At 41.0% G+C, this 122,281-nt stretch overlaps 3 protein-coding genes and 1 pseudogene across 7 annotated transcripts; 1 reads left to right on the forward strand and 3 right to left on the reverse strand.

Moving 5' to 3' along the window:
- Positions 1-14,352: 14,352 nt before the first annotated feature.
- On the forward strand, positions 14,353-71,534 carry CLINT1 (clathrin interactor 1). Of its 2 annotated transcripts, none has more exons than XM_045819492.1 (12): positions 14,353-14,571; positions 40,952-41,056; positions 41,599-41,695; positions 43,346-43,454; positions 44,424-44,588; positions 47,666-47,843; positions 51,562-51,808; positions 53,846-53,915; positions 60,924-60,998; positions 66,192-66,484; positions 68,372-68,576; positions 69,800-71,534. In XM_045819492.1, the coding sequence occupies exons 1-12, from the start codon at positions 14,531-14,533 to the stop codon at positions 70,144-70,146; spliced, it is 1,932 nt and encodes a 643-aa protein (XP_045675448.1). In that variant the 5' UTR covers positions 14,353-14,530; the 3' UTR covers positions 70,147-71,534. The 2 variants fall into 2 exon arrangements, with proteins under 2 accessions (XP_045675448.1, XP_045675459.1); XM_045819503.1 differs by having other exon boundaries at positions 68,426-68,576.
- LOC123813304 lies at positions 48,217-48,316 on the reverse strand (annotated as a pseudogene).
- A 20,146-nt stretch (positions 71,535-91,680) lies between the features above and the next one.
- LSM11 (LSM11, U7 small nuclear RNA associated) lies at positions 91,681-105,049 on the reverse strand. The gene is made up of 4 exons (XM_045819517.1): positions 104,591-105,049; positions 99,245-99,384; positions 97,269-97,352; positions 91,681-96,826 (listed from the first exon to the last, which is right to left on the reverse strand). The coding sequence occupies exons 1-4, from the start codon at positions 105,030-105,032 to the stop codon at positions 96,416-96,418; spliced, it is 1,077 nt and encodes a 358-aa protein (XP_045675473.1). The 5' UTR covers positions 105,033-105,049; the 3' UTR covers positions 91,681-96,415.
- Positions 105,050-106,762: 1,713 nt separating this feature from the next.
- On the reverse strand, positions 106,763-113,829 carry THG1L (tRNA-histidine guanylyltransferase 1 like). Of its 4 annotated transcripts, none has more exons than XR_006783980.1 (7): positions 113,624-113,822; positions 112,634-112,810; positions 111,734-111,903; positions 110,877-110,965; positions 109,324-109,431; positions 108,034-108,254; positions 106,763-107,019 (listed from the first exon to the last, which is right to left on the reverse strand). XR_006783980.1 is itself a non-coding variant. In XM_045824226.1 (6 exons), exons 1-6 carry the CDS (start codon positions 113,812-113,814, stop codon positions 108,093-108,095), a joined length of 897 nt encoding a protein of 298 aa, XP_045680182.1. In that variant the 5' UTR covers positions 113,815-113,829; the 3' UTR covers positions 106,763-108,092. The 4 variants fall into 4 exon arrangements, 2 of the variants coding, with proteins under 2 accessions (XP_045680182.1, XP_045680190.1); XR_006783978.1 differs by having other exon boundaries at positions 107,939-108,254; XM_045824226.1 differs by having other exon boundaries at positions 106,763-108,254; positions 113,624-113,829.
- Between the last annotated feature and the right edge of the window lie 8,452 nt (positions 113,830-122,281).

Here is a 122,281-nt window from a genome sequence, read left to right on the forward strand (position 1 = left end):
GACGGGCAACCGTCTTTTTCATTTGGAAAGTATGCTTGGGTTCTGTTTTTTATTTTCATGACCCTCTTTCTAATAACGTGGGAAGCAGGCTGTGTTTGAGAAAGATTTCCACCGAGACGGATAAAAATGAAAGTGTCAGCCCACGATGCTGGAGCTTGGCGGGCCCGCAATGCCGGGGGCATTACCCGCCCGAGCTCCTGGAACGCCTGCTTCTCTGTCCGCCCCGACTTTCACCTCCCTCATGAATATGGCGAAAGAGCGGAGGTGCAGGTCGGCCTTAATGATCTGTCCCTTCCGCAGTCATCTTCCTGACGCTGCTCCTTGGAGCTGCTTGCCCTCTGGCCCCTCCCCCTCTGCCAGGGTGGGCGGATGGGACCAGGGAGAGAGAGGCTTCGCTTCCCTTTTTGAACCTGCCTGAGGCCCAAAGAATTCTGGGTGGGGCGGGGGGTACAGAAGGGCCTTTTGGTCTGGCCTCTCGTTCACAAAAGGACTGAAGATTGCCTTTAAAGTGACTTCCAAGTAAGCTCACATGCACAGACAGAAAGACAGGCTGGCAGGCCTGGAAGACACCGGTGCCTGCCTTGTGGCTCCGACGGGTACCTGTCCCTGAGCTACCGTGTCTGTGTTCCGTGCGATTACCCAGGGAAGCGCACACCTCTACTGCCTGTGTTTCTCTGTGTGTTGTAAAGCATCAGGGTGTTATACCTAAATGTTTAAAGCATACCACAATCCTTTGCAATCGTATTTTGTAATTTCCTTGTTTCTTTTGATACACTGGCAGCCTCAAAACTGGAAGTGGCCCTGGCCTCCCTGGCCTCTCTGGCTGCCTGACAGGCCTGGGAGAAGGAAGAGGAGGAGGAGGTGGGGTAATAACCGTCAGGGCAGCAGTCACTACACAGAGCGCCTTTTTATGCCAGACGCTGCCAAGTGCCCTCTTCAATTCATTTAAATGAGCTCATGCATTGCCATGTACTAATTCATTTAATTCTCTCCTGTGCAGTAGGTGTTTTACAGGTAAGGAAATGGAGGCACAGCTGATGAGAGGCTGTGTGTGGAACCTTCCTGAAGGGCTGGAAGGAGCAAGAGGGAATGAGAGAGTGTCGGGGGAACAGTGTAGAGCTGTTGGCGTCCTGGCCAAATGGGAAAGCACCTAAGAGGGGAAATCCCTCGTGAAGAGCGCTTCCTTCCTGGAAGTCCCCAGATCCTAACCTTGCTTCTGAGCCCTGGCATCCTCCTGCAAGGGCAGTGCCTTCCCCTCGACTGCTCTCTGGAAAATTCCACCCTCATCCCCGGAGCTCCTGCTCCTCCGCCATGTGGTGTCTCCGCCCCAGGTGAAAAATCTCAGAGTCTGACTCACTCAGTATAAAACGACACTCGGAAATTTCGGAGAGTGGCCGGCAGTAGGGTGGGGGTGGCTGGCACTCCAGGTGTCTGGCCCTCTTTGGCGTCTCTCTGACATGGTGGGTGGAAATTAATGATCTCTCTTCTATCTCAGCCTGTCAGTAACTGTTGGATCTACTTGCCCCTTCCTCTGACAGTATTGTCAGAGGAGGTTAAGTCTAAACCAACTCATAGGGATGTAGAGAATCATCCCTAAATGATTCATGATTTGCAAATGTGTCTTTCTTAACAACGGAGCTAGTGCTTTGGATCACAGTCATACCTCAGTACCTGTCGGCTTCAGAACTCGTCAAATCCTTTGCTTGTCGAATTTTGACAAGAAGAAAGTATTTCTGTGCCCGGCGCTGGCTTGGGACCCATCACACTTGCTAGAACTTGTGTGAGTCACAACGCTGCCCCGCAAGAAAAAACGTGGTCAGTATTCCTAGCTTTCGGCACTCATCATGAGTCCCGGAAAGAACTGCAGGTACCACTGCAGCACGGTTCATTTGTCTGGTTCACTGTCTCCCTCCCCTAAAACTGGGTTCCTTCCGGGCAAACCACCATCCTCCCCATAACTGCCTGTGATAAACAGGAGGCGGGCGGGTGAGGGTCCGAAGGCTTCGGTCTCCCAGCTTCCAACAATGTGAATAAGGTCGCCTGAGACTACTTTTTAAAACACGCTTCCTCTGCATTCTAAGTGATCAGTGGAAAACTATGGTCAATGTCCTTTGGTCACATTTTGCCCTAGCACCAAAAATGTTTGTTGCGAGTTCCCTGAGGCCCTGGTTGTTCCTAAACACTGTGTAACTGCTTCCTTTGAGCCAAGTGCCAGGGCCTGGCCCTCACCCAGGTAAGTGAGGAGGAATCTTATGTTAAAGGTTTTTTTTTTTTTTATGGTAAACATTACTTGGGGCTAGCCCCAAGCAGAGGGAGAAATTGGTACTGTAAACAATTCAGAGGCAGATTTTGGAGTGAAAGCTCTATAAATTGGTCATAATATCCAGAATAACAAGTTAAGGTTTCCAAAGTACTTTCACACATACCACATTGTTCCACTCTCACGATAACACGGAAAGGTCATTTAGGCTTGGCATTAATACACCAGGAAATTGAGACTAGGAGAGTTTACGTGATTGGGCAAGGTCATCGAGCTAGCTAATTAATCACAGAGTAAAGCTTGGCTTTTGGCAACCTAATCCAGCTCTTACCAAAGCATTGGAGTTTCACTTCTTTATATCCGCAAAGCATTTCACGGTTATTTGCCCTAATGGACAGTTCTATGCTTTGATCCCTGTGATGGTGAATGGTGTGTGTGAACAGGACTGGGCTAAGTGATGCCCAGATAGCTAGTGAAACACGGTTTCTGGGTGTGTCTGTGAGGGTGTTCCCAGAAGAGATTATCATTTGAATTGGTGAGCTGGGGAAAGCAGATAACCCTCCCCAGTGTGAGTGGGCATCATCCAATCAGTTGAGCGCCTGAATAGAACAGGAGGGTAGAGAAAGAGTGAATTCACTCTCTCTCCCTATGAGCTGGGACATCCACCTTCTGCCCTCAGACATCAGAACTCTTGGTTCTTGGGCCTTTGGACTTGGACCAGGACTTCCACCCCCCCCTCTGCCGCCTCCCTCGGTGGGTTCAGTGCTGTGTTAAGAATACAAATTTGAGGTCCTGGAATGATCTCTGAGACAAGAGTGCTTACATAGGAGGAGACAAAGATTCTTCATGTAAACCCGGTGCCAGCAATAATTCTAACCGTTGTTATTGATATCAGGAAAAACTTCTGAGAGTTATCATCAATTGATTTTCAACAAGGTACCAAAGCAATTCCTTGGGGAAAGAATAATCTTTTCAACAAATGGTGCTGGGTCCCTTCCTGACACTATATACAAAAATTAACTCTACTTTGATCTAAGACCTGAATATAACAGCTGAAACTACAAAATTATTAGAAGGAAATAGAGAGGCAAATCTTCATGATTTTTGATTAAGCAATCGTTTCTTAGATAAAACACCAAAAGCATAAGTAGCCAAAGGAAAAACTGCCCTGGCTGCTGTGACTCAGCTGGTTCCAGTGTCATTCTGTACACCGGAAGGCTGTGGGTTTCATCCCTGGAAGGGGTATGTATGGGAGGCAACCCATCGATGGCTCTCTCTTTCTGTCTCTATCTCTGTCTCCTTCCCTCCCTTCCTCTCTCTCTCTCAAATCAAGAAACATATTTAAACTTTGTTTTAAAAAAATAGATAAACTTCATAGAAACAAAAATATTGTGCTTCAAAGGACATCATCAAAAACATGGAAAGGCAGTCCTGGCTGGTGTAGCTCAGTGGATTGAGCACGGGCTGCGAACCAAAGTGTCGCAGGTTCGACTCCCAGTCAGGGTACATGCCTGGGTTGCAGGCCACGGCCCCCAGCAACTGCACATTGATGTTTCTCTCTCTCTCTCTCTCTCTCTCTCTCTCCCTCCCTTCCCTCTCTAAAAATGAGTAAATAAAATCTTTTAAAAAAAATGTGAAAAGACAACCCACATAATGGAAGAAAATACTTGCAAATAATACATTTCATAAGGGACTTTTATGCAGAACACATAAAAACTCTTACAACTCAACAGTAAAGAGACAAATAATTCAATTAAAATATAGGCAAAGGATTTGAATAGACAATTCTCCAAAAATAAAATACACAAATGGCAAACACTGTAAGCACATAAAAAGATGTTTGACATCATTAATCATCAAGTCAAAGTACAAGTCAAATCACAATGAGGTGCCACTCCACACCTACTAGGATGGCCATGGCCAAGTGCTAACAAAGACTTGGAGAAATTGGAACGTTTGTACATGGCTGGTAGAAATGTCAAATGGTGCACCTACCTTGAAAAATACTCTGGCAGCTCCTTAAAAAGTTAACCACAGAATTACCGTATGACCCAGTAATTCCACTCCTAAGTATATACTCAAGAGAATTGAAAACATTTGTCCACACAAAAGTCTGTACACAAATGTTCACAGCAGCATTTTTCAAAGTCGCCAGAAAGTAGAAGGAATGTACATCGTTCAAATGTACGTCAACTGATGCATGCATAAACAAAATACGGTAAATCCACATGTGAAATAACACCTGGCCATAAAAGAGAAGTGAATTACCATGTGCTACAAACAGATGAGCCTTGAAAACACGGTGCTTTCTGTAAGAAGCCAGACACAAAACGCCACCTACTGTGTGACTGCATTCATATGAAATGTCCACAATCAACAAATCCAGAGAGACAGAAAGTACATTAGTGGTTGCCAGGGATGGGAAGAGAGGGGGAAGGAAAGTAACAGCTAATGAATTGGGGTTTGGGACAGATGGTGATAATGTCCTGGAATTAGTGGGGGGTTGCATACCTTGTGAATATACTAAAAATCATTGAATTCACACGATAAAAGAGTGAATATTATGGCTTGTGTATTATATCTCAATTTTTTAAAAAGAATAACCCCCAGCTTCTCACAGGTGCTACCGTAAGGGAAATAAATAAATCACTTGATTCAGTGCTCCTCAGCCCACCGAGGAGCCACGTGAGAAAAGATCGATGCTCAGAAAATCACGAGGGAGAGCAGACTGGTTGTTAGGACTCTGAAGTGTTCTAGTAGCACTCCAGGGCAGTCTCCACAGAATTTGCATTCCTGCTTAACACCAGGATTAGATCCAAAGTGAAACTGTGGCCTCAGGACCAAGCGGATCTCATTTTCATAAACCTCCATCTTGCCATCTTTCAGGTGCTTCCTCTGAGGTATCAGAAAGAATGAAAGTCAAGCTTCTAACTGGTTTTCAGAGAATTCAATGCAATTCAACACATGTCACTGAGCACTCGGAACATCCAGGCACTTGATAGACCCAGGGAATCGGCTGTGATCAGGACGGATGCTCCCCTCCCCAGATGCAACCTGTAATCTAACACAACAAATGAGTAATAAAAAATATGCTGGTTCTTCTTCAGCACCCAGACCATCCTCAAGCCATTTAGTGGACTTTGCTGCCCTGCTCTGCCTTCTGGAGAGATGGGGCTGGCCTCCGTGCATTGCCCCACCCAGGCTCTCCTCCAATGGCAGATCAGGCAGCCGGAAAAGAGAGGTCAGGGTATTTCTTCTGCAGTTCTTTCCCTGTCTCAGCACCACAGTTTGTTGTTGTTGTTAAGTCTTTTTTTTTTTTAATTGATTCTACAGAGAGTGAAGAAGGGAGAGACAGAGCGAGAGACACCGACTTCTTGTTCCACTCTTCCACACATTCACTGTTTGATTCTCACCAGTGCTGGGCCAGGGGTGGGTGGGACCCACAACCTTGGCACATCGGGATGATGCTCTAACCAACTCAACCACCCATCCAGGGTCTTATTACTTTCATTTTTAATTCTCCTGTTCCCACCCCTCCTTCTACCTCAGGCAACAACAGTTCTAATTTATTTCAACTTAGATTAATTTTGCCTGTTCCAGAACTTTATATAAAAGGAGTCATAACTTTTTGTGTTTGGCTTCTTTTGTTCACTATTATGTCTCTGGGATTCATCCAGGTTGCTGCATATATTACTACTTCATTCCTTTTTATTGCTGAGACGTATTTCATTCAAACGACGTACCACAATTCGTTTGACCACATGCTGTCGATGGACATTTGGGTTGTTTCTAGATTTTGGCGACTGTGAATAAAGGTGCTATGAACATTCTTGCACAAGAACTTTGACACAGATTTCCAAGTGAATTTATGGGTCAAAGGCTGGATATGTGAGGATATACGAACACATTTTACTTTTGTAATATAGAACTAACAAAAACATTCCAAAGAAAAAATTTTGAAGAAAGAGAAGGAATCTGTATTTAAACAGGTAATAATACTTGCTTTCTATTTCTCCAGTCCCTCCCCTCTCGATAGGTATTCAGGTCGGTGAGATCTTAGGCTTCCCAGGCCAAGTCAGCAACCCACCACTTTTCAGGGTGAATCATCGAAGGTAGGGAAACGCTAATGTTACACCTTCCCGAGAGGAACTGGATTTAGATTATCACCCACCAGGAGCCATGGACTCAAGGGATCATTCAAGAGAACTGCTAACACACAGGAAAAGCAGCTTCCACAGAAACCACTTGCAAACAAAACAAAACAAAACTCAGGACACTCCTTTTCTGTAATAACAGAGCATCACCAGAGCAGATACTTAGCATTAACAAAAAAAAGGGGAGGGTAGGTTCTGAAAGTAGTCAAATCAACACATCAGGAAGGAGAGCAGCGGAAGCAGCCTCACCACAAGGAAAGGCGTATGAACAAACTGTGGACCAAACCCTGGGAAATCCCAAAGCTAAACTGAAGGTCCAACATGCTACAAAAATCCAATCAGTATCACAAAGACCTATTCTTCGGAGAGATTGGCTGGAATCTGCATATAGTTTTAACTGTTGAAAAACAGTAAGGCCCAGCTGCCAATGAGAGATTTAGGGGCACCTGCAGGCCCGTGGCCACTGCTGCCTTTCCCCTCAGGCCTGGCCTGGAGTCCTGACCCACAGGAGGGTCACAGCATCAGTCGTTCCTCCAGAAGACAGCTGTTTGGACCAGGCATGGACCCCTGATAGGTCAAGTTTGGGTTCTAAGTGCCACGGGAAACCATTGAAGTATTCTGTGCAAACAGGAACATGGTCCCATTCATGATTCAGAAAAATCTTGGAGGAAGAAACCAGGAAGCTTTTGCAGTGCTTCCGATGAGAGGTGATTATGGTGGACAGTGAAGGAGAGAAGTGAGTCCACCCAATAGCTACAAGCCAGGGAGAAGAACACAGGTTTCTGGAGGAGCCTGAAATGCTGGAGGGACTGGAAGGCTGGTGGGTAATGAAAGCTAGGAGAGCAGGGAGCTTTGAGAAGAAAGTAGTCAATTGTGGCTTGCCCAACCTGTTTGTGAAGAGGACAGCCTTCTGTAAGGGGAGCCAAGAAACGGGGCTCCCGCTGCAAGACACTGAAGTGACGTGAAGTGACTATAGCATGTCTGCAGCTTCTTGATGCACTTCAGATAAAAATCTAAACGGCCACGCCCTTAGCTTGACACGCAAGTCCCTCCACGTCCTGGGACTCCCTGCATCTCTCAGGGTCCCGGCAGCAAACACTGGCCCACTCAGAGTTTAGCTGGGGAGGGCACAACAAAGGGACAAGTTACAGCAGGGCGGTGGGGGGAGGGAACTAACCTTGTCTGGGGAAGCACCCAAGGGTCAACATCAGGGTGAAGGGAGCTCGAGCTATGGGAGGCAGACCACCCGATACCAGCAGCGGCCACAAAGGGACTCAGAGGCGGGGGAAGGAGTTATCATGACTTCCTCCATCTTCTGATCCCTCCTCACAACATTGACGGAACCCAGCAGGAACCTGGGAGCCATGAGAATGCAGGTAACAGAGGCCTTAGAGGTCAGGAGGGAACAGGGCAAGGCTCACCTCGCCGGCTCACCTCTGACTATTCCGCCCCTCTCCCTGCAGCCTCCCTGGGCCTCCATCCGCATCCTGGAACACGCTGAGCTGTGTGCCATCTCAGGCCTTGGCACAGCCTGTTCTCTCTATCTGGAACGCTCTTTCCCTCTCTACCTCATTAACTCAAAATGATCTTTCCACCTTCGCCCAAAATGTCACTTTCCCAGAGAAGCCTTTCCCGTCCCTTAGGTAGGGACCTAAGCTGAATGAAACACCACTGTTACATTCTCTCGTGGCATCCCGTTCTTTTCCTCCACTGCGCTCGTCGTATTTGCAGGGATAGATTTATCAAGATGTTATTTGTTTGAAATCCATCTCCTCCCGCAGACCGCAAACCTAATGAGAACCGGAGTTGTGTCTGTTTTTCACAGTATACTTCTTGGCAATGGGGTGAGTGCCCACATACCTAGTTATTAAAGGATCTCATGCACCTGCTCTAACACTCTCTCCCACATTGCCCATGATTTCTGGGCATGAACAGTTCAGCAACGGTAACAGATCTCACCCAATCAGTCCCTGCTACATGTCAAGTGCTGTGCCAGACGTTTAATGTACCGTCATCTCAGTCACTCCTCCCAACAGCCCTATGAGGCAGGGACTCTTATCAGCCCCATTTTCTCAACAAAGGTGCAAAGGCCTGAGAGGTCAAGTAACATAGTCAAAGCCACACAGCTTACAAGGTGTGAACCAAGGTCCTGATGATAAGACAGCCGATGTTCTGTCCTGCCCCCCACACTGTGCTGCCTCCTTAAATATCTCAATGAGGTTTTGTTTGTCTGTTTGTGTGTCTATCTTCCATAGCAGACTGTAGGCTTCTCGGGTAACGATAGACTTGAGTCATCTATTTAACCCCACCGCACACTACAGACGCCAATAAACACTGAATGTGGACTCCTTCCCACCAGGAAAGCAGGCCTTGCTCTGACTGACCCCCCAAGTCTTCAGCCACATGCATGTGTTCATTGCAGAGCAGAGGTCTGCACGTCAGACGCTTTTGATGCCCACTGCCGTGAGCTTTCCCTCTAGAGCGCAATTGTTTTCTAATGAACGGATCAAGTTCAAAGACCAGCAGAGCCTCCATGTGTGCTCTGGACACTTGGGGGCTTTCCCAGGACACCTGACCTTACCCAGAAGGCCCTGCCTCAGAAACCAGCCAGCCCATCCTCTGGGGCATCCACCCCATTCACTCCCGAACCTGACTTGACAATGCTGACTAGTTGCTATGTTGATGGCCCCTCCGCTCCGGAGAACAGAGTTTTCAGAGGCCTGGACACTAGGAGCAGTATGTCCACCCTGGGCCCACCTGTGGCCAGAAGACAGAAGGAGAGAGCATCCCAGGAGGCAGGGAATGATTCCAAGAGCGCGTCAGCCTTCATCTCAGCCCTCTAGAGCACCTACCAGGCTTTCTGACTAGGCCCACCCAAGCCCTACTGACAGTGCTGAAGGGAGATGGCAGTTCAGCCAAAAAGAGCCCAACGGTCAGCGGAACAGGTATGCAAAGGCACGCCCTGATACCAGCTTACCTGCTGCACAACGCGGCACCGCCACGCAACTCCTGCCTTCTTTGGTGCTCCCTTTTCTCTTCTGTAATTCCCTGTGGTAATCTTTTCTCTTTTGCTCTCCAACCCAACATTTGTGGAATTTGGACCTTAAAAGTAAAAGGTGTCACAAATGGAAAGAACCTTGTGTCGTTCCAATCCAGAGCGTCCCTAACCCTGGTAAAATCACTTAAGAGGGTTGTTTGTTTGTTTTTTTAAATACAGATTGCAAGCTCCCACTTTAGACCTAGGTTTAAGCAGAGCAAGGGAGTTTATTGACAAAGAGGAAAGGGGACACTTCAGAGATAGAATTTGTCTCTGTTGCTTTTCTCTGCCGGGGTGTGGCTTTCTTCGGGGCTTCTTCAGAGCACCTGTCTCCCCCAACTCATGTGGTTCTCCTAAAGCTACCAAATCTGTAATGCATACCTCCACAGAGGGGATTGGCTCGCACATAGGCACATGATCAAAACTGGGCCAATCAGAGTCATTCCCTGTGATGTTTGACTCAGCGGGTGAAAGACAGAGCATCTCTTCGCGCTTGGTTGCCTAATTGGAAAATGGTACCTACTCCCCACCAGGTAGTGTCCTATTACCTGCCAACTAGGGGAAACCTATATGCAATAAGGAAAAATGAGAATTAGAGAGTTCTGACAACATTTGCTAAGTTCCTGAGGCAAATTCTATCTCTGAAGTGTCCCCATTCCCCTTTGTCAATAAACTCCCTTGCTCTGCTTAACGCTAGATTTGATTTCTGTCACTTGTGACCAAATGTATAGAGGATAATACACCTATTAAATTGAGAATTCAGGGGCTAGGACAAGACCATCTGAAATTTTTAAATGTTCCAGGAATTTTTGATGTATGGCAGGGTCTAGGATATTCTGGTAGGCCAAACCTCTCAGTTTATAAGGAAAAAAAGCTAACATCCACATAAGAGGTATGATATTAATAATGAGGTAAAACTTAGTGAGCATTTGCTACATACAGGACCCAATGTGAAGTGAGCAATATGCACTATTTCATTTGATCCCAAGTATGTCACTTTTGAGTTTATTATGCTTATTATATCATTTGTTTATTATCTGTCTATAAATTATAAATTTCATCTATCAGTTGTACATCCACCACCTAGCATAGCACCTAGAATATAGTAAGAGCTTACTAAATACTTGTTGAATATTGCATAAATTTTATAGACTTATACAATTACTATTACTATTATTATTATTATTATTATCATCATTAGGGGAGGAAAAGTAACAATAGTAGTAGCAGCATTGCTACCATTTACTGAGTGTTTATTTTGTGTTAGATACTGTTCTAAGTTCCTTTTAAACATTACCTTGTTTAATTGTCTGAAAAAGCCTTTAAGGCAGGCTTCTAGTACCCCCATTACGATGAGAAAACTGAGCCACAGAGATGTTGGATGGTTTTCCCAACTCGAACCCAGAATCTAGCTGCAGAGTCCCAGTGCACAGCCTCTGCGCTCTGCTGGTTTAGTTCACTTGCCCAGAACGACCCAGCTACTGAGCAGCAGCAGGTGCAGCACCTGGGCCTATGCTGGTCTGAGCCCAGAATCTGCACGCTTTAACCACTCACTGCCTTACACTTCTGCTCTGGGATTAACTGTCTGGCAGGTCCCGGTGCTCCACATTGGGTCATGCAGTATATAATCTGAATGATTCTTGTGGCCACCCTCTCACTGTGATTAAAAACTGAGTGTCCTGACTGTCAGAGAATAGAAACAATAATACAAGTGGAGCCACTTTCAAATGGAGCCAGAGCTGCAATGCCAGGAGAACTGCATTGAATGTCTTATACCTTAAACCTTGGAATATTAAAAAGAGGGCACAATTCACCTTTGGACTAGGCCTAAGCAAACTTGTTTCCCAAGGAACTATTTGCAAAACTACCGAGAAAGCAGTTATTATGATTACTATACTGAAATTTTAAAATATTGTTTAGAATTCACATTGCTATGTTATTTTATGTGCACCAACAGAAATGCCTTCCTTCTATTGATGTAATTGTTCCCTTTTCCCTTCTTATAAATTTACCCATTGCCTTTGCCTCCTAACCAGAACACTATTTGGATTTCTGCCTGAATGAAGGATTTCCAGCTAGCTATTCTTTGATCTCAAATGTACACTTATTTGCCTTTCGCTTTGAAAGTCCTTTTTATTTTTAGGTTAGCAAGAGGAGCAGTCAGGTGTGATAAAAAAAAAAAACAAGACTGTTTGAGCCAAATACTGAAATCAATTGTTTGCCTGTTGTGTCCGTGTGCATACTGCAGGCAAAAGCAGCCCAGAGGGAATTAGAAGTATAAGAGATTTATGAAGGGAAATACCTATGAAGGATTAAGGGGAAAGGGAACAAGAGCAGGTGGGGAGAGCCTCAGACCACAGGGAAGTTCTGACACCTGCCACAGAAGGACGGCAAGGCAGGAAGGCTGGGTAGGACGAAGGTCCCTCTGATGGCAGGGAAGTTCTGAGGAAATCTGGGCCGGGTTGATGGGGAGTCCAGGACAATGTTTGTCTCATAAAGGAGCCCAACCTTGTGCAGAAATGGCCCAGCTCCAGGACACCTTATTTAGTCACTGTCTGGGAGCAGCCCAGTGAGAGCTCGATGGGAATGCTGTGGCTGATCCCCAAGGAGTGGCTGCGGGAAGCTGTTGGCCATTCCCACTCCTCACCCTGGATCCCTTGAAGAGAGATCTGGGCAGTGCCTTCCCGGGGCTGCCACACCCGAGTGCCATGAATTAAACTCCTCCAGAGGCAAACAGCAAGGAGCCAACCACAGGGGATCGGTCAGTATCTATAATTGCCCCTCACATATAAATAACACAACTGAGTGCATTTACTTTCAAACCTTGTGTTGGCTCGGCCTGTCAGCTCGTTTAGTGAAAAATATGCTTTCCTGAGGAGGGGTGGGTGGGGCATTTTCTAGTTTATTTTTCTACCACATACACTTAAATTGCCACAAAGAAGTTACTATGGAAACTGCTCCTAACCTTGCAAGATAAGAGGTAAAAACGGAACACTTTGTGGACATGCAAATACGTAGTCTTTGTGACCACTTTTTAACAAACTCTCTTTGTCTGGTTCTTCTGAGTCCATTAGGGACTCTCTTGAATGAAAGGCGGACAGGCAGGTTTTTGGTGTTACATGCTAAATGGCCCTGGACAACCCTGAAAACGCCACAAGTGACAACCCTGGAATAAGTCTAGACACTTCCAAACTTGGTGTTGGAACAAGCAAAGTAGATAATTACATTACATTCTCTGGGTAAATCTGGTGAAGCTGACAGTGAATTCCTGTGAACAGGCAAACAGGTTCAGAGCTCTGAAGATAGTTATTTTTATGCTTTGTCCATTCTGCCGGTGTACCCTGGACCCCTCTGTTTGAACGTTAACTTGCTGAGCTCTTATTTATGCAAAGCAGTTTCTCTTATCTCTTCCTGCCACATTCTATCCTTTAAATCTTGGGCTGCCAAGTCCTTTCAACAGGAAACACAAACTTCTTGCTTGAAAGTCCAGTTTCTCTACCTATCTCTGCTCATCTTAACCCACCCACCTCTCCATTTCATTCGGGTCTGGCCGGGCACTTCTATCTTGACAAAGTTCTGAGATAGCTTTGTCCTGAGTTCTGCTCTCTGTACTTTTCTGCCTGGCAATTCTTTCAACTTGCTTCTTTCAGCCTTAATTCCCAAGAGTTATTGAAACCCTTTTCAAAGCTGCTTCCAGTATTTAAGTGGATGCAAGGAAAAGAGGTTACTTGACCTAAGGAACTAGGGGTCAGAGGTTCTGGGTTCCTGATTTGGGATCCTTATTACCTGGCGTTCTGCCTGGCAGCACTTCACTTCTTCTTTGTGAACCAGTCTTTGTCTGTTCCCTTCACCAGGGATTCTTTTATTGCAGATGTTTCTTCTACAGCTAGCTTCTCTTTCACGTTCAAAATTCAGCTTAAATATACTGTCCTCAAAGAGGCCCTAAATATTCCCTAATGTTATTTTCCTCCAACATCATTCTCTTTAATATTATTGCCTATCTTCTTCACGCATTTTCTATCTGCAATGTCTTAAATGTTTCCTTGATTATTTTTTCCCCAAAAGACCCTTAAGACCCAAGAGAGCTGGGGCCTGTCTGGCTTGTCCCCAGCTGTATTCTCCACTCATGGCACATAGAAGATGCTCAATAAATATTTTTAGAATGAAAAGAACTGTAAAACTTAAGCAGCTGGACCAAATGAACTTTAAGGATGTTTACAGCTTTAAAATGAACATTGTTGACAATGAGTACGTGGAAAATGAAATGACACCAACCATTTCAATAAAACACCGAATGCAGTGTGTGTATGTACTTGTACTTATAAGAATATAAACCTGCTCATTTCTGGGGCATGTCATAGTGCTGCCTTTCTACCTTTTGCAATGGAGGGTGAACTGAGTTTCTGGGCTTTATGATAACGTATCTGACAAGGATATCAGATAGCTAAATATGAAACCACCGTATCATAGAATTGGAATAGTTTTAGAATACAACCTCTTCAATTTGCAGGAAAAACTAAGGCCCAGAGAAAGGAGTATATTTGGACACTTAGAACCAAATACAGAGCGGCTTCTGTCGGTAAGGAATACATATACCACTCACATTTCCGTACATTGTTAACCGCAACACTTAACATTCGAACCACTGGGTCTGCAATTTGGGCGTGAAGGACGTGTTAAAGCACAGATTGCCGTGCCCCACCCCCAGAGTTTCTGGTTCTGTAGGTCGCTGGGTGGGGAAAGGTGCGGGGTACCCGGGTAGTTGCAGAGAAATCTTACCAACCTTAACACGCCAATTCAGTTTACACTACTCCGCGCCGCGTGCAAAACTACTAGTCCCAGCGTGCCCCGCGCGCAGCGGGCGGAGCATCGGGCACTTCCGCTCCACGCAGCGCCTCTAACCTCGCGTCTCGACGTGTCACCGGCGGCGCCGAGGCTGTGGCTGGAGAAGGAGCTGACTTGGGAAGTTCGAGGCGGCGGGCGGCGGCGACCCGGCCTGGATCTGCCCCGGCGCGGAAGTGATCGGGAGTCCGTGCGGAGCGGGAGAGGGAGGAGGCGGCCCGGCCCGCGCGGGGCACGATGTTGAACATGTGGAAGGTGCGGGAGCTGGTGGACAAAGCGTGAGTATCGGGGGGCAGTTGTGACCAAGGCCCACGCGGGGAAGGGGGGAGAGGGGTACGGGGAGCTGACCCTGCGCACCGGGCGGCCCGCGTCACGCCCCCCGGCCCGGCCAGCCTCATCATGGCGGCGGCCTGCTCTTTCCCCGGCCCTGATCCTCGTCCGGATCCGCGAGACTGGGAAGGGACTCTCCTCGTTTCAAAACATCCTCTTAGCCCCCGTCGCTCCTACCCAGGCCCTACTTACTCTGTTCCTACCCACGTCCCCCTAGGCACAAACCCTTGGGTCAGGAAAGGGGGCGGGGTTGCCCAGAGCTGGGTCACTGCCCTGGCAGAGGACTGTCTTGGCCCCAGGCAGTACGCGTTGCCTCTTGGGCAACCGCGAAGGTTTGAGGGTGGGGGACGCAGTGCACTGGCCCTTGTGTCCCTCGGGTGTGGTGCAGAGTCCTTAAGCCTGGTCGGGATAGATCCTTTACTTTGCTGGGTTTCTTTGATTTCCTAATGAACCTGGAGTGTTGGAGTGGGTGCTAAGTGTAACAAGTGGCCATTGTGGTCAGGCTGGAGTTACCCAAGAGGAGACTCATCCTTTGCTTTTCTAAGTCCAGTGAAAGTGGATCACCAAATAACTTCTTGTATTTCTTTTTCTGTTTCCTTTTCCACTGCACTTCATTTTTGGAGGGCCACTTGTTTCATTTGGTTTAATTAACAAGTCATTAAGAAATTTCCCCTAAAAAAAGAAAACAATTCAGGTTTATGTCCTGTCGTTCTGCGTTTAGCTTTCCTGATGGGTAAAATGACTAATACGTAGTTGATTTCCTTTAAGACTGAAGTTATAACTTTAGTATCTTACTGCACTAGGAAAACTTAAACACTTAAGTTGATTATATCAGATATAACAGTGGTTAAGTAAGGTCTTCTAGGCAGGAAATAAAGTTTAAGAATTTAACCAGTCTCTTCCTTTGGGGTTTTACTGAGTATGCAATAAGTGTGGAAACAGTTTATTTGTCCACAACATCCCACCTAAAATTAGGAACTGTGGATGACAAACTGTTAGGCTTTCTGACCACAGAAAAAATAATTAACAGTGGCTTGGGTGATGTGTCAGATAGAACTCAGAGTTTGACCATTCTTCAAATTTTCAAGAAGGTAGTAGAGTGCCTAAGGAGCAAAGGTTTCAGGAGCTGGTTTGAGTGCTGTGATGGTGAGAATTCACCTCAGAGCATCCCGGTGTTCTCAGGCACACTATGAAAATGATAGATACCTCCCTACCTTGGAATGCTAGCGTGAAGGGCTGATAATGTTTAATATGTTTAGATCAGTATACTTTTGATAACCACAGCAACTGTTCTGCATTGAGAGTGAGGTGAACTTTGTTATGAGAGAAGCCCAATCTTTGAAAAGTGATTTGCTTTAATAATATTCCTTTATCAGCTATTCATTTGACCATTAAGTCCTCAGACATTTATTTTGGGCTTATTTTGCTATTCATAAACTCTGTTTTTACTTTCCAAAGATAAAATATTGCTTCTTTCCCAGACCTTGTTTCATTGGTTGCTTTTTTCATATATGGTATAAAGACTAAGATACTAGCATAAACAGTTTTTTAAAAGCCCAAATGTTTCTAAGCAGAAGAAACCACTAAGAAATACCTGGCTATCGTAAAGGACTGTCTCTTTTCAAGAGACAGAAATCAAGGCAATATTCCTGCTGGTGGTATTCAGTTTCATTGTTTGTCTTTATCACCTGTGTCACTAATCTAGTGCTTTAGGTTAAATTTGGCATGTAAGTAGTTATCAAAGTCATCTAGTAGAAGAGCTGTTGTTGAAAAATAACTTCTACCTTTGTACTTCCCAATTTAGAATGGAGACTTGAACCAAGTTATTCAAGAGCTTGTAAGAATGTTGCCACCAAGGGCTTTTGAAAGCTTTCCTGGGTGCCTGACACATGATATTAGGACTAGAACATGAGGTTACTTTATTGATGTATACTCAGGCTTTAGTTTTCATCCTTCACTGGCAGAAGAGAATGTGCATCTCACAGAAACGGTACCTGTGGCACCGTGTACAGGAGGACTGTTCGGCGCACAGTGCCGTTGGTGGAGGGGAGGTGGAGCCCTAGAATGGCTGCTCTGGTTTTCACCGGGGTAAGGTGGTTTTCACCGGGGTAAGGTGGTTTTCACGGGGGTAAGGTGATCGGGGAACTTGCGAATGAGGAAACAGTGAAGTGATTCAAGGCTGCTCTGAGAACTTAGGTTAATACGATAGAAAGGGCATTGGTTTGGGTTTTGGGGACCTCAGTTCAGATTTTGACAGTGCCTTTTAGACTAGCCACATGTATCATTGGAGGCAGAACCATATGAATCTCCAGACCGTGGTTTCCTTATCTGTAAAATGAGGGACTGGGCTTGAGTATTGATTTTCAACCTTTTTCATCCTGTGGCACACCAAAAAAATGCATTTTTGCTGATCTGACCAAAAAAATAGTTAGAATTTTGATTCATTCACGCTAGATGGCTATTGTGTTGGCTGTTTACATTGTTTAATATGATAATCTAAGGGAAGAAGGTCTGTACCCCTGACTAAATAGTCAGGTATTACATGTTTTGAAAATCACTGGGCTAGAGTAAGACTTTTTCCCACTTCACTGGCTATTTGGAGACATGAATTTCCCTCGGTAAAAAATTGGAACTAGTATTTCATAATAGCAGATCGATTTTGGAAAGTCATTACCCTTCAGAGATAGTTTTGGTTTAAAAAGGACATTTTTTAAGAGAGTGGCAATCAATAGATGTTATATTTAAGTGCTTTGTGCAGTAAATAAGTGCAAGCCATGACTCAGGAAAACTAGGACCTTTATTTAGTGCATATCCCTACCCAGTGAGTTTGACTTCAGAAAGAAAGATGCACTCTTACAAAATGTGTTCCTGGAGCTCCTGTTGGATCCAGCGTGGTGGTGGTTCTTAAGTATAGTGATATATGGCAAATACTGGCTTTTGAGACCTTTAAGACGTACAGAGAGTGGGAAGGTCTTTCCACAATTGTGGCACCTCCTGGTGGTGCTAAGTAGCTGTTTTGCAGAACAATGTGGACTGAGGAGAAGGAGATAAAGGCATAGGTCAGCCAGGGCTTGCAGTGCCAGCTTCCTCCCACTTGTCCTCCAGTCGCACAGAGGCCGCTGTGGCAGGAAAGGATAAGTGGCACCACTCCCACCAGCTGGGACCGGCTTGACCATCGTCATCCTGTGTCCTGCCTCCCTCGTTTGAGGCTGTAATAAAATTGGACACTCTTGCATTTAGTCACGCCATACTTGATATAAATTGAAAGTCGCTGCAGTTCTGTTATATTTTTTCCTCCCAAGTTTGGAAACAGGGTGACATGGTATAGTAGTAGATCAGAACTGCTCCTTATTCAAGCCTGGCTAATGGTAAATCTGTCTCATCAGTGGCTCCTGCTCTTTATATGGTCGTGATTCAAACAGCGCTGGCCAAGGTCCTAAAGCACCTGCCGTTGATAGTCCATTTCCAGTTCTTAAACATAGTCTGCATTTCCCCCCGTAAGTTGATTTTTGTTGGTGTTCTGTTCAGTTTGCTTCTTGGAATGTAAAAGCAAAGACTGTCAGCTTTCTAGTCTTCCCGTATCAACTTTTCTTTGAACCAGTTGTAAATAATTGTTATTGCTGAAACAGTAAGTTGATTATCCTTCCTTCTAGTAACTAGACAGAAGTAGATTAATAAGAATTTAATTCCAAAGAAAGATGAGTTTAATTTATCTTCTGCCAGCATTTCTCAGGGGTGATTTTCTGTAGCCAAAATTAATGTTTAGTACTACTGTCCAGATGCTTTTAAGAAGCACTTAACTGCTCCGTTTTCCTGAACCCTTTAGTATTAGCTTACAAGTAGTTTTTCGTGTGTTTACTGATACATCTGCTAAAGGTACTAGGCCTTCTTAAGTGCAGCCTACTAGTACTCCTAATTTTTACAGTGTAGCTCTACAGTTGAACCTTTTTCTATGCTCTTGTGCTATTTTCTTACGTATTTCCAGTGTTTAACGTTTCCTTTAAAAAGAATACAGGCAGCTTAAAGAACGTCTTTTAATCTTGAAGAAATTTTATTTTTTTTATATATTTAGATCTAGACTCCATATCTAGTTAGAATTTATTAGTTTTCATTATGCAAAATTTCAAATACATGTATATCCAACAATGGAGGGACTATTTGTGTACACACGAATAGCTTCAGCAGTTTGGCCAGTCATGCTCCGTCCTCACTTCTACATAACCCTCCCGCTCTGTGTTGTTCTGAAGCAAATTCCAGATACCATACCATTTTGTCCATAAACTTACCAGTCTCTACAAGGTAAGGAGTCATCGTTTATTTAAATCATAACCACACTACCACTACAAAACCTTTTTTAAAATGATGGTTACTTAATATCAAATGTCCACTCAGTTTTCATTTCTTAATTGCTTCATAATTCCTTTTTGACGTTTCTGGTTAGTGGGTATATCTCTTGATTCTCTCACTGTATAGGTTCAACCTCTGCTTTTCTTTCCCCTTGCAATTTATTTGTTGAAGAAACATGGTTATTTGCCTTTCCCTCAGTCTGCATATTGGTAATTGGACCCCCATGAGGTTATTTAAATATTTATCTAACCTCTGTATTTCCTATAAATGGATCATTGTATCTAGTCATTTTGATCAAATTGAAGTTCCAATTTTTGAAGAGCAAAATACCTCATAGATTCAAAGTACATTTTTTGGTACTAATAATGGGTCTCATGTACAGAGTTAACTCTTTTCTGTCTCAGCTGATGTTACATAACATTCTGGGAAAACATATTTAACTATTTATTTTTTGTTTTTTTAAGGTGGCACTTCATGGGAGATTTCCTTGTTTAGCCTAATTATGCATTTTTCCATCCAGGCATTTCTGGAGTACTTTGCTGGCCACACACACTCTGTTACTATACACAGCCCCTGTAGATGGAATTCGTGGATCTGGGAAGTGGTTTGTGGTTCAGAGGTCAGAACTGGATTGAAATTGTAGGTTTGCTACTAAGAAACGATGATCTTGGGCATTGGAACAGTATCTCTAGATTTCCCTCTCTAGAAAATGGAGATGTTTATTTTACAGTCCTTGTGAGGATTAACTACATGTGAAACACTTAGCATAGGACTCGACATAAAATAAACTCTTGAACCACCTACCTACCATTCTCATTATTATTTTATAATGCACAAAATAATTTTAACATCTGGAAAAATCAAAGGAATGTAATATGGGAAAGAATACAGAAAATATTGTTGCCAGACTAGATTATTGAGAAGTATAAAAACTGTGTATGTAAGAACTGTCTTAATTCATGTATCATTGCTTTCCATGGGTGCACGCTCCTTAAACCTTTCACCTGAGTAGGCGTCTTAACCCTACATGTAGGAAAACTCATATAAATATCTCTATTGTGTGTGCCTCGTGTTGTGTTTATTAGCAGATTGTACATGCTTCTACTTTAGTATTGTAAAGCGTATTACAAAGATAACTCTTCTGAAAGACGTATTGAGGAATAAAGTCTTTGGAAAGACATATTGCTCCATCTGCTCATTTTTTCTTTTTTCAGTTTTGGTTTATATTTTCTCAAGATTTTAAAGATACTGCTAATGTAAACATTTTAAAATATAAAAAGATGTACTTTTTGAAGGAAATTGAAGTTGATAGTTTACCCTTAGAGAGAGTGAACAATATCGAGAAAAAGAACCCCCTAAGATACGTTACCAAACTCAGGGTCTCTGACGATGGTTGAACACTGTGTACAAGGAGAGCACATTGTGGAAAGGACTTTGCGATTATGCAACCCAGTCTCTCCAACCGACAAGAAATTCTTTTTGGCTTACCAGAGCCCGTTAGCCTGCAGATCAAATACAGGTAAAAGAATATAGTGTATTTCCATGTTGGAACCAATTTATAGCTATTTATGACTTGTGGGTAGATTTAGCTAATGAATTGTTAAATATGAGTGATTTTGTTACTGTGCAGCAATAGATAGGCATGTTTTATACTTGAGAAAAGCCTAGTTAGCCAATTATTTTTTAATGTTTCCTCTTGGCATATGAATTTTTTTAGTTTCTAAGTTTTTAGGAGAGTATTTAATTCTAATATAAATAATTTTTTAATAATTTCCATATAAACTCACCGTTATGTGGTAAATGTGTATACATGCTTTTGAAATGGTTCGCTCAAAAATTGTCATACAGGTAGCCTTACATTTTTATAGTAGAAGTGATATGCATTGAAAAATCAGTTTCTTATTTTCCTTGCCATTTGTTCTCATGCATTAGCAAATCATTAAAGAACAATGCAAATAAACATAGTGAGTTCTTTTCTATTTTTCTCATATTCATTTTTCAGTTGTCATCTGTTAAAGTGACTTAAAATTGTATGATTGAAACTTTTTATTTGCAATTAAACCACCATGGTTAAATAATATCCTTACTTTGATGTATTTGGCTTATAAGTTTGGTACTGAATGGGCTTTTGAGGTAAGACTCATTTCTCATGAAGCTAAATAAAAATTTCAACTCTATAATTTGCTCTCCACACAGTAACAAGAGTGATTCTGTAAAAAATACTGTCAGATCTACTCAGAGCCTTCCCAGTCTCTTCTCATCTCCCCGTTTACTAGCCTCTCCATGATCTGGCTCTCCGAGGCCCCCTCCGATCTCATCCACTGGAAGGGCATTCTTCCAGTGTCCTGTACCTGTGTAAAGTAGCGTGTGTTCACACTCTGCACTCTTCCCCTGCGTTCTTTATGTATGGAAATTCACATGCTGCCTCTGGGAGGTAAGCTTGGAGAGGGCAGGGGCCTCGTTTTGTTGGTGCTGCGTTACTAACTCCCGGAGCAGTGCGGGACATGGAGTAAGTGCTGAGTAAATATTTTTGAATGATTATCTTAAATTTGGTAAGTTGATTTATATTACCAAGGAAGTCATTTAAGTCCAGATATTTCTAATAAAAGCTAATAGTTACTGATCATTTGCCATGTGCCAAGAACAGCGGCGACAACATTATTATCTTCAATTTATTAATGAGGAATCTGGCCGCAGAAAAGTCCAAGAACTTGCTGGGAGTAACACATCTAGAAATAGACTTTAGATTTAAATCTAGATGATCTGCTTTCTGAACAAATACAGTTTTTACTAACTTTTAAAGGATATTATTTAAGTAAAAATTTGTTGTATTTCACTATAATAAAGGTGAATTCTAGTGCATACCTTATATAAGTTTAAAATTACTTGGGAAAAAATTATGATACTGAAGTTTCGAAGACAGATTCAGGGAGAATGTTTAGTTTCTTTTTTTCCCTTTTATGTTCCTGTCATAAAAGTTTTCAGGCCTCTTGCAGTAGTCTAATAATTGTGTCCTGGAAGCCCTCAGCAGAAAGGAAGCTAGTATGTTTCCGTAGGTGAAAAAGAAAATTGTGGCTATTGTAACAAAGATAGTCATTGTAATTAATTCTTTTTAAAAATGTGACACTAATGAGCTGTATTAAATGCTTCAGAATGATTGGACCTCTGTAACCAGCTTTCACAACCTTAATAGGTTTCATTTAATCCTGTGATCCTTATATGGTGGTTGGTTTGCTGCGCCTGCAGTGCTGTGTCAAATTAATCTGTGAGTTAAATACAACTTTCCCCAATTTTACTTAGGTTCAAGCTGGATAATTTAGGAATAATTTTCCGTAGGCCATTATCTACCTGTCCAAGTAGTATATTTTTGGCATAGATTGTAAACATTTAAATGTTTGCAGTAACTGAAAACACATTACTGACATCCTTACTGATCTTGGCCATGCCTTGTAAGGGCCCTTCGGCGACTGTGTATTAAATACCAGCCATGAGCCCTGTAGAGCAAGCACTGTGAGATGAGAGCCAGACCTTACGGCCCCAGTGGCAGCCTGTGGTGCTGTCAGGCACATGGAAGACATTTGAATCTCTTGGGAATGCTGCAAGATGGTGTGGTATCTGAATTTGGGGTGAAGGGTATAAATGCTGTGGAAATTTAGAGAATGGAAAGAGTTAAAAGACAGCAAAAGCTTCATGAAGGAGATATATCCTGGTATTTAAAAAATGTCTACTTGCTGAGAGGATGGTGAGGCCAAGTCAAGTATAGAACATGGAGCGAAGATCTGAATCAGGTCAGATGATGCAGGCTCACTGATAAGAACCTTTGGGGGGGTGTAAACACAATACAACATACAGATCACGTGTTGCGGGATTGTACCCCCAAAACCTATGTAATTTTATTAACCAGTGTCACTTCAGTAAATTCAATTAAGAAACAAAGACCCTGTTCTCAAATCCAAGGAGCAGGGTAACATCAGTGAAGACCGTCTGAGAAGCTGTTCTGTTGCAAAATGGGGTTCCCCTTCTATACCAGTCAGTTCAGATTAAGTAATTTGAAGTGTGGGTGTTTGTCGGGTTGTATTTTGAGAGTTTGAAGGGAAATAAATTATGATGGTTTCAAAATTTTAGCAGTGAGAGTCTGGAAAGCATTTTTTTTTTTTTAATGTCAGAAAAGTTGAGTCTAGTTTTGGGGATTTGTAAATGCATTTGTGTAAATCTAAATTTAATCAATCACAAGTGAAAAATGGAGAAAAACTATTACTGGCTTAATTTAAACAGAATATCCACTATTTAAGTTTACGTGGAGGTGGTTATACAAACTTATTACTGTTAAAGTGCAGGATTTCTCATTTTTATCATTCCATTGGTAGGGTTTTTCAGTTATATACTTCCAGTTAAGTGTTTGATATGTGGCTATGCATCTGAATTTAATCAGGAGTGAGGCAAACCTATAATCCAGCTGTATAAGATCAAGTATTTGTGTTTACAGAGATCTGATAGTCTCAGTGCAAGACTTGTCATCATTTTATTATTCTCTTAGGAGGGTTTTATGCTTTTTTAAAAAAGTTTTAACTTCAGTACTTTTAGATTTTTTTTCCATGAAGGAGTCATTTAATAATGCATTCAATAAAACTACTTTAATTGGAAAATTTAAATTGGCCATGTATTTTATTATTTTTTAATTTAATTAATTAATTTATTTTCAGAGAGGGGGGAAAGGGAGGGAGAAAGAGGGAGAGAAAGATCCATGCGCGTTTCTCGCATGCCCCCAACTGGGGACCTAGCCGGCAACCCAGGCAGGAAATCAGTCTGCTGACCTTTCAGTTTGCAGGCCTGCACCCAATCCACTGAGCCCCACCAGCCAGGGCGAGTGTCAAATATTTAAAAAGATAATTTGTAGTGAGTACGTCCAAGCTGAGCAAATTTCTTTGGGTTTCAATTAAAAAAATTTTTTTAATTGATTTGTGTGTGAGAGAGAGTCAGACAGATACTGATTTGTTGTTCCACCCACTCATGGATTTATTGGTTGATTCCTGTCTGTGCCCTGACAGAGATCAACCCTCAATCTTGGCTTATTGGGATGATGCTCTAACCAACTGAGCTACCCAGTCAGGGCTCAATTTTATTTTTATTTATTTATCTTTTTTAAAGATTTTATCTATTTAATTTTTAGAGAAGGGAAGGGAGGGAAAAAGAGGGAAACATCCATGTGTAGTTACCTGTCATGCGCCCCCTACTGGGGACCTGGCCTGCAACCCAGGCATGTGCACTGACTGGGAATCTAACCAGCAACCCCTTGATTTGCAGACTGGCACATAACCACTGAGCCATACCAGCCGGGGCTCAATTTTATTTTTAAATGAAGGGTAGGGAGGGGAATTTGGAGGGGAAGAGATATAGGTAAAGAGACTTTGTCCACTTTCGCCGTATGAAATAAGGACAAGGTTTACCCTCCACGACTGTTAAGAGAATTAATGAGTTAATATGTTGTGAAAATGTTTACCATTGTGTTCTCAGCAAATTCTTGTTCTTTGCTTTTGTTTTGGTTATTTAGTTTTGTCATTGTGAGATAGCTTTAAAAAGCTGTAACCCAAAATTAAAAGATATGTATGAGCAAAGACTGTTACTCCCTAGATTAGTTCTAACTGTAGTGGCTCCTTTATCATACCAGTAAAAATGATGATTGGAGTCTATAATGCAGGTAGAACTCTTATGCCTTACTCGTTTTTTAATACGTTGTATACTTGATCTGCTTGTCCCTTAGATATTTGATCTGCTTGTAGAGCCAGTTTAACATAGGGTATCTCTTGACAGAAAAAAACATCACACTGTGCTTTCTTTAAAAACAGTGGATTTACTAGAAAAGCAAAGAACCTGTGCCAGTGGCCTTAAGCAGCTGTCACCAGCAGGAAAGTTTGTTTCACAATTAAACTTACACATAAAACAGTGGGAGTTTGAAACTGCTTTAAGTACCAAGTATGAGCGTTTGGGGTTGTTGATTAGGAATAATATTCCCATACTTTTAAAAAAAAAAACAGACCATGGGAATTTAGGCTTTTAAAATTTATTAGAGATTGCGTTTTAGACCCTGGCCAGGTGGCTTAGTTGTTGGGACCATCATCCTGCACACCAGAAGGTCGCAGGTTCAGTCCTGGTGAGGTCCGTTGAAAAGGCAACCAATCAATGTTTCTCACATGGATGTTTTTCTCTCCTTCTCTCTCAACCCCCGCCCCCTTGCTCTCTCTGTAAAATCAATCAACATATCCTCAGTTGAGGATTAAAAAAAAAAAAAGATGAAGTCCATATTTAAAAAAAAATAAGTTGCATTTAAGGAACTTACACTTGAATTGATAAAGTGTACCACAGGATATACAGTTAAATCTGTGATGACTCAAATTTGCAAAACAACTTAAATGTTTTACATTAAATATTTGACTAAAAGTTTTTCTAGCAAGTAGAAATCGGTGTCCTAGTTATGTAGAGTCATAAATATACTCAACTGTTGTACTAAATACAACATCTTGCTAGCTTTTGTTAACTTATCATTAGATGTGATAATAGGTTACTGTTTACAAGAAAACTTGTAACTACAACAATCCTAAGAGCTTCATCAAGGATGTTTTTATTGTTTCAGTTGAGTAAAATGTTTAACCTTTATGATTTTTTTACTCAAATAGTTAGGACTGCTTGATATGTGAACATGGTTGAGGGGTTGGTTGCTGGTATCCCAAAACAATAAGATTTGCTTAATTTATCCTGTAGTCCCCCTCAATCCATGGTATATATGTCCAAGAACCTCAGTGGATGCCCCAAACCATGGTACCCAACATACAAAATACAGATGGGTGTCCAACCTGCAGCCCAACACAAAATCGTAAATGTGCTTAAAAACTTTTTTTTTGCTCATCAGTTTTTGTTAGTGTTTGCATATTTAATGTGTGGTCCAAGACAACTCTTCTAGCATCTCCCAGAGACACCAAAAGATTGGACACCCCTGCAAGTACAGAGTATCTTATTGTACTGTACTCAGCCTTTTTCTTGTGGTGATGACACATTGCCTCTGTGATGAGACGGAGTCAGATAAATGATGTTGGTATTGTGACGTAGCATTAGGGTTACTGTAAGGGTTACTTGAACCCAAGCACTTGGATACCCAAGACAGTCCATCAGTAACCGAGATGCCTACTAAGTGACTAATGGGTGGGAAACATCAGTGTGGAGACACAGGACCAAGGGATGATTCATGTCCCATCCTGGACAGAGCTGGACAGCGCAAGATTTCGTGACGCTACCACAGCAGTGTTCAATTTAAAATTTACGAAATGTTTGTTTCTGGGATTTTTCATTTAATGTTTTTGGACTGTGGTTAACCACAGCCAGCTGAAAATGCAGCAAGTGAAGCCGCGGATAAGAGGACACACTGCTTTATTACTAATTGCTCCTTTAACTGCATCTAAAATGTAAAGTAAAATGACATTAATTATAAAAATCAGGTAAGCCTAAATTTTATAGTTGTTTTAACTCTGATAAACTTCCTTTACATTAAATTTATGCATTCTGTGTTTAAAAAGCATAGTGTACACTCTGCATCTAGTAATTGCCTAATTTGACACTAAAATACATGTTCTCCAAATTGTAGAATCAAGACAATGACAGTTCAAAATGAAAGGGATATAAACCAACCAGTCCTTTTCATGAAGTTTGACTTTGTTCTAAGTATGTTTCTTAAGCAAATTAAAAAAAAAATGTATCGAGGTAAGTCATACAACATAAAGTTAATGGTTTTAAAGTACTGAATTCAGTTGCATTGGATGTATCTCATTAAATTTTTAAATAGTTTTATTTGAAAGTAAAGTTTTGAAAACAGTAAAGAGAATACCTGTATACCCTTTACCTAGATTCACCAGTTTTTAAGATTTTGCCATGTTTGTCATTCCCTCTTTTCCTCCTCCACTCTTTTTGTCTGTGTATACACACACGCACACACATTTATTTTTGTGATCATTTGTAAGTTGGTTACATGCCCACTTCGCCTCAAGACTTTTGTGTGCACTTAACTAAGAACAAGGACTAAGCCACAGTATTGTTACCAGATTCAGAAAATTAGCCCTGACTGCTGTAGCTCAGTGGATTGGGTGCCGGCCTGTGAACCAAAGGGTTGCAGGTTCAATTCCCAGTTAGGGCACATGCCTGGGTTGTGGGCTGGGACCCCAGTGAGGGGTGCGTGAGAGGCAACCACACATGGATGTTTCTCTTCCTCTCTTTTTCCCTCCCTTTCTCTCTAAAAATAAGTAAATGGATAAAATCCTTTTTAAAAAGAAAGTAAGTTAAACAGTGAAAAAAATGACTTTTCTCTCTCTGTGGTCCATATTCTGATTTTTTCACTTGTCCCACTCCAGTACAGGGTTATGTCCAGGGTCATACACTGTATTTAATTGTCATGATTCTTTAGCCTCTTTTACCTTTTTAAAATCTTTAATAGCATGGGTGGTTTTGAAGGTTACAGGCCAGTTATTTTATAGAATATTCCTCAGTTTAGGTCTATCTGATGTACCATGAGCTAGAATGTCACATTAGGTAATACTGTGTCCTTTTCAGTAGGAAAACAATGTCTGTATGTCCCTTCTTAGTCATTTTAATTCTGATCATTAAGTCAAGGTGTTGCGTGGTTCCTGCACTGTTCACACTTGTTTTTCTCGCTGCAACTGATGAGCAATCTACGCAGAGACACGCTGAGACCTTTCCTAATCAGACTCCTCCCTAGATGTACTCTCGACTGAGGTTTCTTGCTTGAGCTCATCTTCACTGTAACGGGTACAAATGGTGATTCCCATGCCTGAACAAAGTTTGTCTAACAGGTATCTTCTCTGTAGGGCACATCACAGCCTTCTTCCGCTCAGGAACACCAGGCAGCACCTCAGCACTGGGGTTGGAGCTGTATGACACAGTGCAAGCACCAGCAAAAAGCACAGGGCAAAACAGCCCCAGAGAGACCCGGACAAGGACACTTGTTTCCAGTGCGAGAGCTGGAAGGAGAGGCAGGGCATCACCTTCGTGAACCCCCTCGGCTGGGACTGTGCGTGGGGAACGACTCAGAACTTCATTGCTCTGCATGTTCATCAGTGACCGTGAGCGCACTGAGAATGTTCATGTGAGGACTACAAATGCATTTTAGGGAGCAGGCTAGATTTGCAGATATGAAGCCCTACAATAATGAGGATCAATTCTACTTGCTTTTTAAACATTTACACTGTAATAAGGGAATTAAAATAAATTCACACATAAGTCATTGCACAAGGCAGAACATAGTTCATAAGAGTTCTAAATGTAAGGTTGGATTTCATCATGGGAATGGGAGACTGTGGTTTGGAAAGAATTGGGAGGGCTTCATGTTTGCATTTTTGTTAAAAACTAGGTTTGCTTTAGCTGAAAGGAGAGTTGGGGGTGCCAGGAGTGAACAGTCTCTAAGGTAAGAGAGTAAAAGACATGTTTAAGCTTCGGCTAGTGACACGGTTTAATTATCCCGTGAAGGAAATGAGACAGAAGCAGTGGGAGAGAAGGCTGGCCAAGCAGACTGAGGCCAGATCGTGCAGATCCTGATGACAAGTTCAGTTTGGACTTCATTTCATCAGGAAAGAAGCTGTTGAAGAATTTTAGTCCTTTTGTTCAATTACTCGGTAAATGTTACTGAAATCCACTGGCACTGAGCACGTCCCATATACTGAGGATCTTGAAGTGAGTAGACCTTTTCGTCCAGAGCGGGCGACAGGCCTGTGAACAAGCATGCCTGCCGGAGTGCACTGGTGTTAGTTCTAGTTCACCGCAGCAGGAGGCACAGGGCACTACAAAGAGCATACAGGCAGACCCCAGCCTGTTTGGTAGTTACAGGAAGGTTTCTCGGAGGAATGGGCGGGCAGAGGACTTAGAGGGTGCACGGGCCTGGAGGTGCACAGGACAATGATGGAACTGAAGAAATCAATTGGTATCTCAGGTGAAGGCCCTCTTTTGTCATGTTAAGGAATTTAGACTTCATCTTGAAGGTAACCAGGAAGCCTTTGCTAGATTTAAAATGAAGAGCTCAGTTAGATAGGATCTGTATTTCAGCAGGAGTTTATTTTGGCTGTACCTTGGTGTGAGAGAGAGAAGCAGGGGCACTGGTTAAGTTACAAGGTCATTGGCAACAATCCAGGTGTGAAACGGTGGTGTCCCTGGACTAAAGTGGCAGTGTGGGTAGGGAGAAGTGGTTGGACATATTTGAGACCTGCATAAGAAATCAGGTTGAAAAGGCCTGGGAATGGGCTGGGTACTGGATTGGAGAACGGGGAGAAGTGACCAATACTGATGTTCAAGACATGACTCTGAATGGTACTGTCCACTGATACAGGAAGAGGGAAGTGTCTGGGGGAAGGTGGGGATGAACTTGTGGTGGACTAACACGGCTAATCCTAAATATTAAGAGAATGGGTCTTGGAGGATGAATAAAAGAATACCCCTGCAGTGGAGAGATTGTTAAGTGGCTTTTGTAGGAGCCTAGGCTCGAGGTGAGTGCCTGTATTTTTAACGTAGAATGAGCAGGTCTTGGAAATGAATGGGAAGTGGGCACTGGGAGCAAAGGCTCCCACAGACGGCTCCGGACAGGCCAGCACAGTGCCTGCCTGGAGTGCCTTGTCGTGTGCCCTGAGACCGTTCTCAGGATGGGAAATCGTGAAGCTGCTTTCATGTTGCTGCTCCTCAAATACATAGAAACTAACATTTCATTGTTAAAAAGCATCCATAATTTCTAAGAATAAGCATTTTCTTCACTCTTGGCACTTGACAAAGCTAATTTCTTTTTGAGTATCTCATAACACATACTTAATTGATCCTTGTGTACAATGTCACCTCTGTATGAGGGGCCCGGAAAAGCAGCTGCAGAGTCAGGGCCAAGGGGAGAGGCCACTCATCTCCTCCTGCGCTCTGAGCCCTGTTTCTTTCTTCAGCTTTGCATTATACAATGCCATACAATAAGTAGAATATGCAGGACAAAAAGAAACAGGTTTAGTAACACGTTTATTAAATTAGGGCTAAGAAATCAAAACTTAAAGCTAAAAATAAAGTGAGAACTTTGAAGGGATTGGAATGAAGTTTAAAAGTCTTTTAAACCCAGTGGAAAAAAGGATACAAAAAGAGTAAAACAATTGATACTTTAAATAGAAAGCTAAGATCAACAGTAAAGAATCACAGTTTTTAAAATATGATAAATGAGATGTAAAGGAAGATAAAAAGCTGAAAGCCAGCCAACAGATAAGAGTTTAAAGACATAAAAATAAAGGATTAAAGGGAAAATCTATTTAGGATGAGCTGTTTATTAGGAAAGAAAGGAAGGGGTAGGGGAGAGAGGAAAGAAAAGAAAAAAGAAAGCATACAGGGTGGGGTAAAAGTAGGTTTACCGTTGTATGTGAAACAGCTTATTCTTGTATTATTTATTAATTACTATATTATTCCCTATATGAACACCTATAAACCCCACCCTGTATTCTAAAAACAAAATGATAAGACAAAAGGTATAAACCGACCTTTTTTAAAGTTTGGTGGGGAAAGGGCAATTTACCAAAGTGGGTTTCTTGGGACACTCAGAAAAAGCTTCAAGGAAAAGGTATGTCGTCCCTGACCTTTAGAGGTGTTTAACACTGTCTCCTGCTGGAGCCTCCGTGGGCACATTAGGGTAGTGGGGCCTCTGAGAAGCCTTGGCAGTCTTGAAGTTGCCTTTGTTTTTCCAGAACACTTCCCAGATCTCACCACGGGATCCTTCTCTCACATAACACCTACTAATATCTCCCAGAGTGTTTTTCACAAAACACTGGAGTACTGTTTTAGAAGAAAATAAAAATGAAAATCTTAAAACTTACAGAGGTGCATGATTTAAAAAAAAACAGCTGGAAATAGAAAATAGTGTTGGCGTGGGGCTGGCATTCCTAGGGAATAGTCTTCTATTGAGGCAGCGTTGTCCTGCTGCTAGCCAGGGGGCAGGGAGCAACTTGACACTCAGCCCCGGCCCGTCCGAACTGTCTTTTCAGAAAGCTTTTATCTGTGCAGACAGGGCCCTGATAGAATACTCAGGCTGCTGAGCCAGGGCGGAGAAGCTGATCCTCAGCAGAATTAAATCAGCCCAGCTATGGGGTGTTTCCTAGCAAGTCAAGAGTAGTTTCATGTACAAGTGCTGGTTTTTTTTTTCTTTGTAAAAAATCAGTTTTTTCCTTGCTTACATACAATTTGAAACAAAGGAGCCCCCCACACTGTTTTCCTGGGTTTCATTCCTCCTAGGCTTTGGCCATGTGCACGTGTGTTTTTCTGTAGTCCATAGTGGTTAGCATTCACACAGTTGTGTGTTGTGAGAGCTCTTTCTCTGTGACCGTGAAAGGAAAAGAGTTTCCTGGTGGCGGCTGCCTCTGCAGGGTCTCCTGCTGCAATGTCCCAGGCACCATTCCTGCCACACTTTGGAAGCAGCTGTCCATCTGCTTCCATGAACCACACAACAAGGCCTCTCTTTCGTGGCCATAAAGTACTCCTCCCCTCTCCCAATCTTATTGCCACCAGCATGCCTCTCTGAGAAATAACTCCTTAGCATCATGGGACCAGCTGTATGTCAGACAGCTTCTTTGTAAGCGTGTCACCCGCTGCAGCAGTACCTGTGCTAGAGGGGAGTGGAAGGACTTCCACGTAAACCATCAAGACCCATGGACACGCAGACATTTGCTGGTATAAAGACTCGTGTTCTTGCAGATGAAACGGCACAGAAACTGGGTATCATGGCCCTTCTAAAACCTTCTGTTCAGCCAAACACCTCATGGAGTGAGTAATGTAGACCTTATTTGTGGCATTTTGAAAGCTCATAAATCTGCTCCTTTGTATATTCCTATGCTGTAAACATAAAATTCAGGCTAGATAATTTCCCTTATTATTATAATGACTTTAGTCTTTGTTTTTGGCTTAATTTGTTTGCTTTGGTATGTGCAACTCCAGTAGTTGAGTTAGTTCAATGAGTTCAAAAAAAGTTAGAGACTATTTTATTGGATGATACGAGATTACCACTAAAACAGTAATTGCTACTTAATGTAAAATGAAATCCTAGCTCACATTTGGTGATGTGCTAAGACTAAGGAGAGTTAACTTCAAAATACAAACTCCAGTAAGCATAAAATAGCAAATGTTCTGTGCTGGGGCTTGTATTAATAGATGCTTGTCCTGTCTTTTAATGATACTCATTCCCAGCTCTTTGGCCATTTCTTAGCAGCAAGTCATGTCTGCCGTACTGTATAGTTACGTCTTCAAAATCCTCATTTCGGGCTCTGCCCTGTGAGTCAGATGGGCTGCTAGTCAGTGTAACTGTTAAGTTCTGCAACAGTGAATGACGTGGGTAAATCATAAGTATTATGCCAGTCTATTCTAAGGACCATATAGAGAATATCTTAAGACTAAAAATAATAACTACTGGCAGAAAAATAACCATGAGCGCTAAATGCTTTACACAAATCATTTCATTTAATCTCTGTAGTCATATATAGGAACTACCTTTTAGAAGAAAAAGCTGAGAGCAGTTGATTTGTCCAGGGATCAGAGACAAGATTTGGCCCCTGTTAATTTCTTAATTATTGGTCAGTAATATGTATATTAATGTGCTTTTTTACAAAATTAGCCATAAAAGATGAAGCAGATTATGAAAATAGGTAAATGTACAGTATTTTCCTCTAGTGTGGCCTTGGGCTTTGGGCAGGTCCTGGAGTCCAGGCCCCTTTTAACTTCTGTGCACGGGCTGCTGTTGAGTGGGTTTTGTCCATCTGCATTGCTAAAATGGGCTTTGGACTCTTGAGGAAAGGGAAGTAGTAGTACAGTTTCTTCTTCCCACACGTCATAATTTAGTTGTGGACATAAGGATGTTTTTCTTGGCTTATCTCATTCATATAGTTTTCCTTGCACATCTGTTACATAAATTACAAAGCTATTTCCTTGAAAAGTTGCCAGTTTAAATCACACTTAATAGTGATCAAGAGGTCCATTGGTACCTTTTGGAAAAAAGAATGGAATGACAGACTTTGACAGACAGAAATCCAACTACCATTCTGGTTTATGTATTTTTTTGTTTTGAATCAATTCCTATATTTTTTTGAGGCATTGAGGCAAATAAGATTGTAGTTTCTAGTGTTTCTAAAAAAAACTTTATGTTGGACTAGAAACATTTCGTGATCTTATATATAAAATGGGGTATTTAAGTCACTGCTTCTATACGTTTTTATCTTTTCAGTGATCAATTTATATGTTCCAGTCTGGTACATATTTTGGCATTTGAAACTAAATTTGGAGGGTTGCTTTTTTTAATGATTATTCATTTTATGTAATTCTTCCTTACCTTGAATTTTACATAAACCATAAAGTAATGATTTTCTGGTTTTTTTCTTGGGAAAGAAAGTTCACAAGATTTATTCTGCTAGTTACATTTTAGGACAATACTATACTTAAATGTTGAACATACCAGTTTTTGTGAATCTCAGAAATTTTGGGTGTGTCTGATTTGTGTGGGCCCACGCAAACTGATACTGAATCAGTACTAGAAATTTTCCCGGAATGGTAGGTGAACTCCCTACACCAGGAGACTGAGTTATTTCTTTAATGCACAATTTGAAATTGTGGGGATCTGGAATACTGGTTTTAAAACTTGAAATATTTAGATATCATTTGGAATTCTGATAATCTGTAATGGGCATTTTTAGAGATCAGAAGTGAAAGTATATTATAAGTAGGTTAATGTTAGTTCCTGATAAAAGTTCTTAGATTAATTTTTTTTACATTACATTGCCTATGAAACCAGTCTCCTTTCTGAAATACAGTAGATTCTTGATAGATTTTTCTGTTCAAAGTTGTGATTTTTTTAAAACAGATCTGGAAGATTTATTAAAGAAAGAATACATAATTTGGTTGTGGCCCAGACCTGATTTGCAGCGTCCGGACAGGTCCCCTGGCCACGCTGGTCGCTGCCACCCGCCTCCACCTCTGTTGTGCCCCAGCTCCGAGGCTGCGGTGGGACTTTAGCTTCTGTGTGAAAACAACTCAAAGGAAGCCGGCCTCCAGGAGGGGTAGTGAACCCGGCAGAGCCTAAGGAAATCATGAATCGTGGACAGAAAATAGGAAATTTTTCATGTATTTAGAGAGGAGCACCAGGTGTGGTGGTACCTTGAATTAATGGCACCAGCATATCTATACAAAGTCAATAAAAAATTTCTGAAACATGTTCTGCCATGCAGAGAAGTTCCTTATCTGAAAAATAAAATTTGGTGAATCTAAATATTGGTTACCCTGAGCTGCATAAGTATAGTACACACAGGATACTTTAACTCTTGATCGAATCTGGGTGATTGGAGTTTGTGCAAATATTTCCATTTTCATAATTTTGAAGATGCACAGAAGTGTTTAGCTAATTTTTCAAGAATGTTAAGGGTTTACTCTTACAGCTGCTTCTGCCTGCAGAGTTGTGTCCAGTGTTTAATTTGCTCCCTGTCCAACACCCCCAAAATCCTGAATAATAAGTACTTTTATAGAAAACAGTTTTATAGAATTTATCTTTATACTTTATCTGTAAGTAGCTCAAGTGCAGTCTAAAATTTTGAATTAAGATTACAGGAATATTTGGCCATATCAGTCGACAGTGTTCAGCAATAGGAAAACATCAATAATGATTAAAATTCCGTAGTTCAGTTCTGCGCCCCCATGATGGTACTGGACTGAACTGTTACTGAAGTTGAAGGCCAACATTGGTGTGATGGATCAAAGAATTCGGTAGCACAGTTCTGTGAGGATGGCTTTTGGCCTTCATTTTCTTACAGCTTGAAACAGGTGGGTATTTCAAAAACAGTTGACAACAGTTAGGAGTAGTTTTCTGTTGTCTCACGTCATACTGGGAGGGAACAGGTGAAGTGGTGTTTTGAACAAGAACAGATTTTCTGTGGTTTTAATGACACACATGCAGGCTTCTGGAGTTTTGAATTAGGCAGTTTTTCTTGATCTCTAAAAAGGACTATGGGCCTCCCATCCTCCCTCAACAAAACCTGGTAGTAGACTGCTTTACTCTTTATTTTATTTACTGATTGATTTTGACTGGTAGATAAAGGTTGAGGTATGATATTTCAGAGCCAATTCTTGACAGTCATTTTAAAAAGCAAAAGTTTCATGTTTTAACATTTAGCATTTCACGGTTCCCTTTTGAAAAGTAAAGAGGAAAACAGAAGGTGCATTATCCTTTTTAAATAAGTGAAGTCATAAATAATAATGTACATGTGCATCCCACATACTTAAATATAATTAGATTGAAATAGGGTACATGGTTTTTAAGTAATAATGTTACTCTTTTCTGAAATTGTGTTACTGTAGAAGAATAGATAAGACAGCCTCAGACTTTAGATAGGTTTAATTTCAGTTTTCCCTATTCAAACTTTTGTTTTCTTTACTCTGCTTTTAAGAGGGGGCACATTGGTTTCCTCCTTTTCAGTTGAATAGTTTGTATTTAATATTTACTAAAACCAAAGAAAATGCAATTTCCATGACAGAGAATATGCAAGTATTTGTTTATTTATTTATTTATTTTTTGTATTTTTAAACGTGAAATCAGCATTTAGTTCTTTTAGTAGCACAATCTGTGCTGTCAGACACTGATGAGTGGATTTTTCACTTAGAATGATCTAAGTGAAATGATATTGCTAATTCTCTGATTTTAGGGCAACGGTGGCATAATAGAAAACGGGCTTTGGAATTAGAAAACCTAACAAACTTGAACACCCGTTGCCACCTAGCAGTAAGGTGATCCTGAGTGACTTTACCTAGCTTCTTTACTAAGGAGTTGCTATTGAGTATATTTTCCTTCCCTCCTCATTCTTTTTAGTAGAGACAGGGCTGCAGCTCATGGTGGCCACAATAGAAAGTGCCAGTGTTAGGATTGCTACCTTTGCTTCTTCTGTTCTTTCCAATATTTATTTTACTGTTTTTCTCCTCTGTAGGTATAGGGAGCACTGTAGTGTATTCCTTGTTTTAGCACTGTAGCTATTTTAGAACTAAGATACTATCTAATCAAATATTATAATACTCGCTTTAGTAGCATTAAGTATCCTGTTGACCCATTGCTTGTGTTAAGACATTTTCCATTCTTTGTATTTCATTTTCAGATCAAGAAAATACTTTTTTGTTTTTTGATAGGTAGCCAATATCCAGCCAGGAGGGTGAATCAGTTTTTCCACCTCCCCCACATCATTTCCGTATGGCTTCAGATTTTCTGCTAACAGCAAAAATTATGTTTGTTGAATTTAGGAGTGCTGGAGTTCTTAGTTGTTGACCATAAACTTGATACTGTTCACTGGACTGTAATAACATAACTTAGTTTTAAAATATGAGTACTGAGTCAATAAAATGTTCAGCTTGCTAATAAGGGTAACACGGTGAAGACCGTTTCCTGATGAAAAACGATTATCACAGAGTCCATTATCAAGCTTTTAGAGCAGGTGTTCTTAAAACTCCTTCCCTAGTGTTTTGGCCAGAAAGGCCTTTCTTTTCTTCTTCTTCTTTTTAATGTACCAAATTTTCCTGGCTTAACTGACTTGTTAATAAGGAGCATAATAATTTTAATTAAATCATAAAAGTATCTGAAATCTTTGTGGCATTGAGATTAAAAGGTAACTTTTAAGTACAGGTTTTATTGTAAGGAATCATTCTTCCCTAATATTCAAACAGTTTTAAAAAATCATTTTAATTTCAGTATTAGGTACTTAAATTATTCCCTGTAGTTTTACACACGTAGCACTTGGTTGGTATACACATTTAGTATGTATACATACATTTTAGTTACTAGTTTGCTGCATTTATTAGCCTGACAAAACAAAATGTTAGAAGTCTACATAATACTCATGTGGTCTATAATGATGCCTATTTTTCCATATGCATAAAGTATAACTAATGATGATATAGTACTTGACTGACATTTTTAATGACATTTAATAATTTCCCTTTGGTTACAATATCATGTTCATGGGGGAAATTTTGGAAAATTCAGCATTATTCAAAACCATTACTTTGAACCATTTCTGTCTTTTGGTACCTCTGTTTTTCTGTTTCTGACCCTCTGTAAGTATGGATATAAGTATGCATGCGTATGATGAAATAAGTTTAAAGATTTAAAAGGAAATACTGCAAAGAATTTTCTTGACCTTGGAGTGAATGAATTATTTATAATAAGTTCAAAACAAAAAGAAAAGCTATATTATAAATACAGACCCATTGACTCTATCTTTTAAAAAATATTTCTTACTACATCAGTGTGTTTCAATGTTTTTATTCCTTTGTTAACAGTACTGGGTTTCACTTACACTCTACCTTTTGTTTGTGTATAGTTTTCTTTTAAAACTAAACAAAATGTGCTTATAGTTTGTAAAGCACATTCTTGAATTTTTGACAGGAAAAGTATAAATAAGGGCTGTTCAAGTTTTTCCTCGTGGGTCGTTTTACTGATTGTTCTCCAGGTGGACGAGAAGCAGCCCTGGCCATCTGCGAGCAGAAGCCCCGTTTTAGCTTTTACTTGGAACCAGTTTTGCCTCTAAAACATGGTCTAGAGTTGTTGTCAAGTAAAATAGCTTGATATTTTATCATTAGTGAGTGGTGAAATAAGCAGAAAATGGAGAATAGAGAAAGCCAAAGTGAACGTTAATAATTTACAAACTGAATAATCAGCCCTCAACTAAGTGCACGTCGACTCTCTTTGTTCGTGCGGCCGTGGAAGCGAGTGTGTGGAGCCTGAGGGCGGTCGGCTGGAGCCGCTGGCGCAGAAGGTCCAGTGAGCGAGTGGCGCTGCGTTGCCCAGAGTTAAGCACGCCCAGTGGGGGCTCGTAGTTCTGTCCCACGTTTGTACAAGGGTGTCGTGAGGAGCAAAAGTGAAAACTGTATAAAAGCTGTGGGAGCAGTGAACGGTCTCACAAATGCAAACAAATAGTGATTTTAATTGTGGATTTTATCCTTGTAAAAAGCAGTTGTTCAATATTGCTTTAAGGTAAACTCTTGAGAACGGGGCAGCTTCTTTTATTCTTTACTGATAATTTCCTATAATTTTGTTGGCGGAATAGATCCTACACCTTTGTCTGATTTTTGTGTTTAAAACAACTGATGAGAGAGCCCCCTCTAGTGTCTGAAATATTCATCCTAAAACATTTGTGTCAATCATGGGACGTTTTAGGAATTAAATGAGCTGTTTTTTCCTTTCACATCTGGACATAATTTTTTTTTTATTTTTTTTTTTACTTTTCATTTTGGAGGGAGGGAGGGTTTTTCCTTTTTAAAAAAGGTCACCAGAATTATGGGTAGGGTGTGGATTGAAGGCAGTACAAACATGGGAAAGGAAGAACCAAAATGCCATTTCTACCTTTTTAGAAATAGTTATTTTTGAATGACTTGGAATAAGGCCAAACTACACAGTGTTGTTTTGTTTTAGTTTACATTTGTTTGAATTGAGTGCAGCATAAAAAAACTTTGTTTTGGAATTCTTTATGCCATCAGATCTCATCTTAAGAGAGTTCTTTCCAGTTTCTGAGAGCAACAGTTTTATTGGAAAACGGCTTGAAAATAGAGCCTGATTTTCTCTTTGTGATAGTGTTCTGACTTTGTTATTGTCATTGTCATATGTTTCTGTGGACATACTTTTTAACAACATTGTGAGTCTGTTCTATGGCAAGTTGTCATTCTACACAGTTCCCGTTTTTTTTCAAACCAAGGAAATAAGGAGATTCTTCAATTATTGGCTCTCCGCCATCTCTCCCTCTAAACACACAACACTCAAACACAGGCCTTCAGCTTAGAGTTTTGTGAAGGGTTACGGAAACAGGGCCTTTTTCATTTGACCCATGGGCTTTTGTGCCGTGAACAAGGAAAGTAGTGTTCTGAGAGCTGCAGCATGTAGGAAGGCTCTAGTGAAAATATTTCGTGTACATGGACTGAGAGATTAACTTCTTTCATCTTACTCTCCAACGAATTAAACAATGCAAACAGATTTCAAGTGCATTCTGGTAATGAAATGCTTGGATGAATTATAATCCTAATTGCTATTGTTCATTCGCACAGCTGCATCTTGACACTTCTTAACTGCCGAAGCCACGCATTCCTCAGCCACTAGGACAAACAAACCCATTCCGAAATCCTTCATTGTATGACATCTTAAACTGCGTATCTGTCATTGGCTGCTTTGATTTTATTTTGGTTCCATTGTTTATAAAACTAGGAAACAATGATTATTTCTTTGTACATAAAATTATTGTCAATAGAATCATTGGATTTTCATGAAAATTCATTTGTTAATATCCTTAAAATTTGAAGGAGGCAGTGGAGATTATGTATTTATTTTAATCCCAGTGAAATAGTTTGTATTTATTTTATCAAGCTAGTTGATATTTTAGGAGGCACTTTCTCCAAGGTGTGAAAGAAAATAATAGGATTTTGCTTTTCTTCTTTAATAGAAGAGTATTCTGAATATCTAGAAGTCAGGTTTATTTTGTGGTTTGGCAAGTTGTAATTATATGCATACTGGTTCCTTTAAAATTTGACTCAAAACTGTTTATAACTAGTCTGTTCCTTCAAGGTAAAGAAACTGAAGTGTTTGCAATAAATATGAAATTTACATTTCTTTATATTTGAGAAAGATTTGAGTGCCAATTTTGACAAAACCTTTCTTACTTAAAAAGCAAAATATTTTGATGATTGAAAAACTATACAGCAAAAGTTAGGTATATTAAAGTAATAGTTACCAAATTCTGATTTTTCACTATTTCTAAGGCTTAATTTTAAGTGGAAGATTTGAATTAGCATATTCATGGCATCTGTTGTAACAATTGTTTAGTAGTAATTGGAGTTTAAATGTCAAATTATTGCTAGTATACTACGTCATATTTAAAAGTATTTTTTTATTCCTCAGAATGTTTTTGAATTTTTAAACCCATGTAAGCATGAGAAATCGCTTTAAAAATCAAACAATTTTGCATCTCATTTCTTAAATTTAACATAGTCTTTTAAAAGTTAATCCTTTTATAAAAATATTAATAATTAAAAATTCTAATAGGTGATTATTGTCTCTAGTAATAAATTAAGAGCTTAACATTGAGCACTTATATGTTCCACACTGCTAATAAGTACCATTTATAGGCTCTCCTTTAAGCTAGAATTTTTCTTGTTTATTCTCATTTTGCATTTGAGAAAGCTGAGTTTAAAAGAATTAAAATACTTTTGTCAAAGGTTATTACAATGTGAGTGATTGAAGTCAGATCTTTCTGACTCCTAGAAGCCATGTTCTTGACCACTGCTGAAGTCTTAAGTGAAAGTTAAATGCATTATCATAGTCTCCTGATGGGTTTATCATGTAGCCATTAAAAGTGACGGTTACAGTGCCTATAGTGAGGTTGCAGATGTATGTGATGTAATTGAAAAAGACTAAGGGATTACAGTAAAATGTTCATAGTGGTTCTAAACATTTTTAGAACGTTATCTTTTATTTGTCACTGCTTTTTAAAAATATATAAATAATGTTCCACTGTTATATAATTTTGTCAGTTAATTTGCCAGATCTTTTAAGACTGCACGTAAACCACGCCTGGTCAGGAAACTGACAACTTCAGTTTTAATCAACTCTCGCATGTTCAATTTTCTTTGTAATTTAACCCCAAACCATTTTTTACTGGGCTTATGCCAGCTCTGATAGAGTCTATTATCAGTGTTCTTGAAGAGGAATGGAATAGTAAAATCTTTTTAAAGATAACTTAAATGTGTTATATAGTGTCCTCAGGGTAGCCAATGCACAGAAGATATTTTCTTTTCCACCCTGTAGAGGTATCTCATTAGGACACCCAGTTGTGTCATTATTAAGTTTTCATGTGTTTCTCAGTTTTGATGCTAATCTCTGTGCGTATGTGCGTGCATTTTTTTTCTTTGCAGCACCAATGTGGTTATGAATTATTCAGAGATCGAGTCTAAGGTTCGAGAAGCAACGAATGACGATCCTTGGGGACCTTCTGGGCAACTCATGGGAGAGATTGCCAAGTAAGTGATAATTTGACTCAGCAGTGCAGAAAGAATCCAACCATCTTTACACAGAAATGTGAGATTTGCTTTCAGTTTTAAATCGTTTAGCTTCCAGATAAAATTTTTGCATAAACATTCAAGCATTAATGGAGGAAGTTTTACGCAGGGTCCATTCCCCTTAAAAATAAGCTCAAAAAAAGTAAAACAAAGAAGTTTTTTCAATGACATTTAGAGACTTACTGTAGTTTACCATGTAAAATTTGGACAAATGTGTATAAAATAACTTTAAATAAATTTATTAAAATTTTTCCCTCATGAACATCTAGACCCACTATGCCAGTGAAGGAAGGACTTGTAAAATATGATATTAATTAGTGGGGCTTACAAATGTGCTAGATGGTAAACAAAATATAGGAAAAACATTTTTAAGAAAGCATATCATTAAATTCTTTAATTCACGTATAATTTTTAAGCTTTTTAGGAAAACACAGTAACTTAGAACAAGCCTGCCATCTACTGTCAAAATTGATGTATTGCAAGGAAAATTATTCTCTTTTCAGGGCTACATTTATGTATGAACAGTTTCCAGAACTTATGAATATGCTTTGGTCACGAATGTTAAAAGACAACAAAAAAAATTGGAGAAGAGTTTATAAGGTATGGGCATTTGTCTATTGCTGTTATTTAACATGTTGAAAATGCTTGAAGATTTAAGGTATTTGTAGTTATTATGAAACACATTAAATCCTAGAATATCCTAAAACAGGTTATAAAAAAAGATTTGCTCTTTGTGTTGTTTTCTAGTCATCATAAAAACTATTCTTAAATTGTTTAAAATTAGTAGTACTTCTAAATGTTGAGTATTTTCATTTTATGGTTAAAGTTGTTCTACCTAAAACCGTTTGTGCATATGGAAAGTAATGAATCTGTAGTAGTGTGTGTATTTAGGGTGTGCACAATTAAGATGAAAACTAGGCCAGCATGGTTTGTCATCTCCACATAAGAATCTGCCTAATTTATAAGTGTTGTTCGGTATTCTGCAGCAACATTGTTAGTTTAAAAGGATCTGTTTTCATCTCCTCGTATAATGTAGACTTTTAAACCGAGATAGTCAGCTGTTCTTCCACTCCCACCATCTTTTCTTACTACTCAGAACAAGTGTTTCTGTGCTTTTCCAAAATGATGTATAATATTTATATTTGAAACTTTGAAAACAGCATTTCTGGCTTTCAGGATTGAAAATCAATGCTTTATTTAGTTACATGTTTTTTATAGTATTTCTGAAAATATTCACTGTTATTTCCTCAGCTTGTATAGTAGTTGCAATGAAATACTTGAAGTTTCTATAAATTAAATATTTTTTTTCATTAGAGCTAGAAATTTTGGGGGGGTGTTGGTAAACTTTTTTAAAGAATTTGTGGTATGTTGAGGGTTTTTACTACTCAATTTCACTAACTTAACTAAATTTTATAGATCTAATCATCTTTATGTGAGGCTTATTCTAAGCAAAGTTAAGTTCAAAATACATAATTCACTGATTTTTAGTGTGATCAGAATAGTGCAGCATCCACCACTATCTAATACCAGAACATGGCCATCACTTCAGAAAGAAGCCTCATAAATCTTTTTTCCTCTTTATTTGTTAGCAGCAGGTGTTTGAAACAAAAGCCACATCATTACCCGCCCCCTGCAATTAAATTTTATCTTTGGAAAGTGTTGTGGGATCTTAGAATTACCAAGTAATTGTTCTCTTTAAGTTTTTTAAATTTATTGATTTTAGAGAGGGAGAGAAAGAAACATCAATTTGTTCTTTCACTTATGTATGTATTCATTGGTTGAGTCCTCTTTGTGCCCTCACCAAGGATTGAACCCACAACCTTGGCAAACAGGGGTGATGCTCTAGCCAATAGAGCAACCCGGACATGGCAATAATTGTTCTCTTTCAGCTGATACTCTGACAGTTCACACCTCTGTAATGCCCAGATGAAAAGTAAAAACTGCGCCAGCTCTCTAAAAGCTTAGTGTTCAATTTATATCATACATTCAAATATTTCTTAACACCAGAATTACATTTTTTATCTTCTGACGTGTGGTATCCAATGGGTAGTTTATTTACTATGCTTAGTATAAGAGGAACTTCACATTGATAATAGACTGTGTATAGTCTAACATGGTCAAGAATTTCCTGCCCCCACACACAAATGAAGATTATTCATTTGCTAATGCTGAAATTATCTTTTTAACCATTTACCAAAACTCCACCAGTATTTATTTTGTTGAATCATTTGGTGCTTTGTATTTTTATAGTCGCTGCTGCTCCTAGCTTACCTCATAAGGAATGGATCAGAACGTGTTGTTACAAGTGCCAGAGAACACATTTATGATTTGCGATCCCTGGAAAATTACCACTTTGTAGGTGAGCAATAGAAAAACCTTATAAGCAAATTAAAACAGTAGTTGGAGTTGTCAGTCACCTGAACCAGCTTAGAAGCTTCTCCGCTCTAATTAGAATGTGACTGTTGCTGGTTGTGTGACGAGTGCAGAATCCAAGACGCGGGGCCCTAGAGTATTAATTAGTGAAGACAAGAACTTGCAGAAAAGACCGGCTAATAACAACAGAACCAACACAACATGAGTGTTCGGGTTTATATTAAAATATGCACTGGAGACTGGTCCCCTGTGGTGTCCGTAAAGGAATAGCTTTAATCATATGGGAAGAAAAGGTTAGAGCTCCAAAACACACACATCTGTTTGAAGCTGGTTTTTTTTCCTCCCACCAAATAATATTTACTGTGCAAAGGCAGCAAGACCAGAGTGTGTTTTGAATGTGAAAGAAGATACAGAATGAACCACATTTCATTTTGTAGTATACTCCTGTTGAAAGCACTTTAAAAATTCAGTTTTTCAGCTATACTAAATTCTGGTAATTAGTGTTTCCAAACTTGTATTGGGAAAACCAAAGCATTTGGGTGCTTAAAACCCAAAGTGTGAGTTTTAATGACTGAAGTAAGTTTCGTGAGTTTTGATTTTTGTTTTGTTAAAAACCATCAGAAAAGAAAATAATATTTGTGGATAGAAGTCCATTTCGTATGGTCATCATTAGGAATCCTTTTTGGTGGATCTTTAATCGATCTTGCATAGCACTGTTATCAATGGTCCTTTTTAGTTCAACTTGACAGGCTCTTATAAACCAAAATTGCGCCTCAAAACTTAGAATTTGCTAATGAGGAAATGACAGGATTTAACAGCATAATTGCCTCTCTATTAATTTTAACATATATTGGTTTCTTATGTTGAAATTTTCATGCCTGTTTTTTGTGTTAAAGGGTTTGATAGAGATTATCTGAATTCTTAAGGTTTTGTCTCTCCCTTACCATCCTCACAGATGAGCATGGCAAGGATCAAGGTATAAATATTCGCCAGAAGGTGAAAGAATTGGTTGAATTTGCCCAGGATGACGACAGGCTTCGTGAAGAGCGAAAGAAAGCAAAGAAGAACAAAGACAAATATGTCGGGGTTTCCTCAGAAAGTGTTGGAGGGTTCAGATACAGTGAGTATCAAAACGGACTGGCACCTAGCCACCAGTTTAGCTTCTTGGGTGTATTTAAGAATCATTGAGCTATGAGAGACCAAAATGATTTTTTTTTTTTTAAGGAATACATAGAATACTAAAATATATGTCCAGTCATTTTGGCTCCTATTATATGAATCTTAGGAATCTTTCTCTTTATTTAGTGTGTTCAAGAAATGATATTTGGTGGATTCAAGAATATGATTTTAACCATTAATTGTTAATTAAATGACTGCATCTTTGAGTTGATATACAGAGAACAAAACAGATATATACCTTTATCTCTTGGTGTTACCATTCTAAAATGAAAAAAGGGTTTCTCTAACTCAGCATTTAGAGCATAAAATTATAAAGTTTGAGCAAGAAATGAATCTTCCTAATTTGAAACCAATTTATCTGTTTTTGGCCAAAAATAGATACTAAGCTTCCCATAAGGTGGGCTCAGCCTCAGTCTTTTCCCTTCTCCGAGCAGTGCATTCATCTGACACAGGTGGAAGGGACCAACAGCGTTGTTCCTAACGCATTGCAGACGGCTAGCACGTTCATCTCCCAGGTTTATTTCACGTGTAATAATGTAGTTGGCCTAAAAGAGATCACTAAGTGTTTGAAACAGATAGAGAAAATAACTCTTTCATAGCATGTCTCTCTGGACTCACATCTTCCGGAGCTCTACGGTCCCCGGCCGTTTGGGGTCTGCAGAGCCAGGCCCGCGCTGTGTACACGCTCGCTGGGACTCGCCGGCTCCTCCCACCTGCATCTGAGCGTGTGCATTTGGGTTATTCTGAGAACTCACGACTCGTCACTGGAACTGTATGAAAGCCTTCAATTCTTACCTTGTGACCTCCTGTAAAACAGTATTTTCACTCCTCTCCTCTGCTTTCTTGTTCACAAAGAGAATGCTACCCTTTAAGTAGTTGTTAGAAGATGTTTCTAACAGCAGAAACGTCTATTTCTTTTGTGTCTCGGCATTACATAAAAGTGAATTCTTGAATTGGGCAAAAATATTTATCTTAAATAAATCATGTAAATGTTTTGAAGTTTTTATTTATTTGAGGGAATAAGTTTTTGGATTATTTGCCCAAGTAGTTATTTTTATTCTTTAACTTTTCAAAGTAGCTATAGCAATTTAATGTGTTCACGAGTAGAAATTGCTATTTGCAACTCATTTCCTCATTCTATTTGCTTGTAATCCTCTTTTTACCTATAATTATAATTATATAATTATCTATATAATTTATCTAATTATAATCCTCATTATATAATTAGATAAATTTTGAAAATTGAACACATTTTCAGAATCCATCACAGTGAACTATGTGCAGTAGAGATAAGAATTGAATGGCCTATGTATTTGCATCACATTCTTGTATAAGTTATTTTCAGTGTTATGCGTATGATTCAGAGACTTAACTAATTAATCAACTTTAACTATTTTATATGTTTTGTTTTTCATTTTAACATTAGATAATATCCTGCCAACATTCAGTATTTTTGGCATGCATTTAGTATACCTACCACACTAATCAGTTTCATTTTCAGTTACTTTCATTTTGCTGATAAATTCTTTTTCAAAGTTTAGTTTATCATATCGTCACTGAAATATTGAACAACCACCATTTTTATAAAACCATCCTGTTTTAAATTTTACGTAAGAAACTTTATTTTTTCATGTTCTGTTTAAGTTGGTGGTCACTTTCAGATTTAGCAGACATGTTTGAAAATTCTCGAGCTCTTATGCAACGTTTTGACTTCACAGTTTCAGCAGGCACTTCAGTGCGGTGGTTTTGTTCAGTCTGCAAAGGATGTGTGTGCCATCACTTGTTTGCCAAAGCTCAAGCGAAAAGCTCTCTCGCCCACCTTGGGATTATTTTGTTATTTCTCGTTGCTCTTCCCTTTTCTTTCCAACCTGCCTTAATTTTCAGTGTTTTCTTCTTTTGAACCTCATGTGATTTTTCCTGTACCTTCTGTTCTTGCCTCTTGAGTTTGGACATGGACATTGGAATGGAAAGGGTCCTTCTAATGCCTATAATTCCTTTCTCGCCTTTGGACCCCAAGGTCAAGGACTAAAACAGATCTTGACTTTTGGGAGTTTTGTTCGCTGCCATGATCTGTTCCCCTCACTTTCAGATTCGCCAGGTGGCTCCCTCGGTTTGACAGCTCCAGCGTATGTCTGTTCTGAACTGCTTGAGCATATTTCATGATTCCAGTCAGTGTAGCTTTTGGTAATTAGAATATTCTTTTCTTTTTACTGTAATTAAAAGATGCCTATACGTGTCATAAAATCTATTATTTTTCTTGGTTGATACTAAGGAATGTCTTTATAGCACATTGAGACATGTAACATTTAGAATGGTGTTTCTTATAGCTTGTGTTTTAAGAAACTTAGCTGTCCGCCCTGGCTGGCGTAGCTCAGTGGATTGAGCGTGGGCTGCGAACCAAAGCATCGCAGGTTCGATTCCCAGTCAGGGCACATGCCTGGGTTGCAGGCCAGGTCCCCAGCAACTGCACATTGATATCTCTCTCTCTCTCTCTCTCTCTCTCTCTCTCTCTCTCTCTCTCTCTCTCTCTCTCTTTTTCTCCCTCCCTTCCCTCTCTAAAAATAAATAAATAAAATCTTTAAAAAAGAAACTTAGCTGTCTAATACTTTTCGAATAACTGAAAAAACATTGAGAGAGAGGAATGAAATATAATTCATTGAATGACTTTTGTAAAAACAAAAAGATTTCCGTTCCTACTTGGCTTATGTAGCCTGTGTTGGTTTTTGTGTTTTCCTCCACTCATTTCATCCGCCTTTAAGAACTTCCTGATAATGCTGCGCTGTGCATTAAAGTCGTGTAAGTTTTCATAAGTGAAAGCTTTTGAGTCTGCGTTCCCTGCCACTTAATGACTGGCACTGCCTGCTGTGTCTTGCTGTAATTGTGTTGATTCAGCACCATGGGAGCTTTCTGTTTTCCTTTGAAAACTATTTTATTATGAGAAAAGCTTCAGAAAGAACTGTAGACACCTTTTGTATTTAATGGCCTTAGAGTTGCTTCTTTTTTTGATGCTTTATATAGGTGAAAGATATGATCCTGAGCCCAAATCAAAATGGGATGAGGAGTGGGATAAAAACAAAAGTGCTTTTCCATTCAGTGATAAATTAGGTGAACTGAGTGATAAAATTGGAAGCACAATTGATGATACCATCAGCAAGTTCCGGAGGAAAGATAGAGAAGACTCTCCAGAAAGATGCAGGTACTAACACTTTGTGTTCTGGGTCTCTTGGAGAGGGCGCTAAATTTGTGCAGCTGGGTTTTTTTGTTTCTGTTTTGTTTTGGGTGTTACCGTTGTTTGAAGTTCAGCTTTTTTCCCCTAATAGATTTTACTTTTTAGGTTCCCAGAAGAAGTGCATAAATTAGAGTTGTCATAGTAACACACAGAATTTCTCCTGTTATTGATATCTTGCATTACTATGGTTCATTTATTAACAGTTGATAACCAACACTTGTATATTGTTACTAAGTCTGTTGTTTGCATTAGGGTTCACTATGTCAACAGTTGACAAATGGGTAATACCCACCATTGTAGAACCATATAGAAGAGGGACACTGCCCTGAAAATGCCCTGTGCAAAAATGGAATGATTTATGAATTTGCATGTCATCCTTGCACAGAGGTCATGCTAATCTCTGAGTTGTTCTGGTGTTAGTGTTTGCTGCTGATGACTGACTGTGGCTGTTTTGAAGATGCTAAGTCAAAGACTGTTTGAAATTAGTACCGACACACTTCATTTTGTCTTTGTCTATTTATTTCTAAAGTTTTCACATTTCCTAGATGTTTTTATTCAAGCCATTTATTGGAATTTTTTTTCTCAAGAAGAACTCTCAAATCTTATTTTTCACTTGGACATCAGATTATCCAGAGATCAAAGGTATTGCTAAGGGTTAACAAAGCTTATTATATTAAATTTAAACAAAAGTTAAATGGTTTGAAATTTAACTCCTCCTGTGACATTTCATTAGGATTCTGTGCCATTGTGTACCAGAAAGAAAGTCCAAATGGATTTTTGGACTAAATGTATTATGAATATAGACCAGTATTTTCATAAACTACATTTTCTAATGGTAGGGCATCTTTTATTTAGTTTTATATAAAACTAAAATAGCACATGGAATAGCATTCATTTTTGTTCTCCCTACCAACATAGCTATAAACTAGTTTTGCTGCCAGTTAAAAGGGCAATGTATGTAGCATTTCATTTGCAAAGCAAGTGTTACAAGATTTTTATCATTCATGCTTCCAAGTATCTCTATTTGATAGGGTAGAGAAAGGATTTTTACCCTTATTGTTGAGAAGTAAAACCTGAGGCCCAGTCGGGCAGTGTTGAGCTTTCCTAAAATGAGTGAGTGAGTGCTGGCCGGGGGGCTCAGTTTGTTGGAGCATCGTCCCGTGTACTGGAAAGGTTGTGGTTTGATCCCTGGTCAGGGCACACACAGGAGGAGAGAACAGACTGCTATTCCTCTTTCACGTCAGTGTTTTTCTCTTAAAAAAAAAGGTTATATTTGTTTATTTTCGGGGGGCGGGGGGAGAAACATCGATTAGTTGGTTCTTGTGCACCACCAGCCAGGGATCTGGCCCACAGCCTAGGCATGTGCCCTGACCAGGAACTGAACTGGCAACCTTTCAGTTTACAGGCCAGCACTCAGTCCACTGAGCCACACCATCCAGGGCTGTTTGTTTGTTTGTTTGTTTGTTTGTTTCTTTCTTTCTTTTCTTTCTTTTCTCCCCCCCCCCCCCAAATCAATACACAAATCTTTGAGTAAGGATTAAAAAAAAAAAAAAAACAGTGTTAGAAGCCTTCAAGCAAGTTCTTGTAATATTGTGGCCATGTATTCTGTTGCTACTTTCTGAAGTGTCAGAACCAAGTAGATCAGCTGTTTAGACATTGGACTATGTACATTCTTGTGTTGTTTCCTTTGCCTTTCCACCCTCGGCTTTTCTTTCCATACTTTTGTCTTCTTATTCTTTCTTTTTCTTTGTTGGCTCTAAGACAGAATCTGCTGGAGTTCATAAATCTTTTATATAGAGTATTCAAGTTAAAGAGTGAAAATATAATGTATATTATTTATTATAGTAATTAAAGGCCACATCAAGGACTTTTACATCTTGGAGTATTTGTGAGAGAATTTTAGACAAAGTTGCATGCGACCTCTTTGTCATGTTACCAGAATTTCAGATTTCAGACTTCTTAGTTTATTATTAGATTTAGGAATTCTTGAACATAGATCAAATATAAGGTTTCCATTTCATTGTGTGCTAGTCAGGTTTATATTCTCAACTTATAAAGAAATTACGTTGATTGAAATAAAACTGGACATCAGGAAGGTAGGAAATTTCTGGTTTACTTATAGAACTGATGGTGGGACTCTTAGGTCATTTATGCTAAGAAATTACATAGTAAGTGGCAAGGACTTAAAAACAATCAGAACTTGAAGATTCCCACTTATAGATAAAAATGCCTTTGCTGTGTGTTGGAAGTCATGCTTTTTGATCCTTGATTTATACAGCTTTGGAATGAAACAATTCCAACTGCATTTATATTTTAGTAGAAATTGGCTTTACATTAGACTGAGTTAAATTTCATCAGTGATGATAGATAGTCATAGTTTTAAAGAGAATTTTCAGTATTTTATTTTGCCCTGGCTGGTGCAGCTCAGTGGATTGATCACTGGCCCGAGAACCAAAGGGTTGCTGGTTTGATTACCAGTCAAGGCACATGCCTAGGTTGCAGGCCAGGTCCCTAGTAGGGGGACACATGATAGGCAACCATACACTGATGTTTCCCTATTTTTCTCCCTCCTTGCCCTCTCTCTAAAAATAAATAAATAAAAGTTCTTTAAAAATTATTTAAAACATAAATAAAATTCAGTAATGTAGATAATGGAACATGCTTCAGGTGTCTCTCCCTGTGTTCTACTTGCAGCAAAAACGAACAAAAACAAAACAGGGCCTTATTACTGGAGAACAGACTAGTGCTGGCATTTTTAAATTCATGGCATATGAAAAACCCAGTTCCTTGTTTCGTTTTTTTCTTTTGCACTATTAAAAAGAAAAAAATATTGATATGCCTGAAAAATTATTTCAAAAAAATTTTAAGTATACTTAATTTTTCTATAAAGTAATTTTCATAGTTATATAAAAATTTGATCTGCTGATACGATAGTGAAAAAGAAAGCACAACTGTTGGGAAGTGCATTACCTTACACCACAGGTGGCAAGCACAAGGCCTGGGAGCCGAACCCAGCCCTCTACCTTGTCCCCACCCGGCGGCAGCGCGAGCTCCTTGCCCCCAGTTAAGGAGCACTTACACTTACACGGTCCTAAAGTACATTCAGCCCTTTGAAGGCAACCGGGAGGCGGATGTGGCCCCTGGCGGAAAAAAGTTTGACACTCCTGCCTTACACTTTTGTGCATTTACAGATCAGTGTTTAATCATTTGAATTCAAATAAGATAGGATTTAAAAGGTATTTGTCGAAATATTTTACTGTGTATTGCTTTAGTATGTGAGAGTCAGTGACAGAATTAAGTTATTTGAGCAGAACTAGTTCCACACAACCCATTTCAGGAAAATGGTCATCAACTGCAGATGTTGGAGCTCCTAGGGTCTTATAAGTTGATTCTGATACGGTAATTCTGTTACTTTATTTTTTCATTAAGCTTTAATCTATAATAAATAAGCACTGGAGTTATTTCACAAACAAAAACATTTTTTGTTTGTGCACACGTGTGTAAGGACTGTTTTGTAGCAGCATTTTAGACTTGCCCAGGGAGCTTGCCTGGTCCCTGTCAAGCAGTCAAAGTGTGCAGTTTCAGAGTTACTGCATTTGAAATTCTTCAGCTCAAATCACTGAGGACTCCATTTTAAAGTACTCCCTAGCCTTATTATTTTGCTTCATTTTTTAATATCTTTTAGCGACAGTGATGAGGAAAAGAAAGCGAGAAGAGGCAGATCTCCCAAAGGCGAGTTCAAAGATGAAGAGGAGACTGTGACGACGAAGCACATCCATATCACACAAGCCACCGAGACCACCACGACCAGGCACAAGCGCACAGCCAACCCTTCCAAAACCATTGATCTCGGAGCAGCAGCACATTACACAGGGGACAAAGCAAGCCCAGACCAGAATGCTTCAGCTCATACGCCTCAATCTTCAGTTAAGGTGGGAATGGCACAAATCCACACATTATTCACAGTTTTGTTCTTAGGGACTACTTTTAGAATCGCTGCATTCGTAGGCTTGGGCATTTCCCAGCAATCATATTAACTACAGATCTTCTGGCATGTAGTATTACTCAGAGTCATTAATGATAAAAAACCTCCTGGGGGGAAGAAATCTGTCCAATTTCTGAATGATTGTCTGCACTTTCTACAAAAGTAGAAATGACGCTTTGGCTCACTTAGGAAAGGCTGTGAATCAGAATTTAGTCCATCTGCTTCCTTCTAAACACACCTCTGGTTACCAGGTACAGCGAGATTCACCAAGGAAAACATGGGAGTCTTTGGAAGTTGTAAGAAATAAATGAAGGAGGGCCGAGTAGATACCTGGGGAAAACGGTCCTGTTTGGCACAGAGGAGGTGCCTGTAAAGGGAGGCGTGTTTGCCTGCTGGTCACTGCTGACCAGGGCAGCACTGACTCTTGTCGTTTCCCCATTTGTTGTTCATTTACCACAGAAATGGAAGTCCACCTGCTAGATACCTGGCCATGAGCTAGTCTTTTAGACAGAAATCTGCCAAAGAGGGAGATTTGCCCCCAAAGGCTAAATTGTTATTTTGTCACTCTCCCCCCACTAGTGTTTACTCAACTTGTATCTCTGCATCAGAAGTAGCTAAAGCTCGGGAGAACATTTTGCTGAGGTATCCTGCTAATAGTAGATGACTCTAAAAATAAAGGTAGTCCCACTTAGTGTCAAAAACAGGTATCATGTTAACTTTTGCCAAATATCTTCTGGTATGTAACTTCATCCATATTTGCTCTTTTTAAAATTTGGATGAAAATTTCAAAATTATAACTCAACTTTAGTTGTAGTTAAAGGGGGGAATGGCTGTTCCTTCTTTCTCGTCCTAGATTTCAAACCCCTGTTGTGGACACAGTCAGCTTTCTGAAGGCGGCTGTGCGAAGTCTAGTAATCTTAACTGAAACCCGCAAACGGGGCGGCTGTCATGTGGAAGATTCACTTAAGGTCGCATGAAGAAAATTATCCCAACTGCGTAATGTTTTAACAATAAATCAAGACTTTTATAATTCATGGGATTTTTTAAGTATCAGTTTGTAGTATGTGTTACTCTGCCATAAATATATCTGTAGTGTAAGCTTTTTGATTTTGTTTTTAGAAGGTCAAAGTTCCGGAAAAGTTTCTCAACTACTTCAGATCACTCTCGATCTCAAGGCCTTCTTGAGCCATAGTGTAGTACTTGAATCTGCAGAGCTCAAAGTGAGGAGCCCAGGAGCTCCACAGTGTTTCCCCGATGCCTAGCGATCCTGACCTCATTCAGTGTGTACGTGCTGAGCATCCACACGTGCTTCGGGGTGCTTGCACTACGGGGAAGAGAAAAACCGTATTACAGTTCCAGCCCCGCAATTTAGTTTGGGAACTAAATATAAAATAATTAGATGTCAGGGTACATCAAACGACAGAATTATACTGACTTAGTAAACAAACAGTTAAGTGTTGCTGAAGTTCACAGAATCAGAGGATTTTAGAGTGGGACAGGGTCTTGGCTTCTCGTCCATTGGATCTCAAACCGCCCTAAGCGTTGGAACTTCTGGGGCAGCTTTGTTAGACTGTACAGGCCAGGATTCCACCCTGGGCATTTAAGGCTCCGTGTGTTGTGATAAGGCTGGGCACATGTGTTTTTTAGTGCTTCTCAAGATTCTGATAACATAGCAGTAAGTTTTCTGTGGATGGTGCGTGTTCCGATGTGAAATGCAATACAAAAAAATGAGTCAGGGAAAAGAGGAGTGTGGATGTTACAGACTTTTACAGTGATGGGAATAGAATTACTTAAAAATACTGTCTCTCCATGGGATTTCAAGGTTACATCTGTTGGTTTTTTTCTTTTTTTTTTCCAGAAAACTAAATCTGCCCCTATTAAGATAATTACAGGTATTTGCGTCTAAGTTGGAAATTAGAGTAGAGCAGATTAAAAGAAATAGTAGAAATTTGTTTTCTAAGCTTATGAGTTTGTGTGTTTTCAGACTTCAGTGCCTAGTAGCAAGTCATCTGGCGACCTTGTTGATCTGTTTGATGGCACCAGCCAATCAACAGGTAAGCTTCCACATTGGCTCGCTCTTTCTCCCTTTAAGGTTTTATTTATTTATTTTTAGAGAGTGGGGGAAGGGAGGGAGAAAGAGAGAGAGAGGAACATCAATGTTCAGGAGAAACATCCATCGCCCTACTGGGGACCAGGCCCTCAATCCAGGCATGTACCCTGACTGGGAATCGAACTGGGGACCTTCTAGGTTTGTGGGATGACGCCCGAACCACTGAGCCACATGAGTCAAGGCAGCTTATGACCCACGGACATGGACAATGGCGTGGAGATAGACTGTGAAGGAGGGGGCTGGCTAGGTAGCAACGGAAAAAAATTTGGGACAACTGTTAACACTAACAAATAATACTAAGTTTATTATTGGTGTTACTAATAGTAACACCAATACTAATAGTAACACCAATAATAAAATAAATTTTTAAAATATTTTTTTAATGTCAAGGAATGAAAAATAAATTTCTTTGCAATGTATTTATTTTTAATATGAAATTAATGAGCTTTGAACATTACTTGAGGGGAATTGTCCAGTTGCCTAAAATAAGGAACGATGCTTAAATATTTAACCAATAATTTATTAATCTCCTTAATTTCTTTAACACTGAGTATTTGGGGTCCTTTGCTTTCTCTATAAACAAAATGCACTGCTCTGTTCATGTTACTATCTTTTGCTGAATATTAATTCTGGCTGTCAGCATCAGCCATGCCTAGAGTCCATTCATTTATTCAACAAATATTTGCTGAACCAGACACAGGTCTGGGTGCTGGAGGTATAACGTGTAGTAAAAGAGTTCTTGCCCTCGTGGGAAGCTCAAGTGGTGGAAGTACAGTAATCGTTATTCAAGAGTCACAAAGAGTTACTTAATTACAAACGTGGAGAGTGCTTCTGAGGAAAGGAGTGTTCTACAAAAGGGTGTAACTACCTACCTGACATATTTTAAGAGTGCCGCAGCAAAAGAATAGTTTTTTTACCAAGATTTTCTCAAGATAGGATTAATGATGTCTTTAATTTGATTACCACTATGTGCTAGATTTTGAGTAGGTCCCTATAAATTATTTTCAAGAAAATTTATATTTTAGGCTATATTCAGTGATTATGGATTTCTAATAAACTCCTGTGTCAAAGCAGCTTGAGAAATGAAACTTCTCTTTAAAGACAGTCCTTCCCAACCTGTTAAGTTCAGTTCACATTAGATCGTAGATGGCAAGACTGGCATGTAAGTAATGAGCAAAGTAAATATATTGTTCCTAGATGTGTGTAATGATTTTTTAAAACTGTGCCTGAGAGGAAGTCTATGATAGAAATCGATTAATAGTTAGTTTAGTACATGTAATTTAAGTCTCCTGCTATTTTTGTCTTCTCCTTGCCTAGTGTCATAAAATTCTTGGACTGGGAGTGAACTTCATAGGGTATCTGGTTTAACCTAATTTCTGAAATTCTTTAATTCCCATCCCCTTTTTTTCCTGTAATTGTAAACTCATCCTAAAATTATTAAACTGCACGCCCAAGATTACAAACTACATTAGTTTTTTTAAACAATATACGTGCTTTTCGTATAGTTATATGATTTTAACTCTCGTATGAAATGGCAGTTAGCATGCAGTGTCACAGAATGTCAGCTCTTTTGGACTTCCCGGCATGAAATATTAAAGAGCCCCTTCCGAGCATCTCTGGAAAGTTTTAGTGAAGCAATCAGAGAAGAAAAAACTAGGAAGGCCAGATGAGTGGATGAACTTTTTTCCTCTGATACCAAGATTGCTTTGAACAGTGAGAATTATCAAGTAGTAGCATGCTTCCTTTGCTTAACAAGAAATCTTTGAATGGTTTTTCTTCTCCAGTACTTAAAAGTAGATTGATTAATTAAATAGAAATAGCTATTAATATTAATACAATAACTAAGACAAATGAAACCTGGAAGGTTTCTTGCCTTAATGTTTATCTTAATATTGTCTTTAAAAAAGCAACTGAATGTGGGTTGACATCAGATTTTTTTTTAAGTCATCTCCTTTTTGAAACAGTGTGTTTAACCAGTTTGTTCAGAGCACCCCCTCTAATCAGTACATAAATTTTGTTATTCAAAATCTCTATTTAAATATTTCAGTAATATATTCGAAGTTGAATTCAGCGGTGGAAATCTTTAGCAGTGCTAAATCTCTAGCACCGCTAAATCTTTGGCACCTACACATGAGAAAATGTAAGAATCCACCATGTTCGCATAGCTATTTGGTATTCCATTGGGGGTCATTTACCAGATGTGCCTGTACTTATTATAGTGCCGTCGGGCACGTAATATGGACACGAACTATAAACCTAAGCAGATATGGCATCTGTACAGCTCACCAGATAGAGTTCTCCTCTGAGAAAATGTTCAGGTCATCTTTTTTGTATATGTGATTACATCCTTTTGTTAGCAGCTTCAAAAGTATACATGTGGTAAAAATCATTGTAGGATGTCTACCAAGTTTAAACATACACATGTGAGCCCATTGGTCAAGGCTTACTTGAGCCTCTCTTGAATGTCCCACTGTGGTGATGATCTTTCAGACTCTGCACTCAGATGATATTTTGATGGCTTAAACACATACAGGACATTTCTAAATAAACTGAATAAAATAAAGTAAAATAAATAAATACAACTGAATTAAATGAATAATTTCAAGTTTTTAGAAAAATAAGCCAATTAGAAATAGAATGCCAAACACCATTCCATTTCATTTTTTTTTAAGTATATCTCACTTTAAAAGTCCATGTAGCCTCCTTTGTACTTTTGCAATTAAGGAACTTAGGTCATGGTTACCGTACTGTTAAGTAAGATATTTCTAGTACAGGAAATGATGTTGAAGAGAAAATACACCATAGTCAGTACCAATAGAAAGACAGTATATGACTTGCATATGTTATGGTTTCTTTTAAGTTAAAAAATCTTTAAAGATTAAGGTATATCAAATCCAAAATTTTTATTACATTTACATTTGAACCTGTTGTCTTATAACCAGTGATCACTGAAGTTTGTTGAGGATATTTCCATGACTGTGAACCACCTCGTTACAGCCTTAACACATCAACATATATAAGAATTTCCTGGGAGTTGTTTCCAGTTTGAACCAAATTTACAAAAATAAAAATTTTTAGTAACTCTTTCTACTATATAAAAGTAATGCTCATTCTAGAAATTTGATGGAAAACAAGTGATTCACCATAACTTAGATTCATAAAGTCAACTATGAATTTTGGTGATTACTCTTTTTTTACATACATTTTTTGTGTATTCAGTCAGTACATTTTAGCATTTATTGTGTGGCAAATCTTTTTCAGGCTTATAAATAAGGATTTTTATTTTTTATTTTTTATTTTTTGTAAACTGCTTTTCAACCAAGATGTCATGACCATTTCCTTATGATAGTTGGCATTCTTTTATAGACCTTTTAATTACTTTATAATAATCTTAACATTGTATGAACTATAGTTTATTTAGCCAATCAATATCTTTTTTTTTTGCGACATTAGGTTTTTGAGGGGTTTTTTTCCTCCAAAATTTTCTATATTATGAAGTAGTGAAATAGCCCCTTCCCAAAATCTTCCAATTTGTTAAGAAGAAAGTAGGATTTCATTTTGCACTTGTTTGATAACTGAGTTTAAATACTTTTTATGTTTTTATAAATTAATCATAACTTGTCTATTTATGTCCTTTGTCCATTTTTTCTTTAATTAGGGTTTTTATCCTTATTGGTTTTTAAAAGAACTTCTTACATTAATTCTTTGTCACATATTTACATGTTTTATCATTTTTTTTAATTTGTAAGTATTAGAATTCTATATGCAAATTTTGTTTTATAATGTAACCTAGATTAAATTTTTTATTGAAGGAAATTTCCATACGTAGTCTAGCTGTATTTTCCCTGTTCACAGATTGCTTTGGAAAATACGTGTTCCCAGCTGGTGATTGTAAATAACCTCCTTGCTGCCCTGAAGAGGCAGATGGAAATGGTTCATTTGTAATGACAGCTCTCATGTGGGCATCTTGAAGGATAGCTCTTGCTGTGAAATTTAGCAGTCTTCTACACACAGCCATTTTTGGTCGACTCTTTCATTTAAATTCCCTTAAATTCCCTTAGCCTTAGAAGTTATCTGGGAAAATGCTTAAGAATAGAAAATTTCTGTTGAGTTCAAAGCATTGGTATGAATAACATCATGCATATGGGTATAGATAGTGTGTCCTAGGAGAAAGTCTGTTCCTACATGAAATACAAAGATTTTTAAATTTTAAGGTAGTTTTCAGAGTTGAAGACCATTGTGTAAAATAAATAGCAACATAATCTGTGGCGTTTCAGATCATTGGAGAAAAGTTGAATTCTTTACAAGGAGAGGTGGTTTCTGTCTGTAAAATATTTGTGCATATGTGTGTTTCCATTCTCTCCTCCCAGTGTTCTTAAATTAGTCATGTTAAAATCAAACTCCCTTAGAGTATGGGTAGAAGGGAATAGTATTTCCTATAGGTGTAAGTTAAGAATGTGGCATAATTTCAGCATAGGTGTTAGAAGGTAGAACAGTAGAATAACCAAAGTGGGTAATTATCTGAAATATTACATTCAGGATATGACACAAATAAATATCTTGCCCAGTTTGGAGTTGTAGTCTGTAGTACTCAGTGCTTTTATCCACAGCATGAATTTTCTTACAGCTCAGACTGAATAAGATTTGAAAAAATTCCTAACTTGTTTGGCATAATAAATTACATACTGGTGCTTATTCACTGCTTGGATGAAGCAAATTAAAATAATCTCCAATTTTCAAGTCTTTTAATGTTATAGTAAATGATCAACTATCATTTTGTTACCTGATAGTATACTTTGATCAATATCTTGAACATGAAGGAACATTACAGAAGACAACTTATGAATATTAAGCAGCAACTGTTTGTAACATTCATTTCCCTATTTTTTATTAATGTATGTGCTTCTTTAAATAGTTTAAAAATATAGGTCATTGATTTTTTGTGCCCCTTGTCAGATTTTATCATGATATATGTGCCTATAAAGAAAAAACAAACACTGTGATATTATCCTTTGGATAAAGCAGAAGTGGGTGCGTGAGCTGTAGTGTCGATAGGGAGTGGAGAGCCTTGGCCTTGGCGGGATGGGAGTTAATTCATGTTGGGTGTGAATATATGTGAATACGTGCATTTGTAATGAGGTGAAAGAAGGAAGAATTCATTATGCCTGCTGATAGTTGACTACAGTAAATGTGCATTAAAAAGAAATACTAAATACATATGTATCAGAAACTGATTTGTTCCTTTCATTACTGCTGGCCATTTATTAAGAAGGGGAGATGGTTCTACTTTAATTAACCCAGTTGAGTGTAGCAGATGGGGCAAAATGTCTTGCAGCGATAAGACAATTCAGAAATGGCACCAGATGTTGAAAGCTGTCCCTGGTGGTGTTTGAGTGCAGCCCAGATGTTCCAGTCCCACCTGGCTAGTTTCTAAGCACTGCAGGCTAAGCAGCTGTGATGTAACCTATGTAATGTTCGCATAACACTAAAAGCACCATAATTGAACTGCCACTCTAAACTTCTAAGGCTGTGACTCTTAAGAGGTGAAATCTTTAAGGACAAAATAAGGACAACTATTTACGGTTTTAGATCCTTTGGCTATTGCTATTTAATTGATAATTGGAGAGAGGTAAAATATTAAAATTTAATAAAATGTTATTGTTCAAATTGTAGATAAAAGTAAACATTCTTACCCATGTAGTGTTTCCAGATAAGAATGTGCATGGGAGTGTGATGTCACATACACAGAGATTGATTCACAGCCTTCTGATTTGGGTCTCACCCCTTTACAAACGCCAGTCTAGAAATATCAAAACGCTATTTTTCATGTAATAAAAATGCAAATATTTGCTTGCTCATAGAGTAAACAGTTTTTTCCCCTTTTATTCCTTTTAATTTCAAACCTACGTAAAATTTGCCACATTTTCTTTCTCTTTAGTTCTTTTTGGTGGTTGTTTTATTGTGTACTATTTGTTTATTGTGTACCATTTGAGAGAAGATTGCAAACAGCATGACATTTTGCCCCTAAAATCCTTCAACACATATCTTTTTACAACAAGGGCATTCTCCTTTATAATCACTATATAATTATCATACTCCGGGAACTTAACATTAAACAGTTTCATTGTCTAATAATAAACAGAACAAAATGCAGATTTCCCTGGTGTCTCAATATGTCACTTCAGGGTAGCACTTTTCTAAGAATCCAGAGTCCAGTCCAGGATCACGCATGTCATTTACTTGTCCTGCTTCTTTAGGCTCCTCCACTTTGGAGCAGTCCCGGTCTCTTTGTCTTTAATGATGCTGACATTTTCGGAAGTCTTCAGAGTGGTTTTGCAGAATGTCCTCAAGTTGTATTTCTCTGATTCATTCCTCATCACTAGAATCAAGTTAAATATTTTTGGCAGGAATTTCTACATGGGTGACAATGGCCATTTCAGTTCCTTACATTAGAGAACCCATGAACACTGTTTTATACCATTCTTAAGTGTGATCACTTATTTGTTATCCATCCAATTTCTCCATTGCAAAAGTAGCTTCATCCCCTTGTATTTACTAAATAACCAATGGGGTGATGTTTTGAGATTATGTAACTATCTTACTTCCCAGCAACATTTTACCCAGCATTAGCATCCATGGAGGGTTGTTACAAAGAGCATGACTGGCTGGATAAACTGCATGCCCATGTTATGTTTCTGAAATGTAAGTGAGGGGTAACTGACCACAGTTGTGGTGTCAGTTATCTGCTAGACACGGAACTGAGGAATGTAAGAGTCTGTGGTAGCTTAAAGGGACCGTGAAAACGTAGATCAACAAACTAGCTTTTATGATGGGTCTGGACCCTTTAATAGTGAGCATTTTTTACATGCGGTGCTAAAACAGCTTCCTGAAATTACTATCAGTTGTTCTGTGATTCTAACAATTTAACTTCTTCCTCATACTTAATTTCTAGGAGGATCAACTGATTTATTTGGCGGATTTGCTGACTTTGGCTCAGCTGCTGCATCAGGCAATTTCCCTTCCCAAGGTATGATCCAGTTTGATTGGCCAGAAATGTAGCCGCAGTGAAAAGGTTATCAAAACAAAATGACTCCCTCCCACACCCGCTTCTTTTTGGCATTTTTTTCCATACCGTATTTGTAATTCCTAATGGATTTATTCAAAGGTATATTATTGGGCCAGTGTCTTAATTGCACCCCACGAATTAATTTGGTACAAGCCGCTGAGGTACACTTAAAAGTGTTCTTACTGATAAGTAACTCCTACTTAGCTTTTTTCGGTGGGGAGTAGGGAGTTTGAATAAGCATTAATAATCTCTTTCAGTGGCCAAGGGTAGTGGGGTTTATGTTTAACTTACGATTTTCATGAATGACATTCAGGGACCTTGGGTATGGGCAGACTATCTTAGTAAAATTCATTTCTTTATAATTTAGATATCTTAAGAACATTTTTGTGACAAATGACTGGACTTCATTTTGACACATCCTTAGCAGTCGAACCTTAGGCAAAACTGCCTCACTCCATGCTAGATTAGAAATCTGAAAGTGCCCTACCGGGGTGTCCAACCCGCAGGCCACGTGCAGCCCAGGGTGGCTGTGAATGCAGCCCAGCGCAAAATTTTAAATTTACTTAAAGCCTTGTTTGCTCATCAGTTTTCATTAGAGTTTGTGTATCTAATGTGTTGCCCAAGACAACTCTTCCAGTGTGGCCCAGAGATGCTAAAAGGTTGGACACCCCTAGACTCACTGTGGTGATCATTTCATAATATATACAATATTGAATTATTAGGTTGTACACCTGAAACTGATACAATGTTACATGTCAATTATACTTGTTTTGAAAAAAAATCAAAGCCAACATCCAAGCAGAGTAGAAGCTTAAACATCAAGGATTAAGGTGAATGGCTTGTCTTTTTTCCCTTTTTTATCTTAAGGCCTCTACCACAGACTGTGGTAGCTAGTTAACTTTGGGAGAGACCCTGAGCCTCCAGCTTCTAAAATTGGGAGTCATGCTTCTTTTAGAAGTATGGTTATGCCTTCCTAAGGGTCAGTATCTTACTTCAGGCAAATCAAAGTGGAAGGTACATACTGCCCCAATTTTACAGACTGTCTATGTAATTCTCAAAGTTTTTATGTATATAAAGTTGCCTAATATGCAAATAATTCAAATATGTTAATGTTGCTAAGTGATACATCTCTTCATCCATATGAATGTGATTACTACAGCTTGATCACCATTACACAAAGGGCTGAAACTGTTGCAACAAAGTTTGATCATTTCTGAACCGTGTATGCCCCACTAGAAATATCTTTCTCTGATTAATCACCTGAGATCAAGTTTTCACATGGGCAACATATTTTGTCCCAATTTCCATTCTATTTGTTTTATCTATCAAACAAACATAAGACCAACATAAAGTTGACCTTTGTCCAACAGTCTTACTTGTTAGTTTAAACTGTTTAATATATAGAACTAATTGTAAAACTTAATTTAGTCTTTTTTTGTAGAGAATATCAAAGACATGTTTTTGTAAAACCCTGAGGTAATGAATATTAGCTGAGTTCTTATATTAAATTGTTGGTAGAGCTTAGGGTTTCTAAGTGAATTATTTTCTCTTTTGAGGGTGTTTATATTTTAATATGGTAATAGAAGAATATAATTTTAAAGACTTAATGTTCTTTTGATGTTTAGCATAGTGAGACACAGCATCGCTGTGGTTGGTTACTGACCTTTTCACCTAGACATAATGTATTTCCAAGTTGTAAATGAACACAGAGTGCAAAGAGATGGTGCTTTTTAAAAATATATATATTTTACTGATTATGCTATTACAGTTGCCCTATTTTCCCCACTTCACTGCCCTCCACACCCCCTCCCACCCACATTCCCCCCCTTTAGTTCATGTCCATGGGTCATACATATAAGTTCTTTGGCTTCTACATTTCCTGTACTATTCTTACCCTCCCCCTTTCTATTTTCTACCTACCATCTATGCTACTTATTCTCTGTACCTTTTCCTCCTCTCTCCCCCTCCCCTATTGATAACCCTCCATGTGATCTCCATTTCTGTGGTTCTGTTTTAGTTGTTTGCTTAGTTTGCTTTTGTGTTTGTTTTAGGTGTGCTTGTTAATAACTATGAGTTTGCTGTCTTTTTACTGTTCATATTTTTTATCTTCTTTTTCTTAGATAAATCCCTTTAACATTTCATATAATAAGGGCTTGGTGATGGTGAACTTCTTTAACTTGACTTTATCTGCCCTTCCATTCTAAATGAAAACTTTTCTCATTAGAGCAATCTTGGATGTAGGTCCTTGCCTTTCATGACTTGGAATACTTCTTTACAGCTCCTTCTTGCCTATAAGGTCTCTTTTGAGAAATTAGCTGACAGTCTAATGGGAACTCCTTTATAGGTAACTGCCTCCTTATCATTTGCTGCTTCTAGGATTCTCTCCTTAATTTTAATCTTGGGCAATGTAATTATGATGTGCCTTGGTGTGTTCCTTCTTGGGTCCCACTTCTTTGGGACTGTCTGAGCTTCCGGGACTTCTTGGAAGTCGTATTTCCTTTGCCAGATTGGGGAAGTTCTCCTTTATTATTTGTTCAAATAACTTTTCCACTTGTTGCTCTTCCTCTTCCCCTTCTGGTACCCTTATAATTTGGATGTTGGAACATTTAAAGATGTCCTGGAGTTTCCTAAGCTTCTCATTTTTTTGAATTCTGGTTTCTTCATTCTTTTCCGATTGGATATTTCTTTCTTCCTTCTGGTCCACACCATTGATTTGAGTCCCAGTTTCCTTCCCATCACTATTGGTTCCCTGTACATGTTCCTTTATTTCACTTAGCATTGCCTTCATTTTTCATCTAATTTGTGACCAAATTCAAACAATTCTGTGAGCATCCTGATTACCAGTGTTTTAAACTGTGCATCTGATAGGTTGGCTTCCTCTTCGTCGCTTAGTTGTATTTTTTCTGGAGCTTTGATCTGTTCTTTTGTTTGGAGCCTTCTCGAGCACCTGTTACTTAGTGAGGGGTGGAGCCTTAGGTGTTCACCAGGGCAAGGTAACCCACGTGGCTGGGTTGTGATGCTGTATGTGGGAAAGGGGTCCAAGAGGGAACAATGGCACTTGCTCTGCTCTCTGCTGGATTTCAGTCGCTTCCCCCACTTCCCCCAAGCAAATCGGGCCCTTCTGGTGCTGATTCCCGTGTGGGTGGGTCTGTGCACATTCTAGGACCCAGTGGGTCTCTCCAACAAACTCCCCTGTGAGGCTGGGAGTTTCTCCCGCTGCCGCCTCAACCCCCACAGGTGTTTTCAGTTTGTGATTTAGGGCTTTTTTTCCCTGCTCTGGGGCCCTGGGTTATGCAGTCCATCCCAATCCCCAGTTGTTCCTCCCGGTTTATCTGCGCGTGAATGTCGGACCGCCTGCTCCACCAGCCGCTGCCTGGTGGGGTCCCCCAGGTGCTGCCTTGCCGGCCAGCTGCCACCTTGCTGCGAGTCCTTTCTGCCCGGTTGCCTGTCTCTGCCCTTCCTACTGGTCTGGATGAACGTGTCTTCTTTAACTCCTTTGTTGTCGGACTTTACCATACAGTTTGATTTTCTGTCAGTTCTGGTTGTTTTTTATTTTTAAATTGTTGTCCTTCTTTTGGTTTGCAAGAAGGCAGTGGGTGTCTACATGTCCATCTGGGTCAGAAGTAGAGAGATGGTGTTAATTAATGTAGAAATACATACTCTTTGCGTTCAGATGACAGTTTATCTGTAACTCTTCTTCAATTTCCGTTCATGTTTATTTATTTGTCCCTTTCTTAAAGAAAGATTTATTTACTTAGAATAATGTAGTTAAAAACTTTTTAAAGCATCACATGCCTTTACATTTATTGTGTTCCAAGTAGCATTATGTATGAAGAATTCATAAAGCTTGACTTAGACTTTTATAAGGCGAACCTGAAGGACAGAGAGTGCAGTGTCTTGGCTCTCCCCTGTCTTTTCACAATTAACCCAAAGTGAAAATAACAACCTTAAATGGCATTTACTATTTATTAAATTGTTTAGTATTCACCACTTTGGCCCTTTTTTAACGTGAGGCACAGAGGTGGTTAAGTGGCTTGCTCAAGTTACACAGCTATTAAGTTACAAAATCCATATTCTTAAACACTGATGTTTTAATTAACTTTCTATTTTTATATTATTGATTGCATTAAGTCTTAAACTTGTAATTATATTTTGAAGTGTAGTGACAGTTACATATTTTTAATATTAGCATGAGTTCCCCTTTTAAAACTATATACCCCACTTTTTATTAAACAAGTAGATTGAACAGTCCTATTTGAAGCAAGCGGAATACTAAGGTTATATGTATTATGGCTATCTACAGCCCTTGTTTTATCAATGGAGCATGGCCAAATGGGTAAGCACTTCCCACAGAAATGTACTAACCCTACTCTTATTTTTTTGTATGGTTTTTTTTTAAAATTTTAAAAAAGTTTATTTATGTTTAAATAGAGGGGAAGGGAGAGAAACATCAATGTGAGAAACTTTGATCGATTGCCTCTCGGATTAACCCCTACTGGGGACTGAACCTGCAACCTAGGCCTGTGCCCTGACATGGAAGTGAACCAGTTACTCAACCGAGCCACACCAGTCAGGGCTAATTTCAATGACTTTTTTTTTCCATGCTTTTCTGCATTTTTTTCATAAATTTAATCGCATGAAGTTGGGGTTTTTGTTTATGAGATGGTATAAATTGTAGTTTGAGTTCTCTTTGAACCTCTCCAAATAATGAATGGAATGAGTTGAATTCTCTGACTTTTCTGAGTATGTCCTTACATGAGGATTCTGGGTCTCCCAGCAAAAAGCTTAACCAGTTCAGAGTTTTCTTCTTACTTTTAGGGGTCTTAGGCTAGTTCACATTTGTTTAGCTGGAAGCACATTAGATATGCAAACTTACGTTGAAGGGAGGTTTTGATTATACTCTCTGTGTGTCACCTCAGACCTGCTAAGAGATGGATTTTACTTTATCTGTGGGAGTTATATTTTTTTCTTTGCCATCTTGTTAATACTTGTGAAATATTCATGAGAAAGAACAATGTCCAGATGGAGATTGTACCTGCAGATGTTAATCTAAATGGACAGAGATCAGCTCTAATTTGTTTCTGTTCATAGATTGTTGCATTTGTGCTGTGCACTTGAGAAAGTTTCTTACCCTTAGCGTTCTCTCTTCCTCAGTGACTGCAGCTAGTGGGAATGGAGATTTTGGAGACTGGAGTGCCTTCAACCAAGCCCCCTCGGGCCCTGCTGCTTCCGGCGGTGAGCTCTTTGGCAGTGCCTCACAGCCAGCTGTAGAACTTGTCAGTGGCTCACAGCCAGCGTTAGGCCCACCTCCAGCTGCCTCAAATTCTTCAGACCTATTCGATCTTATGGGCTCGTCCCAGGCAACCATGACATCTTCCCAGAGTATGAATTTCTCTATGATGAGCACGAATACTGTAGGGCTGGGTTTGCCCATGTCGAGATCACAGGTGAGTTGTCTGCTTCCCTCAGAAATTGTGATTCATAATCTTTGAGATGCTCTGTCTAATCTAATGGCAGATTAGCATAAAACAAAAGTTAGCAAGCGATGGATAGATTGCGTTTGCACAGTGCATTTATCTTACATGCTTTCTCCCTGGCATAGTCCTTTGAGTTCTAGAGGGCAAGCCTTCTCACTCATCTTGTAGTCCATGCAGAGCCAGTCATAGTGGCTTGTACAGTGAAGGCACTTGCTGAAAAATTATTGAATTAATTTAAAAAGTGGTATTTAATAGTTTTTAAAAATTGTGTTTAAGAAGTAATAGAAAAACTCGCATACCTCATAGCTACTGCCGGTTTGGTTCCAGACCACCACAATAAAGTTGGTATGACAATAAAGCAAGTCACATGAATTTTTGGTTTCCCAGTGCACGTAAAAGTTAATGTTTGCACTGTACTATAGTCTATTAAAAGTGCAATAGCATAATATCTTAAAAACAATGTATATACCTTAATTTAAAAATGCTATATTGCTTAAAAAAATGCTTATCATCACCTGAGCCTTCATTCAACGAGTCGTAATCTTTCTGCTGGCAGAGGCTCTAGCCTCAGTGCTGATGAAAAATGCAATACCTGCGGGATGCAAGTGAAACCTGTACTGGTTTCACCCATGACTCAGTCAAATCTCCGGTCACGTTCTTCAGGAAGTGTCACTTACTGGTTGCAAACAACCATTGCTAATAAAGAAAATCATTTCCTAAAGTGATGACTGTTCTTCCATGTTCTGGGCCTGCTCTGCATTGTATAATGTTTATGCTTTTCTTTCAGCTGTTATTTTCATAAAGGAAAAATTAAAATTGGGAGCTTTTTAATTCATTTTTTATAGTTAAATCTAAATTACCTAAAACTAGCTTAGAATTTGAACAAGTGTAGGGTTAGAATATATATGTCTTAGTTGTACTAGGAACTTGGTTTTTTGATTGAAGCTATTCAGAATATTTGTGCAGGGTGCTAATTACTCATTTTAATTTGTAGATTCTCCTCTTTTGGGTGTTAGGATGAAGGAAGAAAAGAGAGAAGCAGAGGGTGACTGCTTTCTGTAACAGAAATTAGATCTGACATTGAGAAAATGGACATGAAAGCCACACCAGTACCATTAAATTAACTATGCACCACGGAAGAAGCCCAAGCCAGTTTATTTTTCGAGTTTCTTTATATGATCTAAGCAGAAAGCCAATGTTATTTGCAACCTTAGTTGCAGCTGTGTTATGATTCTGGGCATTGGTACATTTTAAAGTATTTCTTCCCGTTGCTATTCCTTTCCCTTTTCCTGCTCTTTTCACAGTTACCCTTAGTATTGTAACTAGCAGGCACCTCTGCTCCTTTCTCCCGAATTTCTCCTTTCTTCGGAATAGGTCCGCATAGAGCCAGCTCTGCTGGTGTTGCTCACCGTAGTCAGTGGACACGTTCACGGAGCAAGGAACTGCCCGACAGGATATATGACATACAACTTGCTGTTGTGATTGTTTTGCTTTCTATAACATGAGAAATCATATCCCGAATTCCATTTTGTAAGAATAACTAGTCTACTTGTATGTTTCCTTAAAGCTATCCTAACGTTAAGTTGGTCGTTGCCCTGGAACGGTTGCTTCCAGACTCTGGGTGATGGGAGGATAATTGTTTTCACCCCAAACATGATTTGGATTTCAGACGAACATTTTGGGAGAGTTAGTGATTCAGGCTATTGAAGACCTTAGAATAAACCATTTGTGGTTCTTTTTAATTTCAATAGTTTATTACAGAATTTGGTATATATTTGGAGTTACTGTGATTAAACTGCCATCTGATTATCTTTATAGAGCAGATGCTTAATTTTTAGAGCATTTTCTATTTTCCAGCCTTTGCAAAATGTTAGCACAGTGCTGCAGAAGCCTAATCCTCTCTATAATCAGAATACAGATATGGTCCAGAAGTCAGTCAGCAAAACTCTGCCCTCGACTTGGTCTGACCCCAGCGTAAACATCAGCCTCGACAACTTACTACCTGGTATGCAGCCTTCCAAACCCCAGCAGCCATCGCTCAATACAATGATCCAACAGCAGAGTAAGTTGCCGCAAGATTGATAAATCGTGTTTCTTTGTGTACGTGTAATCTTTTGCCCTGATGCCAGGATTGCTTCAAGCCATGAATAAAAATACTTAACACAAACTCTACTGAAGGCAACTAACTATGTGTTCACTTAAGAGTTTTTCAAATACTTGTTATCCCTCCCAGTACTCTATTCTGTTCTTGGCATGAAAACATTTATTGTATTGTGGTAAGTTTTGGGGTCCTGATCACTAAACTAAAAATATTTGTTGTAGAAAACTTCCTCATCCCTGGCAGGTGTGGCCAGTGGATTTAGTGCCGGCCTGTGGACCGAAAGGTCGCTGGTTCAGCTCCCTGTCATCGGGGCACGTGCCTGGATCGCAGGCCAGGCCCCCAGTTGGGGGTGTACGGGGGCAGCTGGTCAGTGTTCCTCTCGCACATTGATGTGTCTCTCCATATCTTTCTCCCCCCCTTTCCCTCTCTCTAAAAATAAATGAATAAAATCTTTTTTAAAAAAAGAAAAAAAACTTTTTCAATATGGGCAAATGTGGCAAGGATACAAAATCATCTGCAGTCCATAATCCCAGGATAATTACCATTAATTTACATTTTTTCCATTTTTCTGGCTGTATTTTTAATCATTGATTATTTTGTATTTTGTTTCTTGTAGTTCTCATTCAACATTAAGTTCTCATTTCTTTGTGTATTGAATGTTCTTAAAAAATTATTTTTAGATCTTTATAGTTATCCATCATTTAAGTGTACAGTTCCTCTATTGTTGGCTATTTCAGTTTCCAGCTTTTTGCTATTATAAAGAACTCCACAATTTTGTTTGTATAATTCTTTGTGCTTGTGATTTTTTTCCTGCATATTCTAGAAATAGAATGAGTCAAAGGATATAAACTTTTTTAAGGCTTTTGATCTACAGTAGCTCTTGATGGTTTGTTAGGTTGGATTCCACAATAGATTTTGTGGGAATGACTTTAAAATGCCTCATGTCTTCCCCTAACCCACGTTTACTGTTTTTACATCTATGGGAAACCAGAGCTAACAGCCACTGAATACTTCTCAAGAGAAAACAATGCCAGTTAATTGAATTCTCCTATAAAATCACTAAAAAAATTTTATTGGGGCTTACAGGTAATGGTGGTCAGGGAGATTGTATTATTTTTCTGTCCTGTGCATCTAAGAATTCAATTTCTAGTGGTAGAGTTATTTTGTCTCTTTTCTTCTGGTAGATATGCAACAGCCTATGAATGTGATGACCCAAAGTTTTGGAGCTGTGAACCTCAGTTCTCCATCGAACATGCTTCCTGTCCGGCCCCAAACTAGCCCTTTGATGGGGGGACCCATGCCTATGAGCATGCCCAGTGTGATGACTGGCACCATGGGAATGGCCCCTCTTGGAAACACTCCGATGATGAGCCAGAGCATGATGGGCATGAACATGAACCTAGGGATGTCAACTGCTGGGATGGGCCTGACGGGCACAGTGGGAATGGGCATGCCCGGCCTAGCCATGGCTTCTGGAACTGTGCCGCCCAAGCAAGATGCCTTTGCAAATTTCGCCAACTTTAGCAAATAAGAGATTATAAAGGAGCAGATTGAATGAAGGATTTTTAGTGGTGCAGATAGGTGATGTTGGGATGGAAAATGGTAATCAACTCCCCTCTTATCAATTAATTAAAATAAACGTATGTAAAGAACCAAAAAGGCTGTTTCATAAAAGTGAAATACCTGGTATTTCAGACGGCCAGGCAAGGGCACTTCAGACGAGGTAGTCCAAACCAACGTTCCCAGTGAGAATGGACCAGTGGGTTAGTGAGACCACTGAAAGAAAGCCTTTATACATTGAAGAGCTCTTATCAATATTGTAAGTTGTGGGAAGTCTGGAATAGGGCTGAATAAATATGTTTGAATCTCTAATTTTATACTTTTCTTTTCCTGAGGAACTTGATTTTCCTGTCCCTGAATCACCTTATCATAATTGGACCTGTTCCTTTTACTACCACTCTTGAGCCCATATATGAAATCATTAAAGTGGGATGATCAGTTTTTTATAAAAAAATATATTTTTATCCAAAAAAAGGCATACATATGTGATTATGGCTAAATCAGAGGTAACTGGAATGTATATACTTTTGCTAATGTTCCAGCAACAACACTGCTATCATACTCTCCAAATTTTTATTGTAACGAAACCTCTTTAAGTAATTGGTGATAGCTATGGGACTTTTCCCATATCTTCTGCTATACTTATCCTTTGCAGAACTAGGAAAAATTTTTTTTCAGGACTGCTCTATGGTTTCCTTTAAAAGAAGAAGAAAAAAACCCTCCAGTATTTTGTTTGTTTTTAGCAGTCATCATTACAAATTGCAGTGATTAACTTGGCAAGGCTTCCTTCCGTGTTTGTCCCTGTAGCCACCATTTAACAGTTAGCAACAGTCAAAAGAGAAAAATATTTATTTTTATTTTTTTGATGTCTTTTCAAAAAATTGAAAAGATAAAAATTCATTAAGACCTTAAGTTAAATATAAATGTTAGACCTCAACAATGTTGGCTTTTAGATTTTATACAGTATTTGTTTTGTTTCGGTTTTGAGTGTATATAATATGGCACTAGCAATATGGTTCCAATAGAGAAAAGTTAAATATATATTATTAAAGGAGACCTGTAGCAGTCGAAGATTTTATTGATTTAATGACAAATAAAGGAAATGAATTGAGATGTTTTTGTTTTCCTGCTGTAATTCTGCATTAAGCTCACATGAGAAATCATGACTCTAGAGTTTGGAATGCAAAATTGTTTCACCCTCAAGTTGGGAATATTTTTTAAAATAAATACTATAATATAGGTATCAAATTATTACCTCCCCACTTTGTGTTGAAATTTTTTTTTATTAAATTGATAAAACTTTGTTTCCATTGTATTCATAATGTTCTGTTATAACATTAAAATGTTCATTAAAATCAATGTTGAACTGCTTTTTCTTTCTTTCTGTTAGACATTTCAGACTGGGGGGGGAATAATTATAATTTGGGTAAAGTAATTTTTATAAATAATTTAAAATTATTTAATGACCTCCCTGTTTTTTATCAGACTCTAGTGTTGGGAATTAAAAATGAAGCAGCAAAGATATTCTGACCTGCTCCATTCTTGCTAATGTTCCCTCTACACCGTTTCTAATTAGGCAGAAATTCATGTACTTCTGCTAAGTGGTAATGCAAAGTGATTCATTTGCTAAATAAGAGATGAGAGAGAGTGTAATTAGCTGACTGCGGTTTTTAATCTTTCAACAATTCAATGTGTTTAAATTAGTTTCAAAGAACAGGAGCTTTCGAGTGTTGTTACTTCGGAACAGTTAAGGCAGGCTCTGGTGGCAGTATGGAGAGTGTCTTCACTGATTTTTAAAACCCATAATCTTGAATGAATTTTTCTATAAATTGGGAGCTAAAGCATCACCTTTATTATATGGTTCTTGGAGGAAATATTTTGTTTCTAAACTTTTGTGTTTACATTTTTTTTCTAATAAAATCAAGATTTCTCTCTAAAGCGTTCTCTGTACCATGCCTTCTTCCTGTGTTGTGTCTGTGGACAGAAAGAAGTGCCCATCCCGGTTACTAATGCACCTGAACATGCAGTTTATATCTTACCATTCTTTTTTGTTTCAGAGCCCATTAAAGAGGAAAATGTAAGATTTGCCACATTGGAGGTCCATGCAATTTAATGATTTGTCTCTGAAAGGGCTACTAAGTGATACTTCAAAGTGAAGTTCTAATACCCCCAAATTATTTGGAGTTGGCAAGATAATATTCTAATAATCGACTGGGCTCCCTTTTGCCTATCCTATACCCCTTTTCCTCTTCCACAGCTTCTCTGTAGTATCGTTTTCATTCTGTCTAATATTTGGGGGGTGGAGGGTGAAATAGTTACTGTTCTAGCAACTGACATTGAGGAGTGAGTCTCCACTGCCATTGCAGATTCATTTTTACTTCTCTGACACGATCTTCAGGAACCATAAATATATACAGTTCCTCTATGGTATTTTGAATATTTCCTTTACTGTTTAACACAAACTGCCTGAATGACATCCACAATGCTCTTGGTTTGGGGCAGTCACTAGTAAGTTGAGACCTATATTTGGAGGGAAGGATTAATAATTATTTTTCAAATATTTATGAAATACAGTAAAAGGAAGTATACTGTCCTTAGGAGCATACTTGATGGTAAACAGGCTCCTGAAATAAACGGGCTTGGTATTCCAACTCCTGGGGAACAGGACTGCGCTGTGGGAGGGGCTTGGGCTTGGGAGCAGGCAGAAATCCCATTGCAGCCACCAACTGTCTGAGTGATGCCTGGTCGACTGACCTGACTTCTCTGGGCCCTCATGTATTTTTTTCCTGTGAACTTAAAATCTGGACGTGTTGGATAATTAAACACTGGAGTGAAACCCACTAGCACATACATGCTTTAACGTTTCTCTGCCTCCCTTTTTTTTTTTTTAATGTAAATGCACAGACCAAAATTTTGTAGGTGCCAGTCACTGTACTAAAAAAAACTCCACATGTGTCATTTAATCTACATAAAGCAAGCCCCCAAACTCACAATCCCGCTTTATTTCTAAAAGCACTATGTAGTGAAGAAAGCCTGAGAGACTATTCTATTAAATTGATTTCTAATTGAGGATTTCCCTGTCTTCCTGAATTTAATTCCACTTTATTTAACAGCAAAGGAAATTATAAATGATCTGTTTTTGTGAATGTATTGACTCACTTCCACTGAGCACATGGTGCAGATGGGGGAGCGAGAACTAGGAAAAGTGCGTGAAGGAACCTTCCTGCAGCCAGTTCCGATGCTTCGCTTCCCAGGGACTGGGGAGGGATCTGAAAGTCCTGAGGGACTAACAGGTTTCATTTGTGACTCTTGACCGTGATTGGCATTGGGAAACCCTGCGTTTCCTTCCTGTTGGATTTTTCCTAGCTGCATAGTTGCAGCCATGTTCTCTAAAGGCTCCCAAGCACACTCTGCATTTCACAATGAGATAGGAGTGCCCAGAGTTGGTATATGGAGGGGTTTGGTCTCAGGACCCTCTTTACAGCCTTAAAAATTATTAAGGACCCCAAAGAGCTTTTGTTTATGTGGGTCATATCTATTGATACTTTCTGTATTCAAAATAACTGAAAAACTTTAAATTGATTCCACAGGAACCCATTACCTATCAACTTAAAATTTTATAAACAACTTTTCCAGAATAAAAATTTGTGAAAAGAGTGGCATTGTTTTTACATTTCTGAAAGTCTCTTCGTTACCTGACTGAATGAAGTGTAGATTCTCTTACCGGCCCCTGCATTCAGTCTGTGTTGCCATGTTGTGTGGAAGTCTATGCAAGAAGTCCAGTCACAGGGATACGTGGCTGCAAAGGCTGGAACCTTGCAGTTTCCCTGGAAGCCTCTCAGGCTGCCCAGTGATGCGCGGGCCCCACTTGGGGAATTGCTGCTATCACAAATTATCAGATAAGATTATTGCCTAGTAACTGCTTGTTTTATTCTGTTTATAAGGTAATCTTGGTGAAGTACAAAGAATTTAGTTTTCCCTTTCACTTCAGTTATAAGCTAAAGACTTGTCACGTGAAATTGCTCTCTGGGTACTGAATATTAAACATTAGCCCTGGCTGGTGTGTCTCAGTGGATTGAGCACCAGCTTGTAAACCCAAGGGTTGCCAGTTCAATTACCAGTCAGGGCACATGCCTGGGTTGTGGGGCCAGGTCCCCCCGGTCAGGGGAGTGCGAGCATCTGATTGATGTTTCACACATCAATGTTTCTCTTTCTCCTTCCCTTCCTTTCCCCTCTCTAAAGAAATTAAAATTTTCTTTTAATTGATGACACCATAGCTTTTGCTCAGTTTTTTAGATTCTTTCCTCTGATAAATCGTACGTAATTACTGGTTTTTATAATTACGAAGAAGCACATTTCTTTCTTTGGAGTTTTTAGAAAAGCTTAGCCTGAAAGACTGGGTGTTCAGTGCTTGGTAAACCTCCTGTTCTGTCCTTGGAGAAGCAGGAGTCAGATGGGTCACACCCGAAGACTTCTGACTTGTTTGCAAGGGGGCCTGGCCACCTCGTGTACTGTGTTCCCTGGCAAACCCTTCACAGGGGGCGTGGCTGTAGAGAGAGTGTGTCCACGTTTGTAAATTTCCTCACAAACCCCAGGTACATTTGATCCCAGCACCGGAGGAACCCAGCAAGGTCTCCATCGTTTCATGGAATGGCCGTGGCAGGCTCTCCTGGGCTCCTCACGTCCAGCAGCTCCCTCCCTTGTCCTCACCCAGGACACAGTGCCCTCCCTCCGACAGACACACGACAGGCGAGTCAGAAAGAGACAGCCAGAGGGGCTCTGAGGACACTGCTGCACAAGGTCCCCACACCGAGACTTTGTTGATGAACTGACCGCCATCGTCAGCCTTCAGTGAGCATGTTTGGCAGAGTTCTTACTCTGGAAAGAGGACGGGAATTTTAGGCAGAATTCCCTCTCGTCCTGGAGGGGCTTCACTTTGGAAACTAGTGCACACCATAGGCACAGAATCAACTTTTGTTAATGAATGAGACATTGAGGATGTGATCTTTTGTGTCTGGTAACTCGTGTACCAGTTTCATTAAACTATTTCCTAAAATGCAGTTAAAATACTGGTTGTGAAATACTGGGTTCCAGTATTCCTAGATTTTTTAATAATATTTTCACTTTCCAGTCATCAAAAATTACATCAAGGACAGCAATGCTAAAACAGCATGATAAAAGTCCATACCCTCCCAGCTAGGGAATGAAAGTGCCCTAGGGCCATGAATGGGCTACTGGACTGGTTCTGGTGGAACCAGAGGACCACTACCCAGAATTTCTCCCCTGTGTTTACTCACCCTTCCTACGTGCCCACTGCCTGCACTGCCTCGGGTTAGTTAGCACGCCGCACTGCCTGCAACAGGGGCCCACACAATCACATGGCAGTGTGTGCGTGTGTAAGCATTCCGAAGATGATCAGGTTGCTGTTACATACAAACAAGAGGCCTAATCTAGACAGGGCAACTCCAGAAGGCCTCTCTGAGAACAGAGCTGCTGTGCAGAGATCTGAAGAATGAAGAGCCAGCCATGTGACCTACATGCCTTACGGAGTTCAGCAGGTATGGCTGGAGCTCAGTGCAAAAGGGGAAACTGAGGCCAGGTGATGGTAATGTACTTGGTGTCTAGGGTGCTGAGGTAGGTAAAGGCTTCACTCTGCTCGAAGTTCCTCAGAGGGGACTGTGACCACCAGGGGTGGTATGTTCTTAAGGCTCCATTTGCTTTCATGGCTACGGTTGTCACAGACTCCTTTTAAAAAAGTTGAATTGGACTTTGAAAAACTTGAGTGGAAAACTGTATGACAATTGTTATTTAACTGTCAATAATTAACACTGAAGTACATTAACAGTTTACTTATATATGAAAGATACGAATCTTTGACATCCAAGGGGCCACCTACAAGTAGAAATGGGGTGTTTCAAGCAGGGCTAACATGCACTTGCACACTGTCGTTTGCAGACAGCGCGGCCTCACACCCGGTTCGGCCCAGAGCCCACAGCAGCCCTGGCGGAGAAGGCGGCAGTTGCCCCCTTGCTGTGCGTGAGCAGACAGGCTCCGTGAGACGGAAGGAGCTGGTGAAGCCAGGTCTCCCCGGGCAGTCTCCTGAAACCCAAACCCAGTGTCGTCCCACTGCCCCCCATTGTTCCCCTACTAACACTGCAGACCCTTTCATTCCAAGATTGTACGTGCCACGCAGATGAACTGTCCGCTTTCCTTCGCTTACCCCTGATCTCTGACCGTGTTTTCCCGGATGCCGTGTAACACTCCACACACAGTAGACCACTAGTGAATAGTTTCTAAACGTGTTTTTAAGTAAGCACTGCATGTTTATGGACTCTATTTACATCTTCTAAAGGTCACCACCAGGAGATGAGCCACAGAGCAAATAAAAGCTGATCTCTTCTGAAGAGAGAACCTTTTGTTTGTTTTGTAGAAATGGTGATACAACTTAGAATAAGATGTTAACCAAATCTCAAAAGCAAAAAAAAATGTCAGCAGCTCTGGAACAGTGTAACACGACGGCTTCTGAAGGCGAGTTACGAGCGAGCTGCAGTGGAGGCGGATGGCCTTGGACGGCTTGCTTAATTAAGGAGTCCGCTCCCAAAAGTGCACACAGTGCTTTTTAAAAATTGGGCGCTCTCGGCGACTTTTATTTGAATCTGTGATTCTTGCATTTGAGAAACACATATAAGATGCCCAGCCACCAATGAAAGTAGAAATGGAATTTCTAGATTTAAGTTGTTCTCAGGGAAATATGTGAATTGGTATCTTTCGAATGGGGAAATGCAAAGGCATTTAGAAATACCTGGTAGTTTGGAAACCCTAGTTTGATTGTCAACAGTTAAACTCTCTTATTTTTGATAAGGAAAAAAATACTAACTTTAATGAAAAATATAAGATGAAGTTTGAGGCATAAGTTACACAACCAACTTTTCAAGTCATTTTTTATAGAAAAATGGTAAGATTAGATAAAAGAAATATTAAAGTATTTTTCCTTTTAATTTACATGGTTTATCAGTGTTATCCTTTTGACCTAATTCCTATGACGAACCAAGGAAAGGGTATTATAGCTGAAAATTTTTCAGTTAAGAACTTTTCACACACCTTTAATTCCTCCAACATGGAAGTAAGTCAGTGTATATGTGTTTGCATACACACACTACCTGTCCATATGAATATATAATAAAGGTTGGCTCTTAAATACTGTCTCTTTACCAAATTTTTAGATGTCCCAAGAGTTCTAAGATTTAAATGATAAAAAGGGTGCCATAAGGTACCGCTTTAGTAATTAACTGGTTCTTTAATAAGGCCTCAATTACTCTGTTTCATGATAAGGAAAAAAAAATGTTCCAAGACAGAGTTACATTCGACATCTGGGAACCTCCTAACAGCTGGCTACCTAATGAATATGCATCTGCTTAAGAGGCTGTAGACCATTAATAAACCAATAGATGTAAAGCAGAAATGATCTTCGTCAGCTTCAAATGAGATTGGATGCAGTGTGCTGTGAAGTGTCACTGTCACATTGAATCGAGTTTGGGAGGTTAACAACGACTGTTATCTGCTGTGTCTTGGTAGCTCTACACTTGTGCTGATGCTCGTGCCAAGCGGGCGGCCACACTTCCGAGGTACAACTTCTTTCTCCCGATCGCCTGATCTGAGGCTTACGACGCACCTGTTTCAGAATGCCTTCTATTTTGTTCCACTAAACCATAGTTTGCCAAGATCGTTTAAAGCAAAGAAGTCATCTCCTGGTGGGAAAGGCGGGAGATAGCAGGATGAAGTCGGTGCAAGATGAACTTCCAGTGAATGGGAAAACAGTTAAAACGAAACTTCTGTGTGTCTGCAGGTAGCTTGGGAACTGTGGGGTGTTTCTGAGGGAACCCCTCACTCCCTCTACAGGCAGCCATTTGGGTGTCGATAACTGGCCCACAGGAGACCCTGGAGTAAGTAGGACCCAGGGTCCTTGATCAGACTCCATTTTCTCCCCTTGGCATTATCAAGGAGAAACTCTAATGCAACCTCAGACTTTATTCTTCAATTGTATTCCCGTGCACACCACGAGAATACATTTTTTAAAAAATGGGAATTAAGTCCCACCCACTCCCCACAACAGGAAAGTAATTTTCTTTCTTTTCTCTTTTCTTTTTCTTTTTTTTTTTAAACAAATGTGGTGTCCTATCACAAGCTGAGAATTATAGTTGTTTTTGAAAGAACACTTAGCATCAAGTATGTATTTAATACCCTGTAATCTCAGTTGTGTCACTACTTCATTAAATAAAACATCACCTTGGATTCCTACACAGAGATTATTACCATATTTGTGGGGATGTAAGATCCATTTCCCCCCAAAACCATATAAAAATTACCAACACAACTGCCACCTCATCTAACATTACAGACGGCACACCGAAAACCCAAAACTTCAATGACGGGTCGGCTCAGTGACAGAGGAAGTGGTTTGTAGAGGAGGACAGGCCGTGCGGTCCGTAGACACGGCGGTGCTGCACACCACAATCCAGGAGGAAGTAGTCCTCGCCGGTGCACAGTAACGCGCCCCGCCCCCCGACTGCTGGGGGAGCACTGGACCGAGGTCCGATGCCGCACTTGCGCAGGCACTCTCGGGCACATGCAGTCACATTTGTATCATTTTCAGTACAAGTATGATGAAAACATTAATTGTTTAAGAAAAAAATCCTTACAAAACTGCGATGCATCTCATTTATACACTTGCATACCTTAGATGCTAGAAAATAAGTGGCTTAAACTCGAGTATGTAAATAATAATACTCATTCACCCCTCATAACAACTTCCTTCTGTTATTCAATTCTCTTTTTCCCTTTACCTTACCACTTTCTAAAACTCCCTGGGGAAGATGATAGGTCCAGGTGGGAGTGCAGTCAGATGATGGTGTTTTCCTCTGTCAAGGTTATAGGTAACATTTTTACTATACGGCAAGTATGGGTGGGTCCTAGGCCCCAGACTGGGGGTTCTTCCGTGGGCTTCCCATGAGGGGTGCATCCTCAGAATTCAGCCGTCAGTGCTGAGGCTCATAAAACTCTTCAGTAATGTTAAGTCATTACTGAAATTCCTGTCAGTAGCAGCTTCGTATTTCCATATTTAAAGGATTTTTAGTTCACTGTTGAAAGTTAAAAACACACTTCAAAACTTCTGAAAAGACGGCTGCACTGATTCACACTCCCACCTACAGTGCGAGGGGTTCCTTTTCTCTGCCAGCACCGTCCTGGCCGACACTTTGCTCTCTCTCGTCTCTTTAATAGTAGTCGTTCTAACAGGTGTCAGGTGGTATCTCACTGTGGTTTTTATAAATTTAATAACTACATGCTTAATTTTTAAAATTTCTACTCACGGTGAGTCTGGCATTCCATTTATGTAATGTACAGGATCTTTGGAAACATATGAACTTAAATGAAAGTGAGAAAATCCAAAGAAAAGCACTTCTGAAGTCACAACCCCACGGCACTCTCACAAGCCAACACCCGTGATGGGGACGGGAGAGAGGCAGCCCTGGGGCCCTGAGGGAGGGCCGGCGTCCTGAAACCGTGCACGGCTCTCTGAAACTGTGGACCAGTGACCCCGAGAGAAGCTCCAGGGAAGATCCAAGGCCAGAATGTCCTGTCTAATGCACTTTGCATCCAGACTCTTATGCAATAAATGCCCCAAATGTTCTTAAGATGCCCCTAGCAGCAGATCTGTTCCCCATCAACACAGAGCAAATTTCTGCAAGACACCCTGTGTCCCTGCGGTTACCTCAATGGCTCGGAGCGGCGACCTGCAGCCGGCGGTTCACACGGGGCCTGGGGGAACGCCAGACGGTCCGCTGCAGCACGACAGGGACGGAGTATCTATTTGTGTTTATTTTATCTAAAACACAGAAAGATAAATTTTACTAATGATTAATATACTCATATAGAATGACTGTGGAATTGGTATTTGTTTTATAAATGTACACGTTTGTGGTGGGACACTAAACACCATGTTATGCATAGGATGTCAGTCAAAGAGGTTTGGTGGCTACCAGGTGTGAGGAGGGAGCGGCTGAGTCCCACCCGGCACGTGCTCTACTGCTGTGTCCGAGACTGCTTCCACTGGGCACACGTGCTCTCTCGCACCCTCTCCGTCCCTGAAAGGGGGCAGAGGCCCCTGCAGCACCCACTCCTGAGTGAAACACGTGTGTCCCACAGGTCGCCCTCACACGTGGAGGCACACGGGCTGTTTTTTCACAGCCCTTTGCAGACCCGAAAACCCCACCATCTTGTTCCAGTTCCGAGCTTTCAATAGGAAAGAAGACCCAGGACACAAATGGACTGTGTTCCCAAATTTTTTAGTACTTTTTAATTTTTCTAGAAAAAATAGTTTACAACAATACATTTTCTTGGAAAAGATCTATTTAATACTCAATGTGGCAGAAACAGACATGAGCAATGACAATTTACAGATTTTAATGCCACTACAAGGCTAGTGATTAAATGGAGCAAAAATTGAATAAGAGTAATTTATTTTGAACACTGTGGTTGTTACAGAAAGCCACAAGAATAAGAAATAGAGACTTCTGTGAAGACTTTCAAAAAACCTAGTCTGCTTTGAGGACATAAAAGATGCACAGAACTCGCTTTTTCTTGTTCTTGCTCACTGCAAACTCACAGGTCTTCTCTTCCTTAACACTCGAGTACCACTGGCACACCCCTTTCATTCACAGTCCCCATGAGACCCACTGCGGGCTGCTGGAACTCCACGCCCCCAAGCCGTTATCCACTAATATACGGGTCTGCTTATATTGAATCTTTTCTTGTCTCATTTGAGATGAGATGAGGCCAGGCATGTTCAGGGGGGTATAGCCGTGGACATCTTGTCTCATTTGAAAAGAATGTTCTTAAGACACCTCTCAGAGATAATTCAGTTTGGGCTGGGAGCTGGGTATATACTGGGACCCATGAATGCAAAAAAAAAAAAAAAAGTCCCAGCAGTCCACCAGGTCAGGGGCCCAGGAAGAGAGGGGCACATTTCGCTGGACCACTGCTTGTTTCACAGTTGACAGAGATTATGGGGTCCTTTCTGATGTTTCCTGTTAGGCAGAATGATATTTTTTCCCCACATATTTGAGCAGCACCACCTCAGGTTTCTTGTTGGGGCTAGGTTGCTCTTCCCAGAGAATTTAGCATCCATGGGACAATGTGGACATTTTATGAATATTTTAAAGTTTCTTCAGCACATCGTGGAGGTGCTCAAACAGATGAAATACATAAAACGCAGCTGTAACCACTTGCAGAGCATGGCGGTGGCAGGAAGACACAGGGATGAGGAACAGCAACCTCTGCAGCTTTGAACCCACCAACACACACACGAACAACCAGATGCACACGAGTCCATACTGGAGTCCGACTGCAGAAAAGTGGCCATGCTTGCGAAAGATGATGATAATGATGGCGACATAATGATGCCCCCTCCCATTTCCCCTCAGTCTCCCCCTTACCTGCCACTCTCACCCCCATCCCGCCTCCCTGTCTCTCTCCCTAGTTGCCCTCCCTATTCACCTCCAGTAACTTCAAAAGGACACAAAGCAGAAAAAACTGATGACACTGGGGGAAGGACCACCTCTACGTTGCTCAAAACCCTCCCTCCCATTTGCAAAGGTCACCTTCCTCCGAGAGGCCTTCTCCAGTGACACAGTCACAAAGGCCGCCCCAGTCCCTTCCGCCACAGTCTTCCATTCTCCTGTTTGAGTTTTTTCATGGCATTTTGCACTGCCTAAAGCTATTGCTTATGTTTTGTTTCCTCGCGGTGTATGGTTTCTGTCCCTCTTCCCCAGTAGAATGTAAACACCAGTTTGCCATCAGTATCTCCACTGCTTAGAACAGTGCCCGGCCGCAGAGGTGCTCGGTAAACAAATGTCACCTGAACACATTCCCTCGACTATCCAGGAAGGTAACTCAGGCAGTTAGCACAGTGTCTAGTGGTAGTAAACACTTAGTAAATGGTGGCTGTCGTGTTTTTATCACACTCTTTTGGGACAGAAAAATTACCTGGCCCCTAGAATTTGATGTTCTTTCCTAGCCCAGCAAAACAATTTGGTTCTTCCCACCTCACTCTAACCCTAGAATAAAATTCCCCCCGAAGCCCCATAACTGCACACTACCCACCCTCAGCCCTAGTCCCAACATCTCTGTGTGTGAGCAATGTGGGCTTAGGGCTGAGATCCACCGCCCCCTTTGAAGATGCTGGGTGAAAAATCCCCACACACTCGGCCTTAGCTTTCTTTGTTCACTCTGTTTGCTTTGAAGACCTGCACGCGGTGCTGGGAAATCAATACGCAAGGCTGCTGCTGACCCCGTACGTGTCTCCTTGATTCTCCTCCGGGAGGCCCGGCTTACTCCAACGCCCCGAGAAGTCGTGAAGTGCCCGACTCTGTCTGCAAATTAAGGCCCTTGTAAGTAATCAAGGAACGCCGCGTTTAGTGTGCCGTGGATTTTCCATCGTGAGTGTCATTAGATGAAACAAAAGCACACAATACAGGTTTGTATAATGAACAAGCCTCAAGTTAGGTTTGCCGTGATAGGGTTATCAGTCATCACGCAAATTAATTATTTAGGAAAGCACTTTTTACAGTGGCTTTTCATTTAAGTTTTGCCCCTTGATGTATGTGTATAAAAATGACGAACTCATTGGACACTGCTATTGTACTTATGCATCTATCACTATCAGACCTTTTTTCGTAATTGGTTTATTAACTATAGCATCTTAATGATCTGTTTAAAATAAATAAACCATTTGCACAATTTCAAAGGTATTTTGTGAGGATCAGCTGATACTAAAATAGCACCAGCCTTATGTGCTTTTTCAGCAAGTGACCTAATTAGTTAATAAAGTAATTGAATATTAAAAAGGATGTTGCAAGTGATTAAAATTTAAGAGCCTTCAGAACGTTATTAAAGCTATAAATCATACATCACTGTTTTAATTTGCATAGCTGCAGAATTACTAATGGCCCCACGTGCACACGGGGCTTGGCAATTAGTTCTTTAACAAAATGTTAGTGATGTTGAGGTACCAAATTCTCTCAGCCTTTTTTGATAGCTATGTAGAAACCTGCTTTTGCCAGACTAAATGTCGAACTGTTGAAATTCTGCTTGCTTCCTTTGACAGGTATAGAGACCTTCACTCACCCGATGAATATTTATGAATACCTACTGTGTTAAGTGTTAAGTATAATGATGAACAGAACTGACACCATCCTAATGGAGTTTACATTCTGGAGTTAGTTGGGTAGAGATACTAGTCATGCACTTCTCTAAGTTCATGTGTAATTACAAGGAGTTAGGAAGGAAAAGTACGGGATGCTCCAAGGGGATTTTGCTCACGAAATCTGACTTCGTCTGCCAGATTAGGGACCACACACTGCATTCCAGGTGAAGGGGCTCAGCAGACTGAATTCTTGTTCGAGGGAGAAATGCTTGATGCACCTGCCAATGCTGTGCAGGAAGAACTGGGCGGAACTGTTGGGTGGTTGCCAACAGCCGTGACTGTTTCCTGGCTAGTGGGATCCCAGTTCTGTCTGGGTACAGTACTGGCACTGTGTTCACGGGACGTAGGCCCCGCCCAAGGATAAATGATGAGACATCTGAATGGATTGTTGTGATTGCATTGCTCTGTGCCTATGACTGGCTGGAGGTAGATACGTCCTGAGGGACTCTAAGAGGCTTTCTGGAGAATTTTCCACGCTGATGAAAGGAGGTGGACAAGGAGAACACCCTTTTCCTCCATGCTTTTGGATGTCATCATGAGTGGACGTGGTACTTGGAGCTATAGCAGCCATACTGAGACCATGAGGGGGAAGGCGAAACAAACAAAACCAAACCATACACAGTCCCTAACCCTGAGCCCTGATATTGTCGAGTTGCTGAACCAACTCTGGAAACTTGGAATGTCTTGATATATGAAAGAGTAAGTTGAAGTTGGATATTCTGTTATTTTCCACCTAAAGTGTCTTCACAGAACCAGGTGGGTTTAAAACAAAGACAATGGAACCTGAAAGACACATTAAGAGCCTAACATAACTGTCAGATGAGCAGTGGTAAAATGCTAAATGATGGTGGGGAGGAATAGGAGGGATGGAAAGTCAGGTCAAGAACAGGACTGAGGCACTGCAGACGCGGAGTCAAGAGAACGTGTTAACTCCTCGGTTATCCAAGGTGTCGGGTAGCAGCAGCTGCCACGCGCTGATATTTCCTACACTCAGGGCATTGTTCTGAGCGTTCTCACACTACCTCGTGCCATCCCTTCAGCAGCCGTATGAGGCACTATTCCTCGTCACCACGACTGAATCCTGGTTTAATCGCGCCCTGATTTCCTAAGTCGAATCTCGGTAGTCTCTGCCACCAGCAGTGGGCGAAAGCAGAAGTTACTTCGGGTTCCTCCAGAAAGCTGCTGGCTAGATTGCTGCTCCCAACATTTTTCACTTTATAACACACGTAAAAAATGGTAATGGTTTAAGGTCCACACTGGTATAAATTGAAGGGGACTTGGAGTATCCATACAGGACTTAGAAAAAGCCTTCATTACTCTTTCTTTATATTACATAATTATAAGAAATAACATTCAAAATTTAGGGAAGATACTAAATAGTAAATTTGTATACAAATTCTAAAATATAATCTCTTTAATTTTTAATGAGAAATTTGCATTTGTTTTTTATGAATATAGCTCTTTAATATTGGATTTTATGCTGGAAATAGCAACTCCAGATAAAGATTTTTAATCCAATCAAGACTTTTTAATGATGGTCTCTTTGAATTCTTGATAGTCATCACTAACTATAAAGTTTGTTCATGTAATATTTTTAAAAAGTCACATTTTTTAAACCCTTCCAAATTTTATAATATTTGGGTCATATTTAAAGAATGTAACAGTTCTTCCTTTTCTTCCATTGACTATTGCACTGTTGAAAACTTCTGAGATTGTGTGAACAGATTTCAAATCTTTGGGAACTTTCTCCAAGTATTTCAAAATAACGGTAATACTTTAACTCGAAGGCCACTCGTGCACGGTTAGAGCAGCTGCTGAGCACAGCCAGCCTGGACCCACTGACAGGGCTTGTCAGTCACGAACAGAGGAAAGAATCCAGGACGTGTGAAGACAGACTTGGCGCTGTGCCTGCCCAGAAACCCCCACCCTTCTCCCGCCCCTGAGGAACTTCCCACTGGCTCTCCGTTGGCCTGGGGCCGTGCTTGTTGCAGGGCTGGCTTCATGGGTGTTTACAAGGACCCTGTGCTTAGTCTAATGCTCTGCTGTCACCTTGAAATGATTTTTGAACAAACGGCCCAGCATTTTCATTTTTCCCTGGGCCCTGCACATTATGCAGGGGCGGTGCTGACATCTGGGGCACCTGGAATGTGAAATCCGTTGGTAGCTCCCCTGTGCCTTTGTCCATGATGGGCTTGGGCATATGTTACCCCTGGCCCTTGAGATGTGAAGCAACTTAACTGCTGCACTCAGCTCCTCGGCATGGAGCATAACAACCTGGGTGCCATCAGCTTCACTAGGTTCGATGTTCCCATAACCAGGGGCCACAGCTTCATAGCTTGTTCCGTTCGACCACTCCCTCTCCCGGAAGAATCCTGATGAAGTTGTGGACACCTGTGGATAGAGGTGACTGGCCCAGAGGTTCTAGCTACCCCAAGAACTGAGGCATCAGTTATATAATTCAAGATGCCATGGCTTACCACTTGGCAATCCTGTGCAGTGTGACTTCCCAGATATGTTACTTTCTGGTAAGATCTTTGTGACCAAAGATAAATCTAGCACGTCATTGGTAATCTTTCAAAATGAAGCAGTCAGCATTAACTTTTGAATTCCCACTCAATGCAAGACAGCCTAGAGGTGAGGTATGGTCATTGAGGGTTATATCCAGGGAGGTCTGACATGAAAGGTGGGGTGGGTAGGAAACATTCCGAATCCTGGGCTCTTCCTCTGGAACATGAGGGTTTAAACCCGTTTCTTCCAATCACTTTGGAATTTGTTATATCACTCTTGTTTGGCGTCATAGCATTGGTCTATTAAAACAACATATAAAGGCATACAAACATCTCTATTTACACACACACACACACACACACACACACAAACACACAAACACACACACAGTAACCAAAAACAATTCTAAGCCAGTCAGGGCAGATGACTCCCAGCACTGGAGAAGGCAGCTTCTGCCAAAATACTTTCCACGCAGCAACAGATGTGCTCAGATGAACTCTGGGGACGGGGAGGAGGGGGCGAGAGGCCTTGCTGAGGTGTGATTGGACTTGGCAAGGGTATGGAAGAGGCCATAATGAGAGCCTCAGGCTCCTCACACCGAATACCAAATGCACTAATCGCTCTCTGCCCTCAGAGGCAAAGATCACAAGTATGCAGCAGTCTTAGAAGGCGGCCATATAAACAGAATCCTGATAGATCATTCCTAAGTAAATGCAATGTTTATACTATTGTATGTAAATACACATACTACTCTTCCCAATGGCCCAACCTTACTGCTGCAGCAAGTATTAAGCAGTGAGAACATTGTAGATGCTAATGGCACGGAGTCCTTTCCCTGCTCTTTACTGTGGGAGTGGGGGTGTCTGTGTGTGTGGTGGGGCAGCAGTCATTCGAAGCAGTTCCTGTGGTCAGAGGAGTGGTCATCATGTCCATGTGCAATGGAAGAAGCTGCCATTGCATTCCTGCCTCTTCATGTTTGGTTTTCTGGTCTTAGTAAGTCTTGGCACCTACACAATTGGTCTGGCTCTCTTGCTCCCAAACAATGACTTTCCAAGGATGATGAGAAAGCTGTAAGAGTGCCAGAACGCAAGCAGCACTGAAACAATGAGTGACCGCTGCAAGAAGCCACACGGTATGGGGAACACGAGAAGAAACGTGAAAGCTATTCAACTTCTCGCCCTTTTGCACCCCAGGCGACCTTGTGTTTCCACATTACCGAAAGGACTGAAAGCTGTCCATCATTCCACCTGAATTTGTAAAACACACCCCACCTTTACCACTCTGCTTTGACATTTCTCCTCTTTTTAATGTACTGGGAGGCTCAAAAATGGAAGTGGTTGAGCTCTCTCTGCACCCTGAAGAAGCCCGTGTGTGTGCGTGTGTGTGTGTGTGTGTGTGTGTGTGTGTGTTTTCTGTGTGTCTGTCCTCCAGTGCACATTTTCATAACTGGGCTGGCTGTGACATGCTCAATTAATTGAAGAATACATTTTTATTACCAACACCACTATTGGTTGTATCTTGATCTCCATAAGGAACTGGCCAGCTGGGGAGATCAGCATGGTCTGGGGCATAACTGGAGGGGAACAAGGGTGTTGTGAAGACGACACATCTGCTTCGCATGTTTGTGCTTTGTTTAATCATAAAACGGCCGATAATGATGAGGATGTGTAAGATGCACAGTGTTAATGATGAGACCAGCGGAGAGTGCGAACAAAAGCCATGACTTTTGAGCTAAAGCTAGATGTCAATTAAGCCTAAGATTTCTTCAGAGTTTAGATTTTATAGCTACATATTTATGGCTACTAGGAAGATGCCTGGTGTTAAAATTCCTGCAAGAATAATTCCATCACATCAAGTGTGAAACTCCCATCACTGACCCCCACTCTTACCACTAAAACAATTGCTTTATACTGTTTTTGCTGATGTGACCATTTGATCATAAATCAATGTATTATTATCACATGCACAGCTTATATACCTGCAACATTTATTAACACACAGTACACTGATGGCTTGTGGCTCAGGAGGTGTTTGCAGATAGTATGAAGATAAACATTTTAATTTCACTAGTTGTATTTTAATGTGTACTCTCAATTTAGGATACATTTCCCACTTTTCCATTGATGGGAGCAATGTACCATCACTTTTAAGTGCAAGCTAAAAACTGAATCAATTTATAGAAAAATACTGAATAAAAAAAATGCAGTGGTCTACTTAGGATAAGGCAAAAATCATGAAGGTGTTCTGAAAATGACCCAACTTTTGGAAACAATGGGCTACGTAATAATGAGAAAGAAAATGTAGGTTTTGGGTTGGGTTTTCAATAGTGATGATGGCTACACTGAGCCATCCTGGTGACCAGTGCCACACACATGTAAGGCTGCTATCTGATGCCCCTAGAGCATGCTTTTCCACGTGACACTAATTGGCCCACACAGGAGTGAAACCATGACCCTTCCCTCATTAGCCACATGCACAGGCCAGCTGAGCTAGCTTGCTCTGGGTCACTGGGGTCCCATGTAGGAAATTACCATTCCAGTGCCCTGTGGTCCTTTCGTAACCTCAACTAATGAATGTCCCATGGAGCCTGATGTCATTCCTGGGGGAGCACACAGCTCTCCCAGCAGTGGGGAAGTTGATGATATTCTGAAGTTTGAACCTGGGGAGAGCCAAGGAAGTGGGGAGAACTCAGGCAGCCTGCAAACTCTCTTTCAGACACCTGTGCGCAAGAATAAAGGACGGCCGCATGCTGGTTTTTGTCTGTTTGTTTGCCAGGCCTGGTCCCAGGACATGAAATGTAAGCACAGGGTAGCAAAGAAAGCTGCTGAACATCACACAGCAAGCCAATGACAGCACGAATGACAGTAAGTCATTGCTGCCTGGACCGAACACGTTCTATCAGCAACCCTATGAGGCAGATGTCATTATGCCTGTTTTAGAGTTCCAGAAACTGGGACTCTGAAGTAACCAGAGGAAGAGCCTGGGATAGTGGGCTTGTCTCAGGATTGCCTTATTCTGGAAACTAACACATCAAGATGATGGGTAATTATACAAGATGGACAGACAACTTGCCGGTCCTTTCTGCTTGCGCCCCCTTTTAGGTTTCAGGAGAAAGACTATGGGCCCTTTTTTCCCCTTTAGCATATCGATGATTTAGCCCTGAGAAGAGTTTTTTTAAGTAAGGTGAATTTATGGTCAAGACTAAGAGAAAGCATTCTTCCCAAGTACTGGAGGGTGTTGGAAAGGAAGGGATGGCAGGTTTTCTAAAGGCATACTGAAGAGCTGGGAAAGGCCATGAGATACTCCATAGTCTTTTTAACAAGATCATTGGATCAGTACCCCTCCAACGGCCAAACTAACTGGTGGGTGAAAAACCACCTGGCACTCACCTAGCAGCCACCTCCCTGCCCTGGTCCTCTCTGGAAGGCACGGAGGCCTGAGTGTGAGCCCACTTCTCGTCAAAGGACAGTCCGAGTCAGAAGAGACTACAGACACTTGAGCACACCAACAAGCCACGATTAAATCGGCCCTCTGGTATCTGGTTACTCTAAGGGGATAACTCAGCCTGCCCTTAATTTTCTGGTCAATACCTAAGAAATCTAAGTATTTTTAAGGTGCAATTGACTAACAATAAAATTATGAGTCAGACCTACACAGAATTGCAAGTTTGCCATTAACAAAGAGATGTTGGAAAGTTACTTAACCCATGTCAGGTCCCTCCCATACATAATAGGGACAAAAATCCTCCTCTCGTTCTGGTTATAAGTAATGCACGTAATATGCGTGGCACAGGGTTGAAATACTCAAAAATGATAGTATTTCTTATTGAGCGTTCTGTCCTCTTCCCAGTCACAGAGTGTGATTGAGTGAAGTATGGTACAAGCTACCAGGGCCCACAAACACACGAGACAAAGCTTTTTATTGTAATCTTATTTTTAGTTATTCACCTGAAGACAGCATCTATTTATTATTTCACGTACTGTATTCCTCTTCACCATAGGCCACTGGGAAATTATGTGTTGAGGTAAAGAGGGGAAGGTCTTTTGAAGGCCTCGACATGAAGTGCTGAGACTTCCTCGCACTGGCCACCCACTCCTTCTGCCCCCGTGCCCGGCCTCACGCTACCGACTTTTCTGTGTCTATTACAAACGTTCTTCTGAATCCACAGCATATGTGCTTGCAGTTGTGGGGGCTCGGTTCTGGTTGTGGAATCACAAGAGAGCTGCAACTTTCTCACAGATGGGCTCCCAGGCCATCTGGATACTGGATACACGGGATTGTTTCCGAAATTGAGACAGAGCTGCTGAGAACCAGAGGCACGAAGACAGTGTTCTGTGATTCTTGGCCAGCAGGTGGGAAGAGGCTGGGTGAGGCTGACGGTACTCCAGGGTGAAAGGAGGAACCCCATGATGTGAGAGTAGCAAGAGACTCCCTAGAACAGTGGACACTGGGCAATTTGTCTCCTAAACACTCTTCCCCAAGCATGTTCACTGGCTGACTGCCATCGGTCAGGCTTCCTAACCTCAAATTAGGTAAATTCAATATTGGTAAGAAACATTTATATCACCACTTGAGTTGGTTATAGCTCGTTTTTGTTTGATTATCTCAGTCCAGACTGGTGAGCATTTAACAATTAATTGTAGAAGTGACTGGAGATCTGGGGAGATAGGTCCTTCTGGGACCTCTAGGAAAGCAGTTCTCTTTAACCCACTGCCACCTAGTGGTAACTTAGCAGACTGGAAAAGGCTTCATTTTCCTCCAAAGAGAGAATGGAGTTGGGCAAGAGACTTTTTCTTTCCTAGCCACTCCTATCCAAAAAGCACAGGGAAAGAATGATAGATATATGCATGTCATTCCACTGGCCTCCATTCTCCTGCCAAAATTTAACCGTCACTGTTTCATCTGAAACTGTCCTATTTCAAATGTCAAGCTGATTCTTCTGCTTTTATTTTGATTAGTGAGGACATTCTCATTTGCATTTTGAGATGCAGAACAAAAAAGCAACAGCCAGAACTAGAGCATTTGGATCTTGCCTCCCTTTCCTCCACTTCCTTGGTGGTTAGAAATTTCCTGGTAATAGGTCAGCTGAGCCCAACCTAATACCATATTCTTTCAAAGTGGAGAACTGGGTCTTGACAGTAAACTCGAGGTTTCCCTCTTTAAGAATCAACTTGATTTGTTTGTCCATCTTCCCAAGGTAACTGGGTTCTGGAAGTACACTAAGGAGATCAAGTAATCAGTGTGGCAAATCTCTGCACAGTTCAACTTTCTTTACATGCAGAGAAAAGCTGACGGCAAATTCAGATATTCTTGGAAGCAGTCAGGATCAATTAGATGTAGTAAAACATTCAGAAGGAGCAGTCAATGGTGACCTCAGCAGATCGTGAAGATAGTGAATTAATGCCACTGAGCTATTAGGGTGGGATGAATTCACAGGGCAATCACCATTGCTTGGGGCTTAGAAGAAATAGTTCACAATGTGGGGCAAGTTTCTTTTCTAAGCATGAACTTTAAATAAACTTGGAGGAACAGTTACCCCAAGGATAGAAATCTAGATGTGTGGCTTTGGTAAAGAAAAGGCACAAGGTTACAACAATGTCATTGTTTGAAATGTTTTAACTTTCTGGGTCCGTATCTTCTCTTGGTAACAGACCTCCCTGCCTCCTCTCCCCTCCCCACCCAAATCAGCAGAGACAAAGCAGCCAGTACATTAATACAATCATATTTATTCCAGCTTCCAGACTCCCATATGGCACATATCTAAAGCAGAACAATGCAAACTGATGTTACTAGCAGCAATCCTCCCTAAACAGGAAGGGGTTAGGTGAACTTAACATTAGGAGTAATTTCCAAGACAGGATTACAAGTCACAGTTTTTCTTTTAGCAGCTGGTATATGAGGAGAAAAACTCTAAATTCAGAGTCATCCAGGTTTAGCCCTGTCTACAAAAACAGTAATATGTCACGGTGCAGGGGAGTATCCCCAGGGTAGCCCCGGAGGCTCATGTCTTACGGCGTCAGTATGAAATAAGTAAATTACTCTTCGAGATAGAACTCACTACCCGCTTTACTGCCAGGACAACAGAAGAAGAACTGGACAACTGCCCTAGAACCCGGCTCCCACAAGATCCAGCCCAATAATCTTTGTTTAAATAAAATCCCGTAAAAGTTTTAGACATTTTCCTCCAGAGCTCTAAAAACATAACATCAGACGTTTGTTCCAAAGGACCAAAAATCAAAAGCAATTGCAATGTCCTGGGAAAAGCTTTTATAGCTTTCCTGAGGAGCAGTTCCATCTTTTCAGAGAGTATTTTTAAAGCAGCACTAACTCCGGTTGCTTATCAAACTACTTTCTATTCTCAATAAATAAAAGACCAATTGAAGGTCTCAGGTGTACTTATTTCCCCCGCTGCCCTCCCCCCCAGATCTCCAAACTATCCAAAGCCATTTCCTGACAGAAAGCTTTCATTTTTACTAGAGGAGTGCATGAGAACTTACAAACATTTGAAAAAATACTCAAAACACTGAGAGTACGAAGGTCCAACCCTTCCTCAGAGCCCAGGAAACAGTGGCAAGGAACCCCAAAGGCTTATCTTAAATCCATCAACTCAATTAGCCAGAAAGCAATGACAGACCACCCACCTTTGCAACATGAGCCCAGATAAGATATTCTTGCTATACAATTACTAAGAAAAGCCTTCTAGCAGTTACTGCCCAGAAAAACATGGGCTGATGAACAGAAGTTACTGAAAAGGGGCTGACTGCATTCTGTATTTGACACAGGAAAAGAACAATTACAACAGTTGGGAAACCATTACATTTATACCATGATACCCTTATATAAACCTTGACCTTCCCACAGCAATCATCTCATTCATAAAAAACTACACAAAGGACTGGAAAACTCTAGAGCAGCACCAGTGACAGCCAGCTGTCTTTGAATAATTTATTTTTTTTCTAAAGACAAAATTTAAAGAAGTAATTTATAGAATCTATTCTATTTCACGATTTTACCCGTGCCAGCTGCTGCAGGTACAGTGCAGACAGGAACACGAGTATGTCCTCTTCACCAAGTCAGGTTTTTATGCTTTCTCAAGGGATAGAAGCAGTGCACCCACATTTCTGGAAGGCCTCTGAGGATTCAGGGCAGCTCACAGCTCACGACCTGGCAGTCTCTGGAAGTGCTCCTGGACTGTCTCACCACAGAAATAGATAAAAAGCCTTCCCGATCCACTGACAACTCAGAGATAGAATTCCGATGCACCTACACTTCACCACTAATGGCATCTGGGCTTTCTGACCTGACACGCTCTGTGCACAGAGAGCAGGCTATCGCCGCCGCCACCGCCGCTCACTGCCTGCCTCCCCACGGCCCACCTCTGCCGTAAGATGGTCCCGAAAGGAAGCAGAAATGCGTCCCAGACACTAGAACGAACCAGCGGAGGTGCAAGTCCTCCTCATGGTAGACAGTGGAATTACTTCTATGTGCAAAGAGTGCACACGGTTTCTGGGTGTTGAAACCATTATCTTCCATTTCTTAATCCCTTGTTCTTACCTAACAAAGCTGGGAACTCCTGGGAGCGCCTCAACAGGAAAAGAGGTATGCCCTGTGAAAATGTCTAGAGAACACATCCCCAAGTTTAGGGATTGCTCTGAAGAACCAAAGTTGGATGTTCAAAAACAAGTGCTCTTCCTACCACGTTCCCCAACCCAAGTCTCCGGGAGAACACCGAAGCTGGCCATGCTGCTCCCCAGCTGCTCCGAGCCCCTGGGGGCGAGCGGTGGGGGCTCAGACCCTGGGACCCTACCGTTCTGCCCCTTCCCCCCTCCCGAGAGAGACTCAGTCATTTCCACAGCAGTTCACTGTAAGGTCTGGATTAGCACATTGTTTTGAGCAGCATACACATTGTTAGGACCTATTTTTTCTTCCTCAGGAAAAATTTCTCCAATAATAAGGAAAAAGGCAATGATTTTTAAAAACTGACTTTTCTAAAAAAGTATCACACTTTGTACAAAAAGCACATTATTAGATAGTTCATTCATTCTGGGATCACTGTCCAAACCAAACAAATAAATGGGCACGTAAAACAGGTTACACAGTTTTATAATAATTTTCAGAGCTGGGATTGTCAAGTTGGGCAGAAAAGGACATCAGTCCTATATGGATATATGAAAATTGTATACAAACATGAAAGAAAGCATGTGTTTAAAGTAAATCAGGTTGGATTTAGTCAGACATGATTAAATCTTTAGAATGAATAGAAACTGATTATATTCCTTCTCGTTTCAAAGCTCAACTGTACTGGGAGGACCTAGCATCCATCACGGCTCCCGGCCAAGGAGCCAGCGGGGAGGCAGATGGGGACGGCCGGACATGGGCGGGCCAGTGCAGAGGCAGAGCCTGGGGGCCGCAGGGCTAACACGACACTGCTAACTGGAGGGCCAAGATCTCAGACACACCATTTAGAAGAGATGAGACTGGCAGGTCCCAAAGATGACTGTTCCAAGTCTGTGACCAGGAACCTCTTTGAATGTTTAGTGGGTCTGCTCTGGCCCAAAAAGCATAAAGATACATTTTAAAATAAAAAAAATAAATAAACAAAACAGTTTCCACAAATTCCCTTGTGGGGATGTGTCATTTTTCGATGCTCATTCTCCCTCTGGTACTGTCATATAAACCCCTAGGAAGTTCAGGGGAATTCTGTCTGACAATGATCAGATAGTGGGGGCTAGGATGTAGGGGGCACAGCAAAGAAATGTTATTCTCCTCTTACTGAAGATATTCTTCTGAAACATCCATTGTCCCTTAGAAGAAAGGAATGGAACATGGAAAATAGTTCCTGAAGATATCACTGCCTTCTGACCACAGAAAGATCATAATTATGACACCTACAGGGATCACTTCCTTATGTGGCACCTGCCTTGCTTGTAAGATTTCTTACCGAACTATGAAATAGAGTTAATAAAAACCACTCATGGCACTTACACATGTTCAGAAAGTTTGAAATGCCTTCCTAAAACAGTCTCAGTGCCCCTGTGAGGAAAGTGTCTGACAGGGAAAAACAGAGGCACAGAGGGACTAAGCCTGCTCTCCTTTTGTTATACAATGAGCCCGTGACCCAGCTAGCAGAAGGACAAGGCATCCTGGCTCCATAAACTCTATTAACCCTGCTTTTCAAAGGCTTATCTAAGTCACACAACCAATACAGCAGGAGAAATTTTTCTTTTCAAGCATTTTAACTAGTAGCTATTTCTTATTTTCGCTTTGAACATGAGTTACCTACAATAAAACCAAATATAAACAAAACAAAACAAAAAACAATATTGCCTAACAGTCTGTGTCGCGATGTCGCCTATTCCGCACGTGACCATGACTCAAGCAGCATTAGCGAGCGCTGTGGTGTTCCTGCGACTGCCGTCAGGCTGTGAGCAAGGTGCCCCTTTCGGGCAGCACCACTGTCGTTTGTGAGAACCTCTTTGGCCTGACACAAGAAAATAATGAAACTACCACCACTGCCCCGTGGAAAACCATTCGGAAAGATATTCTACACTGGGCCAGCCCTGCCTGGAAAGGGGACTCTCAGCTGTATGACACATGTGTATTACTGAGTTCATGCAGCACTCTCTTTGAAGCCAGACATGAGGGTCACAGTCCCTTGCCATAAAGCTCACAGGACAGGTCAGAAAGGGGCAATACACAGGGTACATGCATTAGCACCATGCCACAGAAGTTAGAGAGAAGGACAAGAAGCCACCACGTGAGCCTCTTACAGTCCCACCTGGTATGCCATTCACAGAAGTTACCACTGGTAAGGAAAGACCACTGAGGTCCCCTATTCCTTTCCATAATAAGGAGAGGGATAAAAACAGGGCATTCATTGCTGGCTGCTTTAAGCACACCAACTATTCATATTTTACCCTTACATAAGTTGGCAGCTTTCTGAGCTCTTATAGATATCCACAGATTACAGTTCCTGATTAAGAGAAAATGGTATAGAGCAAAATTTAACAGTCAGTTACAAAATATGAGTGCAGGGCTCCATGGCAGGGTATACTGCTCCTCTTAGATTCGAATTCATGAGTACTCAGCGCACCACCTTGTACAACGAGAGTTTCTTTCCCCCATGCTATGGAGTCCATGGGGTGAACTCAACTGACAACATAACTCCTGATTCAAATGGAAGGTCTTATCTTTGGTTTGAGTGTTTGAAGTAGACCACAATCCCAAATCAGATGTATGTGCCCGTGTGCAGCTTTAGCCTTGATATTCATGCAAACGCCCACCCTCCCAAGACCTGTCTCCCTTGAGGGCGCTCATCTCCCCGAGAGCCCAAGCCTGGCTACCTCCTCAACACATGCAGTACCAGAGGGAATCATTCCGACTCAGGGATTCACTGGGACACTAGGATACAGCATAGCAGCAGTTCATGCATTTTATTTCTAAAAGCCAAAGCTCAAGTGAGGCTGAGCGGTCACTGTGCCAGATGAACCAGCAGGACATTCTCTCCTCGAATGAAAATCTGATTTATGTGTCTAGTGAATACCTTTTGGTAATCTACTTTGGGCTTTTTCTTTTTCTTACGGGACTGGCCCCTAGAAAGTGTGGTAGCTCTGGAAAAGGTACCTCCCACACTAGACCCTTCTGTCCGCAGAGTCCTCCCTGACAGCTCGGACCGGGACTCCTCCCTTGTGGACGCCTGCAGGGAGGAAGGAACGGAGCGGGAAGGTTTGCGTGAACCCCGGTCAGTGTCTCCTCTTCCCCACACTGACGCTACCTTCCAAGTGGATGTCTGGGAGTATCTGGACAGAGTGGAGTCTTCAACTGCAGACTTAGAGTCTGCCTCCTTCTTGGAAGAATCCTGAAGTTTTAGTCGATCAAATAGCTACAAGGAAAGCAATGACAAGTATTAGCCCTTAGCATCCCTATTCCAATATACAGAAAAAAGACCAAATTCTTTCATTGTGCTCTGTGGACAACTTGCTTCACAACTTTTAAAAAGTTAGCAATGACTTTTCTATTTCTACCCATAACTCAGATAAATCAGCAAGTATGTCAAGAGAAAAGGCACCTGCTTATTTCTACAGGGTAAAAGAGAAAGACTTTTAGGCCCTCTAAGAGGTAACTTATTGCAGGTCAGAAGCATGAATTCATCTGATATTAGCTGGAAGCATAAGAAGACAGCCTGAGGAAGACCTTGGGCCAGACACAGCTGGCTGGCAGCGCTACGGCTTTCCCACTAGGAAACATGCTCACTGGGCTCAGTGACTTTAACTCCTAAGCTGAAAGCGTGCTGGGTGCCCAGGAAGTAAGGAGAAATGGCCTACCCTGGTGAGAGTCAATGAAGAATCCCGCTCATACGCTTTGCCTAGGACAGGCTTTCGGTAGGTCTCATCCACATCAGTAAGTGCCTAGAGAAACAGCCCAAAGGGGAAAATAAGACAGAGATAAAAAATACTATTTCTATAGCTCTCAAAAAAATTTTAAACGCAGAATAACATCTAATTGTAGCGTAATTAAACTTAAGAGGTGACTCAGCCACTGGGCAGAGAAAAAATGGTAATACCTGGCACCCTCTAAGTAGGATTTCCAAGTGGCTACGACCATATAAGACGAATTTCTACTGTGGTAAGGGGCCTTTACAACTGCAGAGAGGTTCTTAAATTTCACTGTGCATAAACTCTAGGAAGCTTATTCAAGTATGAATCCAAGGCTGCTACCGTCCTAGAGATTCAGATTCAGCAGGTCGGGATGAAGCCTAGGAACTTTCTGTTTTAACCAGAAATCCCCGGTGACTCTGCCGCAGGACAGCCTTAGACACACTTTGAGAAGCACTACTAATTGCCTCTTCTCCTTTTCCAGTCTCTAAGTTTTATGAAGCAATTAACAGAGACTGACCAGAGTTATACAATGAATTACTGGTGAATTCTCACCATTGAGAGATCAGCCACACAGGACAGCTGTCAGGATCAAATGAGATCCTGTGTGAGAAACTACTTTGAAAAGTGTAAATCACTGTACAAATATAAGCTGACAGTGTCATGATTATCAGCACTGTCATTACATATGTTCTCTTAAGTCCTTTTCCTTCAAAGGTAAAATTATAATAAAATATATTTCTTCATATTTTAGAGGTGAGAAAACTGAGCCTCAGAAATTACCTTGCCTAGAGTCACACAGTTACCAAGTGGTAAAGTTAGGATTCGATTCCAGGTTTTCTGATTCCATGATGGTTAACACGGTTTTAAAAGTCAGAAAGAACTAAAATAAAGTCCTAGTACTTCCATTTACTAACAGTGTGATCTGGACCAATCTTCCAAAATCTGTAGCCTCAACCCCTTCATTTGTGAAATGAAACAGAAATATATCTGCAATTCATTCACTGAAATAATATATATATAAAGTTCTTATTATATATGTATAGTATCTGGCACATAAGCACTTACTAAATATTAGTAACTACTATTATTATGCAGGGGAATGCATGGATGCAGACAAAGTGCAGGGAAGAGAAAAGTTGGAGACGGATGACCACATGGAGGAGAAACACCAGGAAGCCCTGGTGGCTCCTACTTTAAATGCCTCACATTACATTGTGCTATGTCATAACATATCCCTTCTTTTCTTCAAGTGTCTAGTAAACAGTAGCCTCTAGAAGGCTGGGAGTGTGTGTACACTTCTTCATAAGCAAACACCATGCAAAGTATTATCTTTCTTTTTAAAAAATGTAATCTTTATTATATTTTTTCTATCTTTCCAAAAACAGAAGAGTGACAGTTCCTTCCTGAAACTTCTGTACTTAGCATTGTGCCAAGCCAAAGTGAGATGCCGATAAATATTTTTAATAGGAAATCAATGTAAAATTACTAAACAGGTGAAATAAGTCATTATTCCTTAAGGCTGGATTTCTCAACCTTGGCATTAAAAACATTCTGCACTGGATACATTTCTGTTGTTGGCGGGTGCTGTCTGCATTGTAGGACATGCAGCAAAACCCATGGCCTCTACCCACTAGATGCCAGGAGCACCCTGTTCCACGGTGTGACAATCAAAAAAATGTCCCCAGACACTAACAAATGTCCCTGGGAGGGAGAGAGGGCAAAGTTACCCAACTGAAAGTCACTGCCTTAAGGAAAACAATAAAAAGAACCTTTTTGTGGCTTCCCAAGAGAGTGTAAGGATTCTAGTTTTTCTGGGAAGTTATTCTGTAGGTTTTGCTGAATAAGGTTACTCAGGACCTTTAGACTTATAAAAGATTTAATCCCCAAAGGTTCTTCCAGCCCCTTGCGGAAGGCTCAATTACCATATTCCAGAACTTGTCAAACGCCACGAGGAAGCCCGTGCAGACGCCCCGAAGCCCCTTGAAAGTGCGGATGTGAACGTTCACCTTCACCCCTTCCCGGATACAGCGATGGAGCTCACCCAGAGGGCTGCCTTCGTGCACTGAAACAAGAGAAGAACAGTCAGCGTAGCACGAACATCTGCTCTCACTCCCAGAACTGACAACCAAGGCCACCCATCCGTCCCAGCAACACAAGGCAGCACTGTGCAGTGGCAGCCTCACTGTGGGGACAGGGAAGCCCAATGGGCAATATGGCTGTTACAGGCAACACACAACACACACTGGAATGAGACTAGATTCCAACACAATGTGGATAAACCATGTGAATGGCTATCATCCAAAAGTTTCGCCTTCTGTACATCCCAGAGTCTATGATTCTAAGATGCATCATAATTTAAAACCTTTCTGGGCAAAAAAGAAATACCACATTAAATGTACACAGCAGCTAGATTCTTCTCATTCTGTGTCTTGTTAAGATGTTTTTTAGGATAATTCTTGTGAGCCACATATCCAGCTTGAGCCCTCCAAAGCACCAAAAATCTTCTTATGTCTGAAGTGTTTCAATATACATCACCTTCACACTAGCAGTCACGCACCTGCTTGTATTCCAAGCCTTGCTGGGGGAAAGGCACCTACCAAACATTTGGCTGCCATGAGACTGCTGATGAGCATCACGTAAAAAGAGCAGTGTGGCAATGCATAAGAGTGCCGGGATGATACTATCAGCTTTTACCATGACGGATTCTTTTTGCAGAGCTTGGGAACAGAGATGAATTTTTTTATTTCATGTTAATTTACCCTTCATGATTTGCTGCCTATACTACATAGTATATACAACCTCTCAAAAGAAAATCACACACATACACATTCTCTCTCTCACACACACACTCGCACATTCATGCGTACAGTCTCAGTCTTTCCCTCCCTCCCAAGTTTGCAAGGCAGAATTCTTTGGAGGTCACTGCCATTGAAAGTAAACAAACAAAAAATGACGGTTTTCTTTCTAGTGGCACAAAAATAGAACAATAGGTCTACAGTTTGGTTCGGATAACTCTGTTGGTTACTCTTGACCTTGTTCTTCACTCACGGATGGGCTTATAAATGATGGCAGTGATAAATTAATAAAAGAAAATACTCTTGAAAGAAAGTGGCATAAAGTGAGAAGTAGGAGCTTATGTCAGACTGAAGATGCAGCAAGAAGGCACCAGGTGATACAGAGTGGCAGAAACAGCAGCCTTGGAAAGGAACGTGAGAACCTTGGTCTGACCTTCATCATCTACTCTTCCTCTAGCAAGTCTAAAATTCTCGGACCCTTTGGTGTGTGTGTGTGGGTGTACATGTATCTGGATATGTGTTACAAACTGTTAAATCCAACATTGTAAACAACTTTCAGTGTGACCTTGGTAAATAATTTTCTCTCTACAAGTCCAAGTTTCCTCATTCATAAAATAAAGTTAGAGGACTAGTTAGCTTCTAGACTCAGGAATAAATCTCCATAATTCAAATACTTAGAAAACTGATTACAGTGCTTGGATTACTCGCTTTGCCTACATACACAGACACTGCCCCCACCTCACCCCCTTACACATGTGTTTCCACAAAGAATGGAAAGACCATTCTGTATCTAAGTTGGAAGCAAATAGGGCACTGCTTCTCCCTGCACACCCCCAAATCAAAGAGGAAGGACAAGCATGTGGCTTAACAAGTCCTCTATTCTAACTAAACCAACAGGAAACTCAGGTCTTTCATCTCTCACATCTGTGTCTTTCCCTTGATTTTTTTTCCTTCCAAAAGTGTAATAAGGTGTCGTTCCAGGAAGCATTTCTCTCCCTCTGTGATCAAAGGTGCAACACCAGCACCACCCATCAGAGCAACCTGCCAAGGCGAAAATGAGCTTCACGTTCTCGACCTCTTTCCAGCCGCCTCTGTGACAAACTCCAAATAAGTATGAGCTAAGCTAATAAAAACTTAATATGACCAAAGGCAAAAAAAAAAAAAAAGCACCTTTTTTGCAGAAAACTTTTCTTCTAAACCCCCCTTTCCATTGCCACTGTGCTTGGGCCACACCCTCCCAAATCCAGGTCACTTTGAAAAGCTCCTCTCTTACTTTTCTCCCTGCTCATGGCCATCACAAAATTCAAACAAGAGATTCTCAATAACTAAGACCTTTCTCCTTCACAACCAACCATATCACCATCATCACTGTCACCATCATTATCACCAATTACTAGGCCCTCAGTATGGGCCACGCCCTGTGGTAAGTTTAACTTTATGTACCACTATTTTCTTTAATCGTCACAACTAACACATAGGTAGCCTTATTTCCACTCAGTCTATAGGTGAGGAAATCAAGGCTCAGGAAAGTTGAAATAGTTTGCTCAAAGTCACCCACCTACCTAGTAAACAGCTGAGCCAACAGCCAATAGAGGCAGAGTACATGCACCCTGACCAAAGCTTTTGATGGCAGTCTACCAGGGACATCTCACATTCCCCCGAGAACCTTCCTGCATGTTAAGGAAGATTGTTGTTGTAAGTGCTTTAGAGGTGTTAACTAATTTAAACCTCACCACAATGGAGTCTATCGTGGTCCTCCCTTCGCATATGGGGAAGCTGGGGCCCCCAAGGGTCTAAGTGACTGGCCTAAACTGAAACAGCTGGCAGCGGGGCAGTCGGTGCTCACACAGAGGCAGTCAAACCTGCGTTCTTCTCCACCCTCAAATGCGTTTTACCGCCAGAAACTTAGCTCCTAAAACATCTGCTCTGAAAGTGCTTTTGCTTAAGAGTACACTCCACGGTTCCCACTCTCTATCATCACAAAGTCGAACAGAAACTCTTCCAGCTGGCTCTTCCATGGATTCTAGCAACAGGTCCCTCTCTGGACCCAAATTCCACTCTCACTGCTCTGGATACACACCCTCAGCCTCACACATGCAGCACCCCCCACACACCAAAAAACGAGCACACAAGGAAGCACAAGAATGACGTCCTCTCCTCCTCCTCCCCTGAGATGAGCGTACGGGGTAAGCACAGAGGCCCTGGGGCTGGACAAACCCAGGATTCTCAGCTGCAAACTAACCAGCTTTTAGGGCCCTTTAGGGGGCCCTAAAAGGTAATAACTGAGCCTCAGTTTCTTCATCTACAAAGTTGCATCTAAGGGCAAAATGAGATACAATGCATTTAAAGAGCTTAGCAAAATGTAGAGCACATATGTGCTCAATAATAGTAGCTATAGCCCTGGTTGCCATAGCTCAGTGGATTGAGCGTGGGCTGTGAACCAAAGTGTCGCAGGTTCGATTCCCAGTCAAGGCACATGCCTGGGTTGCAGGCCAGGGCCCCCAGCAACCGCACATTGATGTCTGTCTGTCTGTCTGTCTGTCTCTCTCTCTTTCTCCTTCCCTTCCCGCTCTAAAAATAAATAAATTAAAAAAAAATAATAGTAGCTACAATCAGCAGCAATAGAATTATCACCTGGCTTACAAAGGGGCACAAGGAGCCTTTTTGGGTGATGGAAGTGTTCTGTATCTTAACTGTGGTGGTGATTTCAAAACATGAAAAGGGAGTATTTCGCTATACGTAAATTACACCTCAACAGCCTGATTTTCAAATAATTACTGGTATCTGGAACTGTGGTCTTCCTTGCCTTCAAGGCCTTCAAAGGCCTTGCCTTTAGGCCTTCAAGACCTAAAGTTTACCCTTACAGGAACTCTTTCTTGAATACATCTAGTCTTCATCCATGCTTCTGTTTTTGTTTTGGTTTTGGGGGTTTTTTGTTGTTATTATTTTGCTTTCTGAAGGTCATAACTCTCTGTGACGCCTACCTATCTCCGTCATGTACACACACACTACTGTTTCCAGTGGCATGACTAGAATTTTCAGAGCAAACCGAGGCCTTGATTCCTGGCATACATTTTAAAGTGGTAAATCCACAAAGCTGGGCTTCACGCTCTGCCAGAACAATACATACAGCACAGGTGCTCCCCAGGTAAAGGGAAAGCCGTCCGCCACATAGAAATATTTCTTTTCCTTGACAATCTCAGTGGCAAAGCAATAACTGGCAAAATGGAAAGGAATGTTACATGCTGAGACCTGGGGCACATTTCAAAGACCTGATGTGGCAAAAAATAGAGGCAAAACCAGGTCCCCCAAACTGCTCTTACTTTAGGAACATGATACCCCATCTTTGTGCTACTGCAGGACAAGCAATGTGGGGTGAACCCTAAACTTGGGCAAGGCTGCTCTGGCAAGGTGAACCACCTGACAGAGGCACCCCCAACAGCACACAGCTTTCCAGGATGTTTCTCTCTAAATAAACACATTTCTAGGAATAAAACAAAATATACTCTTGCTTAGCACAACCCTCCATTCCGAAGGCAAGGATCTAATAATGTCACAATTCAGCTATCAGGACATAGATGCTCTGAATGGCTAAGTAGGTCACTGCATTCACCTGGCAGATGTCAGAACTGCTTGCCAGATGACTAAAGATATAACCCTGGGCTGTTTTTATTCCGTTTATACAAGACCTAATTCACACATTAGCAACCTCTGCTGTTTACAGCTTTGCTCTAAGGATCTATTAGGAGGCTCCAAGAGCTGTAAAACAGTGTCTGTGTCTTAGTGGCATCTGTGCCTGCTGCATTCTAGCACTTGAGATCTGGCAAAGTGAACAGGTGCACATCGAGAGTCTGTGACCCTTCTACTTACAGCACCGGAGAAGGAGCTGTCACTTAACGTGCAGGGGTTGAGGTTATGTCCCCCTGCGCCATCTGAACACATCTCCCCACACTCCCTTCCATCGTTCCCACACCCCACTGACCACTCACTCCCCTAATGCTAGCTGTGTACCACCTCCTCCGTCTGTGGCCCCCAAGACCTGCTGTCACCTCTGCAAACCCTTCCTGTGGTCTCCAGGCCCCACTTCTCCAGACCCGCCCCCCGCCCCCATTCCTGCAGATTCCTCTGTGCTCTCTGCAGGTTCCTCATCACCCCACCACCTTTGCAGACCGACACCCATTACCTATGCAGACCCTCCCCATAGCACCCGATTCCCTCTCCAGCTTTTTCCACTCTGCCTCAGGGCTCGTGCGGATCCTTCATCACTCTGGACGACCGCTCCCATTTCCCACGGCACTCAAGCACAACCCCCCTCCCCAATAGTTGCTGACCATCTCGGCAAACCGTCACAAGACCCTTCCCCTAAAATGTACAGACCCTAATACGCCAAGTCCCCATCGTCCCGCATGTGCCCCTTGGGCCGCCCCCTCCCGTGCAGCCGGCCAGTTCCTCGTCCGCGCCCACCGGACTCACAGGGCATTCGCGTGAGCACGTTGCGCGGCGCCTTCCTGCTCCGGCCCGGAGGCCGGCGGCTGTCCCGGTCGGCCTCGTCCCCTTCCTTTTTGACCACCATGAGGCGGCGGAGGCGCTCGATGCGCTCGGGGTCCGGGACGGCGGCGTCCGCACGGCGGCGGGTCCTGCTGGAGGGTCGAGCGGCGGCGGAGGCCCCTGAGGCTGGGTCTGCGCCCCGCGCCCGCCCGCGCCCGCCGCCCCGGGACCCCGTCCGGAGGAAGGTCTCGTACGCGGCCACGTTGTTGAAGCAGGGCGCGTTGGGGTAGGGGATGGGAGGCAGGCGGGGTGAGTACAGGGCCAGCAGCGGGTCGAAGCTGTCCGAGTTGACATCCAACCGCGGGCTGGGCGGGCCCGCCGGGCTCCCGGCGCCAGGCGACCTCGCCCCCCGCTCCCGCTCCTCCATGTTTGAAAGGCCCGCAAGCTGAGGCCGATGGGAAGAAGGAGCGGGGCCGCCAGAGGGCGGCACTGCGCAGCCGCGGGGCGGGGTCGCACTGCGCCGGCGCGGCCGCGGGAGGGCAGCACAAGTCCGCGGTCTGCGACTCCAGGGGCGTGGCGCGCAGCTGCAGCTTATCAGGGTTCCCCACCGCTCGGGGCAAGGGTGACGGGTTAATCTGTTTTAAAGCTGTTTCCCCATCTGTATTTCACTGAGCGTGTTCGTTAACACTCCAGATTCCCTGGGGTCGAATCCCGGACCAGTAGGTTAACAAACTCCCCAGGCGTGTCTCTATTCGCTGGGACTGCCGTTTACTCCTAGCTTGAGTGGGCAGGAAGAGGACTAGAAATGTCCCAATTTGCTTTCATGCTGAATAGTACCGTTGGGGTTAAGCCTCTCTGGACTCAAATTACTTAGCTTTTCTGGGTCTTCACATTTTCATCTTCAATGTGACTAATAGTTGCTACGTCCTAGAATTGCCCTAACAAGAAAGATGCAGTGCCGAGTGCATAAATGCTCTATGAATGTTAGCTAATATTGGTTAAGTGCACAATGAAATAATGAAGAGTGGGTGGATCCCAGTCCTCCATTTCCTACATCCTATTTAAAAAGTAATTTGCACTAACACAGAAATCTTAGTATTAAAGAAAAATCATTATATCAGTGATTTTCTAAGCGTTGCTGAGCAACTGGAGGAAATGATCCTGCTCTTGGAACACAGGATGAAGGATTTACAAGACTGGCTGTACTTTATACACTCTGCTCAGCAAAACATTTTTTAATAGTAAAATGATAGTCTTCCCTAAAGGCCCAGGTATTAATTATCCCCTCATCCAGCAGAGGTAAGATGTTCCAGTTACCTACAGGCCACAAAAATCTAACTGCCACCACTCCTCAAAACTATCAACTAGTATTAACTCTACACTGGCTGCTTTTGTGTATCTTAGTTTCTTTAGATTTGGAAAGGAAGTGCAAGAGAATACTATTCTCTGTCCTAAAAAAGATGAAAATGATTATACAACTGCACTATCCATTGGAATGAATACACACAAAATAACAAAAACCGTCAAGCAATAATAGCACTATAGATGTAGTTATGGCATGAGTATTAAGCCTAGGATATTCATTTGCTCAAAACTCTGTGCCAAAACAAAACCCAAAGCTACCAACTGCTGGCAATTCAAGCAACAAGCATTTGTCCCCGAATCTTATGACAAAATCAAATGAGCGCCTTTGTAGTATTGCATAGCGTCCATTGAAAGCACATTTCTTTGGGTGGTTTTGTCTTGAAAACTTATACTTTTAATGCCCATGTTTTGATACAAAGTGCTATAAATTTACTTACCACTTTTATTTGCCAATCAAGAGCTACATTATTTATTGCCTTATTTGGCCTATCACAGTATACCTTGTGGCCCAGAATGTGGTGTATCAATGACCATAGTCATCAGGACTCTTTAGAGTTAAAATGCAAATTATTGAACCCCAAATCTTCATGGGGAAATATGGGGTCATCATTTTAAACAAGCATCCCAGGTACCTTTGTGCACCCAGAAACCTGTGAACCACTCCTATGATGAAAGGTATGTACGTTCTGGCTTACACAGACACACACACACACACCCCCCCACACACACACACACCAAGTAGGACTTATATACTGTGTGCGAGAAAAATAAATGAAAAATTGGGCCTAGGGAGCTGAAACCTTTATTTTCCTTCTCAAAGGGATTTTATCAATTGCTAAACATGAGCTACATCTCCTGTTCCTGTGGAGTAAGAACAGGAAAGGAAAACACGGCGTGGACAGATGGGGCATCAATTGGAGAGGCGTGAGACCAGCCGTTGCTCTTTCAAAAATACATGTTCTTCTTGGCTATAAATTCTGCAAGACCAGGCACTGGGACACGGGCTGTGTCTTAATTAGTTCTCAATAGAGCCAAATAACTTCTTTCCTCTAAAATATGAAACAAGGACAAGAGGCAATGTGAGTTCTCCCACCACCTGTCCCCACTGTCTCCCCCGTTCAGAGGCCAAGAGCTGGGCAGCATGAAATTACTGCTGCAGCTTCCTGGGCACCTCACCCATCCCACCTCCACCGGCCAGCACCAGGTGGAGATGTTGGGACTCTGCTGACACCTGCGCTGGGTAACCCCGAGGGGCGTGTTGACCCCTCTGCTCTCCAATTCAAATGTCACTTCTGATTATACGAAAGTGACCTCAGAATCTTTTTCAGGAAGTCCAACAGGTGACAAGGTGACTTTAAAAACAAGTATCTAAAGGACATGGAGTGAATGTTTCTCCCTGCTAGTTCACTCATTCTCACACATTTTCTTCTCAAATATACATATGACTCTTCTTAGAAAGACATAAGTGGCCTTGCAAACAATGCCCCTGGCAAGATGATGGTCATGCTGATTAACTCCACAAAATCAATCTATAGACTGTCTAAGGACATCCAAACTACACATTTGTACAGCCAAGGTTGCCAACTTGGAGACTGACACCGAGCCGAGTTTTCCCTGGAATTCCTGAGTTCAGAGACAGCCTGCAGGCAGTGGCCTACATTCATCTCCCAAAGATGAATGCCAAGTAGAAGGGTGGGAAAGGTGAGATGTAAGGTCGCTGGATTCTCTAGTTAAGAACAAGTGTGCCAGAGTAAATTTTGGCCTCATCTTGTATCATAGGTGGAAAGAGCTTGGCAGGTTTTTGTAAGTCTTGTGCCATAATCTAAAAATGATTCATTTGGCAAGGCATAAAATAGTTCACTTTATAAAAATAGTACCACGATTTTTTTAAAAAATGCACTTCTACCAAAGGAACCATGTTTTAACACTGCAAAAAAGGCGTTCCACTTAAAGAACAAGATCCCTCACCCCATCCACGCATTCCTTCCCTGCTCCCCTCCCAGCCACAGCCATGTCACGCCTGGGACACTGTTCTGGGCAGCAGGGATACTAGGGCCACCTAAGGCCAGAAGACTTGGGGGGCCTTCCGTGGTTAAGCACAGCAGAACAGGAAAGCGCAGGGTCAGCTGTCTTCATCCAGGATCTTTGGGTGCTCCTTCCAGAAGGCATCCCCGATGATATCACAGTGCAAGGGCACTGGCTTAGTCCTGGTCCGCGTCACTGCCACCTTTTTCCCCTCCATTTCTGCGGGCAGCTTAACTTCTTTGGTCGTAACTTCTCCCACCTACAGGTAAGTTAAAATATTGACACTGTGAACTCAAGAGTGGGCTTGGGAGAGAAGGGGGAGATGTGAGGGAGGTTCGTTTTCTTACTTTATGTACTTCTGCCATACATATATTTACCAGAGATATACAGATACACATATATCTCAACATACACGAATTTCTTTATAATTAAAAATACTTCTAAAAAGAGTTATGTTGCTATATTCTAAAAGAACATCTTAGGAACAGAGAGTTCTTGTTCCTTGTTAGCAATAACTGTAAAGTATTTTTTAAGAATAACTATAGAATTAATGGTAGTTTTGTTTTCCCACCTGCAATTAAGAAGTCTCCAAAGAACAAATGTGCTTTAAAAAAACTAGTAAAAGAGCTGAAGTTGCTAGTGGAATGACTGACTAGCTCCCAAGGTTCCCCTTAATACTTGAAAACATTCATTTCAGAAAAACTACTTCGGATGGAAGGAAATACATTTAGAGAAAGTCATTGTGGCCAGGAGCTGGCACAGAGGGAAAGTACTGGTAGAATGAAGGATTTAGGTAAATGCACAGACTCATTACGGAACATTAAGGTAAGTATGAATGTCTGGGGAATCTCCTGAGTATTCTGCAAGTATCAGAACCCTCACATCAACATCTCTTAGGGCCTCTTATTACAGGTGCCACAGGATGGATGGACCATTCAGTGGTATTATCCAGTGTAGGAGAAAATATTCTTTAAATGTGTTATGAATGCAACACTCCTTATATCTGCACTGTAACCCTTTAACAGGGTTTTATTTGATTTGAGGAGAGATTATGATACAGAAAAGTAAGTGTCACAGGTCTAAAATTCTGTGATTCTACTTACAGGAGAGATTCAAGATCACAAAGTTCACTGACAAACTGATACAATGGGCATGGACTGACAAAAAAAGCATTGAAATAGTAAATCTATAGCTTCTTGTTTGGGGAAGGGCCTAACTCGTGTTAGCAGCTGCAGTCACGGCAGCACCAGGCGGCAAGGAAGACAAACTCAGGACGGCATGGACTCTCTCCTTCCCTGACCTCCTTTTTCTTAGGGCCTGAGCATTACCTTTTGCCATATCAACACAGTCCCCTTCCTACACACCGGCGGCTCGTTATTGTAGTTGATGTTGAATTCAGAAAACAAAATTTCATTCTTGTCTGCTGCAAGAGTTCCCTGAGAAAATAAAAACAGATATGCAAAGCTTTGTATGTCTTATCTCTACCCTAACCCCTAACCGTACCATTCTACCTCGACCTAAACTTCCACAAACAACTCAAGAAGTGGAAGTGTTCTACCAAGCATCTTTTGATAGTGAAGAATTTGCATTTTAAGCGCAGTTCCAATTTTGGATGTATAAATTCAAGAAATTCTCGTCTGCTAAGCACTATGCTGTATACTTGCAACTAATACAGAATAATATTGAATGCTAAAAAATAAATCTCTTCTGTAGCAAAGTCCTCCCGGTCATGATGGTGAAGGGGGACAGGAACAGTGAGACACCTGTTCTGTACTAGATGCTTTATGTTTATTTGCTTATTTGACCCTCATAACCATTTCCATACTGGAAATGAGGACTCTGAAGCTTAGAGAGTGTACACAAATTCCCCAAGACTATAGGTTGCTCTTATTCTTCTAAGAGAAATCAAAATCTAAACTTGGCTCTTCCAAGCTGGACAGACCTATTAGTATTTCTATTATTGCCATACAGCATCTGGCAGAAGTAACACCTGTTGAGTGTGGTTGGTAGGGTAATAATATAGATGTAATAATTTATGGTTTTAATGTGAACATTCGCCTGAAATGTCATATAGTGTGCTTGAGTGTGACAGTTATGTTACAGAATTACATGCTTATGATTTTGTAATAAAAAAGGGGCATTATTTGCGCCAGACCCTATATATACATATTTATCATTATTTTTAGTAATGGTAACCATTTACTGAATAGTTATAAAGGACCAGACATTGCATTAAGAGCTGTTGCAATTCATCATTTCATGCTGTACAAGTTAGCACTGTCATCTAATAACAAAAGCCAGTGTTTATTAAGTGCTTACAATGTACTTTGTACTACCCTATGTGTTTTACAGGCATCACATCATTTAATTCTCACCATAACCTATGGGGTTGGAACTACTACTCTTTACATTTTACCTCTAGAAAACTAAGTCAGAGGGGATAAAATAAAAAAAAACATGACATGAGTACAATTACTTGACTCCCAGAGCCCAGACGCTTTACAACACATTGGGGTCACAGACCTGAGAAACTGCAGGTGTCCAGCAGGGCCTGGCCATGAGGGAAGAGGTCAGGTGGGACTGGCAGAAAAAGAAGAGCACATGCCCTGCCTAAAGAGGGCAGTCAAAGCTCAGCTCCAGCCAAGCGCTACCACGTGGGAATGCAGGGCCAATGTCACTGCTTCCATCTTCCAGGGGAGGGCACTGAGGCTCAGGGAGTAGAAGTAACTCACAGAGCATCACAGCACAAGCAAGCAGCAGAGCTGCCACTAGTCTGATTTTTTTATGCTTTCAAAACAAAGCTGTAGAGAGAGCTTTAAAAGAATGCAAAGTATCATGGGAAAGACTACAGTTAAGCTTTAACACAGTAAGACTTTTATACCTGTAATCTCTCTTGGGCTTGTACTGGTGTTAGTCCAGACTGCTGTACGAGTGCCCAGAAAACTGTATTATAGAGATTATTGATGTGACCTGTCAAGAGAATAAAGTAGCACTGTTTATACATATATGATCTTTATTCAGTATTCATGCCTCAAAGTATACGAGAGCCCCACCTCTATCCTTTTTAAAGGAAAGAGATCTCAGAGATATTTACTGACCTCCCCAAAACCATACACAGGAAACATGGGGGAGAGTGGGCAACCAGAAACACACTTATTTCCTAAGAGTTTTTATTCTGTCATTTCAGTTATGCTTTACACAAACCTGTTAACTTGTGCACTAAGCTTAGGTATACATTCCAGGTTATGGGATTTTCACTGTTCCCATCTCTTTTCCAGTTCTTCTGGCAAAACCAAGATACACCAAAGGAGAAAGTCTCACCAATACTTCATCACAATCATGTAGGGCAGGAGTAACATCTCAAACCCGAGTAGGTGGCCTGTCCCCTGCCCTGAGAGGGAACAGGGGCTGGTGGAGACTGTGGCACACTGACTCGTGTGTGTGTGTGTGTGTGTGTGTGTGTGTGTGTAAAGGCAGCAGCCACTGCAGAGGTTCTGTCCAACAATAAGTGGGAATATAGATATACTACCGCCAGATCTTCCAATTAAAAAAAAAAAGCTGGAAATAGTATTTACCTGAAATCTCCAAATTTTTCAATTACTTTTAACTAATTAAAAAAAATTTTTTAAATATTTCATTCCAAACAAAAATACATGCAGGCCAAACCTGTGCCAGATTACTACTTCTCATGTCTGGAATTGGTGTTTTAATTGCATCTGTTCAATTCCTTTCACTTACAATCCGCCTGCCGCCAGCTGAGATAGTCCTTCAAGGTCTGGTTGTTAGGATACAGCACAACTCTTCCATCAAAGCCCGGGGGATACAGAAGGGGCTGGTCCTGAAAGTAATCCGGCCAATAAAACACGAAGCTGGAGGCGAACTGGGAGGCCACGTGAGTCATAAACTTACTTGCGAGTGTAAGGCACAATGGGTGGAGCAAGAAAAGAGAACAGACAAGACGTTAACTCAACACCCTGATAGGGCCTGTGGGTGTGACAGAGAGATTACACAAACTGGCCCACAAACCTACAGATAAAATATGAGGAACCAAGAAAAACTACTTTAATATTTCAGTTATGTATTTGAACTGTAGCCTGCCTCTCCCCCTAGTCCTATAAATAATTTACTAACATGAATTTTTTCTGTACAATATAATGTGACTTTATGGTTCAAGAGGTATTTTTTTCTAAGTTTTGAAAGGAGAGAAACCATTGTTATAAAAAATACCAATTTCTTACATGATTTATTTCCCGCAAGAGTTTGAAAATACTCAAATATGAGATTTGCCTGTTTTGTCTGAAATCCTCCTTTATTAAAAGTTTAAGTAATACTGCAATACCTGTGTAGACTGTCACTGGCTAAAGCCAACCTATGAATCATAATATCATATTCCATGGTCTATTTCTCTGGTCTTAATGTTCAATGCCAAATCAGTCCAGAATCCAAGGTGATGGGGAATGGAGCAGAAAGAATGCTCAGACACCAGATCAAAGGACAACAGTCCGAACGGGAATACACAAACATTGTGCCGTTGCAGACACAGCAGACGTCATCTATGGTCTGCAAGTCTGAGTTTAAGATAAGCAGAAACCAGATGCTGACAGGACAGATTCTGAAGGAGCTGGGCTACGGGATTACCTGGCTCTTCTCTTAAACCAATTGCTTTTCCGCTTGAACACAAAGCTGTACTCGTCACTCTGTCCATACGCAATCACAATGTCCTCCAGTTCTTCCATTACCGTCTGGGCACATTTGGTCATTAGGTGGAGGGCACGGCTGTCATTAGGTTTGGCGAAGTTGTGCTTCTCAGAAAACCTTCGTGAGAAAGGGAGAAAAGGGCATGGATGCAGGAGAACCTATCATTGACACCACAGATCAAAGAGGCTGTTCAAAGAGGAAGGTGCCGTAATGGCGCCATGAGTCCACACATTCCACCAGCCACGACCTAATCCATCACCTTAAGAATTCAGGTTTTTCTTGTCCTGACCAGCTAAGAAAAGGGGACATAATTGTTAAACTTCAATTCCCTTTTCTATAAAATAGGGATAGAGAGTATTTACTTTGTAGAATTGTCCTGATGATTAAGGGAAGGTAACAAATGTAATTATGCCTGGCTTCTTAGAAGTGTTCAAAAAGTGTTTGTTACAATAATCATTACTAAAATAGCACTTTTTAAAAAACTGTATTCCCACCTTTATTACACTTCTGTCTTCTTTGACTTTTTTTTCTCCTGAGCCCAGTCCATGTATCCTGCTACTGATAATGAAACAAGAACATGCTGTCAAGTGTTGCGCACAGCAAGGCCTAAGTGAGCCTCTGAACAGTCAGCTCTCGAACAAAACAGCTCGGCAGCTGGCTGAAGAGCCGAAGTACCGTGGCCGAGAGCGGCTTTTTCCACAAGGTCCTTGTGGAAAGCCCGCTTCTCACCAGCGGGACACCCTGTCGCCTTTAACACCCACACCAGCTCGCGTCCCATCATGTCACAGCCAGCACCTAGAATGATGCTCAATGCCGCGCGCTCATTGGTTGCCGCGTTACTCCGGTGACCAGGAATCAGGACCCGCGATCCCGGTTGGATTTCCCCGGAAGCGTCGGCGCGCGGCGCGGCCCAGAGCCGCGCTCACTCACCGATGGAAATTCCTGCCATCCAGCCGCACCACTACCCAGCAGTGGGGCAGGCAGGTGTCGTCCGTCTCGAATTCCCGCACGTACTCGAACTTGCTCTTTGCCATGGTCATCCCCAATTTCAGGCACCGTTTCAAAGTAACAGAGGTGGAAGCCCAGCAATCGCGAACCTTCACGGTGCACGCCGCCCACATTCCCCCCCACCCCCACCGCCGCCAAAGGACCAGAAAGCCCGCCCCCGGAAGTTCCTTCGGCTCTTCGTGGCCTCTCTAGCCCTACAGGAGGTCGGCAAGTTTCTCGCCTCTCCTTGTAGTCCTTAATCCACTTCCGAGCCTGGGAGGAGGCTTCCAAGGTTCCCCTTCCCACGACCCGCGGTGGTGACTTTTCTCCTATCTTACAACAAATCATTGTAATGAAGTTTAAAAAAAATTCCAAGTTTGAAGTGTTATGACTTTTTTCTTTCAAAATAGAATTTACTAATTTGTTGTAGAAAATGTAAAATATACAGCCCTGGCTGGTGTGGCTCAGTGAATTGAGCGAGTTTGTGAACTGAAAGGTCGCTGGTTGGATTCCCAATCAGGGCACATGCCTGGGTTGTGAGCCAGGTCCCCGGTTGGGGGCAGGCAAGAGGCAATGGATCCATGTATTTCTCTCTATACATCGATGTTCTCTAGCTCTATCTCTCTTCCTCCCCCCTTCCCTTCTCTCTGGCAAAAAAAGAAAAGAAAAAGAAAAACATAAAATGACAGTTCAAAAAAAAGGAAATGTAAGATATACAGAAAAGCAGAATTAATACTTCATTTATTACCCCTCTCCATGTCAAAGCTAGTGAAGCTTCCTTCCAGTCTCTTTGTGGTGTGTTTTGCACAGGGAACACACAAACCTGTAATACACATATAATTTTTTATATTTTTCCTCTCACCTTGAGTATTTGCAAATGTTATTAAATATTCAAAGAAAATGGACTCTAAATTAACTTGGTCAGCATTTTCACAATTAACAAATCCAAGACCCGATGTTTTATTTAATGTTGCCATAGATAGATAATGCAATAGTAACAATAAAAACCTATTATTTGCATTATGCTTTATGATTTATAAATCTCTTGGATTCATTACTTACATTATTGGTTTTATCCTTAAAATATTATTCAAACAATATAAAAGGACATATGGTGGAAACTGTCTTGCTAACTCCTAACTCCTTAATTTAGGCAGTTACTATTTCCTACTTCTTACACAACCATCCAGGAAGAGATACAGATATATAGATGACACACATAAGAACATATTATATATAAGTATATATGTACATATATATGTCAGAGCAACAGGATGTTACTTCCTTCCCTGCCCACATGTCCCTCTTCTACCGCCTGCCTTGAGCACCCACCCCACACCCAGGACAAGTAATGTCAGTGGGTGGAGCCTTCAAGGGGAGGCAAGAAGAGAGGACTGCTTCCTCACTTGACAGCTGGGAAGATACAGAGTTTTCCTGGTGCTGCCATTGATGGAGGGCACCAAGACAGTCACTGAAAGATTCTGATAGGGGTCATCTCTCCTGCTCCCTTCAAGTCTGGGGATACATGTGGACACCACTGACTAAGTCACACCTGGGCTTTTCTGGAGCCATCTAAGCCAACAGATGAGAAGGAGCAGCAGTGGAAGTGCTGAGGAAAGGATAGAGGTAACTCGCTGCAGTTCTCCCTAGCCTTTGAGGCCTGGGAAAGATCATCACCACCACTCCCATAGGAAAGAGCTCAGAGGTTACAGGGGGAGGAAGGAGCTGGGAGTTGCCTATGAAGTCATCCTGCTAAAGAGGGTTTGGAGACAGAGCTGGATGAGCCAAAGGCAGCAAGGCTACTCCTCCTCAAGGGATCCTAGGAAGATCCTGCTGATTCCAAGAACAGCCTCAGGACAGCCAGGCACCATGCTAAGCAGGAAGAAAGAAGACTTTCCACCACCAGGTTGAAGGCCAGTTACATAAGGAGGCCTCTGACTAACCACCTATAGCCTGCCCACCCCTCAATGGGATGGGAATTAAGCCTTGAAAAGAGGGGCACGATCCAGAGGATCTCAGAACCAGTCCATACCTCCCACCCCCATTCCAGGTTGTTGGAGTGGGGGCAGAGAAAAAGGGCAGACCCAGGGCCTCCTGCTCCAAATCTCTTTAGTAGTGAGCCTGGCCTGTTCTGGGGCCAGGGAGCAGGGAGGAGATAACAATGCTTGTTACAAAAAGACAAATGCTGAATGATTCAGCATACTCAAAGAGGTGCTTAGAGTAATCAGATTCATAAAGAAACAAAATAGAATGATGGTTGTTATGGAGTAAGGGGAGTGGGGAAAGGTGAATTGTTGTTTAATGGGTATAGAATTTCAATTTTGGAAAAGATTTAAAAAGTTCTAGAGATTGGTTGCACAACAACATGAATGCACTTTACACTACTGAACTGTACACTTAAAACGGTGAAGATGGTAGGCCCTGGCCAGGTAGCTCAGTTGGTTTTAGCACGTTGCTTTGATGAACCAAAGTTGTGGATTCAATCCCTGGTCAGGGCACATACAAGAAGCAACCAATGAATGCATGAATAAGTGGACAAATCAATGTTTCTCTCTCTCCCTTTCCTCTCTAAAATGAATACATTTTTAAAAATGGTTAAGATGCTCAATTGTATGTTATATGTATTTTACACAATTTAAAAAATCCTGTACACAACAGATATTTATGACCTAACTGGATGCTGACCTCTATTTTCAAAAAATTTCTACTGCTTAGAAGATCACTTACTCACTGAGGCTGACAGAAAGAAAAGTAATTGCCTTTGGTATGGAAGTCATATTTCAATTTGTCTTCCCTGATGCTGACTCATTTCATTTGTACTAAGAGCCGCATTATGTAAATGAAATTCATGGATGGGGTAAGAAGAAGGACTAATTCGTCTCTAAAGTCTGCTTCCCCACTCTGAATCACCCTAATCAAATTTCTGGCTGGAAGTAATATACAGTATTGCTTCCAGGAATGGACTGCCTGGTTCTGTCATGGTTTTGAAGTTGTAGTTTTGCCTGCCCAGCATCCCTTGTCCTGTCTTCTGGCAATGGCACCCCATTTGTTCTTTCCCCACCCTCAGGTCATCTGGTTCATATGAGGATAACACCATCTCACCTTTGCTCTGAGGTGAGCACGTGACCAGGCCGCTTAGTGTCTGCAGTGCCTCAGTGTGAATTACAAAAAGGGCCCCCGCTCCAGAGGGCGTAGTAGTGCACCAGTCGAAGGATTGGTAAGTATTCCTGAATTGGATTTCAGTCCCTGCTTGTGCTCTTTGAATTGAACATTTGCACAGATATTTGTGGTGGCCTCACCAGTAACCTAGACTTGGCCAGTCCGCTCAGAGATGTGCATGGGCCCCAACTAGGTCAATGAGACCCTCTGGATACTCTACTGGAATGGCCGGCAAAAACAGTCTCTCTTCCTATTAGAATTGCTACACTGCTGGCCACATGGCCTTCAAGAGGGAAGAGTCTGCCCATGAGTTAGGCCTATGTAGCAAAGGATAAAAATCTGAGAGATGGGGAAAAAATACCTCTGATGACACTGAGCATCCGCTTGCAGCCAGCACTACTCCTAGACTCGTGTAAGTTCCAGGAGGGCAGGGACCCTACTTAATGTTTTCCAGTGCTGTATCCCCTTTGCCTAGAACAGTGCCGGACACATGGGAAGCAATCAACAAATATTAGTTGAGAAATTATGACAATAAAGTCCTTTTTTGTATATGAAATTAGGTTTGTAGAAATCTCAATTCATTGGGGTAAAAATAAATAACTTCATTTCCCCTAATAACTGCTCTCTCGTGTCCTCCTCTCCTTCTGGTTAGCAATTCCCGTGAAGAATCTTGAGCAGATCCCACACCTTCCCAGTCAGTAAAATGCATTAGTGTTAGTATTCAAATGCTGGTCAAGAGGACTGTGCTCCCCCAGGGCAGGCAAATTTCTCCCTCAGTCCTATTCGTGCCTGCATCACCTCAGGATAGAAAGGTGATTTACATCACAGATCTGGTTCTAGCCTTTTTAACACAAGTCTTTCAGGGCCTAAACTTGTAGGGGCTCTTTGAATCTAGAAGTGGGCTACTTCACATCTTACCTTCTCAGTTTTGGGCCTTAGGTATAACTTCCAAACAACAGGAAAAATCCAACTCAACATCTTGTTTACTGGGATGGAGTTGGGTCAAAAAGTAATTCACACAGATGAGAGGAACTCGACGTGAAGACCCACAAGGAGACGGAAAATTGACCTAGCTGTGGTGTGAAGGGTAGATGAAAGGGAAGACAACCTGGAGGCAGCCAGCCAACTGAGAATCTACTTCCATATTTCTGATACACAATGCCGATGAAAAGGAAGAGACAGATGAAAAAAGAAAAGAAAATGTTTTGAGGTCCTAAATCACAAAAAGCTTTAATCCTTTTTAGAAAAGGAAAGGCATTAAGAGGTCTTGAAATAACTTCGACGTTACCATTGATACAGAGACAGCGCCAAGTTCACTGCATAACTAACCAGGACTTATTTATAAAACTACATATCGAGTGCCCCATAATAATTTGGCCCTGAATGTGCCATAAGTTGGTAGTGAAATTTATACAGGCGCATATATTTCAATTTTTTTTCCAATGGCTCAGCCAGTTTACTGAAGAAGGAATTTGAAATCTTCGTATCCATATAAAAGTGGAATCTGGAATGTGAACTGCTTTTCTATTTATGCCGTTACTCATTTTTAAGTAAAAGAAATTAAAGTTAAAAGAAAATCTATAAATTTTTGACTAATTTGCTTGGGAAAAATTATTTCCTAATTCAAAGTCAGAGACCATAGCAGAATCAACTTTCAAAAATCAACAAAACAAGAAAATCAAGGGAAGTGATAGTTGGTTCTTTGAAAAGATCTATGCAATTGATGAAATTTTAGTAAAATGACCAAGAAAAAAGGGGAAAAGATACAAATTACCAAAACTAAGAATGAAAGAGGAAACATTCTGAACCCTACTAAAACTGAAAGGATTATAAAGGAATATTCTAAACAACCTCATGCCAACAATTTGACAACTGTTGAAATGGGAAAATTTGTAGACAGAAATGATAAAATTAACTCAAGGAGAAATATTAAATCTGAATAGACCTTTATCAAAGACGTTAAATTATCCCTGGCTGGCGTAGCTCAGTGGATTGAGCACGGGCTGCGAACCAAAGTGTCTCAGGTTCAATTCCCAGTCAGGGTACATGCCTGGGTTTCAGGCCATGACCCCCAGCAACCACACATTGATGTTTCTCTATATATATCTCCCTTCCTTCCCTCTCTAAAAATAAATAAATAAAATCTTTTAAAAAAGACATTAAATTATTTAATTTAGATATTAAGTCCACACCCAGATGATTTTCTTTACTGGTGAATTCTATCAACATTTAAGAAACTAATAATACCAATCAAACACAAACCCTTTCAAAAATAAGAGAGAAAGAACATTTGATCTCATTTTACCCTGATACCAAAGCTGCAGACAAGGACATCCCAAGAAACTACAGAACAAAACCCTTCACGAATATAAATGCCAAAATTCTTAAAGGGATAGCAATTGGACTCAGTCATGTATAGAAAGGATTATACATCGTGACCAAGTGGAGTTTATCCAGGAATGCAAGTTAGCATAACATCTGAATATCAATTAATGTAATGCACATATAAATAGGATAAAGCAGAGATCAGCAAACTACAGCCCGTTGGCCAAATGCGGCATGCTTTTCTTTTTGTAAATTAAGGCTTATGGAAACACAATCACACCCATTCATTTACATGTTGTCTATAATTGCTTTCATGCTACAACAGAGTTGACTGGTTGCAACAGAGATCATAAAGTTCACAAAACCAAAAAACTATTTATTATATGACCCTTTCTGGAAAATGTTGCTGACCCCTGGAATAATGTAGAAAGCCATATATAATCATCTCGATAGATGTAGAAAAAGCATTTGATAAAATCCAACAAACATACATGATTGAGTTCTCCACAAACTAGGAAGAGAAGGAAACTTCTACATAAAACCTACAACTACCATCAAACTTAAAGATCAAAGGTAATGCTTTCCCCCTAACATTGGATCCAAAACAAGGATGTCACTCTCATCACCTCAACATTGAACTGGAGCTTTTATCTAGTGCAATAAGGCAAGGAAAATATACAACCAACAGGAAATGAAGTTAAGAAAACAATTACAGCCCTGGCTGGTGTGGCTCAGTGGACTGAGCACCGGCTTGCGAACCAAAGCATTGCCAGTTCCATTCCCAGTCAGAGCATATGCCTGGGTTACAGGCCATGTCCTCAGCAGGGGGTGCGTGAGAGGCAACCACACATTGATGTTTCTCTCCCTCTCTTTCTCCTTCCCTTCCCCTCTGTCTAAAAATAAGTATATAAAATACTAAAAAAGAAATAAAACAATTACATTCAGAACAACATCAAAAAATACTCAAGAATAAATTTAACAAAAGTGTTCACTGGGAATTACAAAACACTGTCAAGAAAAAGGCAGTGCTCTGTAACTGGATTGTAATGATTGTTACGGAACTTTATAAATTTACTAAAACTCACTGAATTTTACATTTAGTTGTATAAATCAAACCTAAGTAAAGCTGGTTTTTATTTTAAAAATTGCTTTCTGCTGAAAACACACTTCTAACACAGTGTTTGCATTGCTGTCACAGAGGATTGTCATATCACTTTTTTTGAATTACTAATTCAAATTGAATTAACTGGCCTTGCCCGAAATCAACACTAACTTAATTTATTTATCTGCCTCTTTTATCAGCTTCTGTTTATGCCCATACTTGGCTTTATCAGTTAAACCCTAGTTCACTGGGTTAATACAATTTTCATAATAATTCTAAAATAATATTTGCCTTTTTCACTATAATCTCTCGTGAATGTACAAAGAAGCTGTTTAGACCCTATATGGCATGTGAATCACAACCAATTGAAAGTATAAGCAGACAGGAGAATACAACTATTTTTTTTAATTAAGCTAGACATTAGATTCACAATGTCACTCTCCTAATTTTTTGGAAAACAGTTTTATCATGAAAATACGTTAACATGTAATGGGTTTAGTATTGATATCTTAATTCATTGATAATTAAATATTTTTTTAAAGTCCTCAGTTTTTATTTATAATACAGCAAACACTGATCAATAAAACCACATAAATAAAAGCTCTTTGTACTCTTCAGTCATTTGCATGTAAGAGTTTCCGGATGAGAGGGGAAATCAGGAGTTAAAGATTTTATACAGCAATACATCAAAAAGATCATACACCAAGATAAAGTGGGATTTAGTCCAGGAATGCAAAGTTGGTACAACATTCAAAAATCGATAAATGCGATTCACCACGTAAACAGTTCAAGATTTTTGCTGTAGTATTTTGATAGGCTTAAGTGACTAAAGCTTGTGGAAAGCTCTTATTCCAGGAACTGGAATACGTGACCTACGTGACTCCAGGTGGTAGACAAGCGATTCAACCTTTGTGCTCCAGGGGTCTGCAAGCAATAGTGTCTGAGCCACGAGTTCCAGGGAGGAAACAGTGGCGAGGCAGACGAACTGTTGATCATCAGATAAATACTGGTAAAATTGCCTCAAGACTGCACCTCTTACCTGATTAACCTTTTTTCCAAACCCCTTACTTACCCTTTTCTTCTTCTTCTCAAAAGTTCAGCTTGAGGTGAGATGTTAAGATGAATTTTAGGGTACATAACCTGTCATATTCTCAGATCGCCAGCATCTGAGTAAAGCACCCATTAAGATTCAATTCATGTCTACTTATTGGTTCTGGTAGTGACAAAAGCAGCAACTTTTCCAGTTTCACTGAAATAGAAAAGTTTGAGAACCACTACCCTTGTGTACCTGCGAGGTGTAAAAACTCCTGTTTTGTTTTTTTTTGACAATAGCGATTAGAAACCCTCTCTCTCTATAAAAATAAATAAAATTTTTTAAAAAATGAAAGAAAGAAAGAAAGAAAGGAAGGAAGGAAGGAAGGAAGGAAGGAAGGAAGGAAGGAAGGAAGGAAGGAAGGAAGGAAGAGTATTGGGGCAGCCCTGACCATTGTGGTTCAGTTGGTTGAGCATCATTCCACAAAGCGAAAGGTCGCTGGTTCAATTCCTGGTCAGGGCACATGCCCAGGTTGTGTGTCTGATTCCCAGTTGGAGTGGGGGTGGTGGTGGCATGTTATGAGAGGCAAATGACTGATCTCTCCCTCCCTAAAAGATAGTCTGTCTTTATTTTGCTTGTTAGTTTAGTTTGTTCATTCAATTCAACATATGAGTGAAATCATATGGTATTTGCTTTTCTCCGACGGGCTTATTTCACTTAGCATAATGTTCTCCAGATCCATCCATGATGTTGCAAAGGGTAAAATTTTCTTATTTTTTACGTTCAAGTAGTATTCCATGGTGTAAATGGACCACGGTTGTCTTATCCACTCATCTACTGATGGACACTTGGGCTGCTTCTGAATCTTGGCTATAGTAAATAATGCTGCAATGAATATAGGGTGCTTATATTCTTTCAAATTAGTGTTTTGGGTTTCTTTGGATAATTCACCAGACGTGGAATCACTGGATCATAAGGCAGC

This window comes from Phyllostomus hastatus, unplaced genomic scaffold, assembly GCF_019186645.2.
Source record: "Phyllostomus hastatus isolate PE091 unplaced genomic scaffold, TTU_PhHast_1.1 phas_contig_150, whole genome shotgun sequence".
Lineage (NCBI taxonomy): Eukaryota > Metazoa > Chordata > Mammalia > Chiroptera > Phyllostomidae > Phyllostomus > Phyllostomus hastatus.

Excerpts from the sequence above, each read along its gene's own strand:
- CLINT1 (XM_045819492.1), top strand. The coding sequence starts at position 14,531 with ATGTTGAACATGTGGAAGGTGCGGGAGCTGGTGGACAAAGC. Across the intron at positions 41,057-41,598 it reads CTCATGGGAGAGATTGCCAA|GGCTACATTTATGTATGAAC; the intron begins GTAAGTGATAAT and ends TTCTCTTTTCAG. Across the intron at positions 68,577-69,799 it reads TACAATGATCCAACAGCAGA|ATATGCAACAGCCTATGAAT; the intron begins GTAAGTTGCCGC and ends TTCTTCTGGTAG.
- LSM11 (XM_045819517.1), bottom strand. The coding sequence starts at position 105,032 with ATGGAGGAGCGGGAGCGGGGGGCGAGGTCGCCTGGCGCCGGGAGCCCG. Across the intron at positions 99,385-104,590 it reads CGTGCTCACGCGAATGCCCT|TGCACGAAGGCAGCCCTCTG; the intron begins GTGAGTCCGGTG and ends CTCTTGTTTCAG. Across the intron at positions 97,353-99,244 it reads TTGACAAGTTCTGGAATATG|GCACTTACTGATGTGGATGA; the intron begins GTAATTGAGCCT and ends CTGTTTCTCTAG.
- THG1L (XM_045824226.1), bottom strand. The coding sequence starts at position 113,814 with ATGTGGGCGGCGTGCACCGTGAAGGTTCGCGATTGCTGGGCTTCCACC. Across the intron at positions 110,966-111,733 it reads CAGCTGGCGGCAGGCGGATT|GTCACATCAATAATCTCTAT; the intron begins GTAAGTGAAAGG and ends TTCTCTTGACAG. Across the intron at positions 109,432-110,876 it reads AAGCCCAAGAGAGATTACAG|GGAACTCTTGCAGCAGACAA; the intron begins GTATAAAAGTCT and ends TTATTTTCTCAG.